General features: G+C 44.3%; 1 long non-coding RNA gene across 1 annotated transcript; it reads left to right on the top strand.

Moving 5' to 3' along the window:
* Positions 1 to 274: 274 nt before the first annotated feature.
* On the top strand, positions 275 to 82,241 carry LOC121463402. Its single transcript, XR_005976436.1, has 6 exons — positions 275 to 915; positions 20,105 to 20,178; positions 37,515 to 37,611; positions 48,843 to 48,994; positions 54,495 to 54,660; positions 82,187 to 82,241. It is a non-coding gene; the product is annotated as an uncharacterized LOC121463402 (long non-coding RNA).
* The last annotated feature ends 39,655 nt before the right edge of the window (positions 82,242 to 121,896 follow it).

The raw sequence follows: 121,896 nt of genomic DNA, 5'->3' as shown, positions 1-121,896 counted from the left end.
GCTCTGAAACTGGTGGTGATGGGAATTATGGAACAAATGCCTGGTTCTATTTGTTGTTATTCTTTGGGCATTCCTGTTCTACCAGCGATCTGCGAGTGAGCTCACTGAGGGGGCATATCTGGTTTTTCTTTTTGACTTTGTAAAATTTAATCAGGCCTGAGAGGAAACTCACAGCTTTCGGGAGAAAATAAAGTAGGAACCACGAAATGTCATTTAACAGAGCGTGGGTTTGGTGACTGCAGGAAAGGATTTAAGGACGCTCCTGTTCGTTTGCTGTGTAATGAGCACGGGCTCCACGCACGCACCGACGCCACAGCTCCCGGATGCAGTGGCTCCCTTATCTGGGCTTCTGCAGCGCCACAAGCCCCTTCGGGATGCTGCGAGGGGCTCCTGGTGGGTGGTGGTACAAACGTTGCGGCCGCTGCCGCCGCCGCCGGTCCTGCTGCTGTTGTTGCTGCTGCAGTCACGTGGGAGCCCCTTTAAGTTTCCATAGAGAGGCCTCTCCGGTGTCACATGATGGACATGATATAATGAAACAACATTGTGGAGAGGAAAGCATTAGGGGAGCCCACGGCTACAAAAACAAGTGAGTGAGAAGAGGTGGGAGAAAAAGAAACTACGCCACCTCCCCTGCAGCCGAGCGCACGCAGCAGCCTGGCGTGACAAGTGGGCGACGCCGGGGGCAGGGAGTGGGGGTCCTCGGCCCGCCCCGGGGACCCTGTTGTCCACCGTGCGCAGAGCAACTTTTAACCGGTAGCCCCGCACCTGTCTCTGAGTCCCCATCGCTCCCCGCGACCATCCTGGGAAAATTCTAGAAGAATACGCTCTCGGAATCTACGTGCGCATCATTTTCCTCCTCGCTCCGGAGGAAGGAGCCAGAAAGGAAAGCAGAGCTGCGTAATGTTCAGACCACCGGTAAGTTCTGTAGGGTGGGGAAAACGGGCCCAGTAGGACTTGGGGACGGGTATTTGGTGCTCAACTCCAACCCTGGGGGTGAAAAAGGTGTCCCCGCACTCCCCGTGAGGCAGATGGGTTGGCGCGTCATCCGAGCTATTTTCCCGGTGGACTCTGCTGACGTCCACCCTCGCACTCCCCCGGGGCCCCTTGACGCCCCCCGCAAAGGGCTTGCGGCTGCCGATCGGGAGGCTCGGCGGGCCAGAGAAGGAAGGTAGGGTTGCTGCGTGAGACGGGCATGTCGGAGCTATTTCGCCATGTTTGTGTTGCTAAGAGCACTTTTTTCCCCTTTGCGGTGGCTTGATGCCACATGGCTCCTCCGGAGCTGCTGCCGGGTTGAGAGCGAGTGTTTTTTTTTTTTTTTTTTCAATGTCCGCATTCCAGCTAATGTTGCGCAGATAAAATTCAAACTTGAGGTAAACAGACGAGGAGGAGGAGGAGGGGAGGGACCGGCGAGGGGGGGGGAGGACTGTTTCCATTTCGAGATTCCACCTCTTCACTCAGCGGAGACCAACATCCCGAACCTGGAGGCAACTCACGCATGGCTCCCACGCCCCCCACCTCTGCTGTCAACAAGAAGTAAGGGCCGGGGGCGTGCGATTGGGAGGGATGCGACGTCTTGGTTCTCAGGGGGGAAGAGGCAGCCCCTAGGAAAGCGGCGCTTTGACTTGGGCTATTATTTTGGCGGAGGGAAGCAGGATACGTTCTTTTGCTCTGGAGATGAGTAGGGAGGCAAGGGGTGCATATCCCCCCCTTCCTGTGACTACCCATGATCGTGTCGCCACCACCTCTGTCCCCCCCCAGCATAGGCCCCCCCCCAGGCTGGATGGGTGGGACTTCGGGTTTCCAGAAGACAGGTTATCTAGCAGGTGTGTGGGGTGGGCATTTGGATTTGATAAGTCGCTTGGATTTGGTAGGAGACCGTGGAGAGGCAAAGCAACTGCGTAGGTAGAGCTGAGTCTAATACTTATGTGTGTGTGTGTGGGGGGGGACGAGTTTCAAATCAATAGAGAAAAATCAAGACTCCCCCCCCCCCCAATATGTCTGTTTGAGCTCGCAGCAAGGCTGCTGCGTGAGTGGCGAGGACGAGGGCGAGCTTCGTCATGTGGCACCCTGTAGGCTTCTGACAGCTTGGAGCCATCTACCCCCTCCCGCGCGCGCCCGGGGCGGAAGGTGTGGGTTGGGTGGTCCGAGGAGGGTGACGTCCGAGGCGGGGTGGGGACAGGCTCCGGAGCGCCTGGGTCCGCTCGGAACGGCGTGTGAGGGAGGAGGCGGCCACGTGAGAGGGGTCCGCAGCAGCGCGCGAGCTGGAGGCTGGGGGCGAAGTGCGTAGCAGAAGTCGTGACGGGGGTGACACGCAGCCGCGAGGCCGCTCACCGCCCACGCAGGCCCCCGCCGCGGGTGGGTGCGCACTCACGCGCCCGCTCCCGGGAGACCGTTTCCGGCGCAGGACCCGAGCCTGGCGGTAAACAGGGTGGCGCCCTCTGCCCTCCCGCCCCCGGCCTGGCGGAGGCGCGCGGTCGTGGCGGACGAGCGGCGGCGGTGGCGAGCGCGCGCGCCCGCGCGCTCGCCCCCGCCCGTCCCGCCTCCTCTGTTTTTGTTTTGATGGAGCCCGCGTGCAGCTGGCGCGTGTCGAGTCACGTGCCTCGGCCGCGAGGGGGCTGGGCGCTGGCGGCCCGGACGCGGGGGAGGGCGCAGGAAGGGTCGCAGCCCCCTGCCCTGTCCGAGAACTCCGCCGAGGTACGCTCTTGCCGGGCTGGTCGCAGTTATTTCTCCCCGGAGCAGCGGGATTTGGGTTCGTCGTCACAGCATCCCTGCCAGTCAGCTGTCCCCGGGGCTGGAGGATCAGCTGAGGGAGTCGAACGGACCTCACAGCTGTGTTATCACTGGACACGGAAGTCTCTCCATCTGGCTCTTCATCCAGGCTGCACGGTATAATCAACCGGAAACCTTTAAAATTATTCTCAGTACCCACTCTTCCTAGCGAGGGACCTGAAATCCGGATAGAGTTAGGAGCGAGGGCCATTTTCTTCACCTCCTCCTTCTCCAGGAGCTGTGACGCAGTAGGAATGAAATTGATAGGTAGCCAGCCTGATAGACTAGATAGTTGTTGAATCATCCATATTTACGCACCCAAGAGTGAAAAATAGCCCCAATAGTTAACATGTCGATCTATCACTAAATGGGGCCTCTATGTGCCAGACAGGATGACTGCGCAAACATGGCCGTAACCTGGAGGAGTAACAGTTTTACATTTGGGGAAGTGGAAGCCCAGGAGGTTCTGGCAGAGGTGGTGGTGTGAGGACTCCTGACTGGTATCCAGGGGGGCAGATCCCAGAACACATACTTGGAACCATGACTTGGGGCTGCTTGACCTTTGTGAACAGCCTGAGAGCAGTGCGGGCTGAACCGAGGGCCCAAGTTTGTGTACGCGGATTTCTTCTGTGGAAGCCTTTATATGACAGGTCCGCTTGTTTGAAAGGGAGGAGAACCTTTTGGTAAATTCGTTAAGGCCTTCATGCTACCTAGTCAGTTCACTGTGGAGGAAGGAGGGGGGGGGAGCTCTTAGCAATAGACGTTAACAGGTGGATCCCTGCGATTGTTTTCGTGTTTGTTGTTGTTGAACATATGTGTAAGCTGAAGAAGAGTCTAGAAGATGTATCTGTGTTCCACGCATGGTCATGAATAAGGATGCCATGGTGGTCATGGTTTGGATGTGACCAGAACTGCCCCTGTGGGGTACAGTGTCTGTGAAGTTCTGCCATGAAATTTTTTGGAGGAAGCGCACACTTTCTGGGGTATAGAGCCTTGCTTTTTTTTTTTTTTTTTTTTTTTTTTTTTTTTTTTTTACCGAAGTCTCCTTGGTTTGTTTGTTCCTCGTTTATGTAAATTTGATGGGAACATTGAGATGATGGGGGGGTTCCAGTACGTGTTGGGAAAATATGCTTTGTTGATATCTAAGCAGATAACAGCCCAGTAAACCGAAATGTCTCCCTAAACACGTAATTCTGATTCTAATAATCTGGTGACTCGTTTGCTTTTTCATCGTTGTCTCCCGTGTCCTAAAGATTGTCACCGAAATGGTGTACGTGGGTAAGTATATCAGAGATCAGGGTATCAAGGTGAATGTTGGCATTCTTCGCAGTTTGGTGAGCCGAGCTTGAGGACCCACCCAGGCCAGTGCGACATAACCAGCTGGTTTGGGATAAGTAGTTTCTGGTTGTGTTCCTTCTCTGTCTATGCAGTACCACCACCATGAATGACACTTTTCCCCCCAGCATTGTCCGACCACGCTGGCATAGTGGTTCTCAACCCTTTAATGCAGTTCCTCATGTGTGGTCACCCCCCATCATAAAATTACTTTCGTTGCTACTTCATAACCGTAATTTTGCTACTGTTATGAATCATAATGTAAATATTTGTGTTTTCTGATGGTCCCCTTAGGCAACCCCTGTGAAAGTGTTGAGAACCGCTGGTTTAGGGTGTCCTTGTGTAGCTCTGTTAAGAGGGCTTGTTTGCTTCTTGGGTACCTCCTTCAGGAAGTTCCCGTGGTCTTTTCAAGAACCTTTTCTTAAAAGTGGGTTGATTTATTTACGTATTTGGGTGTTTCGTCTGCATGTACATCTGCATACCAGAAGAGGGCATCGGTTCCCATGGGACTATAGTAAAAGACAGTTGCGAGCCACAGTACTGGTGCTGAAAATGGAACTCGGGGCCTCTGGAAAGCAGCCCATGCTCCTAACTGCTGAGCCATCTCCAGACCCCAACTTTCATTAAAAAAAAAAAAATGTAATGTGTTCAGCGAGTGCACGTCCTCGGCTCATTCTGTCAGACGGGGCTCCTCCTTTGTCATGTGCTGGATGAGAACATGGATCTCTTCAAAGTTACCGAATGATTTTTCATTTTTTTTAAAGATTTATTTATTTATTATGTATACAGTATTCTTGGTATTCTGTCTGCATGTGCGCCCCGAATGATTTTTTAAAAGTCAGTGTGTCCGTGGCACATATTAACAATAACTTCTTTTGCATTGGGCGCCATTGAATTCTCGTATTTGCTTCACCTCCTTCCCTTCCTTTCATCCTGAAGCATCCTTGCCACCTCTGCTGTGAGCTGTCAGAAGAACAGCACACACTCTTGTGAAAAACAACAATACAGTGTCACTAACATGTTCTCGTAAATGGACTAGAGAAGACGATAGTGACGTACAGTGATTTTCACTTGTTTTCCAGTTTTGCTGTTTTTTTTTTTTTTTTTGGTTTTTCTTATACTTACTGGGAGAGCAGCTTGCTGCCATTGCCACTTTCCCTTCTTTGGGAAGAAAAATGGCTCCCGTTACCAACGGATACGCTTTATGTGCTGTGGTAGGACATAGATGCTTCTTCAGATTTCATGATACTGTCATTTTCAGATTTAGTATACAGAGATGTGTGTGAGCCCCTCCGCCCTGTACGGCTTTCGGAGATGATGAAGCGGTTTCCAAAGCTGCGATCTCCAGCCTGCTACCTGATTGAGGCCCTCAAGTGACTTACATCCTCAGTGTGGCTTGTGTGACGCAGGAACTGAACTTCGAGTTGATCCAAATGTAGATAGCCACTAGTGGCAACAGTACGGGACAGAGTGGAGGCTTTGCTTCCCTTGGAGTCTGACATGTAATGAGCAAACATTTAGGCGAAGGTAGTGTGCCTTTAAAAGAAAATTCTAGGGCATTGGCACAAATGTTTCTCATTCCTAGATTATAGGTAGTTGCTGGTGATGTTTTATCTGACCCGGGTGAGGCCCTCATCGGTAGAACATCTGTATTGTTACATAAGCTGTCCTACTTCATGTGGTCTCTCCCTTCCAGAAGCAGAGAGGAGAAGTTGGGGATAGCAATAGTGACAAATAATTATTTACAAATGGATGGGAGTAATTGGTGCATGAACCAAATGAACGCCTCACAAGTTGAATCCGTTTTTTATTTTAAATGTGTTGGAAGGGCTGGGCAGGATTTGTCTTGCTGACGGTTTTGTCTCCAGTGCTTATCACGGTGCTTGACATTAGGAGCACTCAAATATTTGTTGAGTAAGTCAGTAGTCACGTCACCCAGCCCTAGCGCCCGTGGTTGAAGGGTGGAAGGGAGCACGGAAGACAGGGACTCCGACGTCACGGTTCTTCCAAGGCATTCTGGTTAAGTGTCACCTTGATTTCTCGCCTGTAAGAATCGGAGCAGGAGCTGTCACCCTTATTTGATGACAGATTAAAAATAGTTGCAAGATGCGGTGTACGGGTCAGAAGGGGGCTGGGAAGAATATATCCACACAGAGGAAAGGAAGGATGTATTTCAGTTGTATTCTGACCGTCCCTGTACTTCTGGTAAAGAAAATAAAATCCGTGCGTTGAAGAGCATAAATTAGGTAAATTGATTTATGGAATAAGAAATTATATTTGTTAATAATTCTAAAAAGAAGAACAGAAGTACAACCCCAAGCGTGGTGTGACGTTGAGAAAACAGCTTCAGCATAAGAACGGGAGTGGACTCTTTGTTCCATAACTGTTCGGTCTCATCGTAACACCCGAGTTAAGCTTCTCCAAGGGGATATTTAAGGTAGACGTAGAAGTGGAAGCAAGTGTTTATTGGTGTAGGAAGCTACTAGGGAATGGATGAAAACTATACAGGACGTTGCCGACATGTTTAGAACAAGAGCGTGGAGGTGAAAAACGCAGTTTTCTTCAGTGCTCAGATTCTGTGCTGGTGTGGGTTGATGATGAGATGACATGCATGGTAGTGTTTGCAGAAAGGTGCTGCATAGACTCCGCCATCTTGTGCGTCGCATGAGCCTACTTGTCGCTGTGATGTGTACCTGTGTTCTAGGTCTGCATTATTCTATGGCTTCTTCTAGAACTCCTGCTGTTGGCACTGTATGTCCCACAGTGAAAACGAGTTTTACTATAGAATACGTACAACACAGTTGGGAATACTAACCTGTCACTCAAAATCAAAAGTCATAGAGAACACTCCAAGGTGAAGTGTGAATTGGGGAGGGAGCAGGCAACCTTCTCAAGACATTCTGTCTATTCTTTGTGGTTAGGTTTTAAATAACCCTATTAACCTCTTTCCTTTTCTTTACCTTTTTTTTTCTATTCTTATTTAGACAGGGTCTGACTGGGTAGCTCTGGGTGTCCTGGAGCTTGCTATGTAGATCAGACTGGCCTGCCTCTGCTTCCCAAGAAGGGGTCCCTTTGGGATCAAAGGTGTGTGCCACCACAAACTGGCTGAATCTTTTTGATAGAGTACAAATAATAATACATAAACAAATGCAAGCGCCTCAAACTGTCAACCAAGTGTTCCAGTAATTCCTGCTGTTGCCTTAGAAACAAAACCAAAATACAACCTTAATAAGACAGAACCAAACACTCCTGATAGCAACAGAAGTGAACTGAACTAAACAAATAAAGGAAGCCTGTGTTGCTTGACACATTAGAGGTCAACCGTGTGTAGGCTGCTTTTTAGGTATTCATTATAGTTGCTTAGTACCAAGAGTTTATATTTGCTGGGTCTAAGTATCTGGAGATACTGTTAGATTGACAGTCCAGAAACCAAGATGCATTTGCCTATGACAGCCCGTGGTACTGGTTGGATTCAGGTATAATGTTAAAGAAGCACTTTGAGCTTACTGAAAGGTGTTCATAGTGAGTGACCGTGGGTACTACCTTCCTATAAGAATTTAAGGAAGCTGGGTGTGTTTCCAGTGACCATCCTGGCAGAGGATCACTCGTTCAAGGCTAACCTACATGGTGAGACTCTCAAAAGCAAACAGAAAATGTTAATGACAAAATGATTGGCTTTGGTTCTTTGCTTTATGGAGTTGGTTACATTGGACCCATGGTTATCACACCACAGAGGGCTTGTTAGAACACATAGCTTTGGCTTCACATGCCTCCTGACTAGGCAGGCCTAGGGTAGGCTCAGTAATGTACACTTAGATTTCCCATGATTGCTGGTCCAGATTCTCAGAGGACCTCACATTAAATTAGGGAACGTTTTCTACTCTTCGTGACTCCACGCGTGCACCCACCCTCTACGTACCCGCTTACATTGCAAGCCTGACCTTTGCTTGATTTCTCCTTCATGACATTTAAAAAATTACTGTATGGTAATGATTATAATTTTTTTGACAAGTTTCTTGAGCAGTCCATGTTTTCAGAAAACCTTGAACCTATTCTAACTCGGATATATATTCCTGAGTAGTCAGGGAGTTCTTAATAAAGATATATTGAAGTCAGGTGTAGCGGCCCATGCCTTTAATCCTAGCACTTGGGAGACAAAAACAGGCAGATCACTGAGTTCAAAACCTGCCGGCTCCAAAAGTGAGTTACAGGACAGCTAAGGGTGATTAGATCCTGTTTATTAAAATATTTCTGATGGTAAAGAACAAAACCGTAAGCTGCTGATTTAACTTCAATGTGTCAGATACTAACCAATTTCCTCTTTTGTTTATGCGTATGGATATTTTTCCTGCACGTCTGTCAGTGTGCCATGTACGTGCAGTTCCTGAGGAAGCCAGAAGAGGGTGTCGGAAGCCAGAGGGTCCCCTGCAACTGGAGTTACAGATGGTTGTGAGCTGCCTCGTGGGCGCTGGGAATTGGATCTCCATCCTCTGGAAGAGCAGGATGTCCTCTTAACCACAGAGCCACCTCCCGCCCTGCAAGCTGACTTTTGAGCTGCAGAGTGGCGGTTGCAGCAGCGTTGGAGCTCACTGAAGGAAGGGCTATGACGCACAGATGTTTTTTTCCAGCTAATTACATTGCTTTGGGTCTGTACTAGACCGTGAGAGCAATAATCCAGAAGTCCTCTGAGAACAGCTGACTTGGGGAAGAGTGTGTGTATAGGAAGGAGATGCCCTATGTTGTACGTGCAGGATGTGTAGGAAGTCAAAACACTGTCTGTCTGTAGTTCACAGACTGGGCCCAGTAACAGCTCTGAGGCTTCTAAAGGAGAGGCCTGTGGGGCTGGGATCTGGTTGCAAGGGGTCGGGGATAGCAGATTCATCTTAAAAGCAGACAGCATGTTCTTGGGGTGCTGCGGGGCACTCCAATATGGCTTCTAAGGGCTAGGCTCCTGGAGGCACTCTAAATTACGATCAGGTGGTTCAGGGTCGGAAATGAGCTGAGTTGAGATTTCACAGCATATTCTAACATGAGGGAATTTGTTGGAAAGAAAAGCCATTCCCAAGAGAAATATGTAAAAATCTTACCTGAGAGGGAAATCAAACGGGACCTGTGAGGAGGAGGGACTGGTGACGATGAGATCTTCTAAGATCTTAGAACATTTTGAAGACTAATTAACAAAACCAATTATAGCAGCACACAGTTTTCTGTTAGAAAATGATTACGAGCTTTACTTTCTGTGACTGTCACCACATACTGCTACTTAACTCACGTCAGACTCTGCAGAGCTCTGCTCGAAACTAGTGCTTCCGTTTTTAGATGGCTTTAATAATTGTTCACATGTTTGAATAGGTTTCAAAGGCAGGCATGTTGCTTCCTCCAGAGTGTGTGTGATGGATTCGTGTGGGCCACAGCGGACTGCCGCCCGCCTCCAAACTGGCTCCTCTGCGCACAGTTTAGCGTTCTCTTGAAGTCCTGCATTTTGTTTTTTGTTTTTTTTTCAAAGATTTATTTATACAGTATCCTGCCTGTAGGCCAGAAGAGGGTACCAGATCTCATCATAGGTGGTTGTGAGCCACCACGTGGTTGCTGAGAACTGAACTCAGGACCTCTGGAAGAGCAGTCAGTGCTCTTAACCGCTGAGCCATCTCTCCAGCCCCGAAGTCCTGAATTTTGTAACTGCTCTTAGGAAACACTGAAACATACATGCTGGGATCCGATTTAGTACACACATGACTTAGGCTTTTACAGATGGAGCTCTAGGTTTGAATCTGCTTTTGAAAAGACATGTTGGCCGGGCGATGGTGGCGCACGCCTTTAATCCCAGCACTCGGGAGGCAGAGGCTGGCGGATCTCTGTGAGTTCGAGACCAGCCTGGTCTACAGAGCTAGTTCCAGGACAGGCTCCAAAGCCACAGGGAAACCCTGTCTCGAAAAACCAAAAAAAAAAAAAAAAAGAAAAGACATGTTACTGAGATCTTCAGTCTTTTTCTTGTGTTTGATGAAGGGGATGGAGTTGTTTATTGACTCGGGTAGCTGGACATGTTCTTGGCAATTGACTCTTTAGATTCTGTTTTCTTTTGAGACGGAGTCTCACGCTGGAGCCAGGAGTGCCTTATATACTCACTTCCGTAGTTCACGCCACCTTCAAGTGCAGCTGCAGGTCTTCCTGGGCCACTACACACGGCTCTTCGCAGGGAAATCTGTGACACAGTTTTAAATACTGGGGCTGGCAGGCTGAGTGTTCTGGGACCCCCGGAGAGTCAGTGGTCTGCCCTAGGATTCCCTCCGAATCCTTCCCTGAGTGTTTTTTCTCCTTTTACCCTAGAGCAGCAGTTCCCCACCTGGAGGTCTCAGCCCCTTTGGGGAGGTCAGATGAACCTTCACAGGAGTGTTCAGGAATATTATTTTCAGGTGTGTGACTTTTGTTTATGCTGCATTTGTTTAACCATAAGCTGTGATTCTTTGTCTAAACACCTGATGAACGGCCAATAGTGAGGCAGGATCAAGGATAGGTGGGGCTGGCAGGCGGAGAGAATAAATAGGAGAAAGCGAGCAGCAAGAGAACAAGAGGGAGGAGGACATCAGAGGTCAGCTACCTGGCCAGCCACAAAGTAAGGAAAGATATACAGAAGTCAGAAAGGAAAAAGCCTAGCGGCCAAAGGTAGCTGGGTTAATTTAGGTTAAGGAAAGCTGGCAAGAAAATAGCCAAGCTTAGGCCGGGCATTCCTAACTAAGGCTCTGTGTGGGATTTATTTGGGAACTGGATGGTGGGTCCCTCAAAAAGTGAAAATAGTAAAAGATACACAACACAGGGGTCTCCTCAGAAAATACAAGATACTTACCTTATTCATTAACAGTAGCAAAAAATACAGTTATGAAATAACAATGAAAGTAATTTTATGGTTGGGTCACCATAACTTACATATAAGGAACTGTATTAAAGGGTCACAACATTTAGGAAGGTTGAGAACCACTACTCGAGAGTTCTGAGAAACCCGGGGGCTGGAAGGAATGACTCAGCTGCTAGAGTGCTCAGCATGAGGCCTTCACCCCAGCCCATGTGGAAGGCATCAAGGAACACGTTCCTAATCTTAGCACTGGGGTCGATCCCAGTGAGACTCATATCTTGAGAGATCTGTCTCTCAAAAAGAAGAAAAACAAGGTGATGGTATCTCAGCAAGGACACCCAAGACAGACCTCTGGTCTAGGAACATGCCTATATGTACTGTGTACTTAGACATACACATGTACCTGTGTACATCACACACACACACACACACACACACACACACACACACACACCAGCAGCAACAACAAATCCTCCTATAATCCAGAGTTAAAATGTTAAGGACAGTTGTAAACTGTTTGGGAGCATCTGTCCGTTTTCTTTTAGCCCGTTTAGCCTGTGAGAACTGGTTCTGTCTGGCTAGGCGTGCTGCTCAGCGTCTGAGGATGAGTGCTGGTTGGCCAAGGCTGCTGTGTGGCTCTTCCTCCCTCCACACACACTTCCTGTTCCTGTCAGTTCTCTTCCTGTGCAGCTGCTGATCTTAGCATCAACATTGAGGAGAAGTACTGACCATCCTTCTGACAGTGATTTGTGGCTACTTGATTACTCTGCTTGCTGCTGTTCCCGTTAGCTCCAGGGCTCTAGGAAAAGCTCTCTCTTCCCCATCTGTTCCTTGGGGAGAGTTGGGATGGACAAAGGGCTTGCTGGCCCTCGGTTGCTAACTAGAACCCATTTGTACACTGGTACCCGCAGACTCTCGGGGTGTGTGGTTATTGCACATGGCTGGTAATGGAGAGAAGAGGGGTCTTGATGTAGGGACCAAGGTGAGAGAATCCAGAATTCCTTAAATGAGTTTACTAAACTCATTATTGCTGTGGTGAGAACACTTAATTACATTTTATTCACATTCCTAATTTAGTTCTTTGAATTTTGTAGTTTTTTGCAATTTTACACTATTTAATACAGGCTATGTTACAAGAGAAGTATGATTGCTCTATAATTTTTCTCTACTTTTTTTCTTGAACCTGCATCTCTTTGGCCCCCTCTCTCCTGGAGTTTAGGTGAGTCCCAAGGGCACCCTCTACATTCTGTGCCGCTTGCAGAATTCTGGCCGTTGAAGTAGGATCACCTACCAGGATTCGGAAGATTTCTGCTACCTTTTTTGCTCCCAGGAGGCGGTGGTTTCTAAAGTCAGACAGCCTTTCAGTGCTGGTGTTTGAACTACTGAGGGAGTTTCTGGGAACTAGCTTAGCGTTTCTGTTACTTCGTGTACACTCATTTTTTTTTTAAAGCTATTTCAGGTCTTTCCTTTTGCACAACTTGTGCATGGCCTGTGACCTTGAGAGCTTGTGTCCTCTTTTCAGGGGAATTCTTGCCAGTAAGAAATCACAACTACACCAAACTGCTTGTCTGTCTGTGGTCAAGGCCACTGGCAGCTGTTTGTGCTTGCTGCTGTACTGTGGTACCTATCTGCTGTACTGCACGGGCTGTCCATGTTTTAAAAGCTCTGGGTGCTACCCATCGGGGTTGCTTAAGCTGTGGTCCTAGAGTTAGTTATGTTACTTTGCCTTTGCTTTTCTTTAACCTTTTCAAAAACTTACGCTGTATGTAAACTCTGTCTGAAGCATTTCTTGTCTGAAATGCTAATGTTTGATGGGAAGAAGTAAAACATGTTTAAAGATCATTCATAGCCCTCTTTTGGATTTCATCTCTGAACCTTCTAGCTTATGCTTTTGCCTTGTAGAACATAACTGTTTTCGTGGGAAAGTGTGCCCAGAGCCCTCCTTGCTCCCACTTTTAGGGAGTTCCAAGTTGAGATTTTTCCTGCTGCTAATTTAATTCTGGAAGAGAAACCAAGGGCTCTGCTCATAGCCACCCTTCTTTGTAACTATCTAATGAGCCGTGTGCAACGAGGACTTCTTTGCTTTAATGAACCAGTGTCCTAGTTAGTCATTTCATATTAAATACAAGGTCAGGACTGGGGGTGCTGCTCAGTAGGAGAGCTTGTGCATAGTGTCGGCCTTGGGTTCAGCCCCCGCTACCACAAAACCCAAAAGGATTATTCGGGGTTCCAGACAGAAACCTTGGTCTCCAGTGTCCCGATGACATTTCTATGTTGGGGACATGGTGATGGCATGGTAACCTAGGCACGTGCTCTGTCCAAGTGATCCCAGACTGTTAACCCAGAAAGCCACGCTGCATTCTTGAGGACAGCCGCAGCAGCACCCCAAGAGTCGACTGGAAATGCCTCTGCACTCCCTGCATTTTGTTGTTGTTGGAGGGTGTCTCCTGGTTGCGAGGGCAGACCTGTAATTGTGTGGGCTTATGTAACACTTGCTAACATACCGTGGTGCCCTTCTGGAGTCAGAGCTCTGAGCTTGGGGGAGGTTATTCTCCAGGAACCTGTGGGCTCAGGGACGTTACCCCCGACCCCCGGCCTGTATTTGGGGTTGTGGACTTTTGAGTTACCTTTCACTGATAGTCTTCCAAGTCTTCAGTGTGGAGCCTAGCTAAGATGTGCAAGCAAACGTGATCGCTTTAGTTACACTTTCTGTCTCAAAAGAAAACAAACAAAAAAATCTTTGAATGTATCTTGAATGTTTTGTGGGATGCTGGTATACTGTGGCTCTGCATACCCAATTTTGGCCTTTATTCCCCTTCATCCTGTCTCTCCCTCTTTCCTTTCCTTACTCAGTTTCTCAAATTTATATGTATTTATATATATTATATATGTGTGTGCGTGTATATATATATATATATATATTTTCTATGTGGGTTCTATCTATCTGCCTTTTCCATTTGCTCTTTCTAGGACTGCAGATAAATGGAAGGTCCCACATGACCCCCACCCCCAAACTGAGGGCCCTCTAAAACTAAAGACAGCTTTGACTCTAATGTTGACATTGTTGTAGTCCGTAAACATTCATGCTGATGCATAGTAATGAATAGGAAGTATTTCTGAAGTTTTAATTTGTTTATATAGGCTAATCCTTGTTGGATGGAAAGTGCGTGTAAAATGTATACATTGTTCTTTAGGAGACATTCAAGTAGAATTGAGAAGTATATTTGAAGACATTCTGCTAGGATTTAAATCTTTTTAAGTAACAAATATCAGGATTGTTTTTAATGAAGAATTTGCTGAATAAAAGTAAACATTTGGGTTCAAGCAGTTTTTGTTTTTTTAATTGCTTAAACTGTATTTGGTGCGAAGAACATGACAATTGTCAAGGATGAGAGTACAGTCTGGCTGCAGTGGCCTTCAGAGCCGAGGGACTTCAGTTCTGTTAGTCCTAGCACATAGCTGACTTCCAGTGGCTTGGCTGGTTAAGCACAATTGGCTACAGGTAAGTAATATTTCTCCTTCTACCAAAAACTCAGGAGACTTGGAAATGGAATACAAGCAACGTGAGACTAGCATTGGAGTTTTAGTAGTTTTGTCTTAGACATCACATAGTTATCAGGTGTGGGTTGATGTTTGACCTCTTTGGAACTGAATTACTGAGTAAGATACCTCCTAGGTCTGGGATACGATTTGTTTTACTTTGGTACAGTTTCCATTGAACCAGGGTCTCATCCGTGCCACCAAACCTAGTGTTTGGCATCTCGGCTAACTGAAGTGGGTACACATCTTCCAAATTTTAATTTGGTAGAAAGGTCCCTCCAGTAATATTCATACTGGGATTTTGAGGGGTTCTCCTCATTTCTATTTAATGGGGTGAGAGACCAGTGTTACATAAATTTATGAGAATTTTGCTGTTGCCAACTCAGAGTTGCTTTGTTTGGGGTAGGAGAATAGTTTTTTGCAGTTCTCAGTAGGAGAACCCGGGCAGAAGGAAGCTAGTCGGAACAGTCTGGAAGGAGAGCTTTGGTAAAATTTGGAGAAAACCTGGGATTGAAGCTGGTTCTGAAAAGCCCATAAACTTGAGTGCCGAGCTCCTAAGGTCCCCAATGAGGAGCAGAAGGAGGGAGAACATGAGCAAGGAAGTCAGGACCATGAGGGGTGCACCCACCCACTGAGACAGTGGGGCTGATTTTTTGGGAGCTCACTAAGGCCAGCTGGACTGTGACTGAAAAAGCATGGGATAAAACCAGACTCTCTGAACATGGCGAACAATGAGGGCTGATGAGAAGCCAAGGACAATGGCACGGGGTTTTGATCCTACTTCATGTTCTGGCTTTGTGGGAGCCTAGCCAGTTTGGATGTTCACCTTCCTAGACATGGACGGAGGGGGGAGGACCTTGGACTTTCCACAGGGCAGGGAACCCTGACTGCTCTTTGGACTGGAGAGGGAGGGGGAGAGGAGTGGGAGGAGGGGGAGAGCGGCGGGTGGAGGGAGAGGGAAATGGGAGGCTGGGAGGAGGTGGAAACTTTTTTTTTTCTCAATAAAAAATTAAAAAACAAAACAAAACGTGAGTGCCGAGGCATTTCTCTGTTGCTTAGCACGTTGTTGGCCTTTCTAGGTTGGCAGGACGCTATTGTTTTGCCCTAAAGAGATGAGGGAGAGGCATGGAGGCTGTGAATGCAACCAGAAAGTAGTCACTAATACTTGTGCCACTGTTGAATCCATAGGCGTGTCTTGTGGTCCCATTGTTATTTGCAGTTCAGAGAACAAGTAAGACTGTTGGTGACTTTCCCCCTGGCAGTCTGCACAGCATCCTGGTACCTAGCAATTAGCATTAGAGGTAGAAAGCTTCCTGGTCAGTACTGACTTGCTTTCTCCATGTCCTGTGACCATTGAGTGTAGTTTTCACAGGTCTTCAACAGCTGGCCTGACCATCAAGTTCTGTCAGGCAACCAAGAACAATGATAGTAGTCTATATTGTTTTGGGTGTTTCCGGAACATCTCCAACCACAAATTTGAGAGGTGTCCTACACCTTAGCACTGGGCTTTTTATTTCACATCCTGTATCTCCAAGGTAAGCATATGATCCCCAGAGTAGGGTAATTCCACAATTAAATAAACTTTAATATGGGAGGTTTAGAATATTGCTTGCATATGCTTTTTGGAGCACCCTTTGGGTTAGACTCCTCTGCCCTATCCTCTTATGCTTGTATATTTGGATGGATTGCCATGTTTAAATAATACTAGCCAGTCATTGGTGAAGGTCTTTAGTTGGTTTGTTTGATGTTTTCTCCTTTGACACTCAAAGTTCTGTGCTTTGGTAGACATATCACTTAGGGGACATTATGTCCTCACTATCACGCTGGAGGCTCATAGCATCACTCCTGATAAGGCCGACTTTGATAACCGGATATGGCCACCACCCCCCTTATTTAAAGGTTTTTCGAGGCAGGGTCTCTGTGTAGTTCTGGCTGTCTTGAGACTCAAACTGTAGACCAGGCTGGCCTCAAACCTGCAGAGATCTGCCTGCCTCTGCTTCCTAAGTACTGGGATTAAAGGTGTGCATCACCACCAGCTCTTTTTAAAGTCATTTATTCCACCATTCCCCCACAAAAAAGTTCATGGAATTATCTTTCTTAGACTTTTACTATTCTATTATTTATAAGTGTATTTTTTCTAGTTTTATTTATTTAAAAACATTGTTTATTTGGGAGGGGAACTTACACATGCACAGGCTTGTATGGAGGCCAGAGGACAGTTTTAGGAGTGGTCGTCAGGCTTGGCAGCGGCAAATGCCATAACTCACTGAGCTGTCTTGCTGACCTGCTTCTGTTTCTTTTTCTACTAAACTTTATGGCTCATTGATTGATGCTCACCGTCCGACTCAATTATTCTTACCTTGTAATTTTAAAGTAAAATCTTTAAAAAAAAAATTAATTGATCTTCTCCTAAGAAGTGCTTCAGTTTTCCAAGTACTAGGATTACAGGTGTGACTCACAACACTAGCTTCTCAAATTAAAAAAATAGTTACAGTCAGTCTGCTGAGTCTTCATCCTCGCTTCCTCTGCGTCCTGGTGAAGCAGCCTGCTCCCAGGGTAAAGAACACGCCTGTTCTCTCTAATAGTAACTGCATGGCTTCACTGTTGATCCTTTAGACCCTGATTCATTTGGAGCTTATTCCTGTGTGTGGTTCGAGGTGGGATCTGGTTTTATTTATCTCCAAATGGCTGTGCAGTCTTTTTAACACCATTTCTTTTTTTTTTAAATATTTATTATTTATTATGTATACAATAGTCTATCTGTGTGTATGCAGAAGGCCAGAAGAGAGCACCAGACCTTATTACAGATGGTTGTGAGCCACCATGTGGTTGCTGGGAATTGAACTCAGGACCTTTGGAAGAGCAGGAAATGCTCTTAACCACTGAGCCATCTCTCCAGCCCTTAACACCATTTCTTTAAAAGTGCGTTTTAATCAGGTAATGTTCATGTCTCCTTGAGGCTGTTTTGACATGTGGGAAGTTCTTGGTCTGTCGTGTCTGTGTGCATCACACTTTCCGTTATGGAGGCTTTATGGTGGACTATACCACCTGGAAGAATATACCATCCTCCCTCTAGTACCTGAGTGTTTTGTTTTCAATATGAAATTCTCTTTCAGTCACCCACTTAAAAACTTGGTGTATTTGTAAAAGTTACAGTTATTTTATATATTTATGTAAGTGAACTGACATTTTATATTAGATTGTTCTGTCAGAAAATAAGAGCTCTTATTTGTTTAAGTCTTCTTTTGTGTCTTCTCTGGAATGTTTTAAAATTTTCCTCTAATGGATTTTACACATTTCTTATTATGAAACTTGCATTTTTTCCACTTACTATTCTGTCAAGCAGGTCAGTACATGTTGACCCATTTTATTTTGTAAAATGGATCCAGGGTAGTTTGCCATGCCCTAATTTAATTTAACTTTGCCTCTGTTGATGTATGCATGTTACTTTGAATTTTCCCACTTCCAAGCAGTTAGAATTGGAATTGCTTATTCATAAACCATCTGGATTTGGGGGGTAATAAGTGCTGCCAAGTTATCTGATGAAGTTGTGCAAACTTTAGTGCATATGTACATTGTTTTCAGATCTTCAAACTTACTTTTTAAGGAAAAACACCGCAAAATTACTCCTCTAAAAGTTGTGTGTGTTCATTAACCTGGGTAATACACAGTAGCAGGGGCTGGGGATACAGTTCAGTTATTCAGTGTATGGGAGACCCGAGGTTCAGTTGCCAGAGCACTGTGAATAATAAAGTAGCATAAGTCACAGCTTCTACCTTGAATAACTGGAACATAGTCTTGAAAACGACGTTTATGTACATGTGAAAGTTCTCATGGGAGGAAACCTTGAGTGGAGCCCAAAAGAAGGCATTGCTGGGTCTAGTGTCAACACCCTCAAACCCACACTCAAGGGGCAGGAGCGGGTGGATCTCTTGAGTTCGGAGCTAACTTGGACTGCACAGCAAGTTCCAGATCCAGGGCTATGTAGTGAGACCTTGTTTTATCCTCCCCTCCCACAGAAGCGTGCAGAAAGTTAGTTTGGTGTGCTTGTGACATAGGTTAAACTGACTTCATCTTGCCAGGGATAGAAACATCCTACACTAAAATGGTGTCTCTATGCAAAGATGACTTTGAGGTGAGGCCCAAAGAAACACTTGAGGTTTGGTTTCCTTGACATCAGAGAGTCTTCTGGCAAGGTGACAAATCACCCTCAAATTCAGAGGTTGGAGTTAACAGTAAACACTAATTTTCTCTAGCAGTGTGTTGGGGGGTGGAATGGGGTTGGTTGGGTTCGGGACTGGGATCTCTTCTGGTATTCAGTCAAAAATGTTAGGTTCCCGTCCTCCTGCTGGTTAGGCTGGAGGGTCCTCTTGCAGGGCGGTGCATTCCCTGGTGCTGGTGGCTTGTGGAGGCTTGAGTTTCTCCACCGAGAGGAGCATCCCCTGATGGAGAGATCCAGTGAAACAGGGCAGATGCTTCAGTGCCTTTTGATCTTCCTGTTGGAAGCCGTCCTCGGTCACTCTCTCCACGTTCTATTCCTTAGAAACAAGCTGTAAGTTCGGCCCACATCCAAGAGCAGGGGATCTAAGTTTCACATTTTCAAGAGGGAATGTCGAAGGATCTGGGAACAGATTGTGAAACCTACACACTGTCCTGTCTGTTCTAAAAAGGAGTGGTGCTAACGTTTGAAAAGGGAAAACACTCCTCCCCCTCCGCCACCCCCAGGGTGTCTAAGAAGAAGGAGCTGGTCGTAGTGGTGAAGGTTATCTGACCGAGAGAGACCTCCCCGGTGCAGGAAGAGAGGTTTAGCTGAGGTGGGGGAGTGGGGGAGAAGTAGGGTGAGTGGAAGAATGGCGGCCTCAGAATGATGAGCCAACCACAAGGAAGAGAGAGACCAAGCATGTCAGAATTGGGAAGGAAAGCAGGCTTTGAGGGAAAGGGGGAGCCGATTTGGTTGTGAACATTCAGGGGGAGATTCCTAAGGAGTTGAAATTGAACAGCCAAGATCCAGGTTGAAACCTCTCCCCAGAGAGGTGCCACCATGAGGGCCGGGACGGGGCAGGGGGTGCGCAGTTCGGTGCAGGGCTGCAGAAATGAGGCAGATGTGTAGCAAGAGGGTGAAGGAAGAGCAGCTGCCTTCCTGGCAGGAGGGAACTGGAGCCATCCAGAGCCCTCAGGTGTTGGGGTTTGAAGAGAGCTGTGTTTAGAAAGAAAGCATTTGCGGAACTGTGAAGGTGACGGCCGTTTAAGTGTGGTAGAACTTTGGAAATTGGATTATCACATCTACATAGATGCTCAACTTACTTTATTTATTTATTTATTTATTTATTTATTTATTTATTATGTATACAATATTCTGTGTGTATGTGTCCGCAGGCCAGAAGAGGGCACTAAATCTCATTACAGATGGTTGTGAGCCACCATGTGGTTGCTGGGAATTGACCTCATGACCTTTGGAAGAGCAGGCAATGCTCTTAACCACTGAGCCATCTCTCCAGCCCCCGATGCTCAACTTTTTAAATTGCTTGAGATTGGGAGAACAAGTGACTGGCATTCCGGAAGTTCCCTTTCTTTGATGTTGAAATCTTCTGTCTTCATGATTCTTTTTAGAACCACCATGGCTCCCAGGGATGGTGTCCTCTGCAGGCGGAGTTTTGTCTCACACACTTCTGGCAATCTTAACTGTAAGTGAAATCTGTTTCCCTTATTTTTTTTTCTCTTCCACAGCCGCCTTCTAACTGTCCTCCACTCTTGAAATGTGTTTTTATATGTGTGCATGCTCAAGTATGTGCACCACAGCACACATGTGGGGGTCAGAGAACAGCTTGTGGCCACTGGTTCTCTCCTCCGAAGTCAGGCAGGTCATTTTGTCAGGCTTTGTGAAGGACTCCCTTACCCTCTGAGCCATCTCGCCAGCCCTACTCCTCCTCCTCTCCCCTCCCTTCTGCTTATGGCTTTTTAAAATGCTTTTATAAGAGACTGTAATTTATTACCTTCCACATTAAGCATGATTCTCTTAAGTTTTTGTTAATTAAACCTGAATTTATACATAACAAATATGATTAAAATGACTGTCATGTAAATGGTAAATTGAGATCATACTTAATACTCACCTATGCATGTATGTCTACATAAAACATAATCAGTTTTCACATTAGGAAAATAGCTTGTAAGTCTTTATATATAACAGTATATTCTAAGGTTTCGATAAAGACTTGAGGTTAAATGCAATAAGGACTTCTTCAGATTAAACATCAAGGTTCCTCTGAATCGTGGCTGCATTTCCTCTACCATGTGGTATAGTGATTATTTTCCTGTTGTTTTTCTTGAATAAGATTTTAAGTCTACTAAATACTTAAGAGAACCTAAACCAAACTGGCAATAATTGCTGTGGTTCTAAAAGAGTTTTGCTTTGTTTGATAATGATGATGTTGTCGCTGTTGTTCTGAGATAGGATTTTATGTAGGTCAAGCTACCATGAACTCCCTGTAGCTGAGATTGGCCTTGTGGAACCCCATCCTCCCCATCTCCCATTTCCCCAGTGCTGGCTTTACAGGTATACACCATCCTTCCTAAAGAGCAGCATATACCTCATGCTGGGATAAAGGAACTATTGTTAAGTTTCTTTTAGCACAAAAATACCAGATTGGTTGTGGTCAGTATGATCTTTAAATCAGAAGGGCAGCCTTACATGAATAGAGTCTGGTCTTGCAGAATACATGGGAGGCCAGGAGTATGAGAAGAAACGGCGGAAATGGAGGATTGGGAAAACCCTACTCTGTGTAGCCCAGGAGATAAGTGACGGCAGGGGCATGGAAAAGGGTGTGGGCTGCAAACGTGCCCTGCCTCAAACTGCAGGTAGTCCTTAGTGCTCCCCAAATAGGCATCAAGCTGCTTCCATGTGTGCGCAGGTGTAAGAAGGAAGGCAGGAGGAGAGGAGTGTGTTCTTAGGAGATAGCTGCATTGTCATTCCCGTGTTAAAGATCTAAGTAGATTGGCAAACATCTTTGGCCAGTTTATTTGGGCAGTTGACAAAAACTCTAGGTAATTGACCCCCACCCCTTTTACTGTTTCCTTTCTCTTTTCCTGTTCTTACCCATCCTATTCTTACTGCTTTTTCTGTACATTCTTTCTTGGACATCAGCAGATCTAGAAAGTTCTTAGGTCATTTATCCCATTCCCAGTGTCTACACCCTCAGGAAATATTGCCACCCTCCAAGCTCCTCTGATTTCAGAATGTTTTGAAAACTACATTGTTGAGCTTCCAGGACATCTGTAATTAATATTCATTTACAAATTTGATGTCCAAACTGGTAGCTCTTTAGAAGAAAGGTTTAAGACAGACTTTCTTGAACAGCCCTACATTTAATATGTTAATGAACAAGAGCATGCATGCTTTTCTCTCCCTGTTTATGCCTCTAGAACAGTAGCGGCACGGGGGCTGGAGATCTGGGACTAGAGAGGGAAAGGATCTGGGGCTGACTGGAGTGGAGTGACAGAGCTGCTCATCTGAAGTGTTCTGAGGCGGGGGTGTCAGGGAACCAGAAACCACATGCAGTGCTGTGATGTATGCTGTGTCCTCGTGCCCAGCCTGGTCAGACATTTGTCCCATTCCCAATTAACTTGCTTGGGGGTGGTCTGTACATTCTGAGGTTTGTCTGGAGTCTTTAGAAAAATTACTGTTGATCATACTGGGGAGATGCAGGAAAAGTTTCCGGGGCTCTGTGTGGCACACTGTAGAGGTGGGGACTTCAGGGCTTGAGCTCGTGGCAGCAGGAGAGTAGTGAGGAATGAGCTTGGAGAGGGCGCTATGTAGAGTGCTGAGGATGGGTCTTCGTTCCCATGCTGGCTGCGGGGAATTGTGGGATGTTTCAAATTCAAAGGAATGATGTAGGTCGGCTAGAGGACTTGAAAAGATGGCGACTCCTTGGAACAGCCATTGTGGGGATTTAGAAAGAGCAGCAAGGGGCAGGAGAGGAAATGATTTTTTTCCCAGTAACCAGGGCATGGTATAGGTGAAGGTAGGGAATGGAAGGAGTTAGAAAATCCTGAGCTTTCTCTGAAAAAGTAGCCTCTTGCCTGGGAGTTAGAACTGCTTCATGATTGATCTCTTAAATCATTGCTGTTTTTCAAGACAGTTTAAGATTCTTTTGAATATTTAACTTTTTAAAAATTAACCATTGTGTGTTAAAATAGTGTTTTCTATCCTTAATTAAGTGCGCAGATGGCATCACATACCTCACTCCCATACATCTCCTGCAACTGAGATGTTCTGCACAGTAAACAGCTCTCCCTTAAGATGCGCCAGGTAGCGTCTATCCTGTGACGGACTCACTTCACTTCGCTTAGTGTGTTCAGAGTTCCATCTGTGTCTTAGCATGCATCATAGTTCACCTCAGTATTTCTTTGAGACAGATTTTCATTATGTGGCCTGCACTGACCCAGAACTTAAGCATCCTCCTGCCTCAGCTCTTCACCGCTGGGGTCACAGCTGTGCTTTTTAAGGTTGCCCTGTTGTCCAGCGAAAATATCCAGCTACTTTGATACTAAACAGTTTGATTCAGTCCTTAAGCCTTTCAGAACAAATAGGGGACTAGAGAGATGGTTCCACAGTTAAGAGCACTTGCTGCTCTAGCATAGGACCCAGGTTTGGTTCCCAGTACCTGCAGAGTGGCTCACAGTCAGTTCCAGGGTATCTGGGACCAGCTGTGATGACTATAGGCATGAGGCACACACGTGGAGCACATACATACATACATACATACAAGCAAGACACACATATAAAAGATGAGTCATAGAAAAGGTTAAAGTCAAAACAGTATCAGACCTTTGTTCCAGATTGGTTGTATATAACTAATTCATCTCACAGTCCAGTCTGTTGTATGAGGTTATTGTCCAGTTAGTTCTGATTTAGCTGTCAGAACATAGTTGATAGATTTGGAGGATAGATTTAAGAAGGAAACTACCTTTTTTAAAAAAACGATAAAATAACTAAGAGTTTCTATCAGTCATAGAAAAGAGACTCCCTCCAAAAAAAAAAAACCCACTGATTTTTAAGGCTCTCTGCAAACCAAATATTATTCAAGTAATCTGCATTTCAAGCCAAAAGCTATAATCTGAAAATTGCTATGTTGAAGGGTTGCTTTTTCCTTCTTTTTTTTTTTAAATATCTCTTTCTGAGTCTCTATATATTGTGCCAGTGAAAATCATTTCTCTTTGAAGATCTAAGACTGATGAGCATGAAATCCCAGGCTGTTGGAGTGGGCAGTCCTGAGAGCGTACCCGGAGCCATTCATTGAGCCATAGTCGCTCCACTCGGGGCCTCTGGGAGGAAGCTCGGCCTTTGGTGTAGTTCTCAGCCGGCTTTTTCTGTATGTCTCTGTTCAGTGTGTTGCTTTGGAACCTGAGAGAGACCTGCTGGTTGAGAGTTGTATCGTCATCCCGTGACCAGTTGTCAGAGAGAACCATGGTCTGAAGCTCATGTTGATTTTAGAGGTATTCTCGGAAGCCCTTTCTAGAAGGAGATAAAAGGCAGGAAGAGTACCAGCAGCTGGATTCAGTCTTGATACGGATGCTTTGGAAGATGATAAGTGGTTCTGTGGGACCATCCAAGGGGATGAGATTACAGCCTCCTGCACACGGGAAGACAGCTAACAGTCCGTGGAAAGGGATGCCAGATGTCTTCAGGTCTCCTCTAAGCTTCCTGGAGAAGAGATGAGTGTTTTCTGTCCATTCCGTTTCTTCTCTCCGATGGAGGTTGTAAGATCTCTAGTCTGTCAGTGGTTCATACAGTTCAGTTTCTAAGTGAGTAGCAGTCTCAGCCTCGGATTTAAGGTGGTTGTCTGATGGAGACGGAATAACTTTTATGACAGCTAGTTACCACCTTTCATAAAGGCTGTAACAACAACTAGTTAAGTTCAAGTCTCTGGAGGAAATGGTCTCATCTTGAAAACCATAGACGAAGAAGGGCATCTGACCAAAGCCAAGGGATATGGACTGTAGTTGCGTGTTCGCATGCTGCTGTTTTATCAAAGTGTAAAGGAATGCAGGGTGCACATGCCGTGGAAAAGGATATTTTTGTAGGATGCAACTTGTGTGACTCCGTGAGTCAGGTGAGTGGGTGATTCTGGGCATTCAGCAAGAAGTGAGAATCCATATTGAGTAGAACAGGAGCAAGCCCAAGAATACACCGGGCAAAGGGAAGATTCTGGAAGGAGGAGATTGGGTGGTTAGATGGTGGTGGGTCCAACAGCTGTGGAGAGAAGGCATTTAATTTGAAAGAACTATACCTGGCACCCAACAGGAAAAGAATTTCTCTTGAGACTTGCTCAGTCTGGGTCTGGTGGAGATGGACTGACCCCAGGGGCTTGCTAGCCAGAGGGGTTTGGAAGGGTTCCTTCTGTTAGGCCTAGCCTAATAATTGAATACTGTGAGGTAATTGTGCTTAAAACATCCAGACTGTTAGGTTTTTTTATTCCAAGATGCATGTTGGTGAGATTTTTGGTGTATTCAGACAAATGCTCAGTCTGTTACTTACTGCAGAGCACCAACTAGGTGTTTCTTACTAGCAGACACGAGAGCAGAAGATGTCTTTGTAGACTTCGTTTCCTGTGTATTTAATTAAGATGGGGTGACAATCCAAGTGTGAACCTTCCCTGGGGACTGGCAGGAAGGTGCTGTTTGACATAGCCTTCTGCCTATAGATAAATTTACTAATTGGCATCCTTACAACATTGCTTGCTGGTTTGGCTCACTTCATAACAGTGGGGCAGGGGCTAGAACTCAAGTTCACACATCCATTGGGGATGGGAAGTCAGTGCGAGAGGCAGAATGGAGTGTCTGGAGCTGTAGCGTTAATAGGTGTGTGGCCTGAAGGATAGCTGTGGTCTTGCAGTGGTGCAGCTCTGTGCTGCATGGGCCTCAGAACTCTATCTAGTTTGCTTTAGCACTGGCTTTTGTGTTCGTCTCCAGTGTCTGCATTGCATTGGCTTTTTTTTTATTTATTTTTTAATTTATTTATTTATTAAGGATTTCTGCCTCGTCCCCACAACCGCTTCCCATTTCCCTCCCCCTCCCCCGATCAAGTCCCCCCCCCCCCCTCATCTGCTCGAAGAGCAATCAGGGTTCCCTGACCTGTGGGAAGCCCAAGGACTGCTTTTAAGAAACCCAGGCAGCTTTGTAGTTTCAGTGGGAGAGGCCTTGTTTTTGAGAGAAGGTCATACCTCAGCTAATAGTCAAAATCAATGTGTTTAGTCACATGCTAAAACACAAGGGTATTTGCATAAGTGTGATATTTGATATTAAATGCTTTGGATTGGAGACATACACAAAGGGATTGCTGGGCTGGGGAGGTCAGTAGGGAGCTGCCTGAACACGCATGAGGATCTGAGTTCAGTTCCCAAAGCCGGTGTAAAAAGTTGGGTGTGGTGGTAGTAGTCCATACATAATCCCAGCCCTAGAGAGGTGGAGAGGAGTAGACCCGTGGACTTAGCTGACCAGCCTGCTTACTTGGTAAGCCCCAGACTGATGAAAGGCTGTGAAAACACAAGGGGTTGGTGACCGACTGAAGAAGGAAGAACATTTGAGGCTGACCTCTGACCTGCACACACATGCACACCCATGAAGGAATAAATCAGGTCAGGCTTTGCTTTTGCACTGTCTGATCTACTGGGGCAGGTGGAGAAGCACTGTCGATGGTGGTCGAGAGCTCTGATGAGCTTCAGATTGGAGCAGAGCCCTGGTGAGTTCAGATCCTGGTGTTGACATGGGCCAGATGTTCACCTTTGGAAAAGGTTCTCCTATACCTTGAAAGGATCCACATCTGTCCCATGCCAACAGGAAGATGCCTTAGGGTGCTCTAGGCCGAAAACAGACAGTGGTTGTAAAGGGTTCAGAAGCCCTGATTGTATATGACTCAAAAATGACAAAACCAGCAACACGTCTGTGAACTCAGTGGTGTTCCCGGAGTCCGAGGAGTGTGACTTGGTTGGAAGTTCATTGCTAGAGATAAGGGTTGAGGTGTTCTCTGTATGGAAAGGTCACCCAGACTGGATGGCACTACCCTGAGAAACAGGCCAGAACTAGAACAAAAACAGACAAGTAGTTAATATTTCCCATTTTCTTTGATATTAGAAAATTAAAATAGCCCTATCCAGAAATGACAGTAACTCAACTCATCCATTCTTGTACTAGACACTTGTTGAGCCAGTTACACTTGTCCAGGTCTGGTGTCCCATGTTCACTTCAGGAGCCATGTTGATGGTTGACGGTCACATTTGCCTGGTTTACCAAATTTGGAAGGTTTCGGGAAAAGTGTATAAAACCAGTAAAAAATAATTTGACAGATTAGAAAGGAGTGGCAGAAATGGCTCAGTGGCTAAGTGTACTTTCTCAGAGGAAGCATTATGGGATTCCTCTTCAGATCTCAAGTAAGTGCCTGTGTACTGATCCTGGCCTAGAGCCATAGATGGAAAGAGGATTTTGGGAATTACAGGTTTTTTGTTTGTTTTTTTTTAAAACTAGCCAGTCCCAGCACAAAACCCCCACAGTTTTGCAATGAAATACATTTAAAAAAATTATTGTTGTTTTGTTTTTTTTTTTTTTTTTTTTGGTTTTTCGAGACAGGGTTTCTCTGTGGTTTTGGAGCCTGTCTTGGAACTAGCTCTTGTAGACCAGGCTGGCCTCGAACTTATTGTTGTTTTGGAAACTGGGAAATACATGCAGCATTATTTCTGTTTAAAACTATTTGAAAAGTATGTTGGTATATCAAATAAATTGGAAATATTTAACTTGATTATATAATTTTTTTCTCAGTAACCATATCTTCTTCTGAAATGACATAATAGCTTAAAAATGTGACTGATTTGATCATATCCTCGTCTCCCGAAAAAAAGCATTCTTGTAATTTGACAGTTTGAATCTCATTATGCATTTCTGAAATTACCCTCTATACTGCCGCCTAGTGGTAGATAGTGTGCTTGTCTGGGACACTAGTTCATGTTTTACTTTTGATAAATCATTAATTTCACTCCAATCATGCTTACTTATTAGCTGTATTTAAAGGGGTAGTCTAAAAAGATGGAAAAAGAACTAGAAAAGGAAAAAATACCTGGAAAAGCTTCTTTGTCTCTAGCTTTTCTTGTACAGAGTACATGCACACATAGCTGTTTGCCTGACAATTGAACGTAGGCATGACATAATTTTTTGTTTAGGAAAGTCATACGCTTGTTTCAGAAGTATGACGTGAGGGACATGCCCCAGCTTCGAAATGGGGCCATGCAAAGCTTTGTGGTTCATAACTGCTGCCTGCCAAGTGGTGTTCTGTCCATTTTGTATGTACAGCTCATTAACTAGTCACGAACTTTGATTTCTCATGCTAGAATTTACCTTTGCTACACACCCCGCCCACCCTGTGTGCTGAGCCCCACCCTCTTGATTGTGATAATTACATTTTCATAATGCACAGCATTTACATCGTAGTGACTGGGAGCACGTTATTCACAGCAGAGTCCGTAGTTAGCTTTTCTCTCCATCATAGCTTTTTGTTTTGTTTTAATTAATGATTGTGTTTGGGCATCGTGTATTTAGATATACTTAACACTTTTCTCATTCCTGGACTTTTCCCCAGACTTAACTACTTATGTCTAAAATGTTACTTGTGGTCCTGTGAAACAGACCCTTGCTGTTGTGTTCACCAAGTCCCTCGGGGATAGCAGTTGCTAGCCAGCACGTGGCCTCCTCTCTGGCCCAATAGTCTTTTCCCTAGTAGCTGTGTTATCTTTGTTGCCTCCCAGAAAGGTTGTGGGCCTTAGGGTCAGGCTGGAAGTGGCCAAGGCTCTGATCAAGAGCTCAGTCAAGCGTGAGTGCTCTGGGAGGCAGAGGCAGTCACTGTTGATAGTGACCTGTCATAGAGAAATAGAGTGGTGAATATTCTAGGATTGCAATAAAAAAGAATTCTATGCAAGGCAGGAACAAACTAATTAAAATCTTGTTGGACGCAAACAAAACCCAGAAAGATTCCTTTACATTAGTTAGGTGGCTTCCTGGGGAGGCAGCTTCTTGGGTTTGGTCAGGAAACGACACCCACGATTGTAAGTCTTCCTTGTCTACCTCTCAGCGTGGTTTGGTCCAGAAATACTGAACTGTTACTCTGAGGATCAGCATTACCTGTATAGAAGAACAGGAAAGAAAGGAGTCTGCTTGCCCTGTTTGAGTAGAAGGGTTGACTGTAGAGCTATTACTAAGGACAGAGAGGCTGTCATTCTCCATGGCGAGCACTAGGAGGCCACAGAGGACGACTCTGGATGCAGGGTTCTCCTTGAGAAGAACAGCAAATCCTAGGGAAAACAGCTCTGCTGACAGAGCAGACCGGCTAGTTTAAAGAGGTCAGTATTCTATAATACGATGATGAATGGTCTCAACATTCTTCTGAGCACTATTGCTCTGTTCTTTCAGGATGTTGTTTGTAAATAAGTTGAACTGAGTAGTCTGGTTAGGATAACCCCTGTTTAGAATTGTACCCTAGTGCTTCTTGGTTGAATCTCTGGATACAGGTCTGGTTTTTATGCACAGGTGTTGGATTACCAAACTGTCTGTATTCCTGAAGGCCATTGTGTTAATGGAAAACAATTATTTTTATAAAAAGCAGTTTCAGTCACAGGCATTCCTAGGAGAATCTTCTGCTTAACTATTAAGCATTATTTCAAACTCAAGCTTGTCCATCCTCCATTAAATCATTGCCTACCTCAACAAATGCTTGTTGAATGCCTTTGACCTCCGGACCCTGCTAGCTAGATGTTGGATGCCAAGCTACATGGTTTCTATGTAGACATGCCTTTTCTCAGTTTTTCATCTCCTCTACTGATAGCAAGCATACCTTACCCCCTAAAGTTTTACCTTCCTGTCTTTAAAGGTAAATCAGCATGTAATGTCATAATTCTCTTTATTTCAGAGTTGGTCCGTATTCACTACCTGCCTCACCTCTGTTGCCCTGACCCCCTGGCCTCTGTATGATGTAGTCCATACTACATTTATCTCATGTACTTACTAATTCTCTATTAAAATTCTAAATGTGTGGGCTATTGCTTAAGGACAGGTGCTTTATTTCCTGTGTTTCTTGGTAGAACCACATGTGATAGGAAACAGAATATTTTCTTGACAGTAGCATATCCTTTGGGTGGCTTTCCTTGCAGCCTCAGCCCTGTCTTCTCCCATTCCCACTCTCCTTTCCCTTATACCTTTCCTCCTCCTTTCTCCCCTATCTCCCCCACTTTCCAGTGTGTCATATTTCTGTCTGAAAGGGGCCCGGAAAGTAGCTCAGCTGATAAGGTGTTTGGCAAGGCTTGAATTCAGTCCCCAGAACCAAAGCCAGGATGGTGGTTTAGGCTGGGGAGTGAGTCAGGCAGAGTCCTAGGCCTTGCTTGCAGTAAAGAGACCCTGTCTCTTGAAAGGTGCATGTGAGGAAGGACACTGGAAGTTGTCCCCCGGTGTTCACATGTATGGACCTGCTTACACACCAACATGCACATGTATGTACATATAATAGATACACAGAAAATTTTGAAATTATGAGTTTTTTTGGGTGCCTTGGGATTTTATTTGTCCTTAATATTTTATTTATCATTGTTTTATATAAAACTATGATTTCTAGGAGACAGATTACCTACCTTCCCTTCACGGTTTTGAAGGCTATTTTTGGCCCTTTTCCTTGAAAGACTCCATAGAGATTTTAGTTAAAGTCAGTAAGTCCAAGTTCAAGGATAAGGGACATTTACTCTAAAAGAATAGATTCCTTCATTTGCTCAACTTATGAGTTTTCTTTTCAAAACTCTTGTGGGTTCTTTCGTTAGACTTATCCTTAGGAAGCTTAGGAAGTGTATAGTTTCAGTTGATACATACCTTTAATCCCAGCCCTTGGGGAGCAGAGGCAGGCAGATCTCTGTGAGTTCGAGGCCAGCTTAGTCTACAGAGCGAGTTCCAGGAAATCTAGGATTGTTAGAGAAAACCCTGACTTGGAAAACAAACAAAAAGACGTCTATTGTATTATCAAATCATTACCTTTGTTGTGTTTTCTAGTCCTTAAAGGAAATGCTTCATTAACAAAACTGTGAGTTTGTTGGCTTTTTAACAGTACTAAACATGTCTTTTTGTTCTACCATGTCAGGTTTTATCTTCTAAATACGAAGGTAGTTTAAGAATAATTGTTCTTTAAGGACAAAATTAACCCCGGATAAATATCCTGTTGACTTCCCCAAACCTTAAGGAGAAAGTCAGCCCTGTTGCCTAGCAGTGCGTGGTAACTCTTCCCTCTGTTTGGTGAGTGTGCCTGTGGTATTAGGAGCTGAGGGTTAATTCTGAATTCTTGGTGTGATGCTGCACCCGTGAGATCCCTAGGAGACCATACTCTGCAGAATGGATGTCTGACTTCGATGGGAACTCTGAAAACTGGCTGCTCTCACTAGAGGACACCCTGCTTTCTGTTTCGAACATGAGGCTTCCAAACCAGCATGTCATGTGTCCTGTCCCGTCCTCCCCCCACCCCCTACCCCTGAGCTTCCTTTGCTTGGTTACTGTCTTGACGCCAGAGAGAAGAGCTTGTGGACAGACAGGTACTTCTCCCCCAGATAGAAGTACCTGAAATTGTATTCTGTTCCCCTAAGTCCTCTGCTGGCACGCCGTACTTTCCCCCAGGATTCATGAGCTGTGTGTGTGGCCGTTGGTAATTGGGTAGCTCACAATGTGGTTTGAAATCCCACATGAGCTGTGTGCAGGGTGTCCAAACAAAACACAGAGAGGCAGTGTTCCCTGGAGCTGACTGACCTTTACAGTTCCCACACCCCCAAGTTCTGATTTTTAACCATTAGTAGAAGAGTTACATTTCCACTAACAGTAGATAATAGAAATTTGAACATGAGACAGCATAATATACTATCTTTTAAAAAATGTCCTCTCCCCATCATGTTCATTTTTCTATACTTTTCATGAGACAAGGTTTTATTACATAGATTGGCTTGTTTGAAATTCACTATGTACACCAGGCTGGTCTTGAACTCATGAGAGATCATCTAGCCTTTGCCTCCTGAATGCTGGGATTAAAGGTGTTGCACCCACAGACCTAGCATAATATATGTTAATTAATATATATTAATCTCAAAATGATTATTCTACCAAAAATTTGTCCTGTCCAGTAGGTAGATTTTTACTATTAAGAGTAGGGTTACTAAAATTAAATTTGATTTAAAAAAATTCCCTGGGCACAGTATAGCTCACCATAAAGTACGAGGCCCAAGATTCAATCCACAATCCAAGCCAGTCAGCCAGTCCTTTCTGAGTTAATTCAAGCCATACATGGTTCCCATATTTGATAAACATCAATTTAGGAAGTTGTATTACACACTGTGAGGGTTTTATTTATCTCATTAGGTTATCGGGGAGCTTTGCATTTGTACTGTATATATTACATTTTATAAGGAAGTTTGGAGAAGCCAGTCAGCATATCCCCCAGGGACAGTTGCAAAGGCCCCAGTGTATTGTTTACATGATGATCTGCTAGAAAAGATATTTCTCAGATTAAGTACCAGGACGAGTCATGCTTGTTCCAAGACTTACTTCTCAGCATCCCTAGGGATAACTTTGTAATCAGGTTGTTTTTTTTTAAATGTGGTTGTTGTTGTTGTTGTTGGTGTGTGTGTGTGTGTGTGTGTGTGTGTTCTCTTTATGTCAGGGAATGTAGAGCCAACGTTACGATACAACTGGTGGAGTCCCCTGGCTTGTACATGCGTGTGCTTTGTTCTGTTCTCCAGTCTCTGGGAACACCTGCCAGAAAACCCTTTAGCTGACTTCTCCAAAACACTTTAATGTTCAAAATAGTAATTAGAGAACTCTCAGTGACGGAGCTGACAAAACCTTTCAGGCCTTTCAGGGTTGCTAAGGAAATTCAGCTGGGAATATATTTGTGTCTTAGTCAAGCTGTGTGGACAGAGCTTGCATAAGGAGGCTACTGGTGTCTTTTTGGAGGAAGGGTTCTTTTGGATAACAATTAAGTTCTTCGTTACTCTCTCTCAGTGAAAAGCACACTCCCATGCTCTCCTCTGTCCATTTATTCTGGAACTCACAGGCCAGGGTGGTACTTGCACATTTCAGGCCAAAAGGTAAAATGAGTTTATAAAAAATAAGTTTTCAGCCTTCCATTAAAGGAAAGTTGGAGGATTAGGCGTTCTGTTGGGCAGAGTTGGTGAACATACTTGACTTTGTGCTTTCTAGTCGCTAAAGTGAGTAAAGGAAAGCAGAGAATTGCATAGTTTGTGTGTTGACAACCAGAAAGCACGTAAACATGTGCAGAAACCAAACATTTCCTGGAACTAAACCCAAGCAGAAACGTGTCACGTGGACCTTTGTTTAAAGAGTCTGGTGAAAAATATCTTCAACCACAGTTACATAATAGGTCCAAGAGCACAGTGCATGTGAACTGGATTCTCCAGGAGGTGGCCAGGAGGCCCAATGTATCCTAGGCACAAGGCAGGTGAGCGGAAAGGAGCTCGGACCTGAGGCCAGGGCCTGTGCTGTTCGTAAATCACAGGAGAGAACTTTTTTTTTTTTTTTGGTTTTTCGAGACAGGGTTTCTCTGTGGCTTTGGAGCCTGTCCTGGAACTAGCTCTGTGGACCAGGCTGGTCTCGAACTCACAGAGATCCGCCTGCCTCTGCCTCCCGAGTGCTGGGATTAAAGGCGTGCGCCACCATCGCCCGGCCAGGAGAGAACTTTAATGGGACCATCTGATTGGCTTTCTGCGGGATGCCAGATGTGGTCCACGTTTCTTCCCATAGCATTCTCCTGAGCCCAACAGTGATCCAACCAGGTCTTGTTTGATTAATGTGAACGAAGCCCTGAAGAAAGCAGAGAATGTTTCCCAAGGAACCATAAAGGCTGGCGTTTGCCCTCACAGAAGTCTAGTTCACTTCTGAGACAGGGTAACAGTCCTGAGTCTTTCAAAGCTTTCCATTTTTTCCATTTAGGTTTTTGAACACAGTATTTTAACCTTTCATAACTAATGTAATGGGGCAGAAACAGCTTTCACCCTTTGTGAGGGACGGCTGCAGCCAACTGCCCGTCTGAGAGAATATGATCATAGAAGGGTAGTTTCTTCTAAGAACCATGTCCTCCCTTGAGTTGATTAGGCATGATGGTTTGAATAAGAATGACCCCCATCAGCTCATATATTTGAATGTTAGTCATCCAAAGAATGTTAGTTCTGAAAATGTGCCTGAAGCTAAATTGAGGAGTTTTGGATTAAGGGTGTTGGCAGAGGAGATTTCAAGACACACTTAAGAGATTGCCATGAGTCTCAGAGACTTTGAACTTCAGTCTTTTGACTGAGACTTTGGGAACTTTTGAAACTGGACTGAATGCATTTTTGCAGTATGATATGCTACAACTTACGGGGACCAGGGAGTGGAATGTGGCAGTTTTAATAAGAATGGCCCCTATAACTCATTGAATGCTAGTCACCAGGGATGTCAGTATTTGAAAGAATTAGGAGATGTGGCCTTGTTGAAGGCAGTGTGTCACTGAGGGTCGTAGGATTTGAGGTTCAGAAGCCCATGCCAAGACCATGTCTCCCTCGGCCGAGGATCAGGATATATCTGATGTACTTCTCCAGCATTGTGCCTGCTGCCTTGCTTCCCACCAGGGGATAATGAGCTACATTTCTGAAATTGTAAGTCAGTTGCCTGGGTCATGGTGTCTTCACAGCAATAGAACAGTGACTTAGACACCAGGGTACTGTACTGGCTGGTTTTGTGTGTCAGCTTGACGCGAACTAGAGTTATCAGAGCAAGGAGCCTCAGCTGAGGAAATGCCTCCATGAGATTCAGCTGTAATATCTTCTCATTTAGTGACCATTGAGGGAGGGCACAGGCCATGGTGGGTGGTGCCATCCCTGGGTTGGCAGTCCTGCGTTCTGTAAGAAGGTGGCTGAGCAAGCCAGGAGAAGCAAGCCAGCAAGCAACTCCCCTCCATGGCCTCTGCATCTTCGGGATCCTGCCCTGTTTGAGTCCCTGTCCTGACTTCCTTCAGTGGTGAACAGCAGTGTTGAAGTGTAAGAAACCACCCCCCCCCATCTTGCTTTTTTGGTCATGGTGTTTTGTTTCAGCAATAGAAACCCTAATTAGCACAGTTACGTTAACTCAAAAAATAAAAAAAAAAATACCCTAGCCTGTCTTGTATTTCGCATATAGATGTTAATTACCAACTGCCTACAATGGTAAACGTGAGCACTAATTTCTGCTACTTGGGGTCTGTATCATGCCTACACAGCAATGTGAGAAGATGTGCTAATGTGGTATAGCAGGGCATCATGGGTAGCTCTCAAGTCTGCATACACGTGTCTGTTATTTATCTACCTACGTACTTACCTATCTATTTGTACTGTGATTGAACCCAAGACCCTGTGTCAGCAGCCAGTGTATCCCCAGGGACAGTTCTGAAGATCCTAGTGTGGTGTTTATATGATAATCTGACAGAAAATTGTCTCTCAGCTAAGTGCTTGGGACAAGTCATGTTCCTCCTAAGATTCCCAGCATGGAGTAACTAGAGATTGCTTTGTATTGACAAACCCTGTTTGCTGAGCTGTAGCCCCTGCCTTTGACTTTCTGAGCCAGGGTTCTAACTATCTAAATTCAAGCTCTGTTTGGAACTTGCCACAGTCCTCCCCGCCTGCCTCCTGAATGCTAGGATACAGGCGTGTCTGCTGCACATGGCCATATGAAGTGTAGTTTGTTTTAGATGAAAGGGGCTAGTGTGGGTTAAGTACCTAGCACAGTTAATAGATAATGACCACACACTTTCCTCCTAAGTTTTTGTTTTGTAGTGTTACACTTCTGGGACTTTAACCCAGGGCTTTGTAAGTGCTGTGTCATGAGCCACAATACTGTCCTTGCATTAAGTTTTTATGCTACATCATTTACATGTATGTTTCTAGGTCTTTTGGATCCATCCATATTTCCTATCCTGGTTTTATCAGTATGGATTTATATTGATATTTAAGGAAAACAATGACACGGTGATGTGTTTTGTTTTGTGGGGTTTTTTTTGGTGTATGTGTTCTTTTTTGAGATGGTTTGTGTATTATGTAACTCTGGTTGTCCTGGAACTCACTCTGAAGATCAGCGATTCACCTGTTTCCCAAGTGCAGGGATTAAAGGTGCGCACCACTATGCCCAGCTGACGGAGTCTACTATCCTTCTAGAGTCCATTAAGAGCAAGCAGAGGTTTATAGTGTGGGGGCTGTGGGAGTGCAGTAATAAGAGATGGGCTTGCACACAAAGTTGTTGAAAACATTGAGCTTAGGCAGTTACTACACCTGAAAGACTTGAAGAGCCTGTGAGAAGAGAGTGACCACAGTGAGACCTCTCCCTCTTTGACCATCCAGGTTTATGGTTTACACAGCTGTGTTGTCTCCTATGCAGCATGTAGCAGTCAGTGTAGCTCATGAAGGCTTTCAGAGAAGGCTTTCGAGAGTATCATAAGCAAAATATGGAGGACTTAGAGATGGAGGGCAGCATGATGTCTCTTGGGGTGGAGCTATGATGCCATCTCTGATATGAAGGACTGACATGGTGGAGGGATCAGTCCCACAGAGGGAGCTGAGAAAGCCATAGGCAGAGGGGATCTGAGAACAGGGCAGAGTAGCCTGGGAGGCTGGAGACCAAGCCACTCAGGAGATAGCAGGATCTCCATGGAACCGTTGAAAAGTTCCAAGGGACAGTGTTGAGTTTGTAGCATGCTAAGGTGTGATCTGGTGAATGGATTCGAGGGACAGGGATGGAGCACAGCATGTCAGGTGAAAATAGCCTCTGTGAACACTGCTTAGGCTGAAACACTGCAGTTCAGGTTAAACATGCAGCAGAGTGCAGCTTCCATTTAACAGACCGTCCTCGAGCCTCATGGGTTTCCTCGCAGATGCAAACACTTTCTTTGTTAGTGTCACTAGAGAAGGGTCAGCTGAAGGGTAGTGCTATCAGGTGGCTGACATGAAACCAACCTTTGAAAATGCATTTGAGAAAACTTAAAATAATGAGATCACACTAACTTTTTTCTTAGAAAAAAATAGCAGTAAGACCAGTGTGAGAGAAGACAGTTGTCTGCTAGGGAAAAAGTGGCGGTCCATTACAGTGTACACCTACACTCATCCACGATCTTCTCGGTGTTTGCATGCGTAAAGACAGCTCTACAATTTTGATGTAACATAAATATTCAATCACTTTCATATTTTAAAAATAAGCCCAAAGTTTCAGTCCTGCTTACTGGTCAATAACTCCATCATTCTGTTTTCCTCTTCTCTTCTCTCTATTCTATTCCCCCTTGACCTCTCTTTCTCCCTCCATCTTGAGATGGGACTTTATGCTGGTCCCAGGTTGGCCTAGATGTACTGTGTAGCTCAGGCTGGCTCCCAGATCATGGCAGTCCTCCTACCTTGGCCTCCCACTTTCCCTCCATTGTAGATAAACACCCTTGTGCCCAGCTTCAGTCCTTGGAATGTTTTCCCTTTGGCCTGGGGAGATTGGTCAGTGATTAGAGCTCTGACTGCTCTCACCGAGAACCTGGGTTCGATTAACAGCACCTTCATGGTGGCTCATGACTATCTGTGACTCCAGTTCCAGGGGACCTGATGTCTTCACAGAGACGTGAATTTAGGCAAAACACCAATGCTCATAAAAATAAATTAATAAATGTTCCCCCTCTTTTTGAATGAAAAGTGTTTGATCAGTTAAAGAGAGCAGATTTTTTATCTAGTGAAGGGTCACACTGGTAGAAAGTGACCAGGTTGTGTTACAGGATGTGTGTATTTTATTGTGCCAGTCTAGGCTTGTGCTGGAAGGGGATGTCTTAAAACAGAAAGGACAAGATTACTGTGTCCGTCACCCACCATTCCAGGGTGATGAATTAACTTTACTCTGAGCCCATTTCTTTCTGGTCCCCTGATAGTTCTGTCCTGGGTGTAATGCACTTTCTGTTCTCCCGCAGAAAGACTGGAGTTAGCAGGAGTCTGCAATGTCTCTGCCTTGCTAGTCCTCACTGATCACTGGTTCACAGGAGCATTGAGCATAGCTCAGAGCCACTGGTAAGTAGATGCTGTCCCACCCTCCTGGCTGCTCATTGTCCAGCTTTTTTAACAAATGTAGCTTCCTCTGCCTCCACATGCATGTGTACAGGCACGCACAGACACACACAGTGTAGAATCTTAGAACTTTAAGGTTTTAAATCATAGTACATTTCAGTTGAGTTCTTTAAATTTTGTCACTGGGAAATAGTGGTGATTTTATAATAAATAATTTATAATAATAAATAGGTGTAAATGAAGTGATTTCGAGAGAAGATAACTTACTGGTGGTAAAAATCATGAGCACATTTTCCTTATAACCTCGGACAGCATAGTGATGCCTAAGTGCAGGTGTCAGCAGGTTTGAAGATTCTCCTTTATTAAAATGCAAATGTGTAGGTGAGGCTGTTGCTCTAACACGCGGAAGGTCAGCTGTGGCTCTGAGAGTGTCTTTCCACGCGGGGTGGGCTTTGGTTAACCTGAGATCCGTGGCAGTCTAGAGGACATGGTGCTGATAGTTGTATTTGAAAATAATGGTTCTGTTACGTTAATGTCGATAAGATTACAGAGTCTTTCTGGACTTGTTTCTTAATCACAGGGAGCAGGGGGAAGGACCCTGGCCTTTCCAGTTTAAAGCACAGCCAGTTATCTCGATAGCAGTGACTTCCCAGAAATGGCCCCATTTCTTCTGTCCTATTCTTGGAAGCTTTTTTGACAAGACTAGTAAACCACGAGGCTGCCTGAGAATCTTCTTTTGGACTCTTCAGTTAATAACGAAGAGTAGATATTTAAGGTAGTTCTCATTTTACTGGGTTGGTTAATTTGGGCCAAATCAAAATGCTGTCTAGTATGATGGCCACTTGCCCACATGTAGTGCCTGAGCATTGAGATGGTAGTGCTGCTGGAGATGCGTTCTGCGTAAGTTCCAAGTATTTAATATAAAACAAGCATATCATAGGGAATGGCGGTGCACGCCTTTAATCCCAGCCCTTGGAAGGGGCAAGTATATCTCTTTGGGTTCCGGGACAGCCTATTCTACATAGTGAGTTCCCGTACAGTCAGGACTACATAAAGAGACCCTATCTGAAAAAAACTAAAAATAGAAATAAAACAAGACAACAATAAAAAACCCATAATATTTAAAGTTTTATGAATAATAAATGTTGAAATAACCTTTCTGATATATTGAATTAAGTAAAAACATTTAAAATCCCCCCCCCCTTCTTAACATGTGAAAGGTAGATGTTTGTCTCTTCTCCCTTGCTTTTTTATTTTTATTTTATTTTTTTTTTGGTTTTTCGAGATAGGGTTTCTCTGGCTTTGGAGCCTGTCCTGGAACTAGCTTTGTAGACCAGGCTGGTCTCAAACTCACAGAGATCCGCCTGCCTCTGCCTCCCGAGTGCTGGGATTAAAGGCATGCGCCACCATTGCCCGGCTTGCTTTTTTATTTTTAAGGTAGAATTTTGCTATGTAGCCCCGGCTATCCTTCAGATCTTTTGCCTCAAACTCCTGAGTGCTAGATTACAGGCATGTGTTAACATGCTTGGATTAGAAAATTTTAATTATTTGTACTGTGAATTTATCTGCCCCTCTTTTTGTCCTTATTTCTGTAAGGCAGGGTTTTTGTTATTTATGCATGTATGTGTATATGCGTGTGTGTATGTATTTGTCAGGGTATCCCTGACTGGCCTGGAACTCATGGCAATCCTCTTATCTTGGCCTTCCAAGTTCTAGATTATAGTCTTGTACCACCATAGTCAGTTTTGAACTGTATCTTTTTTGACGAGCTTATCTCTGTCATCATGTATGGTCATTCTTAACCTTCCGTTCTTTAGTGTTCTCTTCTCCCAGCTTTCTTGCCTGCACGGATAATTCATATAAATCTGTATTTGATTACTATGATTCTTTGATTCGCCAAGTGTTTATTGAATTCCCACCATGTGCCAGATAGTGTTGTAGGTGCTCATGGCACAGTATCAAGCAGAACCCCATTTGTGGAACATTCAAGATACAGATATAGAAGAGATGAATGAGTGAAATTTGTTTGATGCTGCAGCGTGAAGTTTGGAAGTCTGCAAGGCAGGCAAGGGTTGGGTACTGCGTGCTGTGTGAGGTGATTTCAGGAAGGCTTTCTTCACTGAGAAAGGGCTCCTGGGCAGACATTGTCGACAGAGAAGGAATCCTGTGGGAAGAAAGTGGGACGGGAGTGGTAGCAGAGATCTTAGGACGCAAGCATGACAGGTTTGCCTGAACAGGAGGGAGAGGCTGGAGACGAGTGGAGTGAGGGGAGAGTGCAGACGGACAGACGTTGATGCACACAAGCAGTGGTTACACTTAGTCTTGACCTGATGAGATGAAAAGGAACTGGTGGATTTCAGGGAGAGAGGCGAGAGTGCCTGCTCTGTGGGGGCTGCTGTCATTGGAATGCTTTGGGGTGGGTCAGGGCATTTACAGGGGAAAGCAGGGTATTCCAGGGTAGATGTCACCAGCAGAGTGAAGTGGTGTTGGCAGAGCCAACAGGGATGGGATAGGGACTGGACAGTGTGGTACTGTAGAAGTCAGAAAAGCTGCAGCAGGAGTGAGCAGCCTGCCTGAGCAGGGCAGCTGATGGGCTAGATCAGATGGAACCTGAGGGCGGATGGCCACTGCATTGAGCTACAGTGGCAAGATCAACAAAATGGGCAAGGATAATTGGGAAGTTGCTAAAAATCGAGTGTAGACCCTTTTGAGTCAAGAAGAGCCAAGGAAGTTGTTTTTCACAGATGAGAGAAGTCAATACCTTTTCCAAGGCAGTTACTAGGTTTGTTTTTCTGGAATGGCTCTCCAGAAGGTGACACTGAAGGCCAGCACCTGTGTGAGTAGGCAGGCAATGGGAACAGAGTCCCCTCTGAGGTGTCATAGGTTTGCTCTGGAGTTGCAGGGGGACGGAGTGAGAGGCTGGCACTGATGCCACTAAAGCTTGCCTTGCAATTATTATGAAATTTAGCTTCGTTTCTCCTGGCCGAGTGCCATTTACATTCTGACAATCAAAATTCTCAAGGAACAAATGTTAAAACTAGTTCTTGTCAACAAGAAGTGCCAAAAGACTGGTACGTGCGGAATAGTTCCCTTTCCTTTATTTTAAAGGAAGTTATCAAGACGTCTGAAGAAAGGCAGGCTGAGACATGTCCAAAGTAGCAGAAAATAAAGCATCGCCTAAACATTAGATAATGCAGATTTAAGAGTGTGTAATGTCTTCATTTCAGTGTTCTAAGGGGTGTGTCTGCTGTACCTGTGACACCTTTGTGAAGGCCAAATGGAGACAGTCGAGTGCTCAGGGAGTGTTTTGACGTGCTCACTCGTAAGAAGAAAACTTCGAGGATAAGTTTAGTTGGAGGTTTGTCATTGCATCTGTAATAACTGGGGAAAGTGGAAGCTGAGGATTCTGGGCTGATGATAACTAATCCACAGGCATGTTAATGGGACCTCCAGAGATGCTGCCATTCGTCTTTCTCAGGTGTGGTGCTTTGACTTAGAATGGCCCCATAGGCTCACATATTTGAATGCTTAGTCACCAGGGAGTGGGACTCTGGAAGGATTAGAAGGTGTGGCCTTGGTGGAGGAGTGTCACTGGGGGAGGGCTTTGAGGTTTCAAAAGCCAAGCCCAGTGTCCCTCTCTTTCTCCTCCTCTCTGCCTGTGCATCAGGATGTAGCCCTCAGCTCCTGCTTTAGTGACTGCCTAGATGTTGTCATGCTCCCCATCATGGTAGAAAGGACTAAACCTCTGAAACTGTAAGCAAGTCCCCGGTTAAAGGCTTTTTTTTTTTTTTGTCATGGTGTCTCTTCACAGCAGAGAAGAGTGACTAAGACACTAAGCTTTAGTGACAACAACACAGTCAGTCTGTTTGGTCATCCTGGAGTTCTGTGGTCAGAGTTTGGACTGAAGTCCAAGCAATCAATCAGTTTATCCCCAGAAACCTCAGCATTTCAGAACATCTGCTATTTGGGTCCCAGAAGGTAATATTAGCTGGCATGGTGCATGGAGTCATTCTCCCTGTGGAAGATCCTCAAGTTAGGCTGAGAAGTTTTATATTTCACACTTGGAGAACAAGCTATATTTCATCCCTGGGGTAGAACTAGAAATATGCTTTATTTTCAAAACACAGTCCTCCTTTATTCAGAGGAAATCCTTGGAGGCAGCAAGCAGTAGCTAAGTGGGGCCCTGAGGCCCTTTCTGTCTGGGGCTACCCTTTGTCTGCACTGGATCAGGAATCAGATTCTGAAGTTCGGCCATTTTGCCTCTGAATACCCTCATACTTAAATTGGAAATTGCACTTCAATGTTTTTTGGGTAGAACCCTACATTTTGACGTTTTTGAAGAATATTTTGTATTCTTCGATGGTTTTATGCATTCTTGCAGTATATATTGGTTGTATGCACTCCAACTCTCCATCACTTTTCCTGATACCTCCCAACCTCCCAACACATCCTTGTCCTACCTTCCTGTCATTTTAATGAAAAATCCATAATTTAAGAAAAAGTCCCCAGTGTAGCACAAATGGAAGAAAATGGTTTAAAAACAGCTGTTTGACTGAAATGCACCGAGCCAGTGTTTTCTAGTCAAGTACCCTAACCCTTCCTCTCCCTCCAGGTGAGTCCCCCAAAGAGTGGAGATTTACAATATGCTCATATTTTTCAGGCAGTCAAAAGGTTCCTAAGACATAATTAAGATTAATGAGTAGCATGGGGGCTGGTGAGATGGCTTAGTGGTTAAAAACCTAAGTTGCCTTTCTAGGTTTGATTCCCAGCACTAACATGGCCGCTTACAGCCATCCATGTAACACCAGTTCAGGGGGATATGATGACCGCTTGGGCCTCCATGGCACCAGGCACAGGCATACATACTGGCAAAACACCTATCCACATAAAATAAACATTTTTAGTATGGCAGTGGGGGGTGTCTAACCCACCTCTGGAGAGAGAAGGGGCATGCATGGTGACTTGGGAAGCCTGTAGGAAGGGATTAATTGTCCTTTGTGGATTCTCTTGTTTTAAGGAAGACATTCACAAAGTGGAAGAGGCTAGCATCAACTAAGGACCCCCCTGCCTTAGCCTCCCAAATGCTGGCATTGTAGATAGGCATGCACCACTCTGTCCACCTTGGGAATTGCATTTTTGGAGCATTGGATGACTGGGCTTTTGGCCAAGTTGAGAGGACGTTCCCAAAGGCTCATGCTGGAACCTTGAGGTTAAAGGTGAGAAATGGAATCAAGAGATTTCAGTAAGCAGGAGTGGCCTGTCCTTAAGACTCAGAGACTAGGGAGGCATACTAGTTAGCCAGTCTTGCTTAGGGTCAGTGTGAAGCCTTCCCTCAAATCATAAAGTAGAAAGCCATTAAGAAAGACACCTAAACCAGGTGGCGGTGACCATGCATGCCTTTAATCCCAGCACTCCAGCAGAGACAGGCAGATATCTGAGTTCAAAGCCAGTCTAGTCTACCAAGCTAGTCCTAGGACCGCCAAGGCTATTGAACAGAGAATCCCTGTCTCAAACAAAGAAAGAAAGACACCTAATAATGGGTCTTGACTTGTGACCTCCACATGTACACATGAAAACTTACACATATGTAATCAAAAGATTATTTGTTTTTATTTGGGGTTAACGCTGGAAAAGATTACCTTAGTCTTGCCTTAATTTAGGAAAAAAACATGTATAGGCCATTTTTCTTTTTAACCCATAGACACTTGAGTTATATTGAACATACATAATAAGTAAATTGGAAATGAAAGTTTTGAAATTTAGGATTTGCAATTAGCACCAAGTGTAAGTACACTATTTTTATCCTTTGACATCAGTATGTAAATGAGGGCGACATTTCACTATTTTGGGAAGTGTGATTATTTCTGCCTGTCATTCAAGGAAGTGCTCGCTGTAATAAGTAAATCAGTGCTGCACAAAAGAAAATCCTATTTATGTCCTTAATGGATAATGTTGGGGAAAGATATGGAAAGTTGCTCTTCTTGGGAAAACTTTTGTCCACTGTTCACTTTGCTGTTTTGTTAAGTAATCATGATTATATTGACAATGTCATTAAAGTAGTTACTTCAAAATTACATTAAGACACAAGGTAAAATTAGGGAAGGCTGAGCCTTGGTGCATATTTCAGTGCCCTGTGTAAACAGACTGTGCTTTGTCTCCTGGCCACCCAGACCCAAATAGTCACACAGAAACTATATTAACTGCAACACTGTGTGGCCAATGGCTCCAGAATATTCTTAGCTGGCTCTTATTCTTAAATTAACCTATTTGTACTAATCTGTGTGTAACCACGAGTCTGTGGCTTACTCGTAAGGTTCTGGTGTCTTTCTTCTTTGACAGTTACATGGGATCTCTCTGACTCCTCCACCTTTTTTCTCCCTGTATCTGTTTGTATATCCCACCTAACTTCATTCTGCCATGCCATAGGCCAAAGCAGCTTCTTTATTAACCAGTGGTAATAAAACATAATCACAGCATACAGAGGGGAACCCCACATCAGACATGTGGTCAGCATCTGCTTTAAGTCTTGTTAACAAAAAGTTGGGCATGGCAGATACTGTGTGTCCAGATGCAGAGCAGAGTGTGGTACGCCGGAGCTGAACACAGTTCCCTGGGGAAGGTACCTTGAGGAAGCCAGGAACATGACCTCATGTGGACTGGTTCCCTGTAATTGAATGGCAGGGATGAAAGTCCCGCCTCCACTGTTAGAAAATTCTAGAAGGCCCTCCTAGGCTGGCCTGCCACTCTAGGAAGCAGACTTTTGTGTGCCACAAGAGGGAGCTCCTGAGCTAAAGTATGGATTCCTCTTTATTTTGCTGGTGTTTTGTTTTGTTTTTAGCTGGGATCTCATCATGTAGCCCTTGTCAGACTGGAACTTTGTCAGCCAGGCTAGCCTCGAGATCCCAAGATATCCACCTACTTCTCTTTCTCAAGTGCTTTGATTCAAAGGCACACATCACCATGTGTAGTTGCATAGAGAAAAGCTATACAGACATTGTGTGTTTGTGTAGCTTTACTGTAATATTTTCAGTAAAGGTTCAGCATTTCCCTTCACCCTGGTTTCTTCTTAACATATTTTTCTCTGTGACATGGTGGCAGGTTGAAATAGTACCCTAATTCAGTCAGCCTGTTCTGGTTCACATTGTAGTGCTGTTCCTGTGAAGTCGACATGATCAGCCTTTCCTGTGGTTTACCTCTCACTCACTTGGAATCTCGTCCTGCCCCCAGCAGAAGAGAGTGGGGTTTCGGTAGAAAGCAGGCGTCATTTATCTTACTATGTAGCACTGTGTTACACATGCTCACCTCCCACCCCTGTATTTCTGTCATAATACATCCATACAGGGTAGGGGCAGAAAGAAGGTAGAAAATGGTTGACACAGAGACAAGGTGGGTCTTAAAATTCCTAGATCATTTCAGTAAAATGAAGAATGCGATGTAGATCTCCCACAAACCTTTGCTCCTCATTACTTTCTAGGTGGTCATTAACCTCTACACTGAATTGGTTGTCATTCTAACACATTTTAAAAAACATGACCAAATAAATATGCACACATATATTCCCAAACGTAGACAGTGCCATTTCACAGCATGCTGTACCGTGGTTATGTTCTAAATCAAAATGTCACTTGTATCTGTTGTGAGTGAGGTTCCAGGGAAGCCGAGGCTGTGGCAATTAAGAAGAAGGAAAGTTGTCAAGGAGATGCCAGGGTTAATGCTTATGGAAGAGAAGAAATCAGGATTGGGCAGAGGGGCAAATAAGTCATAAAGCCTCAAGGAAGGCTTCAGCTAATTCCTGGGTGGGTGAGAGCCACACAGTGTGCCTTCACATCAACCAGTCCCTGGATGAAGATTGGCCTGGCCATGGGATAGGACCAATGAGGCTACCGTCTTAGCTCACAGCACTCTGAGGAGCTGGGGACTAAGCTTGATCTATTTGCAGGGGATCGAGACAGCATGTCTTAGTGTTCTCCACTGTCCGTAGTGTGTAGTTTGTCTGGGATTTCTCGTCCAGTGATGTGATGGAGGTTATTTATATTAATTCCCTATAGCCCTTACTCAGTATTTTCATTGTCTTTGAAGTATGTAACGTGTGTGTGTGTGTGTGTGTGTGTGTGTGCGTGCGTGTGTGTGCGTGTGTGTGTGTGCGTGTGTGTGCGTGCGCGTGCGTGCGCGCGCGCTTTCCAGTGTGGAGGCCAGAGGATGATGTCTACTGCCTTTCCTTGATGGCTCTCTACCTTCATCTTCGAGATGGGCTTCCAGTGAAGCTGAAGCCTTGCCAGGCCTCCTCTCTGAGCTTCGAGGATCTGCGTCCGTCTGCTCATGGCTCCAGTGTTGGGGTTACAGGCATGTGACTCTGTCCTGGGAACCTGAACTCAGGTTCACTAACCAAGCCATCTCCCTAGATTTATGTCACTATTTTAAAATAATTTTTCTATTGAAAGATTTGCATTTGTGATTTTTGACTATTAGAATAACTGCACATCCTCACACACACTTTATAGGGAATGTACCATGGGGTAGACTGCTAGAAAGCTCCAGCTTAACCTTTAATAGCTGTCATGAAAGCCACAGCCGCATCAACACCTGTCATTATCAGAGTTTAATTATTTCAAAATTAAGGGTATGAAAGTTTTAATTAGAATTTTGTTGATTATATGGGAGATTGAGAATTTGTGTTACTAGCTTTATGTATGTATGTTTGAAGTTGGTATTCAGTCATTTGTTCGTTTTTAAAAAAACTTGAAAATTTTTATGTGTGTGTGATGTTCATAACATCTTTTTAGTAAATATACTGACATTTAAAATACAGATAAGCAGATCTCTTAGCCATGTCTCTGCTGGTGTTTTGGTCAACTTAATTTCACAATGATTATTCTTGAAATCACAAATTTCCCATGATGTTTATGTAAATATCAACTTACAGTGTACTCTGATAATTCTAGGAGTGTTATTTTATTTTTTATTTTTTAAGATAGGGTTTCTCTGTGTACTCCTAACTAGACCAGGCTGGCCTCAAACTCAGATCTGCCTGCCTCTGTCTCCTGAGTGTTGGGATTAAAGGTTTGCACCACCACTGCCCAGCCAAATGCTAGGAGTCTTATTGATACAAGATGCTACTTGGGTGGAAAGCAGAAGCAAACACCTCAAAGTTGCTCAGTTTGGCGGTGTTCCAACTTTCAAGTTGGTTTGTTTCCCTGTCATGTGTCCATCAGCAGAACCTACAAATGACAGGCACTCTAGACACCATGAGCCTGTTGTCACTTGCCTTGTTTATTATAGATACCTTACAGCTCTCTACCGACCTCTCTGTGTTCCAGATCTCTAGCCACACTCTTTTCTCATGACCCAAGTGGTCTGAGTCTGTGCATTGTGGAACACCACCATCACCATTATAGCCTTTTCCAGGATCGTCTAGGCTATTTCTGCAGAAAACTTTCCCAAATGAACTTTAAGAGGATTTGGTCAACCTCCACCCCCCCCCCCAAAAAAAACCCCTGATTTTGATAGACAGTATGTTAATTTTCTGAGACATGCACGTTATAATTTTCTTGCCTGATGATTGCTGTGTATTCATCTGGTTCATCCATTCTGGAACTCCTCGGTTAGAGCAGATTAGTCTCCAGATTTCTTTTTCGATTGAAATTCAGGGCAATTAAATAAACCCATTTCAGCATACACAATCGTGCCCACGTGTTTGTTCTGCAAAGACAGAATATTTTTCTGTATTGAGCAGCACCTGAAAGACTTAATGGCTGGCTTGGTCCCACGTGTTTCTGACTGGATAGTTTTAAACATCATTTGTGGGGTTGGGAGGTCTTTTCGGGTGGCCTGCTTTGTCCTTCGGAGTTTTAAAGGATCCCATAGCCATGCTTTCCTGTGTTTACAGGGAGGGAGTCTGACATGCTGCTCTGTTGAGGCTGTATAACTCTTTCACACCTGCTCGGCTCTGGCAATGGTGTTTGCTGAGTGAAATACAAGGGCTGGCTTGTCATGTGTTTCCACAGAACACTGATGGCTCCTGGCCAACCTGTTTAGTCTTTTTTTCTTCTTGCATAAAGTTGCCTATTTTTCACTTCAGATGGGGGTGTGAGGCAGTTCTGAGGTGTTATTTTTTTCTTGTTGCACACACACCATCTGTGGTCTCTTGGCATCTCAGACAAGTTCCCAGATTGTCCAAAGTGTCGGTTGGTCAACACTCAGGGCGATCAGGATCCTAGCCTGGGCTTGTCCCTGTTTGTGTGGCAGTGACACCACAGTCATCTGAAGTACTGAGCACTGATGCTGCGGGCTCTGTGTGTTTGGGGAGCCTGCAAACGTGGGAACATCTCTGTGAACAGAAATACACGTGTCACTCGGCACTCATGGTTCTCTAGTGTCCATTTCCTGTTCCGGGTCTCCACTCAGGTGTGCCGTGTTACTCTTAGCCTCATGCTTTTTAGAATTGTCCTTATCTTAAAGTAGTTGACTACAGGTGTTTAATTTCTTCACTTTCAGTTTTGTTTTGTTTTGTTGAGATGGGGTCTCCTGTAATCCAGGCTGCCTTGGAACTTCCGTGCAGCTAAGGATGACCGTGAACTTCTGATCTTCCTGTCCCCACCTCCCCTGTGCTGGGATTAAGGCATGCGTGCACACTCTTATCTGGTTTTCTGCAGCGCTAGGAAACCAGCTCAGGGCTTCATGCCTGGCAGTCAGGTCCTTCACCAGCCGAGCTACATCCCTAGCTAAGCTGCGTCCCTATCCGGAGCACTGCATAGTCAGTTTTGAGCCTTGTCTTAGTTACTTTTTTTTTGTTGTTGTTGCTGTGACAAAACACTGTGACCAGTGCAGCTTGTAGAGGAAAGCATTTCATTGGTTGCTCGCTTCGAGTTTCACCATCATAGTAAGAAGCACGGCCGTGGGCAAGTAGGCAGACAGGTCTTACATCCTGATCTAAAGGCCGAGGGGGCCATTCTCGTTCAAGCCACCAAAGGCCACCACAGACGTACTGAGTAAACAGTTGGCAGAATTTCTCTCAGCATTCGTTATACTGATTATTAGATAGGGTGGTGTCTTGGAGTTTTATTGCTGTGAAGGGACACCTTGACCATGACAAGTCTTAAAAAGGAAAACACTTAATTGGGGCTGGCTTACAGTTTATAGGTTTAATCCATTATTGTCATGACAAGAAGCATTGTAGCATGCGGGCAGACATGGTGCTGAAGAAAGAGCTGATAATTCTACATCTGAATCCGTAGGACGCAGGAAGGAAATGCCACCATACTGGGCATGGCCTGAGCTTCTGAGACCTCAAAGTCCACCTTCTAGTGGCACATCTCCACCAGAGCCACACCTCCACCAGAGACACACCTCCAACCAGGCTACTCCCTGTGGCCAAGCATTCAAACCTGTGAGTCTGGGGTGTGGGGGGCATTCCTATTCAAACAACCACAGGTATTTGGAAAGGAAGACCACTGGCTGAAGTGTTATTTATCTTTTTTGTTTTTTTATCACAGCCACATGAAGAGCGCATGCTGTGTGACTTCACCGTTGATAATCACTTGTTACTTGGCTCAGTGTTGCCTGTTTTCTGTAAATTCTCTCTTTTTCCCTCTACCTTTGGGAGCAAGTCACCAAAGACAGTAGTCTCAACTGTAAGGCTTTGTTAATTATCTTCCCTAAAGACTCTTGAAATACTGCATTTGAGATCCTGCCTACTTTGGCAGGGTGTATCTGATTTCAGATGTCTATGGTATATAGACATGGTATTGAAAGCCTTAAATGTAAGAATTTTTTAAAAAATTATGTAAAGGCAGGAATGTTTTGAAGCAGCATTATTTAGCAGCAGCCTGCATTTCGGTTTTCCTTTAGAATCTCCATAGTCTGCTTCAGCTGCCCTGCTCTGCTCAGACGCTGCACAGGTCGCTCCTGACTTTAGCACAAGGAAGCCTCCTAGCTTTCGGTTGCAGTTGGGGAATGTTTAGCATCATAACATTTTATCCGTCCTGAAGTATGTCTAGTAAAGCACCACGATACACTATTATAATTAATTGGAGGGAAGTATTTTTGAGTGTAGAAATGCTCTGTGGACTCGCAGAGCTGGAGCAGCTCTTGTTGTTGCATCCTCAGCGCCACCTGCTCCTCCACCTGAAAACAGTTGGCTGTAGGAGGTCATAGGTTTCCTCTGTCGGCCATTTTGTCTCTGTGTTGCATGAACGGGTGAATTTATTGGTTTTGTCTGATTAGTTTCTTAATAAACTCAAGGCCTCACTTAAATTTATATATAAAAAAAAGATTGCCAGACAGTCATGGCAAAAGCCTTTAATCCCAGCCCTTGCTTGGGAGGCAGAGGCAGGTGGATCTGTGTGAGTTCGAGGCCAGCCTGGTCTTCAGAGCAAGTTCCAGGACAGCCAGGAATGTTACACAGAGATACCCTGTCTCAAGAACCACACCCCACAAAAATTAAACTAGTATTACTTTAGCATATCTGAGTGATAGAATTTTTAGATGTTTTACAATTCCGCCTCAGAATTTGTGACAAATTTGCTGTTGCCAGAATGACTGACTTTGTGGTTCACACTGGAGCGTTCTGTCACCCACAGCTGTAAATGGAGCATCTGGGAGGACTCACTAAGTCATTTTTCAAGACTGTGGAACCTAAAGTCTCCTCTCGTGTTGACCTTGGGAACTGTGTTTAGAGTTGTTTGACTTTGAGCCAGTTTCAGGATTCTGCACTGAGGGAAAGGTTGAAAAAAATCCATCTGATAGGGGTCTTTGCTCACTTCATGGTCACTTGAAATGACAGCAAAAACGAGAGTAGTGTTTTTAATCCACTGCAGGGGACTTTGCTTGGCTTTCGGTTCCATTCTCAGTCATGTGGAGCTTCCCATGCACAATGTCAGACAGAGGCTCTTTCATATGTGTAGAATACAGGATGGCGCTGTTCGTGTTCTTTCTTAATTCGTTGAAGTTTGTTCCGTGTACCAGTGCTGTTTTAACTAATACTATTCATTTTTAGTGTATGGACTGGCAAAGTCTGAACATCAAAAAGTTAAATACAGAAAATTGTCACCAATTAGGTTAGAGTCCATTAAATGTAAGGTCTTCGGATATGTTTTGCATATGACATACGTATTATGCTATGCATATATAAAACTTCCTAAAAATTTATGTAGTAAGAAAAAAATTGAAAAAGCAATGTTGAATACAGGATTCCAAGTTATACCTGTCTTTTACCCACTTAACTGTGCCCTCTTCCATTAGCCCTAGGCCACCATCCTTGCTCAGGGCATAGCATGTATGGAGTTTTATCTTTTAAGTTATGTGCAGGAGTGTTTTTTTTCTGCATTTATGTATGTGTACCACATGCGTGCCTGGTGCCCAAGGAGGTCGGAAGAAGGTTTTGTATCCCTTGAACCTTGAGTTACAAATGGTTGTGAACCACCATATGGTTCTGGGAATTGAACCTAGGTCCCTGCAAAAGCAACAGGTACTTTTAAATGGTGAACCATCTCTTTAGCCCTAGAATGCGTTTTTATGGCTTAGTTTCTAAGGTTTGGAGACAACCTTCAAAACAATAACTTTAGACCCAGTTGGGGGAAATACACTGATATGACAGCTGCAGTCAAGTTGACAGTCTCATTATAAAATAAAATGACTGATTAGCATACTTGCAAGAAAGTTAAAGAAACAACAACAAAGCTCCATGTGGACCACCCTTGCTGTTTTTGATTTTGTAGACAAGAGCTGTGACTTTGGAGACTTGACACTTTGTTTAATCACCCTAGTTTGTGCCCCTAGGAACCAGGTACCCCACTTCTACTCCTCAGCATACAGAAGCTGGCCCTCTGCTCCACTTTGCAAGCATGTTTGCATGAAGCAGGGGGTGGAAAGTCTTACCTGAGAAGGGGTGGAAAGTCTTACCTGAGAAGGAAGCTGGCATCTCCTGTGGAGATGCCCTTTCTGGTCTTGCCCTCCAGCACCATCTCCAGTCCCCCAGAGAGGCTTTTCTCTTTGGGAGAATTCTAGCCACCTCATCATCAGGATAACTGGGAGAGAGGTGTAGACTCTAAGGCATGCTGGAGTTCTTTCATCCCATGTAAACACCAGCGGCCATCTGCAGAAAAGGCAGTTTCACGGTTCATCGTCAGGCACGAGTATCTGCAGAACTTCCCTGACCTTTCCAGAGTTAAATAGATGGCTACTTTTTGTGCCACAGAGATTCGGCTTTGTGAGGATACCTTCTGCTTCCTTCTCCAAAATTATATTTTTCCTGTCATATCTTGAGGTCATTTGCGAAGCCACATGGTGACCACTTAAAACAGTGTTTTTACTTTGGCCTTTTCCTACAGGAAGGCAGAAACAGCAGTCTTAACAGCAACTGAATTTGACATGTTCCAAACTACAGGGAACTGTATAAAAGCTTTACCTGAAAAAATGATTCTTGTACACTAGGCCAGTCGCATTCATTCATTCAGTGAGCAGGTACTGTCAACAGGCTTTGTGATAGGGACAGGGCTGCAGGGATAACAAAGGCCAGGAGAGATCTGGGCTTCAAGAAAGTGAATGAAAGCCAAATGATGAAAGGTAAGGGTTCCAGAGGGGGCCAGGAAATGCCAGGCCCTGGTGGAATCCCTGGGAGGCCTCCTTCTGCTTTAGAGGCCCATGGAGATCAGAGTCCCTGCCAAGGACTTGTAGAGCCTAATTCTTGCTTTAGATTGGGTACCAGTTGGGAAAGAAGAGTCAGAGCATTCAGCTAAGAGCATGTATTGTTATTGCAAGACCCGTAGTAGGTATATAAAGACCCACTCTGAAGTGGAGAGATGACCAGGCAGTTAAAAGCATGCACTGCTGTTTTAGAAGAGTCAACTTAGATTTCCAGCAACCACATCAAGATGCTCACAAGTGCCCGTGACCCTGACTCCAGAAGGATGTAGAGGTGGCTCAGAGGTTAAGAGCATTGATTGTTCTTCCTGGAGGTCCTGAGATCAATTCCCAGCAACCTTATGGTATTTCATAACCATCTACAATGAGATCTGGTGCCCTCTTATGGCATGCAGACATTCATGCAGGCAGAGCACTGTATGCCTAATAAATCTTTAAAAAACAATCGAAGGATTTAAACCTTCTGGTTTCCATGGGTAACGTGTACACACCCACACACGTAGTTGAAATAAATCCTTCTTAAAAGAAGATCCATTCTTAGTAAGGACTTAAAGAAAGAAGGGTCTGACTAGTTATAACGGAAAAGATACGAGGCCAAAAGTCTTTCACTTGAGCCTGGCGCAGTGGTGCACACGTTTGTTTAGTCCCAGCATTCTGGAGACAGAGGCAAGTAGATCTTTAGGAATTCGAGGCCAGCCTGTCCTATATTGTGAGTTTCAGATAGCCAGAGCTACACTGTCAGACCCTGCCTTGAAAAATAAATAATCCTTCACTTTGATAGTTGGGAGTCAACTGAGAGAGAATGGCAAGGTGTCCCAGAACGCATATTTCAAGTACATGAGAAAGTTGTGTTAGAATAAAGTACACACACACACCGAGAAACTGGTTATTTCATCCCATGGAGGTTGTGAGTCCCACAGCTACAGCTTTTCTCTGTCGGTTAAACTTGGGACACTTCTTTTCATAGGCTGGAGGGCATGATGGGGCACCATTACGTTTTTCTAGGGGATGGGGTTCATGCTAGTGAAGCACTTTCTAAACTAGACTGAGGGGTATACACATTTTATCTTGCAGTCACTAGGGAGCCATAGTGGGAACTGAGTAGAAAGGTCCTAGCTCTATCTCAGTTTGGTGTGGAGAGTGGAGCACCTTAACTGATTGGGGGAGATGTGGAACCAGCCTGCAGGTCTATTCCCTCCTTCCTCATACCCTCCCTCTGGAGCAGCCCTGGGGCAGCTGCACAGCTGAGCTCTGGGGATTGGTTTTAATTATTGTGGGTAAGTGATGATTGGAAATTTGAGAAAACCATCAGAATTGACACCAGGAGCTCAGGGAACATAGAGACAATATTGATAGGTTCTCTCTACCTCCACCCCTAGTCGGGCACCCTTTCTCCCCAGGCACATTCCAGAACCTTGGTACTAGAATTTTGATATCAGCTGGCCATATTGTTGAGTCTTCTATTAGTATCTCTATCTGGTTTGTTGGAATAATGATTCTCCCTTTCTTCGAAGGCCAGTGGGCCACATCTCTTATAACCTGTTTCCATATGTACTCTGATTAGATCAAACCTCTGTACAGCTGCCTGAGCCTAGGCCTCAACTCTAGATTGTATGGTGGTGCATGATCAACACCATCAGCTTGACATACAGCAAAGTGACCTATTCCGCAGTGACATCAGTCACCTTGTAGACGGTGTGTAAGGAACGCAGGGAGCCTGAGGTGGGGTGGGAGTTAGAGTGGTGGGCATCTGTGGGGTTTGGGGAACATCCCATGACTGCTGGCTGTGTTTTCCTTGGGTATGTCCTTGACCTTGGCTTCCCAGTGTCTTCTCTGTTATCTTTTATCCTAACAGTCACTATCTTGCCAATAACTCTTCCATAATTACTTGTTATTGGATTACAACTTTGTAGTTTTTTTTAATGTGTGAATGTTCTGTCCGTATATATGTATGTGTACCATATAATTGCCTAGTGCCTATGGGGTGCAGAAGAGGGCAACAGATCTTGGAGCTGCAGTTACTTGTGAACTTCCATGTGACTGCTGGGAACTGAACCCTGGTCCTCTGCAAGAGCAACATGCTCTTAACCACTGAGTTATCTCAAGCCTTGGTGGTAGGGTTTTTGAAAGTAGCCATTTCTCTTCTAAATTTGATGTGAGCAGGACTTAGCTTCTTTAACTTATATTTTTATTAGGAATATTCGAAGTTGGCCATTACTCACAGACTTTTTCTCCCATGCCTTCAGGTTGCACAGATGGCTGACTCAGTAGCTCAGGAAGACTGACTCTCAAGCAAAGATGGGAAGTCAGCCTGGCAAGCTGGGATGTGAGAGCTCACTTGCAGTTCTCCATTTAGCCAGGAGGTTTCCTAGGCAACCACTTAAGCAGCAATTAAAGAGGAAGAACTAAAAGGTAGGTACTTATGAATTGAATCTTAATCCTCACATGCTGTGGTCACAAGTTGGGATCACAGTGTGCGTTTTTTGTTTGTTTGTTTGTTCGGGTTTTTTTATTTAACATTAAGTAAATAAAAACTCACCATTTAATCAGAGGACACATTATAATTAGGATGTGCATGCTGTGCTTTTATTTTTAGCTTTTTCACACTTTTCCTTGAACAGGATGTCACACACACACACACACACACACACACACACACACACACACACACGTACACTTTTATGCTGGCTTGTTTTTGAAGATTGAAGTAAAGTCCTTGAGTGCATTCTTCTACGTGTGGGGTAGGGCCTCTTATTAATGACACAATGCTGCTTTCTGCTTACAGTGCTGAGACTTCCCTGGCTCTTCATTTGAGTTCTTTGCATGTCAATTTCTACTCGGTTGGCCAATACTTTACTTCCCCTGAAGCATGTCCAGGCTCTAACATTCATTCAGTTCCAGGTGAAAGAAATAGGTGACATTCTTGGTAATACACACACACACACAAAAAAAAAAAAAAAAAAAAGAAGGAAAGAAAGAAAGAAGGAAAAAAAAAAAAGAAAGCCATGCTGGTTCCATGACAGCTCATCCATGTGTTTAGAAATAGCAGATGCTCATAGAGAAACAGGATATACAAGTGTCTGCTCTTCTGATCTCAAGTTAGATAATATGGTTCTGTGTGGAGAAGGGCTGCAGGCTAGGATACTCCTCTGTGGGAGAAGGAGGGGGGTCTTTCCCCACCCTGAGCATCTGTGGGCTTTGTTCGCAGTTTGAATGATAGTCACAATAACTAAAATTTTCAGATGTCACAGTTGTTACCCATCTGTCACCAACATGCCTGGAGACACTCCTGCTATATAGAATGGTGGCCGATAAAGTAGGCGCACCCTGTTACAGCTTCCCTCTCCCTGGAGTCCTGTCATAAGGAACCCTTAGGGAGCCAGACTCTGGAGTTTACTGTAGTTTTACCCATGGCAAAGTGAAAAAAAATTTAATTATGGAATTCAGATTATGTATTTGAGATGCCTGGTTATACTGGATGAGCTTCCTTAAATTATGCTTTCAGAGAAAAAGTTTACAAATAAGTGAATATTTTAACTCTCTGTTCTGTTGTTGTTACATCTTTATTCATGTGGGGGTCATGGCGTCGTGGCTTACGTGTGGAGGTGAGAGGATGCCTTGTGGAGTGTTCTCTCCCACCTTGTGTTGTTGAGCTCAGGTCGCTAGGCTTGGCAGCAGGCACCACTAGCCTGCTGAGCCATCTCATTGGCACCATCTCGTTATTTTTAGTGTCTACTTTTTGGTTTTTTTCTGTGAGGTGAAAATTGCTTGTTTAATTCACTCACTACACATTCCCATTAGCCAGTGATGGTACCAGGATGTGGGGTGGGTTCCTGTGTAGAGCATCCTAACAAATAAAAACGATACGCAACTGAGAAATAGCAAAGGCGTCTATAGCACTCAGCCTGTTCCCGGCTCTCAGGCAGGTCATAGGTTAATACATAGTCTGATGAGATGCTTGCCACATCCTCCATTCTTCCCTCGAGGAAATTAACCAGAGACAGCCTGAGAGGTAAAGTGTTTGCCTTGGCTTATGAATCGTGTTTGCCCGACAGTGCAGTAATAGGGCTGTTAGGAGAGAGTTCCAGCAAAGCAGAGGAGCTGTTGCAAAGATGGAAAACAGAGGTGTAAATTTTAATGGCAGCTTCCAGAAATTAACAATCTATTCTCCAGAGGGAAAGGGTTAATTCTGCCCATGCAAATGCTGTATTTCTTGAGACCACAGACTGAAGCAGTTCAGACATTGGAAGATGGGACATACTTAGAAAACAATGCTCAGATGACTTACATCTTCAAGGAAAAGGCAGACAAATCTCTCCTTTGTCAGTTACACACAGGTATGCAGCTGCAACCGTGATGGGAGACTTTGGCAAGTGTTCTAGGACACCCCTTCCTTTTTTCCCCTGTAGCAAAAGTAAAGGATCTGCAAGACACACACACACACACACACACACACACACACACAAATAAGCTACTTAAAAATTAATAGAAGTATTAATTTATTCAGACTCTGTAATAAGCATATGGGTGTGTGACATCCCCCAAAGTTCAAGATGAATTTAAATCCCCCAGACATTTCTTTGAAAGCTCGCAGGATTATCGTGATACTCCACTAGTGTTTACGTTGCATGGAGCTAGAGGAAAGACTGACAGGCAAGAGGCCGCTCGTGCTATACCTGCTTTATTGGTTTACCTTCCAGAAGGTAGGATTGGAGCCCTTACAGCAGCATAGCTACCAGACCCTTGCTTTCCACCTTCGTGTCCCAGCCTGATGATGGGCACATCACCTAGGTCCACAACCCATGCCTCTGCACACCTTGTGATTGTAATCTATTCACTTTCTCCCATCCATCACCAACAACTGCCTTGTTTTCTGCCCTGCCTAGAATTTATTGGACTTTGATTGCCCAATTTACCTCTTTGATAGATGGACTTTAACTTCTAATTAAGTTTATTGCCCCATTCAATTCCCTGACTTCTTGGGATTTGTGATCCCTTTACATCAGTGATCTCAACAAACCATCCCCAATTTCCCACTCTCTAAATCTTGTCAACGCATGGCCCCTATCAGCAAGTCAGAAATGCTGTGTTTGACCACACTCTTGTGTGCATCTACTCTCCACATGCTGTTCCTATTTATTCTCATATACCTCCACCTATTCTTGATCTTTTTAGAGGACCCTTCCTTCCTTCCTTCCTTCCTCCCTTCCTCCCTTCCTCCCTTCCTCCCTTCCTTCCTTCCTTCCTTCATTGGAGGGAGATTGTATATGTAAATAAGGTGGGTTCATTGGCAGTTTTCAGATTAGAAAGGGGCTCCCAGACAGATCAGCCCTGGCCAGAAATCCTTGTTTTCTTTTATAGGGTGAAAGAAAGCAATTTTGATAGTGAGTTGATGAGCTGTTGAAGACTAGGAAGTCTGGATTTAGGTGTCAGCCTTCATAAGTGTCATTTTGGGCCATCAGCCGTCCCATGTCCAGAGACCTTGTGACTTGTTGAAGCACGCTGAGGAGCACTGAGGACTAGTGGAAGGCAGCTGTGCTCATGGCAGTACAACCGTGTTGAGTGTGTTAAAGGGGATGAGTACTATTGTCTCCGACTTTGGGAGTTGTACATATGACTTCTCCACTCCCAAGAAGATGGGAGAGTGTTTACCCATTAAATGTGTTCTTTCAAACTGGATTTGCTGTTGCAGACTCTTCACTGGGCCTCTGCCCAGGTAGAAAAACAAGTCCAGCTGTTCAAGAGCCAGCTAACAGAAGCCCCAAGTTACATTTGCAGAGATCCTCAAGATCTTAGTAGATGTGATAAAAACAATTTAACAACAACCACGAAAAACCACGCAGAGGAAAGGAAGCTTCCATGTTTTCAGTTGTGCCCCCCCCCCAATCCATAGCTAAAATCTTGATTTAGATGTGATAATGATTTGAGCTAAAGATTCTGGGAAGTAATCATTTCTATGACGTCTTGTAGGGGAGGCACACCACAGTACCAAGTCAGGAGGAAAGCCCTCACCAGGCAGGCACCAAGTGTATGTGCCCTTTACCTCCTGATTCCAGTCTGTTGAACTAAAAGGAATGACTGCCACCCTTGAATCCATCAAATCTGTGGGAGTAGTGAGTTGTTTTGCTTTGTTACAATAGCCAAAGCAAAAGCCTTCCCATCCTGCTTAATATAAAATACAAGCAAATGGTACAAACCTAATGAATAACAAATAATTCTATGCTGTATCAAGTTTAAATAACACCCATTGATCCCTTCCAACCATTATCACTTTCCAGGAGCCGTTGAGACCCACACTGTCCAATGGATAACCATTAGCCTGTTGGGACCCTTTCACTTAAACTAATTAAAAATAATGCAAAGTGTTTGTACAACAAGCTTGATGACCTGAGTTCAGTCCCTGGAACCCACGTAAAGAGCTGGAGACAGAGTCTAGCATCTGCAATCCCAGAATTCCTCACTTTGGCTTGGGAGGCAGGAACAGGACGAGCACCAGAAGCTCTTGGGCCAGCTAGTGTGGACTTGTTGCACACTGGATTAAACAGTCAGAGAGACCTCGCCTCAGCGAAGTAGAAGTCAAGAAATGACTCTGAAATTGTCCTTTGACCTCCACATACACTGAAGCACACACACATGCCCCCATACACACAAGTTTAAGCTAAGTGCATTTAAACCTTAGGCTTCCTCGGTCATGCTAGCCATCTTTGAGGTGCTTGGTAGCTGGTGGCTACTGTGTACTCAGGGCAGGTTGCAAACATTCTTTTAGCAGCAGGGATCGAGCTGGATTCCAGTCATATAAGCATGTACACACAGTTGGCATAACATTGTACATACTGTTTTGCAGTTTGTTTTTTCACCCAACAGAGAAACTGTTAACTCAGTGTGATCCACATGCAGGATCATGCCAGAAAAAAATCAAAAGGAATGCATTAGCAAATGTAAAAATTCAGTACATCAAAACTTTGTAATTTCAGGTTTTAAAGATCATTGCACCATCTCTTAGTGGTTATCCTAATTTTAAATAATTGATTTGTAGAATGTGTTTGCTCACCTCTGGGCATGTTAAAAAAAGAAGGCTCAGAATATGTATTCAGGTCGACACTGTTGACCTACCCATATACCTAAATGTATACAGACATACAGTTCCTCTTGCTCCTCTGTAACATCTAAAGATGTTCTTTTTCTGTCTTCTCGCTGGGCAGTAGCTGCTGTATACACATTGCTATTGATATATACATTAAATAAAAAAATTAAAATGAACTCCTCAGCTGGGTGTCAAGTGTCTGCAGCCACATGTGGCACAGTGGCTTTAGTGTGGGGCCGTCTTTATGGTTGCATAGGGCTCAGCTGGACAGTGTTAAGTCACACTTCCCATGAGTGCAGTGACATTTCTCTGGGTGAAGGATGGGGAGGTGAGGACAGAGGAGAGTGGCTGGGAATGCTTGCAGATGCCCTTCGCACTGGAGGTGTTGGCCCTTCCTCTACTCTCTGGAGAATTGGCAATCCCTGGAAAGTTAAAAGAGAATTGATATTTAATTTTGTTTGTTGACTTGATTGTATGTTTTCCTTTCTCTTCTTGAGACAACATCTCATATAGTCCAGGCTGGCCTTGAACCTCTCATCCTCTCCCCTTCACTTCCTGAACATGGGAATCGAAAGTGTGCATCATCATGCCCCATCTTTTAGGAGACACTTACGATCAAATCCAGGGCCTTGTGCTTTAACCTGGAAAGTTGACAAAATCTTAGATAACAAGATGTATTTATACCTCTGTGTATTTAGAACCCTCCCAGCACACAGTGGCCTGGGGCTGGCACTCCTTTGCTCCTCAGTGATTCCAGCAGGGAAGGCTATGTAGAACTGGTTTTCTTCTATAATTTAAGTGTATTTATGAAGAAAAATAATTGTTAACATTGAAAATTTCCCCCATATAACCATTCTTCACACTTGTGGAAGAGAGTGCAGGAGATGCTGTTTAAAACCATTAGAAATAATTAGAGCAGAAAGATGAAGTTGACAAGAAATTATTCCAGGTCTGGGGCACCCTGCTTCAGCTTGTCTTTGGAGAAAATGAATGGTAGTGTTGATTGCATTTGGGTTGAATAGTGACGATGGAGTCCACTCAGCATCTTCCACCCACACTGTTGAGCCCACACTTCCCCTTTCTCCTTGCACACTGCCCCCCCATCTCCGTAGTTCAGCTCCCAGGGACCACACCCAGAGAAGAGTGATAAAGTAATCATTTTTTAAAAAAAATGGCTTCCCCTCACCCTGTCTGAGGAGTAGATAGAGGATGGGTAGGGGGAGTGGGAGAGAGGAAAAGAGAGGGAAATGTGGTAGGTATGTAAAATGAAAAACAGTTGGTTTAAAAAAAAATTGCTTCCTATAATTCTGCTCTTTTCTGAAGAGAAAATAGTGAAGGAGTCATGGAAACTGTGAATTGCATAGCTTAATTAGGAAGGGAAATCTCCTTTCAAGAGATACTCAATGCCGGAGCCAGTTTCATAACGCGGGACGACCATGATAGCAGGGATCCAGTGACTGAGGGTGTGGACCCTTCAACAGCCCGACGGTGAGGCCACTGTGGGTTGACAGGGAGCTGGTGCCGCATTTCATGAGAGCATCATGCCTTCTCTCCCTCTTGTAGGTTGTGGGTCTAGTTGTGTCTGGAGGTAGGATCCCATCATTGTATGGGAAGAGGTAACTAGATGATCACGTGACTCCCTTCTGGGAACCTGCCTTTAGGGTCTTTTCTGCTTTATCTTTTGTTTCTCTTCTGTTCTGCCTTGAATGTGTGGGTGTCATGAGAGGCCATCCTGGGTTCTTACAATCTGAGGGAGAAAAGCTCTTAGACTAACCAGACTTGGGGTTTCCTCTCTTGCCCAACTAAACCCAGTCCTGATCACATCAGTTCATTTGCTCAGCAAGTTCACCTCGATCATATCTACAGTGGCATTCTCCTCCTCTTGAGTTTGGTCAGGAAATAGAGCTTAAAGAAAACCGAGGAAAGGTGTCAGACACTTCCCAGGTCGAGCCATCTCTCGTCAGTGTGGCAGCCTCTCCACTTCCACAGCCCAGAAGTTTTGTGTTCACCTTTGGGCGGTGCCATCTCATGGCCTGTGGCCCATGGTTTTGTAACTTTCTCATTTGGCAGAGTCCCAGTTTTGTGGATTTTTTTTTCTTTTAAAGAAAGACGTTGGCTTTTCAGAGAAATTCATCTGTGGCTTTTTGAAAGTGACAAACAAGTTAACTGCATTTTAGTCAATAATCGTTATCAGAAAACCGTGTTCTTAATTTCAAAGAAACCTATATACCATTCCTTTCATTTCCAGTACCTTCTTAGTTGTCGTTTGATAATTATGAAATTTCTGTGAAAGAGTAGTTTAAAGAGAGACTTCTGAATTGTTTTGTTCTGTCTCTATAGAAGTGATTTTCAAGAAAACGTGAAAGCTCTTTTCCCCTGTTAGTTCTCCCTACACGGCAGCGGCTCCAGAGCACTCCCCATCTGCATGGCAGTACAGAACTCAGGGCCACTGACACAAAGCTACAAGTTCTAGTTACATTGTCAGCATTATTTCTGAAAAGTGTAGAGGAAGGAGAGCAGGCCTGACATGGCTGCCAGGGGGTGGGGCAGCTGGCAGCTGACGCGGGGAGGGCAGGTGGGGGCTCCTTGGTTGTGGGGAGTGAAGACAGGTAGTTGGCAGTGAAGCCTGGAGTGGAGAGGGGGCTCTTGATCTGCTGCCAAGGCTCCTTCTGGTGGTGCCCAAGTGACCTTTCCAGGTTTGTCCATTTCTGTCCTCTCAGTGGAACTAAACTGCACTCGCCTAGTGTTGTTCTTGGTGCAGGCCCTGCAGAGTGTGAGGAGGAGAAGAAGCATGGCAAGTGAGTTGGGAAGTTTGGTAGGGTGTGGGTGCAGGTGTGTACCTGTGTGTCGCGTGTGTGTGGGTCAGCAAATGACCTCGTGGAGTGGATGGAACTCGGGCCACCAGGGTTGCATGGCAGTCAGGGGCCCTCACTCAGTGAGCCATCTTGCTGACCTATTTACTTAAGGATTTTTGAAAGACTGCAAAGTTGGAAGTTGATTTAACTTTGATCCAATTTTTGAAACTCCCTAAAAAAAAACCTATACATTGAATCTTTTTTTTTTTTTTTTTTTTTTTTAATGAAACAACTTCAAAAACTTTGTGGGGTTGAGGCAAACCTATAATGCCGTCACTTGGAAAGCTGAGGTAGAAGAATCACGTTTGAGGCAGTCTAGGCTAAGGTAAAATGTTCTCTGGGAACAAGCAACAGCAAAGTCCGTTAATGTCCTTAGGCTGTATTCCTTTTTCATTGCTGTGAGCAGCTAATGTGACTGACAGAACTTGCTCTGGCTTGGAGTTTGAGGAAGGGACCGACCAGCTATCGGCAGCTACTTGGCAGTGGGAGCCTGAGGCTCCCTGCTAGTATCTGTACATCTCAAAGGGTCCCAAACTTCCCCAAGCTGATGAGACATGAGCCTGTGGGAGAGATTTCACATTCAAAGTATAGCAGGAGCTATTTCATGGAGTCTTGAGACGAGCAGTTAATAGTGATCTTGGGCACTGCTGTTAAGTAGATTGAATTTCTGGGAGTGTAAGTCTTTGAACCGAGCAATGTGGGGCTTTGGGGCAGGTGCTGTTTGTTTTTATTTGCTAATCTATATTCTCAGATGGTTCATGTACTTCGTGTTTATTTCATAAAGCAGAACTTTGATCCTTGAATAGCTTTTTGAGACCATTTCATCCCACCTCATTGCCTGTACAAAGGTTGAATAAATTACTTTCCAAAGTTCAAACACTCACAGTGTTAAGTTGGGCCAGTCCTAGTAATGGTTGCTAGAGGGAGTCCCTGCGTTGTAAGACTCTGTGTTGTCTCCAGTTTGATGGATAAGAACAAAAGTTCATGTTGAATTTCTACCATGTTTTGACTCTGATAAAAGGAGTAAGAGGTGTCCTTGAAGCCTTGAGAAAAGCCTGACTCTTTGGAGAAATTCCTTCTCACAGTTAAAAATGAGCAGCTTCCGTGGAGAGAGATGCCACAGAGAGCACGAGTGGCTCTGAAGCAGTGGAAGACTGACAGCCAGCTAGCTAGCAATGGCTGCGGGAGCCTGTGCCTTCTCATTGTTGCAGGAAGTGTCGGTATCATAGTTACAAGTCTGAACTCGGGTGTTGACATCTGGAGGCTCCATATTATGCTTTAATTTAGCTGTTTTCTTTCTTCATGGGGATGATAGTAAACCCTTGCTTATAAATTAGTATGTGTAATTGAATCATTCTCTTCTTGTGATAGGTACCTTTTCTATTATATTTATGGTTAAGGTATTGTCTGACTTGATTTTTGTGTCTTCATCTCAGGCATTTTTTTCCCTCATTTTTATGAAACTGAATGTCCTGGGAAACAGTGTATAATGCTGTGTCATAAACAATACTTTCTGGCATTGTCTGCCTTTCACGTTGCCGTATCCTTCAGGTGACTCAGAAACTGACCCTGTACCCGATCTCCCCACCATCTCTGAAGAACGAAAATGCCCTGTGTTTGTATGTCTTAGGTGAGAAAAAATCCTGTTTTGAGAAACTCTGGGGCACAGTTCCCAAGTCTCATGTCTGTTGCAGCCACATTTCCTTTCAGAGTTAAGAAGAGGAGACTTGAAGGCAGACATGGTAGTATATGCCTTGTAGGTTCAGTACTCAGAGTCCAAGGCAGAGGGGGCTAGCTGCTGAGACTCTCAGAAACCATAGATTTGACAGGCAGACAGTAGTAATCCATGTCTGGTGAGACTCTGCTATAGTGAGTTTAAATGAAGTGAAGCATATAGAAGATGAAACTGTCTTATTTCTTAAAAAAAAAAAAATGCGGTCTTCCCTTTGGCCCTGTTGACCTGAGGGTCATCTCTTAATAAGGAATTTACTGTCATCTACTCTTTTCTTCAGTGCCCCCAGGATGGTCCTACTTTTTTAAGGCCCCTTCAGGGACAGACAACTTGTTTGTTTTTTGTCAAGGAATTTTTGATGTTGTGTGAGGATATTACAAAAGTGTTGTATTATCTACAACTGGAGTTGAGAGAGAGGGCCACAGACAACTACTTGGTTACATGGAGTTCCTCCCCTGCCCGAGCTTCTGGTGCTAGGAGCATGAGCAACTCTCTGCGTTGTTCTGGAAAACCCATGTGATGTCCACGTGGTGAAGTGACTTCCCCTTTAGACAGGCCATGCTATATGCTCGTCTCTGTATCTTTGTGTATCACTCCAGCAAGTGCGGCAAGCAGTATCAGTCGCCACGCTTTGTACAGGTGACTGAGATATTTTTGTTTTTGTTTTTCTTTTTTTAATAGAGGTTTTATTTTGCTTCCCAGTTCAAGGGCATAGCCCATCATGATGGGGAAGGTAGGACAGCAGGAATTTGAGGGGACCGGCCACACCATATCCACACGACATCCACAGTCAGGAAGCAGAGAACAAGACTGAAGTTTTAAATGGTTTTTTAATTTGCCAAAATCATGGTGTAACTATCCATGGCTGACCCCATGTCTGCAGTGTTTTTTTTTTTCCCCCTGAAAAAGAGAGCAGGTGACCATCCAAAGGACAAACTCCAGAACCCTTCCTGCTACTTGAAAACCTGACCATCTTAAATTCATAGCACTTAATTGGAAGAGAGCTTAGGTGCAGAAAGGAGATGGAGGGACCGGCTGCTGGACTGTGATTCTCGCCCCCCCTTTCCCTTTGCATCTGGAAGTGGTGCCAAATTCAATCAGAGTTCTCCCGTATTGATTGTGGTTGTGTGTGGCCTCTTGGTCTACAGTGCCTGCTGCATTTGTAGAGGGAACTCAGATGTTCATGCTCCATAAAAACACATCTTAGGTAACTCAGGAAGTATTTACTGACTTCAGAGTATCCAGGGGTGGCCATTGCAGCTGGGAGGTGGTTGTTGTTTATCTGAGAGCCGTCCATGCCACTTTGCAGAACCTGCATCTCAATTAAAGGGCCTTCAAACTTGAATTGGGGGAGCATCCCTCAAGGAACCCTAATTGAAAGTGGGCAGATGGAGTACATGGTGAACACTGTTAAGGGTGTAGTATGAAGAGCTTACTAACAAGTGTGATCCCGTCAAGTGTGGCCAGAAACAAACAGGGATTGGAATTAGGACCAGGTTCCTATTGCAAGAAGCAATTTGAGGCAAGCGACTTAGCACTGAGGCTATATGGTATACTGGATGCTGTTTTTCCAAGGATTGCCCTCAACAGACTTAGAGGAGTCAAGTGCAGGAAGGTGCTGCCATTTAACTCTCATATTAAATGCAAAAACCTAAAACACAGATGGGTTTGGTGAAGCCCAGAGCCGGGACCCAGTCTTCACTTGTGGTTGCATGATTGACTAGGAGTAGTGATTTGAAAGCTATCTAAGAGATACTGTCTAGAATCTCCTCTCATTTGCTATAGTGGGGTTTCATGTGTGAATCTGTGTTACCAACCAGGGAAGGCTGATAGGAACACCAGACTGAGGAAACCTACAGAGAAAGGACCTTCCAAATTGCCAGTGGTGAGTGTGTTGACGTTCAGGTCTTCCCAGTCATAGCCTACATCTGTACTCCCAGTGGATAAAAAGGCAAGAGGAGTTTGAACTCAAGACCAGCCTGTGCTACACTGGGAGACTGTGCACAAACATTAGGTCTTTCTGGCCAGCTACCACTCTGTACTCCATCAGGGTCGTCTCATGCTGAGTGATCTCTGTCCTAGATTTGTGTCGATGGAAATGTCCATTAAGTCATTCGAGAGAATTCTGAGGTCTGTTCACATCACCCTGTGAGATGTGTGTTTTCTCTGTAAAGTGAGCTGGAGTCGGTCTTCCCTTCCTCCTTGCTAGGTCTTCTGTGAATGGATACACTATGCTGTGGACTATTTGCTCTTGAAGAAACAGTTTTCTTAGACAGGTTCTGGTTCTACAGCCCAGGCTAGCCCCAGCTTTGCAGTCCTCCTGCTCCTGCTGCCCGAGTGCTGGAACTACAGGTGGACACCAACACGCCTGAGTCAGATTCCTTACTTGTGTTTAAGACAGGCCCAGTGGAACTTGAGCCCAGACTGGTCTCAGATTTAGGGCAGCTTTTCTGTCCCAGCCTCTCAAGTGCTGTGATTATAGGCACAAACCACCATAAGCTAACAAATTCTGTTTTTTGAAACAAGGTTACATTGAGGTAGCTCTGGCTGACCTGGAACTCACGATGTAGACCAGGCTTACCTCAGACTCTCAGAGATCTGCCTGCCTCTGCCTCCATCCAGCTCACAGATTAGAAGGCAAAATTCTCTGTGGTCCTGATTGCCCCACTTATACCACTACAGTACTAAGTTCCCATAAATTTTGATATGTGTGTGTGTGTGTGTGTGTGTATTAAGATATCAACATGGGCCAGGTGTAGTTGCACATGCCTTTAATTCTAGCATTGGGGAGGCAGAGGCAGCAAAATCTCTGAATTTGTGGCCAGCATGGTCTACATAGTGAGTTCCAAGACAGCTAGGATTATATAGAGAGAACGTGTCTCAAAAAAAAAAAAAACCAGCAAAAGAATTAGCATAGTTACCATCACATAACCTCTAAAAGGTACCATTTTCTCTATGAAAAAGTGGTTTCATTTTGTAACTAGAGAACATCACGTGTTGAAAATCATAAATAATCAAAAAAAATCAAACTGTTTTAGTGCCAGTGTTCAGCCAGATAGAGCAGCTAAGACAAGAGCACTGAGTTGCAGCAGGTGTTGAATGCTTGCAAAGATTAGTGTTGTGAACTAGCTGGTCCCTAAGAATGAGTTGTGAGCTTCCTTCAGTGGGCTGTAGCTTGAAAACAAAGTGATGCCCACTGGGGACTTGGCCTCCTGGTGCTTGAAATGGCACGGGCCAAAAATAGAGATGCTGGAAGACACCACCTGTGAAGTTGAAAATATCTTAAGTGGGAACAGAGCAAGGGTGTGCTTGGTGTGCTTGTGGGGGGGGGGGAGAATAAAGAGGAGAAAATGGACCCCCTGTATCAGCGGCTCCTCAGAGGGTGTGGGTAGCACCTCTCCTTTGCCAGCATCTTCTCAGCACACGGTTGAGATTCATTCTCCGCTATAGAGCTTTGACTCCGGTCAGCCTCAATACTTGGCCTGTGGACCCTGGAACCAGAAATTGGTCGTGTGTACTGTTTTATTTGTAGATAATAAAATAATGGACTTTTTTTTTTTGGTAGCTCAATGAAGTTGCAAAATTTGTATTATAAAGGCCATTCTTTGTATACTGCAGTCTTTTCCTGTCTCAAGTTTACTTAGAACTTAGATGCTGCTTTTAGACAAGGACATCTCCTGGTTCTACCTGAATTTGCGGAGACATAGTTGGGACATAGTTTTAGTAGGTGTACTACAGCGGAAATTCCTAGCATAGTGCTGGCTGGTGTTCTCTGTAGTTGGTAGTGAGGTGGGAGGTCATCACCATGGGATGTGTAGACATTGTGAGCTATGGTGTGCAGGAGAAGAAGGTTTCAGAGTGCGCAATCCTTTTCTTGGTGACTGAAAAGCTGGTTTCTTGTATTGCATTTGATGCCTTGTTCTGATTGCAGATCTCCTAGTCCCTTCTCCTTTTGGCCAGCAGATGGCACCTCACTGTCTCCACTTCTGCCTACCAGTTTTGTTTTGTTTTTTTTTTGTTTTGTTTTGTTTTTTTAAAAACATGACTTTAACTTTTTTTTATTTAAGATTTATTTATTTGTTATATACAACATGTTTTCCTGTACTCCAGAAGAGGGCATCAGATCTCATTACAGATGGTTGTGAGCCACCATGTGGTTGCCAGGAATTGAACTCAGGACCTCTGGAAAAGCAGTCAGTGTTCTTAACCTCTGAGCCATCTCTCCAGCCCCTGCCTACCAGTTTTGCCTTTAATTCTATTCCTTCTCTGCCCCCTCCATACACACTTATCAAATGTTTGTCACCAGGATGATGCTGTTAAAAGTCTCACCGTGACAGGCTGTCTTGTCAAAGGGACAAGAAGGAAGGGAGGAAACAAGTTTTTGTTGTTTCGGACTTGATCGCAGCTGTCTTGTATTTCTCTACTAACACATCTGCTAGGGAAACATTTTCTGTTGGAAGCAGATTCAACATTTCCTTATAATGCTTAGGATGCCAGGCCTCCGTTCCCATCTCCACCCCTGCTGTGCAGCATGTGGAGGCTCCTCTTTGCTACCTTTTGTTCGTGTTGCCATGATGATGATGATGATGATGATGATGATGATGAAGGCATATTTAAGATCTCGGTGGTGGCCCACACCTTCACTCCTAGCACTCGGAAGCAGAGGCAGGCAGATCTCTGAGTTTGAGGCCAGCTCCAAAGCCCTGTCTCGAAAAACCAAACCAAACTCTATAACGTCCAGGTGACTAGATTCCATTTGTTTGTATGTGAATATTGTACAGACTGTGCTGAATTTCATTCTTCCTCCCTTTCTATTCTTTCTCAATCAGTAAACATTTATTGACTGCTTCCAGGTTGAGTGTCGGCTAGAAAGAAATATTTGAGACCCTCATTAGGAATCTAGGTCTTACTGAAAGTCACTCGCTAGCCTGCTCCCATACAAGGTCAGCCTGCCTCTCTCAAGTGCAGCCTCTCGTCCTGTCCAAAGTCAGGCTGCAGTGCAGTGCCCTCTCCACGGTAATTATCCCGCTCCTCACATGCACCTGCAATACCTGCATCCAGAGAGTAGAGGCTGGAGGATCAGGGCTAAAAGCCATTCTCAGCTTCATAGTGGGTTGGCGATCCAGCGTGGGCTACCCCAGACCCTCTCTCAAAACAAAACAACAGAAGGAACACATTGGTTTCATTCTCTGAACATCTTGAGCATTTCTGGACTTTCCTTGCATGCTCTACTGCTCTGCCCTGTACACGCGTATGTTAAAGTTGACAAGGTAGGTGCCTCTCCGTCCCCGTGAGAGTCGGCACCGAGCCCTGTATTAAAATGCTTTCCAACATTGGCTCGTAAGTCAGTCAGATCTGGGTTTGAATCTCAGCCCTGCTATTGGCTAAGTGTGTGGTTTTGGCCACACATAGACCTCTCTGAACTTCTGTTTGTATAATCTGGAAAATGGAAATGATAATGACTATTTGAGAGAAACTTTTCGAAGATTTTAAATAAATTTTTTCCCAGTGCAAAGTGTATTTTCAGTAAACTGTGAAATGCATGTGCACGCATTCACAGACATGTACACACATATTCACACATATTCACATGTACACAGCATATTGTGAGGTTATAGTCACTAGAAGAAAATTGAAACTGAGTCCTGAGTTTGTGCTGCTTCAAGAAGAAATAAGAGTCATTTTGAAAAATAGGTTTTCAGAAGCCACAAGCCTGATTATGTTGGGAGTTGACATCTGTTGGTCTGCTGTGCCCTTTGAGAGACTTTCCACTAGTGTCAGTGCAAGACAGGGTTTCCCTGTAGCTTTGAGGCCTGTCCTGGAACTGGCTCTCATAGACCAGGCTGGCACAGAGCTCTTCCTGCGTCTGATTCCTGAGTTCTGGGATGAAAGTTGTGCGCCACCACCGCCTAGCCAGTCATTGAATATTCTTATAAATTAAAATTTTCAGTGTGAAATGGTTCATAACTCCTCACTCACACAGCTGTTTGTAAAAGGTTTATTATTTTTCACAGTGTGGGAGGTGGGTCTGTCACTATGAATACGTGTGTCCCTGAGGCTAAAGGTATCAGACCCTAGAGCTGTGTCTGTGCTTGGGATCAACAGTGTGGTTTCTCCAGCCTCAGGGTAGCTACTTGTAAAGATTCGTATTCCCTCAGCTTTTTTGGTTTGTAGAGACAAAATATTTCTATGTCACGGTATAGAACTAGCTCTTGTAGACTAGACTGGTCTAGAACTCACAGACCCACCTGCCTCTGCCTCCGGAGTGCTGGGATTAAGGGCCTGTGCCACCACTGCCCCGCCCTCAGAGGTATTTTTACTGTGCCTGCTGGGCTTGATTGATAAACCCAGTTGTTGTTTTCTGATCCCTCTCAACAATCCATGCACACCAAGTGTGACTTAAAATAACTTAACTTTCAGAGTACAGAATTAATCCTGCAGTGCAGGTATAGTCTTTGTGGCTGCACAAGGGACCTTGGTGGTTGTTTGCAGAGCATGCGTGTCTTACTTAACTGGCAAATGCTGTGTAAACTTCCCTTTACTGCAACCTCTTCAGACACTAAAACGAGAGAGGCTAGATGGTTTATCCTATGTCCTCCGGATGTTTTAAGTTTAGATGTGAAAACTGAACGGACGAGTTAAACGAAGTTTGAGGTGGTGGAGTGGAAGAACTTGAGTTTCATAACAAGCATGTTCTGTTTTATTGATTTTGCTCATCTTCATCTTTACTAAGATGTTTAAGGTTCCATACTTGGTGAGAAGAAGGGTTACTAAAGGCGAAAAGGAATTCATCTTGCTTTTGTAATGATATTTTCAAAGCAGTTGTTGTGTTTATTAGGCATTCAGATACTCTAGGTGACCGCTAGGCATCTTCAATTTGATGGAGGTGAGCTGTGGACATCACCTTGCCCCTGACACAGAAGACAGCTGTGTCTTGGTCAGAGGGTCTTCTGTGTTTGAGCTGAATATGTTCTCAAACTACAGAAACCGGATGCTACATTCTCACTTTGCAGTACCTGCCTCCTTCCAAAGGGGATCCCCGTGTAGCTACACTCCAAATCAGCCTTTCTTCCATCTGAACAGTTACCTGCCCTGGTCCCCAGCAGCTAACATGAAGGCCAAGCATTTGGGAAACGCTGAGGGAATTTTTCAGATATTACAGTTGGTGGTGAACCCTGGTATACTAAATCTTCCAGGGGAGTCGACTTCTGAAACAAAGTGATGTTTTATAGTATAGGTTTGGCTTTTTTTTTTTTTTTAACCTTTGCAGTGTTTACCTACAGGGCTGTAACAGTTAAAGAAGTAAAGAGCGGTTTGTGAAGCAGGGGCTGAACCCAACCTGCTCCCAGAATATAGAACCGTGAATTAGATGCTGTTAACTGTGTGATAGCTGTATTCACACCGGCTGGTATTCACACCAGCCCCTGTGTTGAGCAAAGCTGCATACTCTGTTTTTAATGTGTAATATTTTAAAAGCTTTCCTCACAGGTAATTATCTGAAAATAGTAAAAGGGTTTTGTTGATTTTAAATAATATGTGCAGGTTTTTTGCATTTTGGTTCCCAACCCGTTCAGTCCAAGGGGTAAGGAGTTCTTTTTTCAAGCTGTAACCTTGTAACTAAACTGAGGGAGGAGTTGCTGACATCCCTTAACACACCTAGGCACACAGGAAATGTCCCATTCTTAGAGTAAATATTTGGCCCTTCTCAGATAGGCTACTATCCCAAAGGTCTTTTAAGTGCAATGATTCCTCATGGATGCCCCTGGACCCCGCCTGGTGTCACCTGCAAGTCCACATTCACGAATGACTTGGCACATGCAGGCTCCCTTAAGTTCAGGAGAGTGGGTCACATACAGCAAACACGGTGAGTGGACCGTCACACACCTGTTCTCAGATCTGGCCATTTAAGCCTGTAATCACAGCAGTTGAAAGGCTGAGCAAGAAGGCTCACCACTGGGCAAGACCAGCTTAGGCTCCATACTGAGTTCCAGACCAGACTGAGGAATAGAGTGAGAGCCTGTCCTCCAAACAGGAAGTCCACAAAGAAGTCTCGGTGGCCTGTTGCGTCCAGTAAGAGTTCCCCTGTATGTGCCAGGCCTTGAGAGCAGCCTCCTGGGTGCCGTGGGGTGGATAACAGCCTGCAGGCTTGGGCAGCGTATTCATCAATGATTGCAGAGTTTAAACTACAGCTTCCAAATATCAAATACATTTGGACATTTAGAAACCGAGGTCTTAATATCTTGGAAATACTTCATGGGCACCCCCCACAATACTTCATGGGCACCCCCCACTCCTTTATTTTTGATTTATTTTATGTGTGAATGTTTTGTCTGCCTGGATGCCTTTGTGCCAGAAGAGGGCAGCAGATGCCACTAGAGATGGTTGTGAGCCACCACCATGTGCTGGTTGAGAATTTAACTCAGGTCCTCTGGAAGAGCAGCCAGTGCTTTTAACTGCTGAGCCATCTCTTCAGCTCTGAGCCAAGTTCTTTTGACTACTACTACAAGCAAGAAGAGTGAGTGATTCTTTGTATTTGGAAAATCAGGGACAGTCTCTTGAAAGAGGAGGTAAAAGAGATCTTTGAGGACTCAAAGATTCAGATTGGGGATGGATATTAGAAAAGATGGCACCCTAAGGCTTGATACCTTTGGAGAGAGTATGATTTCATAGGAAAAGAGTGTGTGTCTCACACATACTAACCCAGTTGCTGTCTTTTTTTTTCTTTTTCTTTCTTTTTTTTTTTTTTTGGTTTTTTGAGACAGGGTTTCCCTGTAGCTTTGGAGCCTGTCCTGGAGCTAGCTCTTGTGGACCAGGCTGGCTTTGAACCCACAGAGATCTGCCTGCCTCTGCCTCCTGAGTGCTGGAATTAAAGGCGTGTACCACCACCGCCCGGCTCCAGTTGCTGTCTTTGTTAAAAACATCAGCTGTCTATTTTAAAAATCTGTTGTTAGCCAGGTGGTGGTGGTGCTCGCCTTTAATCCCAGCACTGGGGAGGCAGAGGCAGGCGGATCTCTGTAAATTCGAAGCTAGCCTGGCCTACAAGAGCTAGCTCCAGGACAGGCTCCAAAGCTACAGAGAAACCCTGTCTCGGAAAAAAAAAATCTATTGTTAATAAGCACCCCCTTACCTGTTAGACTTGCCTACGGTGTCTTTAGAGTTAATCCCCTACTGATTTTTTTTTCTTGTTCAGATTTAGGCCTTTAGAGTGATAACTATGCCCAAGTTGGCTGCCTGTTGATTCTTACGTGCGTCATCAGTGTGCCCTAAACTCAGCCTCTTAAGAATTAATAGCCTTCTATTTGTTCATTCATCTGTTTGCCCACGTGAGCAATCTAGAGTGCCTGCTTCTGTGTTAGATCCTGGAGAGTTCCAGGCACCCGCCAGGGAACAAGCTAGAACTGGACAGGTGAATCCTGGAAACCACCTGACGTTCTTATCATCGAGGTGTATTAAAAGGTAACAGCAAAACTCTGGCTGCAATCAGTAACCGCAAGGCCCTCTCCGAAGCTTGTGTGCTGTACAGTTAATAGGATCAAAGCTTTGGCTAGAGTGCCTTCTAACCGGGCAGTGCGGGGCTGAATGGTGGGCGAAGCCCTGGGATCTTTCCAGCCCTCCAAAACGTGCCTTTTTAAAGCATCAAGGATGGTATTGTCCTATCTGCACTTCAAGGGAGAGACCAACTGTGATGATACTACACTGAGAGAAATTAATTAGATGGCACTGGGGAAATTAATTAGATGTATGTAACTGGAAAAGGGCTTTTGTTAGAATTTGTCTTATTGAGGGGCAGGATAGCAGGGCCCACAGGGCTGTGGAGCCCAGTGTGTCCCTGGAGAATCACCACCTTCTCTCTGCCTCTGTACAAGAGCTGTGTTGATGGTGGTAGGGACCCGTTTCGAAGGATGAGTGAGGGTCAGGTTATGTCAGCCTATTGAGGAGGGTTTGAATTCTGTCAGAGAGAGAGAGAGAGAAAGTCTGTGTTTGCCTGCTTCTCTGTAATCCGGGTGGATGGAACGCTAGGCTAGATCACGTGTGAATGGTCACTTCAGCTCTCCTGCCCCCTGGACTCCAGAGTTGTTTGTTTTGTAAGGCTGTAACATCGGCTTTTAATATGTGACCTTGAAAAAGTCCTGATTAAGTAGTTCTGGGCAAAGCTCTAATGCTGGAAAACAGTCAGGCCTCCCACACACACCTGCTCAGCCAAGAATTTGTTTGCCCCAGAAACTGTGGGTGGGCCGAATAGAAGCAAGCACAGGCCCGGGCCCATGTGAACTCTCTGTTCCAGCTGGAGACTGCCCTGCTGTCACCCTTGCTAGGCTCCTGGCTCGCCGCTTTCTCCTTGTGTTGTTTTTCCCCCCTTTGGGATTGTACTGGGACTCGAACCCAGCGCTGGTGCATGAGTGCATTCATCTCTACGATACTTCCTATGCCGTTGGTTATTTCTTTCCACTCTTAATTCCAGACAAACATTTTTATTTTACAAAGCACTTTGTAATATTTTCCAGCACTTTCCCTGTTTGTTTTACCAAGTTTGGCCTCTGTCTCTGACTGGGTGTTGATCTGCTACAAACTTGCGTCACGCCCAGGTGAACTACATATAGTGAACCGCCATGGTCGGTTTTGTGCTCCTCAGGCTTCCACGGCAAGGCTGCCTTGGAATGGCTGGGGAATGCCGGTCCTTCAGCCAGCAGCGGATACTTCTTGCCCTTGCCCAGAGGCGTCCCAGGCCCTGGTCGTGGCCAGAGCCTTTCGCGCACTCTCTTTTGGGTCCTGCTTGGGTGTTGGGTTCATGGCTGCCATGCCTGTGTCCTGTTGAATCCTTGCATTCAGTTTTCTGTGATGTGCAGGTGTGACCAGGCCCACCCATGCGGCAGTTCTGGGGACCGGGGTGAGAAGAGGGCTCTGCCCGCCTTGAAGCCCCAGTACAGTACTGAGCTTCCATGAGTATTTACCACCCCAGGCTTGGTTTACCAACCTCCCTGTCAGTTTTTTGTCTCCCGCAGAGGTTATCGGAATGGTAAGTGAGACAGGCGTGTGTGTGTGTGTGTGTGTGTGTGTGTGGTGTGACCGACCACAGATGGGGCAGGGAGTTTGCCTTGTCCTTTGAATCATGGTCGGTCAGGTCTCCCCGAAGAGGCAGCTTTTTCCCTGTGGCAGAGTGAGGAATTGTTAAAGCAGGCGTTCACTTTAAGTTTTATCCTTTCTTGTTTCTGGACTGGTTTGCTCAACCATAAGGAAAATGGGTAGAATAGGCACGTGCACTTAAAACTAGATCCTGTGGACAAACTGTCTCTGATGGAGAGCAGCTCCAGACATGCGTTCACATTTGTTGTGCTTCTTACTCTTCTCCGTTACACAAGAGTTAGCATCTTTTTCTCTCTTAAAAAGAAAAAACAATGTGCCAAGTTTCAGATCTGATTGCAGATTAATCGGCGAGGAAGTGTGTGCTGACGCTTGTACAGCCTACAGCCTGAAGAAGCTGTTTGGAGAAGTCTTGACGCCAAGATAAGGCCTCCTAACCTGTGCCGTTCTTCTCAGGGAGAAAGTACCAGGGTCATATGAAAATAGCTCCACCCACCGTGAGGAGGCTGGGACTTTCTTGTTAGGCACTACCCAGACACCATTCTGGGCTGGCCACTCTGCCGCCCAGGGCAGCAGTCTGAAGGAGAAAGGGGTACTTAGAGGATCCAGGCCACCTAGAAGGTGAGCACTGACGGGGAGGATAGGTGGTGGGGCTGCTGGAGTGGACCCAGTAGAGCTACTCTGTGGTGTCAGGTATGTGGCTTGGAGAGCTTGCAGGGAGGGAGCTGATGTGCGCTGCAGACATTCTTGTGAATTGCAGTTACTGTTTGGGGCAGTGGTACTGCAGTTCCCAGATTTCTTATTTAATGGGATGTTCAAAAGTCCTATATCAAACTGAAAAGTCCTAGGTGAGAAATGACCATCATAGAAGTGACCACAGGATATATTCCTGTTTTAAGAATTTTAATTGACTAGTAGCATATAAATGAATGAACTATAGTGTTAGATTCTCAAAAAAAAATAGAAAAGAAAAAATAAAGTTTCTCTTTTTGTACTAATTAGTAATGTTGGGGTGGAAGCTTCTCTAAATTGGAATTTTTGAAGGTGGCAGTGTTGCAGGTCTGTTCTGGGGCGGACAGCCTGTGTGTGCTTTAATGAAGACTTGTTCTAATGTGCAGCACATTTTCTCCAGGCCTCGCAGTAACCACAAGTGATTGTTTCCTTATTTGTAGTACGAAATAATGTATTCTTAATTAAAAGGAAATTATCAGGATTGTTTCTAAGGAGTCAGCTCTACCAGTGGGTTATAAACACACTGACAATGAGAAGTGGTCCCACCAAAGCACTTTCTTTTTTATGCAGAATTAAGTACATCCAGAGTAATTTCCTCCCAGGACCCACATGGACTACCATGCACACATCACTGTGGTCCTCACCGAGGCTACACAGAGAGCTAGCTAGCTCATGATGCTGGTCTGCCTGCTTGTGTCTCAGAGACAATGTCAGGCAGGAGTGGATGCAGGCTGGATGTGCTGCATGTTCTGCGTGTGCTGAGCAGAGTGGAGGGAGGCAGGTGCACCCACTTGAGAGGTTGGAGTGAAGCCCAGTGTTCCAGTCTGAAGGGCTGCTCTGGAACTGGAGAAGCATTCTAGGCATAGTGCCTGTGACACACACTGTTGTGAAGTAGCCTTTGGGGACGGATCTATAGTCTGGTCTTTTTGTCATGCCTGATGCAGGAGATGGAGTGAACAAGTCTGTCTTCAGTAAGGGAAACACCTTACTTTGAAAATGATTTATGTTGTGCCCAGGTTCCTCATGTCCTCTCTTGACTTGGCTTTAAGCTGCAGGAGCCTCACAGATTGAGTCTGCTATGTGCTCTCAACACTTTACCTGTTCTTTTTTTTTGTTTCTTATTTTTTTTTTTTAGTTACCTGTTAATATTAAGTCACCCAAGGATTTTTTTTTTTAATTGGTTTTTCGAGACAGGGTTTCTCTGTAGCTTTGGTGCCCGTCCCGGAACTAGTTCTTGTAGACCAGGCTGGCCTCGAACTCCCAGAGATCCATCTGCCTCTGCCTCCCGAGTGCTGGGATTAAAGGCGTGCACCACCACCGCCCGGCGTCACCCAAGGATTTTATAGTGGCTGAGGATTTTTTTTTTAATATTTTGGAAATCATTATTTTCAGACAACATTTTCTGCTCACTTTCCCCCTCTCCCAACTTTTCACAGAACCTCCCACTACTCGACTCCTCATCCTCACTTTTTCTCTTTCTAAACAAAAAACAAACAAAATTAAGAAACACATGGGGCAGCGGAGAAAAAAGCAGAAGCAAAAGGCTAGGAGTGGTGCCGAATGACTTTTAACCCCAGCACTCAGGAGATAGTGGAAGACGGATCTCTTGAGTTTGAAACCAACCTGGTCTACACAGTGAGTTCCAGAATGGCCAGGACTGCACAGAGAGACCCCATCTCAAAACTAAATAAAATATACAAGCAGAAGAGCATGAAGACAAAAAAAAAGAAAGAAAGAAAGAAAGAAAGAAAGAAAAAAGAAAGGAAAGAAAAAAAAATAAAAGTTCCAAGAAAGCAGTTTGAAACAAAAAATACCATTGAGTTCATTTTGTGTGAACTGTCTTCTGCTGGGCATACTGCTGGGCATACGGTCTACCTTGAAGTGTAATTAATAAACCCAATGAGACTCTATTAGAGAAAATTTTTCCTATGCATGCTGCTATAGTCTCAGAAACTATAGAAGTGATTTTTTTGATGTTACTTACGCTTTTTAAAGAAAATTTTTGGGGCGTCTGTGTATAAGCCAGAGGACAACTTTCAGGAGTTGGTTCTCTTCTTCCACCATGCAGCTCCCAGGACTTGAAGTCAAGTTCAGTCTTGGCAGCAAGCACCTTTACCTGATGATCTTGCCAGTGCACTGTCATCCTTCGAAGCAAACTGAAAAGAAAGTAGATGCTGTGAACTGTCCAAGACGGCCAGGATATAAGCTGCAGTCGTTCCGAGATGAAATGTTGAACGTGCCAGTATGTCGTTTGCGTGTGAGTCTCCTGGATCAGAGTGTGCGTGCGCTCACTGGCCCCAGCTGTATACACATTGACACTAAAAGAATTCTGCCATAGGGCAGTATGGCAGCCTCAAGATCACCCGTAGGGATTTGCCTGTCTTGACACAGTTTGAGAGAAGCTGAGTGAACACAGCATAGCATGTCCATTCTGAGAGCTAAATACTGAACGTGTTACTTTTGTCTGTAGCTAAGACTAGGCCAACTGACGGCATTGGAGTGAAGTGTTGTGGAAATGGAGGGTAGGGATTCTACCCCTGACAGACGGCAGCCTCCATGGCTGTGGAACTCAAAGCAGCCTGATAGGTTTTAGGACACTACACTGTGACCTCTTCCCAACCCCCATTTATCCACAGATCAGAGAATAAAAAGGATATTTAATTTTTAAAGAATTTCATCATGTCCTTTGTACTGTCCATCACCTTATCATAGTTATCAGAGCCAAACTCTGTATATAGAAGCATGACGCCTCCTTTGTGTTGTGCTAGGTGTTGCTGTGGGGCTGACCTCCCACTGGCGCAGCCACACACTTGAAGCTGGCTTGTAAGGGTGCTTCTGTTTGGTGTTTGTTTGGCTGTGGATCAGTAGATCTTCATGTGAAGAACCATGTTTTAAACACTCATTGCCTGGCGTGACCACATAAATATAAGGGCCTTTCTCCTTAGCTAGGGTAAATGAAAAATACTTGTACACGGTGGTGGCCAGTGTAGGAATACATGTATACAGGGTTTCTCTGTAACTTTGGTGCCCATCCCAGAACTAGCTCTTGTAGACCAGGCTGGCCTCGAACTCCCAGAGATCCGCCTGCCTCTACCTCCCGAGTGTTGGGATTAAAGGCGTGTGCCACCACCACCCGGCAAAATATTTATTTATTTATTTATTTATTATGTATATAATATTCTGTCTGTATGTATATCTGCAGGCCAGAAGAGGGCACCAGACGTCATTACAGATGGTTGTGAGCCACCATGTGGTTGCTGGGAATTGAACTCAGGACCTTTGGAAGAGCAGGCAGTGCTCTTAACCACTGAGCCATCTCTCCAGCTCCGTTTTTTTGTTTTTAAATAACTTTATTGTTTGATCTTTTCCACTGTCTGATAATCATGGATTACTTCTGTTCTAGATTAAAACTCAGTTTTCTTTCATAAAGACGGCAATTTAAACAGAAACCTACCTAGTAAATTGTGTTACTTAACTACATATCTATATGTCTATCACTAAAATAAAATGCCCAAGATGATAAATTTATAAACAGATTTATGTTGTTCTACAGTTTTGGATGTTTAAGTTATGACAGTTGTCCCTTTGCATTAGGCCTGTGGAGGGGGCTGTGGGTGGAGCAAAATGGGCGCAGAGAGACCCGTGATGTAAGATCCCACCACCCCCAGGAATGCTAGGCTGGACACCGAGCCTTGAATGCCTGGATCTTTGGGCACAGGTGTAAACCATAGCCGTGGAGACATCCAGGTCACTGTGACCAATCCAGGGCATCTCATCTGTATTCCAGGAAGAAGCCATCTTTTAGATGCCCATTCACGTCTGTCCGTAGCCCTGGCTACTCTAAAGACCAGCCTTGCTTCTCTTCCACTATCCCAGGAGCCCTGGAGCTGCTCTCTCTGCTCTGCCCCTGCCCTCATGTTGGAGGCCACACAGCAGCCTGATCTATCAGAGCCTTCCCAGGAGACCTCTTTTTGTGCTCTGGAATAAAAGTCTCTAGACCTGTGCCTGGCCTATTTGCATGCACACTATTCAAAGAATGAGTGCCAATGACTCTCTAACCACGTCTAGATGAAGATTTAGAACCAGGTATTGGGGAGAGTGGGGAGATTTTTTCTTAATCCCCTCACAAAAGGGACCTGAAATGTGAATGTGAGGGGAACAACTTTTTAAATTCACACAGCTGTGAACCATTCAAAACCCCAGGCATCCAGTTAGGAGATGACAGTTGTTGACTTGTGAGGCCAGTGGGAGGAGAACACAGTGGTCCAATGCCCTGGTCTTGTGTACCTCAGGGATGGGAGGAAGGCAGCAGCAAAGCCTTCTCCACACTGCTCTCTGCCTCAGCTGTGGTGACACTGCAGCAAACGCAGCCTTTTGTGTGTGTTTCCCAGCATTGTACCAGCTGAGGACTTCCTCGGCCAAATGTATGTTTTCCTTTTTGTTGATGGTGTTTCTTAGTAACCTCTGCCAGAGGCCTTGCTGCAGAATTGCTCCTCAGTTGTCTTGAACTTTGTGCTCTTTCTTTTTAATAAGTTCAGGTTTATTTTGGCCACAGAAGCATAGGAAACAGCAACAATAACAACAAAAATTGAGTCATGAATATAGACAGAGCCTGCCTGGTTCCTGGTTCTCTTGGAGGAAGGGACACCACAGGGAGGTCAGCACTTGGTCAGTGAAGCCATGAGGTCTGCCTGGCAGAGCCTTCCCTGTTTGTTGATGGTTCATTGGGTTCTAATAGTTTTATGCCTGTTGGAGGAATCTGCTTGCTTGTATCTGGCCATTCAGACTCAGAAATCTGTCTTAATTGCAATACTGTTTGGCCAGTAGCTTAAGCGTATTTCTGGCTAACTTTTACATCTTAAATTGGCCCATTTCTATTAATCTGTGTATCACCACATGGTTTGGCTTACCTGCAAGGTTCTGGCATGTCTGTCTCTGGCAGCAGATACATGGCTTCTCCCTGACCCCGCCTACTTTCTCCCGGCATTCAGTTTAGTTTCCTGCCCAGCTCTATTCTGTTAAGCCATTGGCCAAATGCAACTTCTTTATTGACTAATGGCAATAAAACGTATTCACAGCTTACAGAGGGGAGTCCCACATCATACGCCATCGTTTCTTCAAGAACAGATCCACTGAGCCCCTATAGTAAGCTGTGCCAATCATATGAGCGGCTCCACCTCAGGGACCTGGTAGGTTAGTGAGAGAGAAGGTTAAAGATCAGAATGTCGAGGGGAGCAGGACCAGAGGACCGTGTCAGCTGTGGTCCTCATCAGAACATCAGGGAAAGAGTGGGTGGGGTTGAACCCCGTCTGATTCATGGTTTACCGCTTTTCCTCAAGACACATCTTGGGTAAGAGACTGGAAGGGCATAGAGTTAGAGGTGCGTTCTTGTTTGTTCAGGGGAAGGGCAGTGTCAGGATGGCCTGGGCTGGACTGGCTTAGAAGGACTCTCATTGATGGTGGCTCCAGCAGGCTCACCAGACAGTCCATTCCGTGGATGGGTCCTCATCTCCAAACTGCCAGCGGATGCTGGTGTCTAGGATTTGTGGGCCCGCAAGAGATGGTGAGTGCTGGCAGGACAGGAACTGTGGATCAAACTAAGTGCAGCTGCTTTTTTTGCAGTTCTGTTTTTCATTACGAATGAGTGCTGGGTATTATGACCATATTAGTCTGTTCGGAGCTTCCCTAACATGAGGTTTGCTTTAGTATCCCTCCAAAATGAGGGTCTGAGACTTGTGAGAAATCCTGGAGACAGCCTCTCTGCTTCCTGGCTAGTCACAGACTCTCCAGGGTAAATGTCACTTGAGCCTTGCCTAAACAGTAACACCCATTTTTGACAAACACTTTCCTTGTTATATTGTGTTGAATCTCTAGGTAAATCTTAAAACTGCATCTGTGGATTGGTCTTATCTCTTTAGAGCTGTATTTGCTTCATAATGTAGAGGGTGAGGTGAGAAGTTAGATGGTCACCTACAAATGATGGTCACAGGGAGGGTGGCGTGGATAACATCAAGGACTGGCAGAATGGTTCTGCCAGGGAAGGTGCTCACCTCCAAGCATGACGACCTGAGTTCAATCCCAAGACACACTTGGTTGGTGGAAGGAGAGGACCAACTACTGCAGGGTGTCCTCTGACCTCACACACGGCCCCCACCTCGATATTATTAAATGTGATTGTATCAAACAGAAAAACCCAGTGTGAGGCGAACCTCAGCTAAACCGAATTATTTTTCTTTGAAGCCATGAGATACTTGTTTCTCAAGTCCTTATTCTTAGTGAACATAGAGATGGTTTCTTAAATGGGCCTTTAAAAAAAAATTAAACACAATAAAGTTATCCTGAAATGATGGATTAAGGTTTCTCCCGAGTTTAGAAAATATCAAATAACAATCGAAAATGTGTGGATGCACCTTTGTGAACACTTGCTAACAATTCTGTCCTCATATTTTGCAGGGGCAAAATGTCAGCAATCTGGGCCCTTGTAACAACACAGTACACCACCAAACAGGCAAGTGAAATTAGTTGTGTGTATATTAATTGCATTAATATTTATAAGTGCTAGAATAGTATCTGACAAAGGAACCAGTATGTGTTTGTCCTTTCAGTTATTGTAAGTGTACCCAGGCCCCAAACGAACTAGTTGTTAACGTAGAAAATGCCACACGAAGTCACGCCTTCTGTTCCAAGGGTGAATGAACAGCCTTGGTAAGTTTAGATATAGCCTGAGTGGATCTAAGAACCTTTTATCTTGGCATATCAATTCATTTTTGCCTTTAAGCACTTTATAATAATATAATTGATAATTACTTTGAATGTCAAATTGGGTTCACTTTTGAAACTAAAGCACTGTTTTGAAATTTGTTGATACTTTAATAATTTTAAGTAATAGTGATTATTATGGTTATTAAACTTTTGAAGACAGAACCTCATATAGTGCCAGCCACTCCCAAACTCTTTATGTAGCTGAGGCTGGCCTTAAAGTCCTGATATTTAAACTGGGTGGTGGCACACAACTTTAATCCCAGCACTTAGGAGGCAGAGGCAGGTGGATCTCTGTGAGTTCGAGACCAGCCTGATCTGCAGAAAGAGTTCCAGGTCAGACTCCAAAGCCACACAGAAAAACCCTCTCTTGAAAAACCAAGAAAAAAATGTCCTGATCCTTTTGCCTCTGCCTCCTAAGTGCTGGTATGACAGGTATACACCACCATGCCCAGCCTTGAAATTTCTTAATAAATAAAAAAGTGTATGTGTTGGGGGCAGGGATGCGGACGTCAAAGGTTAAGTTCTCTTTTTCTCTGCCATGTGAGTCCCAGGTATTGACCTCAAATCATCAGACTTGATGGGAAGCACTTTATATTGCCTGAGAGTTTATCATTTGGGAAAATGGAGAATAGCTTTGTTTACAGGTGGTGGCTTCCAAGGTGGCTAGGGACTAGCATTAATGATACATAAAGATGGCCATGTTCTGAGAGCAGCAGATAACTTGGATGAGAAATCCCCAATTGTTGAAGTCCACCTTTGTGGTACCAGGGAGACTTTGGCACTGCTAGTGATGATAAAGAGACATGTTTGTGGATTTACAAGCACCTCCCCTTCCTCCTCATTTGCCCTTTGACTCTTTGGTTCTGCACGTGTATTTGAACTCCTGTCTCCTCACGTGGCGATGCTCTTGACTTCATTCTCCTTGTTTTCAACTTCTCTGTCGTCTTGATTTCTCTCCTTCAGTGCGTCAGCGGCGTCCCTCAGGGTGAGGGACCAATGTGGTAGACTTCTCTGGGTGGCCTTCATGATGCAGCTTCTCCCCCCATCCCTCAAGGTGGCTTGGTAAGTTACCTGCCTGCCTTATCTTAAATGCAGTGTCACTTGGTGTTTGCTGTGGCTCCCTGCTTGGGTTTTGGGGTTGCTCTTCTCCTGGGAGGTGCTAGCATGGGCATTACGAGTACCACAGGTGCACTGAATATGCCAGTCAGCAACACTCAGACCCATAGGATGAAATACTACTTAGCACTGCGTTCATTTATACCTATCACAATTTTCTAATCTCTGTTTGCCTCTTTACATAGCTCTACCTATTCTGAAACTCATTATGTAGACCAATCTGACTTCAAACGCACAGAGATCTGCCTGCCTCTGCCTTCCTCAGTGTTGGGATTAAAGGTGTTGAATATCACACCTGGCTCTCTAGTCCGTTTTTTGCTATCACTTACTGTTTCTTTTTAATATGGGTTCTGACTCCCAGGGTGTTGTCTGGTAGACTTGTGAGACTTTGTGCTGTGTCAGCAGCCCATGGATCCTTGCCCTTGAGTTTGTGTTCCACGCACTGCTGCTTCTTTGTCCTTAAATCCCCTGCAAACTTGGCATAATTTAATTTTAAAAATTATTTAATATGTATGAGTGTTTTCCTGAACATGTGTGTGTGTGTGTATGTATGTATGTATACACTGTGTGTGTGCCATGTCCTCAGAGGTCAAAGAGCATCAGATGCTCTGAACCTAGAGTTAAACCAGGCTAAGGATGCTGGGAACCCAACCCAGGTCTTCATTGCTTATTTCTTTGCTACGAACTTTCACCTTTCTGTAACTGACCTCTCTTTTTTTCTACTTGCCATTCTCTACTCCGCTGTCTTTCTGTTTGAGCTTTGACACTGTGTTCTTGACAGTAACAGTCATATTTGCCATCCTTCCATGCTGCTAGATCTCACCGTTAAACAGAACAGAAGAGGTAAGCCAGTCAGGAAAGTGCTTATCCTATAAAGCTGAGGACCTGAATTTGGATCCAGCCTTCCTGGAGAAAGCCAGGTGTGGCAGCATGGATCTGTAATCACTTAATCGCTAGCACTGTGACGTGGAGACAGGAGAGTCCCTGGCGCTCACTGGCCAGCTAATCTGACCAAATCAGTTGAGCACTAAGAGACTCTGTTCCACAAACAAATAAAATGGCCACAAGTGATACAAGGACACCTGAGAGTGACCTTTAGCCTCTGCCTGCACGTGCACATATGTACGAACTCATTTGTTTCCACACAAAGATCTTGCCATTAAATTTTAAGAAAACAACTACTTTTGCACTAATTCTCATTTTATATTGAAATGTACAGTCTCTCAGAAACACAACTGATCTCAAAATCCCCCTGTCTTCACTCCCCAGCCCCCCATGAGTGGTCAGGTCTGGGGTTCTATGACATGGTTGTAGAGTAATAGTGAGGTCTTCCTTAATTGGCTTTCTTCTGGGTTGATGTCAAACACTCCAGAGAGGCACCTGCTGGTCAAAATGTAGTATTGCCTGGTGTTCTCTTCTGGAGTTTGTCATAAGGACCTTAACCTTTCTTATGTGGATATATTTTATACTGGAACGTATAGAAGTTTTCCTTGCTAAGCCCCTCATACATACTTGTTGTTTGTAGCTCACATCTGATGATCTGAGAAGTATTCACATCTTAGAATTTGGTTCAAGAAGTAGAGATGTAGTGGAGGACAGGATTTCATGATAAAATCCTATTCCTGAGCTTTCTGCGTGGATAGTGGGGCTGCAAAATACCATGCACTCATTATTTCTCAGACTTGGGTCTTTTAAAGGATTGTGAAAGGGGTAACTTGCTTCTCCCAGACAAGTTAGAGCTTCCCTTTCTAGATGGCTTAGTTTATTACATGAGAGGTACATTTGGTCCTGTTTAAAAACTTTGCAAGGGGAGCTGGCTCAGTGATTAAGAGCACATGTTGCTTAAGTGGACACACATTTGCTTCCCAGCACCCATAAGGTTGCTCACAACCACCCCTAACTTCAGTTCAGGAGATCTGATGCCCTCTTCTCACCTTAGGCATGAGATGTGCACGTGATGCACATATGCACATGCGGGCAAAGTACTCCTACATAGGAAAAAATCAAAAGTCAAAATATATACATGCGGGCAAAGTACTCATACATAGGAAAAAATCAAAAGTCAAAATATATACATGCGGGCAAAGTACTCATACATAGGAAAAAATCAAAAGTCAAAATATATACATGCGGGCAAAGTACTCATACATAGGAAAAAATCAAAAGTCAAAACAAATTTTTATTTATTTTTTTTTTTTTTGGTTTTTTTCGAGACAAGGTTTCTCTGTGGTTTTGGAGACTGTCCTGGAACTAGCTCTGTAGACCAGGCTGGTCTCGAACTCACAGAGATCCGCCTGCCTCTGCCTCCCGAGTGCTGGGATTACAGGCGTGCGCCACCACCGCCCGGCAAAACAAATTTTTAGAGAAAAATCCAGGGGACTGGAGAGATGGCTCAGAGGTTAAAAGCACTGACTGTTCTTCCAGAGGTCCTGAGTTCAATTCCCAGCAACCACATGGTGGCTCACAACCATCTATGAGACCTGGTGCCCTCTTCTGGCAGGCAGGCATACATGCAGACAGAACGTTGTATACATAATAAATAAATAATTGAAAAAAAAAAGAAGGGGGGTCTGCACAGCAGGGGCATGTAGCCAGGCTTTAAAAAAAGAAAAGGAAAAAATCGAGGGTACTGATACTTGGCTTCAGAGCTCCAATCAGGGCATCATGGTGGTTCTGTGCAGCGCTTATCTGGGGAAGGTGTCACTGAGTGCGGAGGCAGGCTGGCTTCAAAAGACATAACAAAATGCATAATTGTGTGCTTCAAGGGCTATACTATGTCCAGAACAGATTTTAAGGACTATTATGTACAAAACGGTATTTTAATTTAAATAAATCAGTAGTAGCCCATCTCCCTTTGGTAGATATTTGAAAACTAATAGGTAACTGTTAAGAACCTTTGACTGGAATATTTCTCTTGTTGCTTAGACATAAGATTTTTCACCTGTTTGCTAACTTGTCCTTGTTTAGGTTTCTACTCCTAGGTGAAGGGCAGTTGGTAGGAAACCACTAGAATGTGTGTGTTAGTCCCTGTAGCCAGCAACTCCGAGCAAGCAAGACACGGAGCTCAGTGTGGGTCTACCTGCCGAGCATCCTCATGCTGTCTCTGTCCATCTTTTTTTTAGTAGGTAAGTTCAGTGTCACAGGACAGACTTGCAGTGGCTTCAGAGAGTGACAGAACTGGGCAAACAGAGCTGTCGACTTAAGGGAATAAATCTAGCGGCATCTGGGAACATAAAGTAATGTGTTTGGGTTTTGTAACCTCAAATATGAAGAACGTTTATTTTAAAATAGGTTTTCCATCTTTCTGGCTATTGTCCTGTGGAACTGTTCCTTTTGTCAAGGCACCTGGATTGATCAGAAGATTGAAGAAAGCCTGTGTCAGGCAGCCAAGCTTATGTGAGACTAGAAGGGGGCTAAACAAGAGGAGGTGAAATAGTGTGTTTGAAGCAGTGTGTTCAGAAGGCTGGTTTTGAACCAGGGGCTAAAGTCCTAAGCATCTCTGTTCAGATAGTGTGCTTATTAATTGTGTTCAGCAATAGCCAGTGTTCCTGCCAGGGTGAGATGCTACCAAAGCAGCAGCAGGAAGTTGTTGCATTTGTGTCTCCTGTAGCTGGAAGTTTTGATCTGCTTTTGCCTTTTATGGATTTATATGGCAAAGAAAATAATGTTAGGCTGGGGAGATAGCTCAGTCACTGGTTCCGCTATACAGGCATGAGGACCCCAGTTCATATCTTGGCACCCATGTGAAGCCAGCTTTAAGTACATGTCTGTAACTGTAGCACTGAGTGTTGAGGAACAGAGACAGGAGGATTCCTGAGGCTCTTAGGCCAGACAGTATGTCCAGTTCATGAACTCCTGCTTAAATGAGTTGCCCTGCAGCCAAGTAACTAGAAAGGCATCTGATGTCAGCCTCTAGCTTCCCCCATGTGTGTGCACACACATACACGCACAAAACAGTAACTAAGTTTCAAAGGTAGTAATGGTGTTACATTTGGGAGTCCCATGTACTAAGCATCAGTTGAAAACATAAGGTTAGGCTCTACTATCGTTCACTTTAATGCTCTCAAGATCAGGAAGCCCAGGTGAGCATAGGCCGAAATATACTTTCCTACCCTTGCTGAGAATGATGTGACAACCAGAACCTCATTGGAATCTCAGACTAATTGGGTCCAAGTAATACTGAAGCAGAGGAAGAGACTTGCTCAGTCACACTCATCAAGTTAGACTATGAAACCCAGTATATGGACAAGTTCAAAAGAACTGCCATATACGATATGGGCTGCCCCTGCTTGCTTTGGCTTTGCCAGGGCATAAATTTCATTTTTCAATTTCAAATACTGAAGCAATGTTTGCAGTTTTAAGGAGTTTCTCCTTTTACATTAGGGGTATAATAGAATAACACAATGGCCCAAGCTCTCTGCAGTTGGGAGCACTTTAATAATCTTGGTGTTACAAGTTCTAAAGTGGATACTTGAAAATTGTACTCCACATTTAATCATCAGATAGAGTAATGTAATTAGGAACACCTTCCCCAGATGAAGTGCTTGTATGCAGTAAGGTGTCACTATATCAGCACTTGAGGTGTTGCTGTGTGTCAGAGATTAGGAAGATAAGAGATAGACATACAAGCACTGGGTCATTGTGTGTGTGCATGTGTGTACGTACATGCACAATGTTTAGTTGTAGCTGCATTTTACACCAAGAGATACTGTGGAAGGGCTACAGTTTCTCATCTTTTCGCTTTTGTGATTTTGTTTTGGTTTTTTTTTTGTGTCTTTTTTGTTTTGTTACAGTAACCATCCTGAAAGGAGGGAAGCAGTAGCCTACTGTGGTTTGTTTTGTTTTGAGACGGGCTGGTTTGCTCTGCCTCCTAGTGCTGGGACCCGAGCGGTGCTCTGCTTCACACAGCTTGCACTGTGGTTTCCATTTGCATTTTCTTGCAAACCAGCAATGTTGAGAATCTCTGTATGTCATCGTTGGGAGAAATGCCAACGTTAGAGATGAGACTGTTCTGCCTCTGGCCCCCATGTGTGCTCTGTGTGACTGTCAGATAGGTGGCTTACCCAGGCCCAGAGGACTCCTCTCCAGCCCCGCCTCCTGTGCCCTGCTGAGCTTCTTCACTTGCTCTGATCCCACTTGTCTAATTTCGCTTTTATTCCTTGTGCTTCTGTCACATTCAAGAAATTTCCTGCCTAGATGCAATGACAAAGATCTAGCTTCCCTTGTATTTTCTCCAAATAACTTCATGCATTCAGGGTTTAAATTTGAGTTTTTAGTCCATTCGTGTACATTTTTAATTTTAAAAATTACTTGTATGTATTTATGTGTATGAGTGTGCACTTTTAAGTACACATGGGCAGTATAGTTCGTGTGTGGAGGTCAGAAGATGGCTCACAGGGGTAGGTGCTCTCTGGTCCTGGAAGTGGAGCTCAGATTATCAGGCTTGACAGTAGGTGCCTTTCCCATTAAGCCACCTCACCAACTCTTGGAACACATTATTTTGTAGGGTGTTAAGACAGATCCAGTTTTATTATTTTCCATCTTCTTGATCCTGTATATTGAGGAGCCTGTTCATTTGTATTTCTAGGTGTCCTTGTCGAGATCAATTGGCTCTACGCATAGGTTTATTTTCCCACTGGATTCGTCTGTTCTATTGACATTACCATACTGCTTTAATAACTGTAGCTTCATGGTGTATTTAGAAGTCAAGTCATATTGTTCCTTCCTTATTCTTCTTTCTTGAGTCTCCTTGGACTGTTGCAATTCCTTATTGTTCTTAAGAATTTGAGGATACATTTTGCTAAACATTGTGACCAGGATTTATTTTGCAGTGTTAAAACATTATTTATTTTGTGAGTGTCCACTCATATCCCAGTTCACTGGTTTTTCCACTTTGCCAGCTTGAGGGCAGGAAGGACAGAGGCCCACCCTTATCCTCCAACAATGAAGGCTTTGTGAGCTACTTTCAAACCTGGAACAACTTCCTCCTTTAACAAAAGCTCCTCCCTTAAATGTTCCCTTGTCCTCCCAGCTCTGTACTCTTCCTTAACTCCAAAACAACTGCCCTCATTTCTGTATTCTAGGGAGGCCTCAGCGAGATCCTTAAAACAAGCAAAACCTGCGGCTACAAAGTTGGTAGTCGTGCTGTTTTTCCTGGCATAAATGCAGGGGTTTTGCGATGGAGGTTTTTGTTTTTGTTTTGTGTTGGGACAGAGTCTTATGGGGACCTCAGGCTAGCCTCGAATTCACTATGTAGCCAAGGATGACTGTAAACCTTTGATCCTCCTGCCCCCACATCCCAATAAGTGGATTACAGGCTTGTGGCACCACGCCTAGTTTGATTTACTGGGGATTGAATCTTGGCAAGTGTTCTAACAGCTGAACTATGTCCCCAGCCCCTGGTGCAGTTTTAAATGTGTTAATAAATTATGTTTGCAGAAGAAACCATTTTTTGTATTTGATTGTCTTGTTCTTATAAACAATCTCGTGTCCAGTTTAAAAAAAAAAAAAGTGTCCTCTCCACATTCGAGGTTCTCCCCTCTACTGCAGGTTGTCTTGAAAAGAATGCTCCCGCTCGGCTCAGGAAGCAGGCAGGGTAAGGGGACGGGAAGGATGAGTAGCAGCGCCAGAAAAGTCCTTGCGTGCTATTGCCCTTGCAGCAAGTACCGACTGCTTTGTGCAGACATCACTGCTCTCCCAAGGGTATCTTTCTCAGAAGCAGATTGACTATATTAATACACAACTGAATCATCATCTTATTTTTTGAAACCACAGTGTGTGTTCCAGACCATGTCAAATGTACTGGTGTCAGACACACTGAGTACTTTATAGAAATGAACAGCTCGGTCTGTTCATTAAGAGAAACAGCCTTAAGATACCCAAACATCATTTTAATGATGGACTGTAAAGTCATCTTTCCTGCCTCTTCTGTGAATTAAGTCATGTGTAAACAGTACTATTCAAGGAAGATTTTACTTTAATGGTGCTGTCTGAACTGTATGTTCTAAAATGAGAATAACTTTTAATTTTTAAGTCACCTAGAGACTATATGGAAAAATAAAAAGGAAGCGTCATACAACACAGTCACTGCAGTGAAGCCCCAGATTTTATTCAAGTGTTTCATTACATTTAAAAATGCTCTAAGTTGCTGGGTGGTGGTGGCGCACGCCTTTAATCCCAGCACTCAGGAGGCAGAGGTAGCGGATCTCTGTGAGTTTGAGGCCAGCCTGGTCTACAAGAGCTAGTTCCAGGATGGGCTCCAAAGCCACAGAGAAACCCTGTCTCAAAAAACAAAAAAACAAACAAAAAAAAAATCCAAAAACCCTAAGCTATTCTGAAATTAATCCTCCGTGTCACAATGTGTAGACAGACCATCCACATATATTAATTTTGATAACTTTGCTCATTTTTCCCCAGAAGGTACTTGCGTGGTAGAAACCTGCAGTTATAGTTCCATGTCAGGTGAGTATTGCCTTCGTATGTTAGTTGCACTGACTACTTCAGCTCACACATTGGAAGAAGGGCTGTATCATAGCTGTTTACTCAGCATTTGTGCTAGGTTCTTTCACTGGGAGAAGCAGCTTAAAGGAAAAAGGAATTATGTTGTCTCACAGTTGAAAGGGATACAGTCCTCAAATCTGCAAGAACTAGTGTACATGCAGGGTAGACCCACCTACCCTTCACAGCAACCCTCTTCCTCCAGCTAGGCCCCACCTTTTAAAGGTCCCACAGTTTGTCAGAACAGCTCTGTCAAGTATTCATTAAGCATTTAACATAGGAGCCTGTAGGGTGACATTTCACATCCAAATTACAACCTTTAAATAGCAATTTGAGTGGTGTTTAAAAAGTAAGGTTCCTACTCGAGTCTGAGTCCTAGGACTCACGCTGCCAACAACAGTGTTGATTCTTAAACTGTCTGTATAGACTGTTATAAAAGCACGCTAAGTAACCTGAAATCAGGAGGTTTGATGGGCAAAGGCTGTGCCTCATGTTTAATGTTTTCCTGAATTCTGGCTGTATACTCATGACACTGTGGTAGACCTCCAGTTCTCTCAGAGCCTGTTATAAGCTGATGAGGCCCCTAGTGAGGCACTGCTGGGGCTCCACACCACAACCGACCCCTTCTCTTGTGGGTTTTTTCTGTTTTGTAGTTTGTTTGTTTGTTTTCAAGACAAGGTTTCTCTGTAGTTTGGAGCCTGCCCTGGAAATAAGCTTTTGTAGACCAGGCCAACCTTGAACTCACAGAGTGTTGGGATTAAAGGTGTGCACTGCCAGGCTTCTGTTGTGATTTAAATAAGAATCAATTTATTGGAGAAATGTAAGTCTGCTTGTTGCATTTCATTGGGGTTGTTGTTCTTTTGTTTTGTTTTGTTTTTCTGCAGCACTGAGGAAGATGGATTTTCTGTTGCTCTTTTAGGGAGCTTGGTAGTGTGCCCTGGGGCATTAAACATGAGGAAGTGAGGCTAGACTTGGGGGTAGTTCATGTTTCCTGTCTCCCAGTGTCCTCACGGTTGTGTTCCTGATGCCCTACAACAAAGATCATGGCTTAATATGCCAAACTCCATGTCTCATACTACATTGCAGGCAACTGACTTAATGTTTGTGGTGTTTATCTGTAAAACAAATACTTTCAGTGTCTAATTTATGGGTCTGCTGAGAGGATCAAGGGAGTTAATGGTGTATACAATGTATAAAACATGCTGTGGCACATGATGAACAGTGTTTGATAGCTGCGATTACTGTAATTAATCCTGCTTAACAATTAATAATTAACCCCATGTAATGGATTAGAAGTAGGTTTTTATTGTTGGGTTTTTTTTTTTAAGCTTCATTCTTTCTTAACCCCCCAGGGAGAATAGATACAGGGTGATTGACTGAATAATGACTTACAAGATACCTTCAGGACCAGTGTTTAGCATAGTGCAAGCACGTCTTGGTTTATGGATTAGTTCTCATGATAAGAAGGATAGCATAGTTCCAATTCAAATTAAATCTACATGTGATCCATCCACTTCATTTCAAGCATGATTTCCTAATGGACCAATTTCTTTCTCAGAAAGGATCGGTTTTTGGTATTTTTTTGGTTTTTCGAGACAGTGTTTTTCTGTGTAGCCCTGGCTGGAATCCACTCTGTAGACCAGGCTGGCCATGTCAAACTCACAGAGATCCCCCTGCGCCTGCCTCCTGAGTGCTAGAAGTAAAGGTGTATGTCATCACCGCTTGGGAAAGTATGTGCCACATGCATGTAGTTACATAATTGTGATTAACTCTTGAATTTTTCTAAAACGCTGCTTACAGCACAAATGGGTTGCTGCATGGTTTGAAAAACCCTGCGTTAGATCACAGAATAGTGTCGCGGGGACCCAGAGGAGCAGGCTTGTGATAAACTGCAGCTGTCTCACTCCCCTAAGCTCCCCTGCTGGCAGAACTGGAAATCTGCCGCTCAGCACTCACACACTTTTAATTTTATTTTACTTTTATTATATAAAACAATTTTTAAATTTGTTTTGTTCATATTCTTCCTTCCCACCAAGATCTCTCCTCCCTACTCACCCAACTTTAAATTCTTCCTCAAAAAACAAAAATCTGATACAAACCCCACCCCCAAAAAACCCATGAAACAAAATAGACCACCACCCAGAAAGAAGAGAGGAAAGGAAAAAAAACCAACAAATTACAAACAAATGAAAATACATAGAAAAGTCACGGAGGTCATCATATGCTGGTCAACTAATCGCATATTTTAAATGTCACCAGGTAATTTTGTTATGCCAAAGTTCATGTGCTGAATGTTTAAAAGACCTTATTAATATTACTCTAGTTCAATTTGCTTTTGGCAAATGTGTAGTGTTGAAATGGATAAGATTAGGTCCATTGATCATTTTCATAAGTAATTTAAAATTAGCAATGCTAATACTACAGGTTTTTCAGATTAAAATCCCTAACTCCCTCTTCTAAAGAGTCTTTTTTGGAGGACAAGACCTGAAGACAAGCTGCTTTCCTGGCTGCCCAAGGCTCTGGCCTGTGCCTGTTGAGCCAGCCCCATGCCTGTGGGAATTTCACTGCCGTTCATGCTCGGACACCACAAGGCTGACCACACTGCATGACACCATTCTGAACCCTACCCTTGTTCTCGCCATCTGAGTCACCAGCCAGACCAGATAGCTACTTCTCTGCAGTATTGACACCAGCTTCTTACCAAGCTTACCACACAGAAGCATTCCCAGATTGCTTTGCACACATCCTGGTCACACACGTGGCCACTCAGCAGACCTAACCTGCCTTTGGTCAGTCTTGCAGCCATCTGGTTCTCCTGGTACAGGGTGTGTATCCAACACAACACCTTTCTGCTGAACTGGGAGGCATTTGGTCATTGTTCCCCTCTCTTCCTGATGACTTTTCCAGCCATAGTCTTGTCAAGTCCATGTGTAGGAAGTAGGCATGCATCTGCATATCAATTCTCTCTTCTCCTAAGAACAGTCAGCAGTCACAAAAACGTACTATGTGGTTAACTCAGGAAGTTTCCCAGCTTAAACCTCCTTACGTTTGCATGTAAGCAAATGAAGTTCATCCTTAGCACGGTTCCCCAGCGATGGCTAGCATTGCTCCACAGATGCACAGCTGCTCTCCACAACTGTCCACACAGCATATGCACACATCTGAGTGAAGCCAGCTCTTGGGACTAGCCTGGGTCCCTGGCAGTCATTAGAAGCCCTGCTCCTAAGGGAAGATAACTCCAGTCCTAAGCCAACAGGTAATAATATTTTTTTTAAATCATTAGTTATCAGTCCCTTACTGTGCCTCATTTATGTTTAAAGTTTACCTTGGGCACATACCTCACTCTGAGACATAAAGGCATACATAGAATGCATTGATGAAGTGTAAAGTAGTGTCAGGGGTTTGGCTGTACTACCTGAGGTATGATATGTTCAAGCAGGATTAATCTGAAGGGCTTGTGTCAACCTCGGGTGCCCAGGTGCCATTTGTAATGTGTGCTGCACCTTCACCTGAGATGTTATTTTGGAAGTGAAAAGAATTTTGGTGCTAACATAAAATATGAGAATCTTTTTTCTGATACAGCCAATTTTAACTATTAGGCAAAATACTGACAGCCCCCCCCCCCCGAAAATAAAAGGAAAAGCTAGATCAGCTGGGAGTACAAAGTAAAGTGTTAGCTTCCTCCCTGTGTGTTAGGGTGCCCTGGTAGATAGTGATCCTGAAACACAAAGGGGCATTTGAAGACCTGTCCATGTTTTCTCAGTTGGGCTCCCCATTCAGAAGTACCGATGGAAACATAGAATAAGATAAAACCCTTTTGTGATGGAGGAGTTTTCATAGTTAACATTGCGTAACATTCTGAGTCCCTGTTGTAAAGATGAGATTTCCCCAGCATATTGGTCTAAAATAACTGGTGAAGATGGAGGAGAGATGTTGGGAAAGTCCCAGGTATCTCGATGGTCACAGACTTGTTGAAATTGAGGTGAAGCAAAGATAAGAAATGCAGAGGTGGGACTGGAGCCACAGCTCAGTGGTTGAGAGTGTTGACTGCTCTAGGGATTGTGGTCCTCTTGACCTCTGAAGACACCTGTCCCTATGAGGTACACATGAACTCACGCAGGCACGCACACAATGCATCAAACATTTTACCCCTTCAGCATGGGGGTGGGGTAGGCACAGGTAACCCAGTCACTCTTCCTGGAGGTGTCCTGATGTGAAGTGACTGAGGAATCAAGGGGGACGGAAGTGTGTGCAGTCAGCTGTTTAGTTCTGTAGATAGGAAAGATGGTCGTCAGAGTGTAGGAGAATCACCCACAATGCTTGACTGAAGAGCACACTCCTGGGCCCCACAGAGGCAGTCTGCACACAGGTGGTTCAAAAACACGTTGAAACGTTTGTTTAAAAGGATCAGTTACACAACTCTTCTGTTAGTGTTAGTTTTTCATGTCTTATTGGTCACCAAGGAAACCAAAAGTTAACATTTCTTTTTATAATTTTACCAATTTTTGGCAGAATTTGCCACCTCTACAGAGCCTACAAATAGTGGCCTAAGAGTATGCATACCTTGCCTGTACCTGCATCTGACTCCCAGGCAGTCATATAAAGAGAGCAAGCCTGGCATTGGTGTGGGATTCGTTGGTAAATTGCTGGTGTCGACATCATAATTCTTTTTCGCCTGGTGGAGGAGCCAGATCTCCTGTGGTTGGCTGTGGTTTCCTCTGGGCTAGGGAGAGTGCCGCGGGAACAACGAACCCTGTCTAGTTTTGACTCTCCTGGGGTGCAGTGCAGCCTGCGTCTTCTGAGATGGGCTGTGAGAGACTTACCCAAAAGTTGGCAAATCAGACTTAAACACGCCTCGGCCTCCTGTAGCCAATGGCTTGCTCAGACCACATATATTACCCTGTGTGGTTTCATTCATCAAGGGAATCCCCATCTTCAGCAGAACACAGCCTCGAGTCGGCTCTGGCTTCTCCAGAAAAGGAACTGCACACTTCTTGCCCCCAGAAGAATTCAAGGTGTCCCGGGTAAGCAGAAACGGAGGAATCCTCTCCTAGTTTCCTCTGGGTAGATTTGGGGTTTTAGGAAACTGAGTCTTTTAGGAAGAACTCCACGCTGCTTTCCTTGGGTTTTTCTACACAACTGCTGTTGAACATTTCTCAGTCTCGCTCTCTTCGTGTGGAACCCAGCCTCTTCGAGCTGTCCTTTCAGTTTCAGATTTTAAATTACAGTATTCTTCTTTTTGTTCTGTAGCTGAAATTTCTTTAATAGTCACAGTTGCTAAGTTACTAATTACGTCTAGGGTTCCTGGTTCTAAACCAGAGGCCCACATTTTCAGGAAGTGCTTTCACAAGTAGGCAGAGGAGAAATCTCCCTGCTCTTGATTTATGAAACAATGATGGTAACATGTCAGGCATTCCTGTCTCAAAGGCCAACCTCAGAAATAACACTGCTGGATTTCAGGAAGCCAAGATCTCTCTTCCCCATTTGTTGGTATGTTTTCTGTGGGCCGAGCCTGCTCATCTCTTGTCTCTAGGCGTGTGGTTTGGTGTGTGTACATTCAGAGCGATGGCATTTTTCTAGAAGCAACTAAGGCTTCTTGGATGAATTCTGTCTTTGAAAGAGGTGGTTGGATTGCATCAGAGAGGCATTTACAGTAAATGGCTCCCCCTTCCTGTGCTGGCCACATGTGAAAGAATGCATTAATTCTTGTTTTGAGGAAGCGAGAGCCCTAGAGCTCTCTGAAAACTCCCTAGTCTCATTATTAGCCAGATTTGAATCTTCAATTTTGTTTTTCAAATTGGAATCACTTTGTGCTCCCTAAGTGAATGTTACAGGGAGAGAGAACTTTCCACTCCAAGTCCTGTTTGGAGCAACTAATGATTGTTCAGAAAGAGGAAATGGCGTTGACCATATATATAATAAATGACATAAATCCAAAGTAACTTCTTCCTGGCCATTTTGTATTAAGTTAATCTGTTCCTTAGATCTGTTGATGCTTTGACTTTGGAGCACTAATTCTCAGTGTGGTCTTTGCCTGGGTTCTCAGGAAGTGGGACTTCCCCGTAGTGGAAGTGTGTGAGGGTATTTTGATTATAAGATAAGGGTATTTTAAGGGATGAGCCCCATACAGAAAACTTGCCCAGTGCCCCACGTGACTTTACGTTAGGTGTTCATGTAGTGAAATGTTAGTTTATATTTTCCTTACACTAGACTTAGCGCCACTTTTTTCATAAAACAAAACCTTTAGCATTTTTATATAGAGTATGCCCACTCTCCTTTTGTCGTCTAACAGTAGCTCACTCTTTTATCTGACTGCTTAAAAACTTTAAAATTAACTTTGTCTGCCCACGTGCTGCACGTTTGTGGAGGTCAAGGGACAGTGTCAGGAGTCAGGTCTGGTTTCTACCTGACGCTGAGTTCTCACGTGGAGCTCAAGACAGCAGACTTGGTAACAGGTGTTCTCGCTGCTGCCATCATGTGGGTCCCACCTGACTCCCTGCAGCCAAGGTTTAATTAAAACTGGAACTCTTTATATATTGAAATAGGAATATTTTGATTATCTATTGCTTTTTTCCTTTTATGTTGAATCTAGGGAATTGCCTTAAGCTTTTTAAAAGCTGTCTATACACTAATTAATATTACATGGGATTTTATTTTGGAATAGTACCATATGACAGATTTTTTTTTCTTAGAAAAGGAGGGCTTTGGGAGCTAGGGTCATGTCTCAGCGGGTAAAGTGGAGAGTGGTACACACTAGTAGTGCCAGTGCTCCCATGGAAACTTGGGTCCCAGCTAGCCTGGCACGCACACAGACAAATCACAGCAGACCCTGTCTCTGACAAGGTTGAGGACCTCCGCTGAGGCCGTTGACGGGGCCCTTGTGCCTGTGCTGACTCACGAGCATTTGTGCATGCGTACAAACCTGCGCACAAGTACAAATACACATTGCTGGTTTCTTTTAAAGAGGTCTCTGTGGTGAGTTGGGTTTCGAAACACTGATCCCACTGCTCTTGCTGCCTTAGAAGGAAGGGTAGTGTGGCGAGGGTGCTCCCCCCAGCACTGTCTTCCCCGTGGGTGTCTGGCCCTGTGCACTTTATTCTTTCCAGTGCTCGCTTGGTCTGTAGGGTGCTCCCTCTCTGTAGAAAGGAAAAACAGGTATGAAAGGAGGTTTACCTGTCATGGTGTAAATGAGCCAGGAGTTAGAAATAGACACAGTTTTTCTTGCTGTGGGACATTGTGTCCCTGTCCTCTCATGGTAAACCTGTTCTGTGCATTCTGTTCTGTACTTGGGACAGTCCTGTCAGCCTAGCTCGCCATGGGGAAGAGACCGACTAGACAGCCCTTTGAACCTCAGGGTCGCAGCTTGGGGCTGGGCAGACCAGAATAGTGTTCCGTAGTTTTTGCTCTTGGGCTTATGTGGTTTTTGTTTTTTGTTTTTAATTTTGTGGGCCTTTTATTTGGATGATATCTTGATATTGTATGGATGTGATTATAGTTTGTCAAATCCACTAATGAAAGATTTTTCTTTTTAGAAAAGAAACTCCTTGCTATCTTACAGTTTCTGTTGCTCCCAGGGTCTGTTTGTTGTTTACCTTGGTTTCTTCTTGATACCGGCCTCTCTCTTTTTGTGGTTTCATTTGTATCAAAGTTCCTTCTGAGTAGACATGGGGAAGTTGGAGTGAGGACTCGATTTGGGGGTTCTCATAGCTACATTAGTAGTTTAGTCCCTGTGAAGCTCTTGCCTGATCTTAGAGAATGGCCTTACTACTATTTTCGTTTCGTCTGCCGGGTGAATAAGATCTGTTCTTCCTCATGAGCACAGGAAGTAGGCATGGGATGAATACCAAACATTGCTATTGCCTCCTTTCCGGTCTTCTTATCACGTCTGTCCCATATCACTTGCTTTTTTTTTTTTTTTTTTTTTTTGATCCTTATAGGGGTTCTTCTGAATGAAGTCACTTGGCCCTTCTCAGTGTCTGTCAGGCACTGAGTTCAGAATGTGAGCTGCTTAGCATATTGGGTTCCATTTTACCCTCCACACATTTGAGCAAAGCTTTCAGACTCTGACCTGTGTGTATAAGGTGTGGAAGTATATGTATGGGTGCCCTGCACCCAGTGTTATTCTCAGTTATAGAGAGGGAACCAAGATAAACAGCAGAAATGCCTTTCCATAACTGTAATGGCATTTTCCTGTAGCACACCACCCTGCAGCACCCACCCCTGCAGCACCCACCCCTGCAGCACCCACCCCTGCAGCACCCACCCCTGCAGCACACCACCGTCTTAAAATGGCAAGACCTTCATTAGATGATTTATCAGAATTAAACCCAAACAATTAAGTAAATAAGTGTTAGCTTTCTCTTACAGTGACAAATACCCAAGATAATCCACTTAGAAGGAAGGAACGCGTTTGGCTCGTGGTTCTGGTTACAGGTAGTCCGCCTGCCGTGCTGGTTCTCTGTTGAAGCAGCACATGACTGTGGAGTTGCTGACGTCATGGTTGTTGAGAAGTGAAAAGAGAACAGTGTGAGTCCCAACATAAGGCTTCATGAGCTCTTCCCTAGTGACTTAATTTCTGTCTACTAGCCTCCACCCCTTAAAGGTTCTGTCTACCGCTTGATACCATCAAGAACTTCAATGCATTGAATCTTGAGAGCTTCAGGATTCAATAGCATTTGGTATTGAGTCATGGAAAAGCGTTAGTTAATGGGACATCATGACAGAAATGGAGTTCCTGAAAGCTAACTTAGGAATCCCCTGATTAGATGAAAGTGTGAAGTGATGTGATTTCAGAGTGATTCTCAGCTGGCTGGTTCCAACCTAGTCATTAACTATAAAAGTAGTGGTTGTTATTCTGACCTGTGGCTCCATTGCTGCTTGGTTTCCTTACATCCATGGTGGTCATCCCCTGAGAAGCATAAACCCTCCCACTTCCTCCTATTCTGTGAGATGTTTCTAGACGTCCCCATTTGTTTGCCAAGAGCCTCTAAGCCCATGTATCAATGAAGTAGGAAAAGTAGATCCCGATTAATCAGGTCGTGAACTTCCCTGACACAGTTGATGAATTACCATGGGAAAGTACACATATTTTTAACGGGGCTCCCATACCCCAGTAGTTCCTTTATGTTGTGTCCCTTGTGCCTCTCCCTAATTCTTCCCCCTTGCTAGCTTAAACATTTCTGTTACCCTACTCCCGCACAGATTGAGTCAGAGCGGGAACTCCTAACTAGGTAGTGTCTTCACCCAGGATCTTTTACTGCTGTATGTCCGTTCTTCATTTTTCCTTTATTCTTCTGCAGTATTCTGCACACTGCTGTAGAGACTCAGTGTGTGGCTCTTCCTGATCTCTGTCTGCATGATTTCTACCTTCTTAGCTATTAGGAATATCAAGTCATTGGGAGTGGTTTTTCTATTCTTTTTGGATTTATGAGCTCTGCACTGCATACCTTTATAGAAGCTTCTTAGCTGTTCCCTGAAGTAATCGTATCATTTTATGTATTATACCAATAAGCAGGGTGAGTTCCAGGTACTCGGTTCCTTCCTAGCTATGGATGTTACTGATTTTCTATGTTATCTCATTCTCTTGGATATCAAGTGGTATATCACTAGGGTTCTAAAGTTTGCATTTTCTTCATGAATAGTATGTAATTGTTGGCAATCTACATATCATATTTTTGGAGTGTCTGTTCAAGTCATTTGACTTTTTTCCTTTTTTGTTACTTTGCTTTATTTCCCTGACTGGCTTTGAGCTGTTGAGCCTTCTGCCTCCCAAATTGTACAGTAATTGGTATATATCATTATGCCTGAACTTTATTTGCTAGTTTGTAAATTAGAAAGTGTCATCTGCTGAGAAGTTTAAAATTTAAAAATTTAACCAAAACTTTTGAAGTATTTCAACTATTGGTACATTTTTTTTTTTTTGCTAAATAATCTTTGTCCCCAACTCTGTGAAGTTTCCTCCAGTGTGTTCCTTTAGATTTATGCTTATGCCAGTCATGAGTCTCCAGTTAGTTGCCCTGTGCATGCAGGAAGCCTTACTTCCTTTGTATCTGTAACTTATAAAAGGTCTTTGCTTTCCTCATTGACTTACCTAGGCACTGTTGTTGATAGTTGTACATACCTGTGTGGCTCTATATCAAAGAAACCCAAACTATTGTATAAAATGGCCAGTAAGTACATTTTTAAAAAAAAGCTCAGCATTTTCAACTATTAGGAAAATGCAAATCAAAACCACATTGAGATTTCATCTCACCCCAGATGTCATCAGGAAATCAGAAATCAGCAAGTGCTGGCGAGGAGGCTGTAGGGAAAACCCTTACTCACAATTGGTGGGATGTAAATTATTGCAGCCACTGTGGAAATTTAAATAGAGGTTCTCGAAAACCTAAAAATAGAACTAGCATATGACCCAGTCCCACTGCTCCTGGGATACACCCAAAGGAATCAAAGTCAGTGCACAGCAGAGACACCTTTGCACCCATGTTAGTCGGAGCACTCTAAATAAGTTATGGGCTCAGCCTAGTGTCCAACAGATAAATGGGTAAAGAAAATGTGGTGCACGTGCGCAATGGAGCGTTGTTCAGTTACAAAGAACAAAACCATGTCTGTGCAAGAAACTGGATGCAAATAGAGACCCTCACACTAAACAAAATAAGCCAGACTCAAGCAAACACCATTTGCCCTCATGCAGAATGAAGATTTAAAATGAAAGCCAAAGCCTGTGGAAGAAGAAGGGAGCAACTGGGGAGAAGCGGAGTAAGAGGAAGGAGTGAATATGGTCAAAGTACATTATGTACACGTATGAGAGTGTCATGATGGAACTGAAGGTGTACAATGGATTATATGCTTATAAAAGTTAAATACACAGGGAGGGTGGCGCACCTCTGACTTGAAGAGTAGCTTGGTCTTCATAGCGAAATTTCAGGACAGCCAGAGTACAAAGAGGGACTTTGTCTCAAAACAAAAGTTTTCTATGTATATATGACCTCGGTCTGGGAACAGCTGCCATTTGTCACCCCATCATCCCTAGACTTCAAGTGTGATTGTGGTTTTGTGACTTGTGTGTAATGGACAGTGCTGGAGATGAGTGACAGAAGCTGTGTTTGAGGATTATTGTACCTGTGTTCCATCTGATGGTCCTGCCAAGGATCCCATAAGACCCATGATTCCATGGTAAGTGCAGTGTTTTCTTTTCTTTTTTTTATTTTTATATGTATAAATGCTTTATCTGTATGCTTGCGTGCCAGAGGAGGGCATCCCATTATAGGTGGTTGTGAGCAGCCAATGCTCTTAACCACTGAGCCATCTCTCCAGTCCCAAATTTTATGTTTTTATCTATGCAGACAAATGTACCATAAGCTTAGATCCATCCCAAGCCTGCAGGTGTCTTCAGGAAGAACAAAGATATCAACTTCTGGTTCCATCTTTTAAAACTTAGATGCATGTAGACTGCAAAGTAACTGATTTGATACTTAATCTAGTAAATGATCAAGTCCAAAAAATCTACTTATTCCTAAAGTGTTTTTTTATAAAACAGATTGTGAAACAGAGTATTTTAATAGCAAGTACAAAAGCAGAACTGAGTTACACAAACCCTGTATACTGACTGGGAAACTTTCATACAAGTTTTAGTATTCTTAAAATATAATTCAGGATTTTTAAAATTTGGATATATTTATTAATATTAAAAGATTCTTTGACTTGAAACATAGAGTATTAATATAGTGTAAGAAAGACACCAAAACTATTCTGCTAGAGTAAGTAAGCCTGAAACAAAATACCTCAAATATGATGAGTAACTTAAGAATAGGACACATTTGTTTTGACTTGTGTTTTGGAGGCTCTATTCATGGCCAGCCTTTACCCATGGCCTGTGGAGGATGTTAGCACCCTGAGTGTTAGAAGAGCGAGTGGACAGGGAACCATCTCTTTTGATGTCCTCTGGGCTTTTGACTTCAACTTGACATCTTCATGGAGTGGCCAGTGCAGGCTAAGATAGCACACTTGTGCTGGCTAGAATAGAGGTGTCCCCTCGGGACTTCACCCAGTGCAGGAACAGTTGGATTGCCTTCTTCCAGGGTGGGTTAAAACAGTCAGAGGGCACACAGAGTCATGCCTGGTTCACAGCTTGTCTTTCTTAAAATGAATGTTATTTTCATGCTGAAAGAACAGAAGGTGTGCTTTAAGAGGATCGAAAGCAAGAATGTGTGGACTGCTCTGTACTTTGGCCTCTGAATCCATTGATCTGTTCCTAGCTGAGCAAGCCAGACCTTGGTATTACTCCTTTCTCACCCAGAGGATGTGGAATTGGAGGCTTTCTTTCAGTGCTCCTAGGAGATGCATGTCCTGAAAACAGCAGGAGAGCATTATATTAATCACTGGAATTTCTTCTCTCTCTACACAAGGACTTTACGAGGAAACAGGGAGTCTAAGTTCACATCTTTTCTTGTGCTTAAGAAAAATAACATCCACTCAACTTGGAACACCACCTTCCGAGCCTGTGTTTGGACTTGCATGTCCGTGCTTGGCTCCTGGCCTGCTTCTTCTCTCTTGAGCAGTGTCTGGCAAAAGCAAAATGAGTGTGGTGTCTGGGAGAAGTGGCTACGGTGGGTCTTTTTACAGGCTGCTGATCCACCTGCTTAAATCCAGGTGGGCATCTCCCTAGGTGCTTTACATGGTACCTCTCACCTAACTGGTTCCCGACTGACAGAATTACCCAAGCCTATGGTCTGTGACTTACTATATCCATTGGGCCCCTTTAGATCCTTCTCTCTTCATCTTTGAAGTCAAATCTGGTCAAAACTCTATGTAGCAACGGTTCCCACATCTAAGTGCTATGGTCTCCAGTGTATCCACCTCCTTTCCATTGTCTTTGACCAAAATTTCCACGGGAGTGGCCCTGTCCATTCTCTGGATAGTCTCTCTTGAACCATTCTTCTGTGTATGCAGCATGATGCTTGTTAAACCTCCTATAGCGTCATGTTTCTGTGATGTCTTCACACAGGTCACCTGCCCAGTGCTTGAAGTATTCCCAGGGTGATGGAGGAAAGTGCTCTTTTCCACGCCACACAGCATAACCTCATGAGACCCTCTCAGGACATCCCCCACTCCTGGAGAAATCCTTTCTTGTCCCTCCCCTTTTTCTCATTCATAATATTCCCAGAGAAGTCGCAAGCTTCATCTCTGCCTGTTTACTTTCTGGAGAAGCAGATACTAAACAAGGATGCTTTCTGTCCCAACTCCACTGCTTTAAGGCCATGGGACTGCTCTGCACTTCAGTCTCTTGAATTTAGAGTGCAGCTTTGTGGGCCTGAAAGATGTCTGATGGGTAGCCCTGTGTGCAGCAGGGAGTGGGTCAGTGTGATACCAATGACTGCGTCACTTTTAGGCTTCCGTCTGTCAGACCAGATCAGAGCTCCTTTGCATCTGTGCCTCCAGCCTGTGTCTCCTGTAGACAGTATTGGCAAGTTCATTGGAGAAAGATTGGTGACATCACAGTGCCACCCAGGACCTAGGCTAATGCCTGGGATGCAGTTATATCCTGTGAGCTTGTTAGTCTTTATTAAATGGTATCAGACACCTTGTACAAAGAAGGTTATAATACATTGATTCGGACATCAGTGACCCTGCTTGGTCCATAGTGGGTTCCCATCCCTGGAGCTGCTGGGGGTGGGTCCCTTTGTTCCGCTCTGCAGTGCTTGACAGCTGAGAATGAAAGGGGAAATGGAGTAGGCTTGTAAGACAGACTTTCCCTGTGCTTATGTTTTTCATGCTTGCTGTTGTTGTTGCTTGGATTTGTAGGTTCTTTCCTAGTTGTGGGGAATTTTTCAAGCTGACTTTAATGAAAGGGTCGCAAAAAGCCACAGGGAAGTCTTGAGTGTTCTCAAGTTAAACAGTGCCCCTTATTTCATTTTCCATCAGTGTTTCTGAGCTTACTTGTGTAATTACGTTTAAAGAATTTAGTATCAAAAATACTGTTTTGATGTTTGCACCATTGACTTTTTCTTGTACCAATTAGAAACCACCCTTAGACATTGAGACACCGTTTTTAAAGAGAACATCTGTATTAGTGTGACTGTGCTCTTACAGTGCACGTGTCTCCGGGGCTGGAGAAGTGACTCGGCAAGTACAGTGCTTGTCAAGCAAGCATGGGGACCCGAGTTCAGATCCCAGCTCCCACATAAAAGCCAGTGGCAGGAGGTGCATGCCTGTATCTGCAACACTCACTATGGGGTGGGGTGCGTGGCTGCAGAGACAAGGATCCCTGGGACTCACTGACCAGTTCATCTATAAGAACGCTGACTGCTCTTCTAGAGGACCCAGGTTCAGTTCCCAGCACCCACATGGCAGCTCACAGCTGTCTGTAACCTGTTCTAGGGGACCTGACACCCATGGCAAAAATGCCAATGCTCATAAAATTTAAAATGTGTGTGTGTTTTAGATGGATTAATAGAGGAAGTTACTTAATGATGACCTTTGACTTGCTTGTGCACATACATGGGCGAACACACACACACACAATGCTTGTATTGTTTCTAATTGTGGAATGCAAATGTGTTTCATTAAATGAAAAAATATTTAGGATCCATTTGTCTTTTAATTTAGTGTAAGCACACAGCAAATGCATAGCAGTTTGATAATTGAACTTTATATTCTAGGTCAAATGTTTTCATTGGTGACCATTTCTGTTACGTATTCTGCTGAGATATAGAGTACCTATTTTTTGAGATGCAAATAAAGCTTTGCTGCTGACCTGCTTAGGTTTGATTTTCATTGCTCTGATTAACAAATAGTAGAAGTGAAAGTGCCATTTATTTGGACACATGAAGCTGATTCAATAGATGACCTGTGCTTGCTCAGGGATTTTGTGACTGGCAATGATTTTGAAGATGTAAAAGATAACTGGAAATATGGATCACCATCTCTGCCCCAGTGCACGCGTGTGCAGAGTGCATACCGTGAAACACAGGCAATTTTTCATATTTGATGGAGAATTGAGGTGGGGAGTAGTATAGTTAGAGTTGTCTGGTGCTCCTGCGCCCTAGTTCCAGAGCTGCTAACTAGTAGCTGCTAACTAGTAGCTCTTACCTCCCACTGTGCATTGTCTTTTTACCTCTGTGCACAGCTGTCACCTACCACATGGGTGCCCCCATTTGTGTGCTTTAAACTGCCAGCCCTCTCTGCAGAGCTCCTCACCCTGGGATAATACCCATGGTTCTGCCTCTCCTGTCCCCAGAGCCACCTAAATGGGGTCTGTTCATCTCCATTCCCCTCTAAACCTTCAGTGGTCAAGAGACTGAACTTCACCTCCCAGGTTTGCGTACAAGATTCCTTACATCTGACCTCAGCCCCTTAACTCACACGGATGTAGAAGAGCCCTGTTTTCCCATGCCTCTGTATTTCTGTTGTCTGGACTTGACTTCTCCCCCACAGAGCCACCGTGCTGCTCATAGACAGGCATGAGCTTCCTCACATCTGGAGCATCACACCAGTCCTGCTCTTGAGTCAAAATTCCCATTTGAGCATCCTTCCCTGTACTTAGCATCTCACCAGTTTTACCATTTCTCAGCCCCTTGAGATAAGTCATCAGCTTCTCTCCCAAACCTTGGCAGCTTTGAACCATAGCCACTGCCCACTCTAACTCCAAATTACTCATTTGAAAATAACACTTCTAAAAAGTTTTGAATTACATATTACACTTTTTTCTTTCTCAGAGTTTTCTTCATCAGAACATGATGTATGTATTTCTTAAACACCAAACTCGGTGCATGAGGAATCTCCGGTCCACTGCCAACTCAGTGACTTTATTATAGGGACCTCATATGCATCAGATCACAACACGTTTGTCTTCATGTCACTCAAACATCCTCAGGGCCCATCCCTGTAATGATGAAAGGATTCTTTCCTTCCTAAGGCTTTGTAATATTCCATTGTGCACGACACATTTCACTGATGCACAGCCAGGTAGCCTCCGGTTTTGGTGGTAATTGTGAAGGTGAGTGTTGGATTCCTTGTCTTAAGTAAATTAGATCTAAGATTTCCTGATCTGAGATCCTAACATACCTGCTTTTTTCATGGATTCCTGTCTTCCTCTTTTGTCTGTTGTCTCTTCCACATGATGCTCAGAACATTACCTGAGCGCAAAAAAAAAAAAAAACTTAAAACAGAAAACTTATATGTGCATAAACTCAACGAAAGTTGAAAAGGCAGAAAAGGCCTGGAATCCCGCCTACTCTGTAGGCTGAGATAGTGGAATGCAAGGTCACGGTTTGCCTCAGCTACAGTGCATTCAAGGCTAGCTTAGACAACTTAGTGAACTCCCGTCTCACCATAAGAAGTGCGAAGGTGACTGTGGAGGTAGCTGAGGAGTATATAGACTTGATGTGCCAGCATGAAGACCTGAATTTGAGTCTTCATTACCCACATAACTGCTTTTCATGGTGGTATGTCCCTGTAACTTCAGCTGACAGTGGGGACAGGCAGGAGAGTCACTGAAACAACAAACTCCAGGTTCAGTGAGAAACTTGTATCATAAATCATGGTGGAGAGCAACAGAGGAACATAGCTGGAAGTTACTGTGATCAGCATATGTGCACATAGGCACACATGTGGCTGCATATACATGCCTTCATTACACACCAAAAAAATTGCCATCCGTTGCTGTGCCAATGAACATCATCATTGAGCAATGCAGTGTCGTCTTTTGCTCTTAGAATCACATGGCTGGCAGGGAGCTGCAGGGCTCAGCATTGTCTGAGAGGAGAGTTCTGACTAGAGACCAGGTCAAAGTTCCAAGTGTGTCTTCCACCATGTGCACATTGTATTCATACCACCGAGTCAGAAAACCACACTGGCTGTTATCAAGATTCTCACAGAGTTGTGTGGAGAGCATAGGCTGCGGAGAGAGAGGCTTACTTCCCATCCCCGCAGTGCTGGCTGCTGTTCTCTGAAGGCATACTGAAACTCCACAAGTCAAAGGAAGCACCTTAGCAGTAGAGTAGCCATCGGCGGCTGACTACATTTTGCATTTTGCAATTGAACTGGTATAGTAACAGGTTCTTCATTTGTTAGCCCTAAAATTGTAATATTGTTATGAAAGGTATGACAGTTATAACTAACTTGTAAGCTACAGGAAAAGTATAATACGCAATAGCACTGCACAGAGGCAGCCACTGTGGCATTTTGATTTCTATTCTCTTAGTCTTTTTACTGTGAATCTTCATGTATTATTATATCCTAAGGTCTTAAAGAGGCATAAACAATATAATTTTATTAGAGCTGAGAAATATTTATAAGATAACCATTAGCATCAATTTCTATAGAGATATTTTTGCTGAGTGTTACTGAGTGGAAGTTGCCAAAATATTATGTTCCTGACTTCCTTCCAACTCCCAGCCTAGGTGTGTTACAAAGCAAAGCAAAATTTCTTTTTTCTTGTTGAAATGTCTTGTTTGTCTCACTGGGAAGATGAGACTGCATCCCAAAGGGGAGGAGGAGCTGGGGAAAGGGCCCTGTAACCCTTTCAGGGGCTTCCCTTGGCTCATACTACCCTGTCCCGTCCCAACCATGAGGCTCCACCCTGTCCCTTCCCCTCCCAGCCAGAACAGGCTGGTGGAGCCAGAGGGTAGGAACAGGGAAAGGGTTGGGTACAAGACCTCAGGTGTGTAGAGTCAGACCTACACCTTAGCTGACTTGGTTATTTGTGGTAACTGTGGCAGATGGGAAGAAGTAGAATATGGTGACAGAGCCCCAGCCTAGGGAAGTCAGACATCTTGGCTCTGATTTCAGCTGTCTGCCAGCTCTGTGTAACAGGAAAGTTTAACTTCTCTAATTTCTCTCGACATACAGAAGAGGGGGAGAGCTATGCACGCTCATCTTGATTCTAAAGTTGTAGTCTAGGCAGGGTTCAGAGCCAGGCCCACATGATCTGCTGTGGTCCAATCAGTGGGTATGAGACCAAGCTTTGTAAGATGAGGCTGAGTGTCGCCTAGCACTCACCTTGGGCAAATTTCTGCTTAATTTCCCTGGCTGCTCTTAATCTGTCGTAAACATCCCCTCTGAAAGATTTCCTCCTAATTATTTCTTTCCTTGTGTGTATAAGCAGTAAGGAGAGGTGGACTAATGGCAGAGGAAATCCAGGACTGATCATCTGTCTCTTTCCTCACCTGCTCTGCCTCTTGCCTAGAGCTGTATCATAAATGTTTCTCAAAGGCTAAGATAAAACTATAACAGGACGTATTAAAGTGATAGAAGGAATGGCCAGGAGCAAATGCCTGCTATTAATCAGTGACTGCTGAGGAATGTATAAGTAGTGGGAAACGCGTTGAGAAACAAAACAGCAGCCAGCCAAATCTTTTTCATTTCCAATGTTTTTAGTGATAGCACTCTCGTTTGGAAAAGTGGCACAAAGACTATACCTCAGGTAATTTTTATAATGCAAAGCCAGCTGTTCTTTATACTCAGTGCTTTTTGTCTTGGAGTGATTGATGTGGTCTGATATCGGGTATAACGTGGATAACTCACAAGGGTGGTTCACACTCTGTTTAATGAAGCCTTTTTATAGACTCAGATATTCTAGTGAAAATGTTAGGACTTTATAACATTTTCCCCTTGAAAATGTATTTGCCATAGTACTGTACAGTGCCTCCTCGAATCTGTAGAACCCAGATAAATCTGAACAGTTTGCCAGGACTGCACAGCACTCTGCAAGAGAGAAAATAATACATGTTTATAAGGAACTACAACTTGGTTTCATTTGATGATATTCTGTATTCTGTGGTCTGCAACTAATACTGAAAAATAGCCTTGTACGTACCTCCGTGGACATTATCTTCAAGGAAACAACCCCTTTGATAATTAAGCTTTCATTTCTCTGTGCGCTGCTTTAATCTCACTTGGGTTTTTGTTTTGTTTTGTTTTTTGTTTTTGTTTTTTTAAACAGTCTGGGGTTCTTGTTTTCAAAGCTTCCAAACAAATCCTTATTTCACAGAGGCCACGGTCCATTCGTGGCTCCGTATATCCCAAGGATACTATTTATACATGCCTGTTAAGTTTCTTTTTCTCGCTGTGCTAATCTACTGCCTAATTGTCTTTGCTGTGGGTCATGTGACTCCTCCCGCCCATAACACACGCACTTAAAATTCTCACTTCCTGATTGAGCCATCAAGATTACATAAAGTGTAAATCGGCCTAAATACTAGGAGCAGAAACTTTCTGAGGAAAATGTTGTTTTCTTGTTCTGTTTTGATACTAAATCCTGAATGTGTGGTTCCCTAGCCAAGAGGCTGTTAGGTTGTTGTGTTTTTTTTTTTTTTTATCCCTTCCCTTTGAGATTGAATCAGACTTTGCTTTCATTATAAAAAGTAACATGCCAACCAGATAGGCTGTGGGGGTGGTTCCGCTGGAGGAAATCAAAACGGTTCTGATTACCGAGAGAGCCACCCACTTCTTCGTGATCCAAACGAAGGGCCTGCTGCTCTCGGAAGGTAACGATTTCTGTTTCCCAAGTGTGCTTGGCCATGGAGCCTCTGCGATCTTCATTTCTGGCTGGCAGGATCTTAAATCTATCACCTTTCCTCACAGGAGACTTGAAGTTTGCGTGGCATAGCAGCTTGGTGTTTGGAGCTTTCGGTTCTTCAGCCTGGCTTTATGTTGTTAACTGGCGTTTTCTGTTTACCCCTCTGAGGAACAGTGCCACTCACGGCTCTGGGCTCTGGTACGTATTTTGTATTCTCTCAGCCTCTGTGGCTATAGTTTAAGGGCTTGAGGCTTATAGGTGCCTTTAGCAAAGGAACCAAGATAGTTCTCAGTTGGCATCACGTAAGTTAACATGGGCTTCTTGTTACTGTGTTAAAACGGCATGAACATTAAGGGTCAGGATTTAATTTTATTTCAGGAGGGTGATGGACAGGGTTTTCACAGATGCACTTACAGTGCGAGTCCAGTTAAAGCGTTTCTTTGCTTTAACATATTCACATTAACAATTGAGGAAGGCAAGAGAACAGTGTGTCAGCCTTAGAAGAGGCAGTTCCTTACTTAAACAAGTAGCTTTAAATACAGCACCAGACGTGTGTTCTGTCAGTTACCAGACCTCAGCACAGCACTCTGTGAATTACTTGAATACTGTAAAAATTTAATCTTTATCAGGAAAGTTTGTGGGGAGCTACATGCGGATGGAAGTGAGGCCAGACCTTTGGTGAAGCTCTGGACAGGAATTCTTGCCAATATGGCGGAGGTGAAGGAGGAAGCCAGGCTTTTGGGTGGAAAGAGAACAGGCAGGACTGGGTATGGACTTACAATCTAATGTCCCATGCTTGCCTTTGCTTTCCGGTAAGAATGATCAGAAAACTGGGGCATTTCACGATGGTCCCGTGTGTGCATTGTGGGTACAAATGCTACTGCCACCGTCCTGGCCGTGCTGTGGTGTTCATTCCCCTGTGGGCTCTGCGAGGCAGCTGGAGCAGCTTGTGCAGCCAGCAGCAGCAAAGGTGCTAATGCATGGCCAGTGATGTCAGGAGTTACGAGACCGCGGTTTCAAAACACTGCAGTAAACAAGGTCAAAGTGTCCCCTTTTGCTGGAAAGGAGGCTTGTTTTTACGAGCTGGACAGCACATGGATGAAGTAATTTTCCAAACAAACGTCACATTTATATGTATGGGTTTTTTCTTTCTGGATTAAAAAGAAACAAATTATCCAGATGGGCTTCGTTACTGGTTATTTTATAAAGATTACTTTTTCTGTTTTTAATGAGTGAAATAATCTAGAATTCTATTTCATGTTTGCTTGTTAAAATATATTTCTGTTAATTCTTTGAGTATTTCATACAGGCATATAATGTGTTTTTATTGTATCTACTCCCTTCTTCTCCCAATAACTCTTTCCAGTTCTATCTCCCACCCCTCTACACACCCCAACTTAGTTTTCTGATCTGAGGATTTTAAATATATGGTAGATTTCAAATCACGGTAGGTTGCAGTCACGTTGAGTAGCAATGTGGTTCCTCTAGTCGTGTATGGTTTTACCGGGACAGTGTCCAAGCTAAAGAAAGCTAATGGTGCAGAATACTGCTGATTGCATGGCTCTTGTCTTAAGGCACTTTCCATCCTTGAGCCTGAGACTGCCAGCGAGTGGAGTCACAGGGGCAGATATGTTGGTCTCAGGGTACTGGAGGTAACAAGTGGTTGTCTAGGGGTATGTGTGTGTCTGTGTAGTAACAACAACGGTGGAGCCACGTGGCATCCAGAGGTCATCTCAGTCTGCCCTGGGGTTCCTTGTTCTCAGAACCGTGAGCTTGAGGCACTGAGAGAAGCACAGGTGCTTTGGTGATCCACAGCAACCCCGGGTGTGTTAGCACACGCACAGCCTCTAAAGTGAGACCAGGGTCTGGAGGAAGCAACTGCTGGCCGCCTGGCACACAACCCACTTGCAGCTGGAAAGCCAAGTATGTTGGGATTTTGTTGTTTGTTCAGTCTCGTCTTCATGTTTTCTGTTTTTAACAATGTTAGATGTTCGGTGCCTGACGAGGGCCACGTTTCCCCATTTTGTTTGGAGATGGGAGATGTAATTGCTTCTTTAATCATTTCTGTCTTCCTATATCTAAGATGCTGGCTTGCTTTAGAGACTGAGTATTATCAAGAAGGCAGGCTCAGTTGCTCGCTCCCCACCCCACTGGCTCTTCTGTCTCAGTTAAGTGACAATGACAGGCAAGCTTTTCACATGCTGTCCCGGAGCTCCTTCAGCTAAACAGCCCAGTTCACCGCCTGATTCCTTTGGAAGCAGGAACAGTGTGTGTCCTCAGGGCAGGTGTACAGCAGTCTCTCTGACCCCCTAAGAGGAACTGTGCCAAAACCAGTGAGGAGGGGGTTCGCAATTAGGAGGGAAAAATTTTTAAATCTGTAAGGAAATCGAAAGGTGCCAAGGGACACACAATATTTAATATGTTTAAAAAATTAAAGTTAGGATAAAGTGGATAGAGATCTAGTCTGTCGAGAGAAACAACTTTTTCTCTGTTAGGAGGCTTCGTACCTTGTAGATCTGGAGAGAATGTGAGTTTTAGCCTTTGGAATACGAAGAAGTGTCGTCACCTGTGTAGAAGCTTATGACGGCAGCTTAAATCTACAGCGGGCCTGTATCTGTGATCCCATTTGATTTCTGAATGAGTCTGTCTCTAGAGGTGGCTTGATTCAATTTTAATACAAATTTCTGTGACTTTGACTTTGCAAGCAGAACACAGCAACAGTATGGTTTGTGATTTGTAATTACATTTTTATAGAGGGAACTGCCGTTGCTGTAGAATGCTCTTGAGGGTAGAAGACAGCATGGCTGTGCTACAGAGTGGAAGCTGAAGAGGTGTCTCGCGTCTGAATCTCTTGTGGCCTGTGGCAGGGATTAAGTTAGCAGCAGTGGTACAGAATCCCCTTTACCTCTAAGTTGTAGAGATGAGACTGAGCGTGGACGACATCATCTCAAACAGTACAGGCCCCACCCCGTGTGAACATCTGAGGATTCCTGAGTCAGCAAACATTTTTAAATATTTTCCTTATGATAGTGACATGATGGACATTATGATGTTATACAGTTCAGTTTACAGGGCTTCAATTTGTAAACTAAAAATGGGGACCAGGTTGAAGGGTGAACGAGCAGAACATTCCCATCGAAACTTTTCTTGTTAAGAATGGTGCCAAGCCAGCCTGCCGGTCCCTTGTGAGACGCCCTTCCTAATTAAAGGGGAAGGTGGCTGCCATCTGTCCTCTTTTCATTCAAGGCAGTGGGGGGCTGGAGTGGAAGGAAGCAAACTCCCCTTTTATTTTTCTCCTACTCTTTTTTTTTTTTTTTTTAGAGTTAGCTTTCTCCCTAGTCAGTGACCCAGAAGATCATTGATGGTCTGTCTGTCTCAGTATGAATAGTACTATAAGCATGCCTGGCACTTGTAAAACGAAGTTCATAGCAGTGCATTTATCCCTTTAGAACTCCACTTGAATTATGTCTCAGAATATTGCGATTTCCATGTGGCTGTCTGCCCATCTGGTCCTGAGGTTACTCCTGGTAGGAAAAATGGGGAGTTTTATTTTTATTGATTGTACTTTTTCATGAAAATAGTTTACATTCCACTGGGCTTAATCAAAAGATGGCAACCTGTGGCTGTGTACAGGGGTCAGGGGATGTGTCTACCCGTTAATTATAGCGCATGTATGTTACCTTGGGGGAGAGAACATGGGTAAGGATGTTAGCAGATGTTTGATTGCTTAGTGGTGTGGCTCCGTGATCGCTGGAGTACCTCACATTGTTTACCCTCTGGTTAAGCGGTGAGCTGGTTATTCCCGTCTCATGAAAATGGACTTGAGAATTCAGCTAGAGTTAGGACTTGTTTTTGATGTGCATCAAGATGATTTCACTTTGTTGCCTTAATTTCCCACTCTGTCAGAGAAAGATGTTTTGCTTTAAGTGTTTGAGAGACTATGAAATAATACTTGTTTTTCATACAAACTTTATTGGAACTGGGCAGTTGTAAATTGTTTAGTTGGTTTTATTTTCAGTTTTTAATATACTTTGGCAAAACGCTGTAGCAGCCATATTAAACGTACCAGGACTGGCCTGAACTTCCCAACCAGTGCCAGGTTTCATGCTGTCTGTGTGGCATGGAGATGTGGTATTTCTTAGCCCTGTGGTAATGTAGGTGGGAAGCTCAGACGTGGGGTTAGCCCTGTAGTCTCTCTCACGGTTCCTTTCAGATTTCCCACCAACCTGTACTGGTGCGCTTTGCTCTGTGACGTCTGGTGATGAGGTGTAGGCATCTGCAGACAAGCATCCAGTGTACACATCTGGATGTAGCTGGAAGCATAGGCCCGTCAGCGAAGGGATGGAGCGAGTGCGAGCAGCTCGTCCTTGTCCTTTCTGCAGCTTTCAGCTCTCTGTTTTTGTTTCCGTGTTTCATAGGTAAGAACTTCAGATGTTTAGTTAACTTTGGCATTAGCCATGTACAGTGTGATTGAAATTCTTTTAATATGCATTTCAAGAGGACTAAAATAAATTACATGTGTCTGTAAAGTATGATTATGAGGTGATACGGTTAGTTTTTATATGTATATGTGGGCATATGAGTACATGCTTGCACCTATGTCGATAGGTGTCTATGTGTAGGCCAGAGGGTGATATTGGTTGTCTTCCTTGATCGCGTACCCCCCTCAAAACATCGAATGTAGGGTTTCTCTCCAGAATGTAGAATTTGCCAATTCTGCTTGTCTAGGTAGTTACTTGTTCTGGGGGTCCTGTCTTCATCTGAGTGTTATAGAATTATAGGCAGGCCAGCATGCCTGTTCCTCCCCCCATTTATAGGTGTGCTGGGCATCTTTAGGTGCATGATGTTGACCCACTGAGCCACCCCCTCAGCACCATGTGACTACTAGTTCAACTCATGTGGCAAGAGACACACAGAAAGTTAACGTGAGCCAGGAAGAGTTTAGACTGTACCAGTGCAATGCCGAATCCCTGGAGCATGCCACATCTGTCTGCCTTTGCTTTGAGAACGTTTGGTTTGTCTGTCTGTCTGTCTTTGGAGTAGTAGGAGTCATTTTTGCTAGCACTGATGAATAATGTGGCTATTGGACTCCAGAGCTATGTCTGTATTTCTTGTTGTCAGCACCCGGTGGGCCCTGTATTTCATTCCTCGAGTTAGTGTCACGTTCAGAAGTAGCTAGCTCATGGATCCAACACTCCAGGAGGACACTCGTAGTGGGATAAATGACACCATGTGGCCACACTGCTGAGTGGTGGATGGGTACTATGGCTGAGGGACATGTTAGAACCCAGATCAGGTTCAAATAAAATTTTATGATAGAAACTTGGGGGAAAATGAAAATTGTGTGTTTGTTTTAGAGTTGCTTATGTAATCAAATCTTAACCGTGAAAGCCTTGCACTACCCCTTCTTAATATTGAGGCTTTATTTCTGATCTACAGTTGCTAATCAATAAGAAGTTTTCTTTCACCTTAGTTAAATTGTTGATGTCCAAAAGGTTTCTGATATCTTAGGATAACTTTGTATTCTCTGAGAAGACACAGAGTAATTGCTTTTTAAAAATATGTTAAACTTTAGAGGTCCAGCCTGGTCTACATAATGAGATCTAAGGGCTTACCAAGTCTGACTATGTTTTCTCTGTTCTATATTTAGTTATTTATGTATTTACTTACTCACTTATTTATGTATTGGAACAGAATCTTTACACATAGCCCTGTTCCCTCGGCTCCAGACAGTGTCCGAGGAGTGACCAGGGCTAAGTCGGAGACTCTGGACATGGAAGGCTGCTGCTCCTTGCAGAGACCCTGCAGGGGTAGGGTTTTCCCAGTGCATGTCTGAGCACCAGGGCCTAATGTTGTCATTGCAGAGCCTAAAGCTAAGATTTTGTGCACAGGTCAAGTTAGAGAGAAATATAGAAAAAGCTGTAGGAAAGTGGAGACAAATAAACTAGCCACGTGGCAACTTGGAAGCATAAAAGGCTAATCCATGCAGAGGGATCAAGGAATGCTTCCGGGTAAAGGAACTTTGAGCTCAGTGTAGAGAGAAAGGTGGTGTTGGGCATGAGACTTGGAAAGAAAGAGTCCTTTTCTACGGGAGCAGCTGGTGGTGATGGGAAATAGCAGTGCCTGAGTGGTCATTCCCTAGGTCTCATGGTGGCTGGCAACAGTGAACTTCAAAGTGACTAGGAGACCATCAAGAGAGCAGAGGTCCCATGAATGCCAGCTCTAGGAGGGCCCCATTCGCCGTGTGATAAACAAATTAGTTTTAATACTGAGTCACAAGGGATCAGAAGAATTTAGGCAAAGCCCTGTACCGGTGTGTGAAAGGGTGTGGCCTGGACAATGAAAGGACCAGCAATGAGAACTCAGTTGAGATTGTCCAGGACGCGGGTGAGAAAGGCCAAAATAAGAAGTGCTATAATGGGGAGAAACAGACAGAGTCCACAGGCAAGAGCTGAGCACTGCTTGGGTCATGTGATGTTAGCTAGGCAGAGGAGTGTTACCCTGAGTAGGTGGTAAAGGCGGCTAAGGTACCAGGAGAAGCCAGGGAAGACCCTCATTTCTAAGTGCAGAAGTAAAAGCAGGTCAGTGACCTAGTGAGCTTCGTCATTGGAGGATGAGGGACACGGGAGAGGCTGGCTATGGATAGGAGTCAGGAAGCCCAAAGGCTGATGTGGAAGGGTTTCTTCATGTGCAAGCCAAAATCAAGGTGGTAGAGAAGGATCAGTTACTAGTGAGGGATATGGTGACTTGGGACTGAGGCATGCCTTTCAAGTATGCTTCCTAAGGATGGCACAAACAACTGGAGAGGGAATTGTAATGATAGAGCCAGGGAAAGGGTCAGTAGCATGTAGGACCCAACCTCTGAGTAGGCTTCAGGGTAAGGGGTCGGAGGAAGAGCTTTCAGAGACCATGAAAACAACAGTGCAGTTTGGGTCCTGGGCAACCACAAAGAGTTGGTGCAAATGGAGGAGGTATTAGCAGACTTTGACACCAAGAGCAGATGAGGGGGTGGCGGAGGTAGAAGGGGCTTGCCAAGTGAAGAGGTGCGGAGACATCAACAAGTGAAGCACAGCCCCCACATAGTACATTCTGTGCTGAAAGAAATAACAAAGAGGACTATGGGGGCTTGCAGATTATGAGTCCATGGTAGTGTCTACCAGTCTTGGTGTGTTCTGTTTCTCTGCCAGTCCCCTTTAATAGAATTCTTTGCTCTGTGTCCTTGAACTAATTGTTTACTCTTTGTGTGTTCATTTGTGAAATGAACACCTTTCTCTTGGGGCTGTCCTGAGAATTCAATGAGTTACAGTGCAGTTTCTAACACAGTAAGTATTGCATAATCAGTTTGGGTATGCACATGTGTATGTGCATAAAATTAACTATCATGGCACATTTTAGGTGCATTTCCCTTCGTGTGCAGGCAGGTCTGCAGTGCAGTCTTGTCAGCTTCTTCTTATAAACAGGTGTTGCTGCGGCTGACTGACCTAGCTCCAGTGGCTGTCCATCTAATCTGCACTGAGAGACCATCTCCCTTGGCCCTTGAAGTCAGGGATTTTCCCACAGGACCTCTCTGCGTCTTTGGACGTGACAGGAAGAAGTGTGGACTAGAAGCCCATCACAGCAGGAAGCCTGGAATGGCTCTGCCAGTCTGGGAGAGCACTGTTTTAATGCCCCCCCTTCTTCCTAGACTCGACTTGGTACACAGAGCACTGTGTTTGGACATTGGTGCTTCAGACACCCACTTGGGGGATTGTGAATGCATCCTTCTGACTCATCCCAGCATGCATCAGGTCTTCTAGATGTGCTTTGAAGCTTTTCTGTAGACTTGGCATGCACTTCCAGGGGAACATGGTTTCATTGACTTACCTGTGTTGTGTAACAAAAAGTGAAGTCACTGTACAGCCCAGAGGCTTTGCCTTAGCAGAGAACCGTCTGAATTACTACCCTCTATTGAAAGGACAGTGTGATTGCTAATTTGGCATATAACCCAGATGTTTGATCAAACACTAGGGTAGATGTCCCTTTAGCATTCAAGTCAATGGGAATTCTGACTAAAGCGTATCACTGTCCCCAATGTACTTGGCCCAGTCTATTGAGGACTTTAAGAGACAGCAGGTGGTGGTGCACGCCTTTAATCCCAGCACTCAGGAGACAGAAGCAGGCCCATATCTGCGAGTTTGAGGCCAGCTTGGTCAACAGAGTACTAGGACAGCCAAGACTACACAAAGAATCCCTGTCTTTAAGCAAAACAAAACAAAAAACTTAAGGAAAAAAGTCTATGGAGAAAGCACTTTGTATTTAATGTATTTGAGACTGAAATAGAAGCTCTTCTCCCAGGGTCACTAGCCTGCACTACACCATGCAGACACAAATCTCCAAAACCCCTAATTCCTTAAGACACAAATTGATGTTCTCACACATGAACATCTTCCATCTGAAACTCCAGTGTGATACCAAAACATTCTGGTCTTGAGTTACTAAATGAGAGATGCCTGGCTCACTAAAGTAACTGCTTTGGGCCTCTCAGCATCTTTGACCCACATGTGAATGACTTTTTGTGTAGACAAGAAAGATGAATTGTTGGAAGGACATGACGTACTCACACTAGTTCAGAGTTGATGGGAGAGCCACAGGTTTCTTCTGGGGCCATCCGACTGCCTATTTGCTCTTTGTTTCTCTGGATTATATTAGCAAGGTAATACACTTGCTGGGTTTGCATTGTGTAGTTATTACTAATGAGATTTTTGCTGTATTCCAGCTACTGTGTTAGTGATTTGGTTCTTACAATCACGCAGTGGGATAGGGATTATTCTAACCCCTACTGTGTTGGTTTTAAGCTCTAAGGTCCACTAGGCATTATGGACCTTGCTACATAGTTAATGAGTGGTAGACCAGCGCCGGAGACCCAGGAAGCCTGGCTCCAGAGGCTGGACTCCTGAACCCTCTGCCTTGCTGCTTCTCAGCCTTGTACATACTGCATGGTCTCCCTTGAAAGCCTCGTCTGGGACAGACATGACCATCATGGTGCTGTTGGTGGGAGAGCATGCTTGGTTCTTTTCACCAGAAAAGTTTTCCTCAGCAGCAGCATCAGGCCCAGCAGCTCTGGTAGCCATCTGGTTTACCCAGAGTGGGCCAAGAAAGTGACAGAATGGTGAACAAGGGTCACCTCCTTGTCTGGTCTTTGGGGAAGAAGAGAACATGGCCTTCATGTGTTTTCTTTGATTCTCTGGGAGAATGACCACCATAGTCATTATTATTTGACCTGTTGTATTAACAGGCTACAGTGGTAAAAGCACATTAGGACTCATCTCATGGAGTCTTCAACAGTGCGAGAGGCTGGCCTTGTTTCATTTTACATGTAAGGAAGTCACTGACTGAGGAATTACTAACATTTCCAAGCTTAATTGACAGAACAGGATTTTAAGCCTCTTTAGGGTGACTGCTCCAGAGCTCTTGGCCACTCTCTGATCGTGCTAGGCACCGTCCTTATGCCTGTCGCTCTGCCCTGCTAGACTGTGGCTGCCTGCAGGCAGGAACTTTCTCATTGTGTTCACCACATTACAAAGTGCTATTCCTGACACATGGTTGATCTTCCCTGCTCACACGCTGAGCCTGAATGGACTGACAGCCATGTCTGTGATCATATCAAATGGCTGTGCAGTGGAATACATGTTGCTTCTAATTCCTGCTGGGGCCAGGGAAAGAGCACAAGCATGTGAGGGTATGGCAGACTCATGTGTCAATCCATCCAGCTCTGCCTCTAGGGTATCCTCCCCATCCACACATTGAGATGAACACACTTGCCTGCCTCTCTGCTGCCCATAGCCAAGACCACTTTTTTTGACTTGTACTCCACACTGGTCTGCCCTGACATGTAAGGAACACCAGTGCTCTTAAGAATTCAGCAAATTCTACATTTTTAAACAATTCCTGGTGTCCAGACTTTTCCCCCCGCCTCTCTTCTTGACACAGACTCTATTTGTTACCTATTTCTTATCTCCCCTTGCTTTTTAAATGAGGCACATGGAAAACTAGGCAAACTGAAACCAGTTGTATGTATTTCCTACCATTTTTTTTCTCCTCAAAGTTAACTTTGTTTTTGTTTCTTAAAACTGGGAATCCATAGTACTGTTTTCACTACCAGTTACATATTTGTTTTTCCTCTTGGAAATGGTAATTATGACCAAGTTTGTTTTTTAAAAATGTAAGTCAGAACTAGATAGGACTTAGTGCTCCGCCTGCCCAATCCATTCACCATTAGTTGTGCAAGTTGATTTCTGGCAGAATAAAAAAACTAGGTTCTCCTATATAACCCTAGGTTCATTTCCTTTTTGTTGTGAGCAGATGTGCCTGCATAGGAGGCCAGACGGCAGCCTCAGACGTCGTTGCTCAAAACCATCAACCACCGTATTTTAAAACAGGACTTTTCCTTGGTCTGGAGCTCACTGAGTAGTCAGACATGGCCCATCAGTGAACCCACAAAGTGCCACCATACCTGACTTGCCTTTCTTCACAGAGGTGGCAAGGACTTCATGGAATAAGACATCCATCCCCCAGCCCAGGCCCAGAGTTTAGATGTGTAAGTAACTGCATGAATCCATGTTCACACCTAAGAGGGAGCTAAGGTTTCTGCTTTCTTCCGTATTTCTTCACCTTTAAAAAAACAGTCTTGACTATCTAGAAACTCCATTCTTGTTCATGTGAGAAACCTTAGGACTTATATTCAAACCAAAGCCTTGGTAAGACCAAGAGAAACCCCTTAGCAGCTGACTGCTCTGTGCCAGACAGTAGCACCTGTGTGATTTGGAGAAGCTTCAGAGCATGGCATCTGTGCTTGAGAATGCCATTCAGAGTGGTGAGCGAGGTCACAGGCAAGACTGTCACATTCAGCATTTAAACCGGAAATACTGGTACATGCAGGAAAGCAAAGGCATCCTTAGGAGCTGCAGAATTAAAAGTTGAAAAGTCTGCCTTCTCAAAGATCTCAGAGTCACAATTTTGCTGGCAACCCCCATTTTCAAGGGTTAATCTGCTTTCTCTCAAGTTAGGAGAAAGTAAAACCTTTTTCTTTAGGAATTCACTAGAAATTAACACCAGCGTTTTGTGTTCTTTGGAGCCTGAAGCTGTGGAGAAGGAAGCTGGTCCTGGGTTGTTGTCCTGACACACCTCTGCCATGATGGAGAAACTGCCATTCCATTGTAATTCTTCCGCTCTCTGTCTTGCCAAGCCCAGTGGCTTCTGTTATAACATGTGGCAACTTCTCCCGTGGAGCCTA

Source organism: Microtus oregoni, unplaced genomic scaffold, assembly GCF_018167655.1.
Source record: "Microtus oregoni isolate MIOR12 unplaced genomic scaffold, Mior012 000026F_ref0000081, whole genome shotgun sequence".
In the NCBI taxonomy this organism is placed as follows: Eukaryota; Metazoa; Chordata; class Mammalia; order Rodentia; family Cricetidae; genus Microtus; species Microtus oregoni.
The sequence above is the reverse complement of the archived record's forward strand: the minus strand, read 5'-3'. Positions and strand labels throughout refer to the sequence as shown.